This window comes from Notolepis coatsorum (assembly GCF_963971535.1).
Source record: "Notolepis coatsorum genome assembly, chromosome: 1".
NCBI lineage: Eukaryota > Metazoa > Chordata > Actinopteri > Aulopiformes > Paralepididae > Notolepis > Notolepis coatsorum.
Genome location: NC_140165.1, coordinates 152264735 through 152384082, shown reverse-complemented (window position 1 = coordinate 152384082; position 119348 = coordinate 152264735). Strand labels below are relative to the sequence as shown.

The following is a 119348-nucleotide window of genomic DNA, read 5'->3' as shown; positions in this document are numbered from 1 at the left end:
GTGAGAATTGTATTTCTCTGCCTGCTTCAGTGCCAATAACTCGTTTAGAAGCGTACATTTTAACCCAGTTACCAGCAGGAGAATTAACAGGAGGAGCACCAGGACACCATAGAGAATATACACCAATTTACTCTTCAGACCTGGGAAAATTCACAGTAAAATATTACATGCAATCAGATGATGACCGATCCAAAATATATATTTTTACAAGGCAACTTACCTCTCTGTGGAATGATTCTATGCTCCCCGTGGGTATCGTCTATGTCACCAAATTGATCATACTGAGTGGAAGCCATTACAAAGACACATTAATATTTGTTGGGGAAAAAATCTTTAACCCACTTACTGTCAATCTACTCATTTGTATTCATTCCTGTTATCATGCTTTCATTTGATATCTCCAATTGTCAGTGAACGAAGGCAAATGAAAAGGCACTTAAATGCCCCTTGTTTGTTTTACATGTTAAAGATTAACTCTTCAATAAATAAAGCTGACTTCTGTCATCCAATATAAAATCATAGGCCTTTTTTAATGCTGCTAGAGTTTTGTTTTCCCACAAAATATTATCACAATAGGAAATAAATTGTATTATTGGAATATCTTCGCTGGTATAATGGAATATATGCCACTTAGTATAATGTAATCTGTGTGGATTTGCTCATACAATAGAACTGCAGAATGTGCAGTGTTTTATCACATAAATGTACGTCTCCAACCACTTAATAATGAAACACAATACGCGATAAGAATAATGATAACAAAGAAATTAATGTCAGGGAAATGCGTTTCCTGTATTTCTCTGACTGATCCCTGACTAGGCTATAAAATCACAGAAAGTCCTTCCACTTGGGGAATACTGTAATACACCTATAATCTCTATAGAAAGATACTTCTTTCATGCATCGTCAAAATCAAGAGAGACGTGTTTGTTCTGTCCCCTTGTCACAATTTTCTCCTCTCTCCCCATTTGTCACCAGCCTCTGCCCACTCTAGGCACGTCCCCCCGGGGATCAATAAAGGAATATCTTATCTTAACTTCTCTTCCCCTGGTCTCTCCCCTTTTACACACTTTTACACACATGCACACACACACACACACACACACTACAAAAACCTAGGGGTCCACAAAGACGACTTCAAACTTGAAATGGTAACAACAGCTGAGGTACTCAGAAAACTGAGCGCCCTCCAACCTAACAAGGCCACTAGCCATGACAACATCCCCTCCAAATTCCTCAGAGACTCAGCAGCCACCATCACCCCAGTCATCACACACATAATAAACCTCTCCATAAAATGGACACGTCCCCAAAGACTTCAAAATTGCGAGAGTGCCCCCCCCCCCCCGCACAAAAAAGGCAGCAAATTAGACCCAGGCTACTACCGCCCTGTTTCTATTCTTACCTCCATCTCGAAAGTTATGGAGAGAATTGTCTACGAACAGGTCGAAAAGTACCTTGCGAAAAGAAATCTAATCTACGAATTCCAATCTGGCTTCAGAACATCCCACTCCACTGACACATGCCTTCTCTATTTGAACAACCACATCAAACAAGAAGTGGACGTGTGCAAATACTGTGGCATGGTCATGCTGGACCTACAAAAGGCATTTGACACTGTATCACTCCATTTTGATTGACAAGCTAAAAGCAATAGGTTTTGATAGTTTATCAGTGAGCTGGATGCAATCATACCTGGAGGGGAGAGAACAGATGGTGGAGGTAAACGGTACACTATCCCCCCCCCCTCCCAGTGAGCTGTGGTGTTCCACAAAGAAGCATACTAGGACCGTTACTGTTCCTAATTTATGCAAATGACATTTCGTCAGCTTGTGACTGCAACTTGTTCCTGGTCTCTGACAAGAACAAGTTACAGGTTGAAAAATCCCTCAGCTCGGAACTCGGCAGAATCTGCACCTGGCTCGCAGATAACACACTATCATTACACCTAGGTAAAACAGAGTCCATTCTCTTTGGATCAAATAACAAACTCAGCCAGACAAACGGCTTCTCTGTACAGTGGGTGACAATATTGTCACAAGGAAAGATGAAATTACATATACCTGGGGTCCATCCTAGAGGCAAATCTTTCCTGTGACAAAATGGCAAACAATGTAATAAAAAAAGTCAACCAACGAACAAGATTCTTGTACCGGATCTCCTCTCTGGTAAACAAGAATACCCTGAAGACTCTAGCAGGAGCACTCATTCAAGGGTACTACGACTATGCTTGCACCTCATGGTACCAAAGCACCTCAAAGGCACTAAAAACAAGATTACACAAACATCACAAAACAAATTGGTCAGACTACTGCTTAACCTTACTCCTAAAACACACCTCACCCCAGCCCATTTTGACAAACTAGGATGGCTTAGAGTAGACGACAGAGTACAGCAACTTGCAATGGGCCTGGTCTACAACATACACTACACCACCAAGGTACCCATGTACATGTCGGGGTACTTCCCAAAGGTCAGTGAATACCACGACCATAACACCAGAGGGAGTTCCACAAATCATGTGCAACCCAGATTCGGCTGAAACAAGCGACTAAACACATTTCGCAATTATGCCACATCAATGTGGAACGCCCTACCCACAGCCGTAAAAAATGTGAATCCCTACCCACCTTCAAAACCGCTCTCAAAGAGCACCTTCGGGAGGCTGCAATTAGAAACTGGCCCCCGTAAATGTCCGAACTCCCTCCCACCCACCCACCCCCTCCTAATGTACATTTCCCTCCCCCTCGTATATATTTACTGTTAGGATCTCTGTTAACAGTACTGTATATTTGCATATCTTGTATGTCACAAATGTAACAGTACTGTATATCTGTATGTCATGTATGTCATAAATGTCATGGTTAGATTAGATTAGATGACTAGATTAGATTTTTATATCTGTATGTTGTGTATGTCATAAATGTCATGAATTGAAAATGGGGGACCCTGATGTAAACAAGACGAAAGTCTTTCTCTGGTCTGCATCCCCTTAACAATTGTGTGTATTGAGTTGTATTGTAACATACCCATTCTGCAATCTGTTAATTAAAGTTTTCAATCAATCAATCAATCAATCAATCAATCACACACACACACACACACACCTCTGCCCCTCAGTCTCTCTCTTGCCCACTTCAGCCCCTGACCACTCTGCCTACTTCTTCCAGACCATGGACTCTCCCTCCCGCTCATAATGCTGTTTGGTTTAGTTATTCCATGTATCATGTTTCTCTGTAATGGTTATCTTTCATTATTTAGGTCTAGTCTTCCTATGTATCAAATTTGGCACATAGGCTGACAGCAGGCCAGGGACGTGAATTCTGGAATAAATTTCAAATATATATTTCAAAGTATTTTATTTGAATTAATTTCCATCTTTGTCCATTGAAATACATCAGAATAGAGTTACACCATTTGAACACAAGTGGGCAATACTACACAGGTTCACTGGTAATCAGCTCTGGCACCTGTTTACAAAACATACTATAGTGAACCTATTGTCGTTTATTTTTAAATTTGTTATACCTATTCATTAAAAACATTCATTATTTTCCATCATTGTCCATTAAAATAAGCTCCGCCCCTTCCATATCTCATGAACTATTTCTTGTAGAGAAATGGTGCATTTATATACTTACAAGAGGTGTCAATGAACATTATGGGTTATTGAACATATTAAGGTTTATTCCACCCAAATAATTTTAAAGGTTTATTCCACCCATGCATTTCTACTAAGCACACTTTTCTGCACCAGTATAACCTCATAGATTACCGTCTTGCCTCTCTGCTCTCAAGTTTTGGGAGAGTTGTTCGTGTTGACACCTACTAATTTGGCTCAATTGGTTGTCCAATTGATATGGGCCATATGAATAACTTATCTTCACTTGAATAGCACTTTTGAACAAAAAGCGATAGTTATTAAAATAACTCTAGTTATATGATTGATGGCAAAGCTGCAAGATCCTGCACCTTGCACCCATGGGCACATACTCAATGCACCTATCACTGAACAGGGCCACAACCCCACCTGCAGAATTTAAACACGTGCTGGCTGCCAAACGCCCTTCCATAGCTTAGAAGGAATGTGCAGTGGACAGAACTGTATTTCTGTGCAGAAAAACACATTGTGTGAACAAAACACACCAGCCACACATCCAATACTGACAGAGTCAGAGGAAAAGGATGAGAGAAAATACCAAAAAAGGGATTTGTGTGAATGACCTCCTAGACTCTAATCAGTCAGGCTTCAGGACCAGGGACGTGCACAGGACTTTAGAGGGGCAGGTGCTCAAAGGCTGAAAAGGGCACTACACTTGTGTGTATACATTAACCGAGCGCGCGCGAGCGTGATTTTTAAGGGCCCTTTTCAGGCGGGGGCCCCCTTTTTATGCTTTTTGGGGGGTTTTGGTGATCAAATATTGAATATTGAACTATAATAATCAGTGCAGGAGCTCACTTATCCTTGAAAGAAACTTTTATCACTGACTTAAAAGGCCCATACATCTCCATAAATGTTCAGGGGGGAGGGAATAAGTGCTTACCCTACAGACCCCAAGAAGTGCTGTATATTCTGTATTGTTTAATATAAATGCATTTTTTATTCCAATCCCGATTTGTATTTGAGATTCCCAAATCCCATCGGACTTGACTTATTCGTGTCCCTCAATGAGTGTAATACCAGCATTCAACTGTATGCGCCACAGCGGTTTCTATCATCATCATCATCACCACCCACGCTATGCATAAAATATACAGGTCCGCGGAGAGGCACGCTGAGGAGGCCGTGCAAACTGCAATGGAATATGGGGCATCTCTCTCTCTTTACCTAATATTTTGATTCTATCCTGACATTTTTCAGTTGGAAGGGCAGTCTATATGTGTAACGGTAAAAAATAAAAATAATAATAATATTATTATTTATTTATTTATTTTTCAAAAAGGGCACTTTTTTGATGATGCTCAAAAAGGCAGGTGCTCAGGCACCCCTTGGCCTCTATGTGTGCACGTGCCTGTTCAGGACTGATCACTCCACAGAGACGTCCCTCATAGCAGTCACAGAGGCTCTTCACTTAGCAAAAGTGAAGGGCCTCTCCTCTGTCCTGATTCTCCTGGACCTGTCAGCAGCCTTCGACACAGTCAACCATCAGATCCTCCTCGCATCCTCGCAGGAATAGGAGTGGCTTGCTCTGCGCTGGCATGGCTGACATCCTACCTCGACGATCGCTATCAAGTGAATGAATGAATGAATTAATGAATGAAAACTTTATGTAACAGATTGCAGAATGGGTACAATACAGTACGGCTCAATACACACAATTGTTAAGGGGATGCAGACCAGAGAAAGACGTTGTCTTGTTTACATCAGGGTCCCCCATTTTCAATTCATAGTGACATTTATGACATACACAACATACATGACATCATGACATTTATGGCATAGGGACATACATGACATACAGGTATAGTACTGTTACATTCGTGACATATATGCAAATATACAGTACTGTTACCCATAGATCCTAACAGAGAATATATACATATGATGGGGAGGAGACTGTACATTAGGAGGGGGTGGGTGGGTGGGAGAGAAATATACATACGGTGGGGAGAGAATATATACATATGATGGGGAGGAGACTGTACATTAGGAGGGGGTGGGTGGGTGGGAGAGAAATATACATACAGTGGGTGGGGAGGAGACTGTACATTAGGAGGGGGTGGAGAGGGACCCTGTCGGCCCCCCGCCCACTTCGGACAGGTGTCCCCCAGGGCCCTCCTCTTCTCCCTCTACACCAAATCTCTGGGTAACATTATCCCGTCTCATGCCTTCTCAACTCTTCCTCTCCTTTCCTCCCTCAGATCTCCATGTCTCTGAGCGAATCTCAGCCTGTCTGTCCGACATCTCCGCCTGGAGGACGACCAACCACCTCAAACTGAACCTAAGCAAAACAGAATTGCTTCACTTGCCGGCCAAATCCTCCCCGCTGACCGACCTTTCCATCACAGTGGAAAATGTAGCCGTGGCCTCGTCCCCGACCGCCAACAACCTTGGTGTAATCCTTGACGATCGGCTGAACTTCTCCACTCACATCGCCGCAACGACCAGAACCTGCAGATTCCTCCTGAGCAATGTCAGAATCCGCCCCTTCTTGACAAAAGAAGCCACTCAACTCCTTGTCCAATCAACAGTCATGTCTCGCATCGACTACTGCAATGCACTGCTCACTGGTCTACCGACCACTGCCACCAAGCCTCTTCAACTCATTCAGAACGCAGCCGACCGTCTGATTTCCAACCTATCAAAGTCAGCCCATGTTACCCCACTTCTTAGGGACCTGCACTGGCTCCCCATCGCCGCACAAATCCGCTTCAAGGTCCTCGACCTGGTATATCGTGCAGTGAAGGGAACGGCTCCCGCCTACCTCTGGTCAATGGTCTCTAACTACACAGCCTCAATACCCCTCTGCTCTACATCCTCTGGCTGCCTCAGACCTACTCCTATCCGAGCTCCGGGAGGGTCATCAAAGAGAAGCCACCTATTCTCGGTCCTCGCTCCACAATGGTGGACCGAACTTCCCATCACAGTTAGGACAGCTGAAACCCAACCAATCTTTCGCCATCGACTAAAAACACACTTCTTCAATCAATATCTGAAATGAAAAGAAGAATTAAAATTAAAAAATCCACTAACCTTCTTACTGTCTTATATCATGCACACTCTTCCTACTACTGTCTTTACTACTATGCACTCAACACTGCAGCACCCAAGTTTCAGCACTGTTTGATGAACATTGTTACTCAGCTGAAAGAGTTGTACCCTTCCTGCTGACTTGTCGTACAGAAATTGTAAGTCGCTTTAGTTTGGATAAAAGCGTCAGCTAAATGACTAAATGTAAATGTAAATGTAAGAGGAAAGCTGACAACTGACTCAAGGATGCCTGTTCCAGAGTTTCAAAATGAGCTCCCAAAAGTCGATTTAGTACTAATGGGAGGTCCCATTGTGGGGTTAACACACGCTTTACGACTCTTTTCTCACCTGGCAGCGAGGACTCTCATTGGTGAAGTGTAACACGTCGGAGGTCACGCTGCCTTCATCAAGTCCTGCCTCCGCTGAGCAAGCGCCCAGACCTGACCTGTAGGCGTCGCTGTCCACAACGCCAGATTCCCACCCACGGCTTCCCTCCCCCTAACCCAGCCAAACGGGTTAGTATAGCGATCAGCCCAAGCCAAGGCAATGCTGACTCCGGGAGTCGAGACCGCAGCCTCTTGCATTGGTGACGAGCGCAATCTCCGCTACGCCTCCTGACCGCCTCGCGCTTTACTAGTTTAAGGCATCTCGCACCCTACAGAAAATGTTTAACCAGACTTCCGGTTTAGCTGCAATATGTAGCGCACGCATTTGGTTATAGCTCCGCTCCCGTTAACGTTAATTTCGTTTAAAAACCTTATTTGGACAATACCAAAAGAGATTAAACCACATCGTATGTATTGATAAGACCTTCTACTAACTATATCAAAAGACAACATGGATAAGGATAAGAAAAAGGGTGGAAAGAAACAAGAAACAGCAATTCCAACGGCGCCGATTGAAACACGTTCAAGAAAAATAACAGGCGACGCTGCGGCAGATCCGTCGGTGACAAGCCCCGACGTGGGGAATATAGAGGAGAATACACCGGGACCAAGGACTACTGGCCCCGAGAGGGAGACAATAGATGACAACATAACAGGAACGACAGGAAAAAGTACCGTGAAGGATAAAGCAGGTGATTTTGAGAAGATAATAGCAAACAAATCCATCGGATCCCTCACTGCACCCATAACATCAACTGACACAAGCAGTGCAATTACACAACCCGACTTCAACTCTCTGACTATCCTGATGAAAGAACAGATGGTCGCTTTCAAATTACACGTTGCACACATCGATACTAAATTCGAACACATCGATGCTAAACTCGAAGAGGTTATGAGAGCGGTCGCTGTACAGTCCATGCGAATCACGACAGTGGAGAATACGGTGACAGAAATTACACAGGCAGTCAAAGAGAACGAGAACATCATCAACGTTGGTTTGACAGAGGTAACAGAGGAGATAAAAAGGGTGGAAGAGGCATGCCGGAGGAAAATACAAGAAGTTAAAGATGAAGCGATGGAGAGGCTACTCGAAACCCAACGTTACTACAAGCGAAATAACATCCGCATTGTAGGACTTGATGAATCAGTCAATTGCACAGACGACAAGTTTCCAACAGTGCTATCAGAGATTTTGGGTAACAACTTTCTAAACACAGAGCTGATAGTGGACCAAGTTTACAGAATCGGTACTCGGGATCAAAGAAGCAACGGTCCAAGAGTCATCATTGTTACTCTGCGCAAGACGGCAATAAGAGATGACATCATCAAAATTGCTCGCAACCAAAGGGGAAAGCTGAAACATGGTGAAAACCCAATATTTATCTACGAGGATCTTTGCAAAGAGGCCATCGCTCAGCGTTTCCCCTACAAGGAGGTGATGCAGAAATTGTTCAAGTCTGGCCTCAAACCAAGGCTAGTATACCCGGCAATATTATCGATCGTGGGCAGTGACGGCCGTAGGGTAGGATTACACACGCCTAAAGAGGCCGAGGAATACTGGAATCTACATGGAGCAGAACCCCCAAGGCAGAGCGAAACACTGTCTAACAACAGATAAGCCTTCTCATCTCTCTCTTTCTCTGTGTATATCAGTATTAGAATGACTTTATCCGGGCTCAACAAAAGTAGCAGATGATATGCATGCCGGCTACACCAAGGCATAATGTGTATAATATGATTCGTAATGCATTATATTTTCAGACCTCTGGTCTCCGTGGAGACAAGAATATAACATTGACACTAAGAACAATCTGGAATATTCTGGGCTCATCGCTCGACTGCTCTGGGTCACTTAGAAATATCCCGAAAATACTAGTAGTCATGAACCCTGGGTAGGAAGATCATTCTGGAACATAACAGCAGTCTGTTAGTATATACTAGTGTATTCTACAACCTTCTAGAATATAATGCACCATTACAACGAAGGCCTGCAACTCTAACATTAACATCCGGTGTGTGTAAGCATAAGCATATGATCAATTGACTGAAGTTTAATCAGGCCTTAATAAGACTTAAAAAAAAAAAAAAAAAAAAAACCACACCTAAACGTATGAGCACAACAAGGTTATTCTAATAATTTAAATAATCACTCCACTGATGTAGAGATTGGCACATTGTAGCTCTAAAAGTCTCTGTTTTTCTCTTTTATCTATTTACTCAATTCTGTTCTAGTGGCTTCTCCACGTTGAGTTTTATTCTATCTCTCACTCCTTTTTTTTTTTTTTTTTCTTCTCTTTTATCTTACATTGTTCTTTCCCATTGTTCTTCATATTAAGGTGTTAATGTTTCTCTACAATCTTTTCCTTTTTTCTGATGTTTCCTACATAAGTTAGTAGAAGGTTCAAATGAATATATCGATGAAAGTGTATTATTCTTTTTTTTTTTCATTTTTCATAATATTTCATTACAGTAAGGGAAGGCGCAAGACCAAAAGCGACATTCTATTGAATTAGAATGAAAATGTTAGATCCTATGGCAATTAGCATAGGAAGATTAGGATTACAAAGCTCAGTTTGGGCAATCCGGTGGCCTAAGGGAGGGAGTCATACGCGGAGGATGTGTTTTTGGAACACAGGCCTGTACGACTCTCTGGGAGAGGGGAAAAAAGGGGATTTTTATTTGTATATATATATGTTTTTAAGCTCGGCTCTCAACGGGACCTCAATAATTGGATGTACATCTATTGTAGCTTCGCACTCCAGAAGCATTACCAAAAACTACACAAAAACATGTATAGATTATGGCTAGTTTGAATATAATGATATGGAACACTGGTGGGATAAACAAACAACACAAACGCAAAAGCGTGCTCACACTGATGAAAAAAGAACATGTGGACGTGGCTCTACTAAGCGAAACGCACATTTTAGAGGAAGACATAGATACGTTAGCGGATAACACATATCATAATATTAGTCACTCTTCTTTTGGTACGAGAACTCGAGGTGTAGCCATAGTCGTCAGACGTAAGTTAAATATTGAATTAAAGGGGGTATGGTCGGATGCGGATGGGCGTATAACTATAGCTAGGATTGTACACAATAACAGGAAAATAGCGTTGGCAGCGGTATATGCCCCAAATTTGTACGAAGAGGGTTTCTTCACTACACTAACCGATGAAATGTTAAACCATCCCGATTACTCATTTATAATAGGTGCAGATTTTAATGCCATTTGGAATCCAAGGATGGACAAATCTTACCTCGCCTTTTCCAGCGAACAAAATAATTCATCTAAAGCATTAAAGGATTGGTCAAAGATTACAGGTGTAAATTATTTATGGCGTTCACTTAATCCCACAACCCGAAAGTACTCTTGTCGATCGGCGAGACATAACACATTATCCAGAATTGATTATGTCTTTGCATCCCCGAGACTATTTGATAAATATGAAGTGGAAATGATACCCAATGCACTATCAGATCACTGTTATTTACTCCTAAAAGCAACATTTGGTATACTATCTTCCCGGGCCCCAAGATGGCGTTTTAATTCGATGCTGCTTAATAACAAGGAATTCATTACACAACTCAAAGAAGCTCTTATAGTATTCCTACGGGAGAATGCAAACTCGATGCAAGACCCCAGAATAATATGGATGTCGGTAAAGGGTATGATCAAGGATTTCACTGATAGATTTTCCTCCAAAATGCGCAAGAATCAATGCACAAAACTGTCTGAACTGGAAACGCTTTACTCAACGTTATTTAATTCTTTAAAATACAACAACTCAACTAGACTAGAAAATCAAGTTAACGTACTAAAAACAGAGATCAATGCCATATACAGACAACAATCGGAAATGCAAATACGCAGCACAAGACAACAGCAGTACTCCCAAGGTTCTAAACCTAGTCACCTATTAGCCATGCGATTAAGAATTAATGCAAAATTTGCAGATATAACTACCATTAGAGCACAACAAGTACTTGAAACAGACCCCAAAATAATAAACGATACATTCAAAGAATTCTACTCCGACTTATATAAATCAGAAACGACCTTCGATCAAAACAAAATGGACACATATCTTAATCAAATTATTCTCCCTAAACTTTCAGAGGATGATGCTAAACAGTTAGAAACACCGATCACTAGAGGAACTCAAGAAGGCCATATCCGAAATGCAAAATGGTAAGGCTCCTGGAAGAGACGGTATCCCATCAGAAATGTACCTTTCTTGTTGGGACATAATTGGACCCTTATTACTAAATATGATCTTATACTCAGTCAAGGAGGGGAACTTCCATAAAAACGACAATATTGCACTCATTTCAGTCCTTCTCAAAAAAGACAAAGACCCCACCGAGTGCGGTAGTTACAGACCCTTAAGCCTCCTCGGAACCGATGTCAAACTGTACTCTAAGGTATTAGCCATCAGATTACAAAAGCATATGACGTCTTTAGTTCATCCGGACCAAACTGGCTTCATAAGAGGTCGCCTGATCACTGATAACATAAGACGAATACTGCACGTACTAGATGCAGACAAGGACGACACCATACCTAAGGCGATGCTGTCCCTGGATGCTATGAAAGCCTTTGACAGGCTGGAATGGTCGTATCTATGGGCAGTATTAGAAAGGATGGGGTTAGGAAAAGGATTCATTGATATGATTAAAGTATTATACAAAGACCCATCGGCCATGATTACAACAGGTACATTCATCTCCAAAATCTTTCCGGTATCACGCTCAGCCAGACAGGGTTGCCCTCTTAGTCCCGGACTATTCGATCTATCATTAGAGCCTTTAGCACAATATATAAGACAATCCCAATCCATAGAACCAATCGTAATCAAGGGCACACAACATAAAATTTGTTTATATGCGGACGACGTAATATTGTTCATGCAAAGCCCCAACACCACATTGCCTCATCTACTCAAGTTGATTGAGAACTTTGGTGATTTATCGGGATTTAAAATAAATTGGCCGAAGTCGGCTTTCCTTCCACTTAACACCCCTGCAAAAAAAGATACAACCCTCCCAGGTGAGATACCTATGGTAAAACATTTTAGATGCTTGGGTGTGGAAATATTTCCCACCATAAGACAAACGGTGAAGCACAATTACACAAAAATACAAAACAAAATCAAAGACGACCTGGACAGGTGGGCAAAACTTAAAAACTCAGTACAGGCAAGGGTATCAATAGTTAAGATGGATGTACTACCTAGAATCAACTTCTTCAGTTCAATGCTACCGTTACCCCCTCCAGAGGGTTACTGGAAAAGATTACACTCCTCCACATACAAATTTATTTGGAATAACAAACCACCACGTATAAAATCCATATAAGATCCACCGCACAAAGAAATAAAGCAGACGGTGGCATGGCAGTTCCAGATTTTTTCCAATATTTTAAGGCGTACACATTAAGACCATTGACAACATGGTTTGATCCCCAAGCATTAGTATCCTGGAGAAAATTGGAAGAAAACATAGTAGCCCCACATAGACTGAAGGACATAGCACACACTAAACTACCAATCAAGCACTGTGAGCGGAAATTTGGCCCCATAATTACCCATGCGATCCGGATATGGCGTGAAACACAGAAAAAATATCCTAACCCACAAAAATGGCACAATCACACTCCCTTATTCAATAACAATGCACTCTTAATTGAAAAACGTCCTATAAGATTCCCTATATGGGAAGAGCAAGGCATACACTCATTAGGGGATGTTTTTAACAATCAGGGTTCTGTTCCACACTAGCTCACGCTCAGCGTTCATTGCATATATCTCGCTTCAGCATATATACACTGAATAATTTCACAAATGTACCTTTAAATGCCAGCATTCATCTGGCCACACCCCCATCCGCTTACCTATATAAGCAGGGGTGGTGCCACACACTCATCTCCTTCTCAAATTTCATCACAAGCAACGTGTTGCTCATATGCCCACTTGACGTGGAGAAAAATATTGTTTACAAGGAAAGGAAGAACAAGGAGATACGTTGACATCATATCTTTATTTTCTCTCTCACTATTTTCGAGAAAATACGGCAATGTTGTCTTCGTCACTGGAGTGTCTGGAAGATGGTGATCATTCTAAAAACCCTCCACCAGTTTTCGTATTGGGAGCACGCCGCTGCATGCTTCTCAACTGCAGTTCCTTGCTGTGTTTGTTGGGGTGAAACCTGTCAGGCCACAGCTGAACTGTCGGACGCGCCGCTGTTGTGAGAAGCGGTGGGTTTCAGGTTGGGTGAGTACTGTTGCTGGCGGGCTTCACTTGTCTGTTAGTGCTATGGGGGCTACTTGACAATGTTTATGGAAACCGGCCCCAGGCTAGGGTCCTTTGTTCAGCCACCTAGGCGACAGAAGACCTTGGTCTGAAGACCATTGTAGTTTTAACTAGTGGGCCGCGACCATTAACACTGGTGATCCCTGTGTGTTCTGGACGAGTGGATATCTCTCTGTCCCGTGTTAAGCCCCTTCTTTCATATCCGAATGAGAGTATTCCTTCACGAGGAGATATGTGCATGGATGTGCGATAGCGGCAGATCCATGTTCAAGTCAGCTACACAAGCCAGTTTGGTATTGTGCTGATTCCGTCGGGTGTTGGTAAAATCACCGTTGTAAAGCTGTGTGACATCTTGTTTCTCTTTTCGCTTAAAAAGTGAGGAGAGTTTCAGAACGGCGGCCTGTCTGGGTGAGTGTTATGTCATTGTGTACAAAGTTCAGGTGATAGCTGCTTAGCTTACGGTTAGCCAGTCAGCTGTTAGCTGCGGCGTTAGCCTGCTGGGATCACTGCGTGGCCTACAGAGGTGGGCCTACTGTTAGCCAGTCAGCTGTTAGCTGCGGCGCTAGCTGTTGTGATCACTAGGAAACGTTAGCTTGCTGCTATCGGACAAGGCCAGCGTGAGGTAGCTTCTGCTACTCGCGAGCCGCCGTGAGCTCCCCTCTGGTCGCGTGCGCCGTTCGCTCGGCGTCTCGCGAGCAGGGGTAATAGCGACCGACGGTTGGAGCGGCCGTTAGCTTAATGCTACTCTGTTGTACGTGCTTTGATTGTAACATGTTTTACACTCTTGACTACGACGTCATCCTTGACAGGGGATGTTCGTCGACCCTGCCCTGAGCCTGGACGGGGATTGCGTCAACAAAGAGGACTGTAGCGACTGGTTGGAGCGGCGACGCTGCCCGGATCGAACAACACAGGACGGCTGTGTTCTACGGTGTCTTGTGACTGCGCTTCGCTGATCTACGTTCCGGGTAGGACAAGGTTTGACCAGACCTTATAACACGTCTTCTGGTTTTACTTTTCTAAATGTTTTGTGAATGACGATGTTTTCCCAAAATGTGTGTTGCTGCAATGCATTTAGGATACGACGCGAGTTATGTGTGAACTGTCTTTGTCACTGGCAGTTAGCTTCTCCGTGCAAATCGGGTTGTTACAGATGTGAAAATGATCTGGTTGTTGTGTGAGAAACATCATGTGTGTTGTTATGTACCGTGTACTCACAACTAAGGTAACTAACCTATGAAGCTATGCTTAGTGACAAGTGAGTAAAAGAATGTTCTTTTCTCAGCCTGTGATGACAATGAACAGTGTTCACATATTAACAGGTTTTCCTGTTTTAACTGGCCGTATTAAGGGTAAAATAAGAGGATTGTGTTTCCCCCCGGTTCCCTGGGGACTTTTTCATCCTCCTATCAGACATGTTGCACTACGTTGTGTCTTTTGTGTGGTAGGGATGCGATGTAACCCTTAGCTTGATTGCTGAGGTTGTGCTAAAACTGCTGGAGAAACTTTATTTTCCTAAAAGAAAAGATTGTTTGGTCGCTGTCGTGTGTGCTTAGCAAGGCCTGTGGCCGATACTAATCGAGAATTATGTATTCTCTCATTATGAAAAACGGCGTTCCTCTGTAGAGTGTTTTTGCCATTTTTTGTAGGTGATGATGGGTTGTGTGTGTCATGTGACCTACAACTGGGTTGGACTGGCCACAGAAGCACATGTGTATGTTGGACCGGGGCTCTTAGAGCCCTCTCTATTCTGTGTTTTTTCCTTAGTAAAAATCAGATAGCAGGTTAGCTCATGCGCTGTGTGGAGCTGTCAAACGCTTCATAGAGCTGACTATGACTGTGTCATATTCTCTTTTTGTCATTACATCGTATCATGGGTGTGGGGTCGTAAAGGGGTGAACTGGTAACCTTTCCTCTCCCCCTTGTTTCTGTCGGTCAGGGGTACACCCCCTTGTCCTTCAAGGTTCCCGTCACGTTGCGGTTCGGCACGTTACGGGGGGGGGGGGGGGAGTTTCCTGGTCCCACGGCCTGGTATATTGGGCGTGTGCACCGCAGAAATTCCCCCGCCATAGAGTACGTCACCGTGCGCGTCTCTGTTGGTAGGACTTCCGTGTGCTGTTCAGGTCCATGTGATGGATCTGTTTCAGGGGGGTGGTCAGGGCTCCTCCTCACCAAGCGCCTATTCGGGCCTTCTGTGAGTTCGGACTCCTTCTTCCATGTGAGGGAGCCTCCATCAGAGTACAGAGCCTTCCTCCTCAGATTGTCAAAGTGAGTGGACCCTCTAGAAGGTGTCCTATTCTATTGTATATGTATTCGATTCAATTCGATTATTGAGTGTGTATGGGTTCAGTGCCTCTTCCCCGGAGAGCCCTAAAACCAATTTTTTACATGGCTCAAGGTGCAATATATTCTTTTCAATCTGTACAGCTCGCGTGGGAAGTCTCTCTGGGGATCCCCGTCTCCTTCCTATGGGAGGGTGGTGGGATGTAAAAATGTGAAAAAATGTTACCCCCGGCTGTGTAGACTGGGATACATACTGTTGATGCTTCCTTCTTTTCTATTCAAAAAGTGTTGGAGTTAGGAAGTGTCACACCCCTCTTGTCGTTCCCCTGGGCGCCTTGGGGATTCAATGACAGGTCTAAATAGCCTGTTCATTGATGGGGGTGTGTCCTGACGCACGTATAGTGCTAGCTCGCTGTAAACAGGCGACTGACTGGCACGCCTTGGTTGCTTGTGGTTAAAACTGCGTTTTTATAAAGCGACTGAGATGGGGGTTTTTCCTCTTCCGACGACCACATCCCACGACCTGGGTTGGTTATCGGCGGATTCTCGTTCATGTCTGGGGGATGATGACGGAATGGATCTGAACATATGTAGAGGGGTCTCACGCCCTTGGGGTGGCCATGCCAACCTGTACACGCTCGATCTCGTCGGATCTCGGCCGCTACACAGGTTGGTCCTGGTTAGTACTTGGTTGGGAGACCGCCTGGGAATACCAAGTACGGTGTGCTTAGGGGCTGGTTCTCAATTCTTTTTCGCTCCTCTCTCACGCATGGCGAAGAGGGGCCTGTTGGGGTGGTCTTTGACCTCCTCTGGTGACCCTGTGCTTCCCGTATCGCCAGGCCCGGTCCGAGGTAGTGTTTTCGTCGACCCGTAGGCCTGGGTTAACCCTTTTTTGAAAACTGAAACACTTGTACTGCGGTATAGCCGGTGTATACCCGCGGGTGTGTTTTGGAGTTTTTTCTTGAGGGGTTATAGGAACAACCACCGCTTTGGGTAACGCCAAGGTGGTTGATTCCCTGGTGTGTTGGAGCAGTGTCAACTCTCGGGTTCACCGGTTGAGGGTGCCCCTGCACGTTCATGACGTCTGCCAATCGTGTCAGCCTTCTCTGCCTCAACCCCTCTGGATGGGGTTTTTTGAATGGAGGCTTGGTCATGCAACGCCGCCAGCTTCCGCTCCTTCCGCCGGGGCGGCTGTGTTCAGCTGTCCCCTCTGGCGCCTGTCTTGTCCGCAGTCTCCAGGCTAGGGTTAATAGCCTGTTGCCTGGTTTTTCCCCGGTGCGCTGCCTGCTTCCATTGGTTAACCTTTTTTGTGTGCTTACGGCCATGCTGACTGCCTGTTGCAGGTTCAGTGTGCCAGGCGGTGTACTATTGGGGGGACAGGGCCCGCTCGGCTGAGGGGTTTTTGTCCGAATACGCTGGCGATGTGGGGGGCGCGGCACTACGTGCCCACCTGGTGGGGTCTTGATGCTGGCATCATGGACTTCTCCGGGCCCCCATTCCAGGGAGTCCAGTCCTCTTGGTGGGTCTGGGTCTTCCTTCGCGCTCCGCTGCTACGGCCTTGCCACGGGGTTGGGTTTGCCCTTGACCCCGTGATTCTGGGGGCAGTAACAAGGTTGTTTCCCTCCGTTCGTTCCCGGGTGGCATGCGGGTTGTGCGTGTGTGTAGTCGTGGGGTCAAGCCACGGTCTGCTCACCCTGTGCGTTGAGTTGCTTGAGTGCCTCTTTGCACGGTCGGGTCCGTCGCCCTCCCGTGAAGCCACCGATAGGGGGGGTGCCCTCCATTAGGGTGGGTCGGGGGGCTCGGCCCTCCCTGGTCTGATGGTTGTGGGGGGCCTCAGCGGGGTACATTTGTCGAGCTTCTAGCTCCTGCTCAGCTCCTATTATGCAATGAACGCTGAGCGTGAGCTAGTGTGGAACAGAACGTTAGGTTATGACTATAACCAAGTTCTGTCAACACTTAGTGAACGCTCAGCGTTTAGACGACGCTGCAGGCCCTTGATTTTTCATTCATTCATTGTGATGAAATTTGTTGGGAAGGAGATGAGTGTGTGGCACCACCCCTGCTTATATAGGTAAGCGGATGGGGGTGTGGCCAGATGAATGCTGGCATTTAAAGGTACATTTGTGAAATTATTCAGTGTATATATGCTGAAGCGAGATATATGCAATGAACGCTGAGCGTTCACTAAGTGTTGACAGAACTTGGTTATAGTCATAACCTAACGTTTTTGTAGTTTTGGAGAAATATGCACAAAATTGTATCTCACCGAGTGAGTCCACATGGCTTTTTTACATACAGTTACGGCTATGTTTGAAGTCTCACGGTGTTCCATTAGACATACCAGTTGAACACCACAGATACCACAAATTCTTCTATGAAAGAGAGACATCGAGAGGTTTTGTATCAGGTTTTTATTATCAATTACTAACATCCTCGTATGAAACCCTCCAACTAGACTCTGTCTGGAGGAGGGATATACCAGACCTGGAAAGTGACTTTGATTGGCAAGGAGCATGGGCAAATGTCCGTCTTACATCAAGGAACCCGGACCATCAACAAATCAATCTTAACTATATTCACAGGACATACTTGACTCCTATAAGTCTGAACAGAATGGGTCTTAAACAAGACTCAAAATGCTCCCAATGTACAAATGGAGACGAAGGGACATTTATGCACATGTATTGGGACTGCCCACCAGTTAAGGCATTCTGGAAAGATGTGACCCATCAATTATCAAAACTCGTATCTTGGAATATACCAGTACACCCCTCTGTATTACTATTGAATGATGTTTTTGAGTTTGCAGTAAATCCACAGCTAAAGAGATTGGTTTTATCGGGTATCACAGTAGCTAAAAAGCTGATCGCATCACGCTGGTTTCAACCGGAAAAAATGTGCCGGAAGGTTTGGTTTCTTACATATCTCGATGTGATTTATCAAGAAATATCTACAGCAAGAATTCTGGGTCTCAACGAATCCAAAATGTCAATGTGGTTAGAAGTGGTGGAGAGAATAAAAGCTAGCTTATAATGGTAGTGTCTGGTTAGGAGTGAGGGATAATGGAGGTACTATCCAAGGAGGGGTCCGGGAGGGGGGGGGTTCGAGCTGGAGCATATGTGTGTAGGGTTTTAGATAATAGGTATTAGGGGTATATCCTGTATAAGACATTGGTATAATTGGTAATTTCGTTGGATATACACTGTATACGGTAAAATATTATTATATATTTTTTTTTGTTTTCTGTTTCTGTACTTGCATGTCATTTTAGCCACCTTAATTGTTAGTTTCATTATGCATTGTGTGTTGAGTACTGACTTTTAATAATTTTGTTTTGCAATAATAAAAAAAAAAAAAAAAAAAAAAAGGTATTCTGTACTTCTGTATGACAACTATTAAAGAAACTTGAACTTGAACTTGAAAAAAAAAAAAAAAAATGTTTAACCAGTGGGTGACTGAAAATAGGCTCATCATCCAATCTTCGGCTTTGGTCCATTGAGTAAAATTCTTTCAGCGAGCGTCCATGAGTGCAAGGAGCAGTACAATAGGCGAAGCAAGATACACTGTGTCAGCCAGCATGAAATATAACTAACTGGCCTGAGTTGCAGCTGAAACGAACTATGTCTAAACGAAAATTACATTTGACATAATACAATAGCCGTAATTGTATTTTTAGTTACGGAATGAGAAAGTTCATAAAATAGCCATGCCTTTTGTAAGTCTGCCTTTTGTTTTGATGCACCAGCTTCCTGGAATGATCTATGATGAATTGAAAATGGGGGACCCTGATGTAAACAAGACGAAAGTCTTTCTCTGGTCTGCATCCCCTTAACAATAGTGTGTATTGAGCTGTACTGTATTGTACCCATTCTGCAATCTGTTAATAAAAATGTCAATCAATCAATCAATCAATCTTCAACTCACACAAAAAATCTATACTCCACTATCCTATATAGACAATTTAAAAACATGCATTGATCACAAACCTCCCTATCTCAGATCTCTCTTTGTTTTTTCCTCTATCCACCTGTGTTTTGTCCTATTTATGCAAATGTTTTTCCCTTTTGTATGTACTTGAATTGTTTGAACTTGTAATCTCGACAACATTGCAAATGAGGATACAACTTCAATGTTAATTTCGAGAATAAATAAAAGTCTCAATCAAACAATCAAGCCAATAAGTGGAAGTTTGCTGTAGGTCTATGTTTTCTCTTTGAGAGCTGAAGTGATTTGTCCAGGATATATTATCACATCAAATCAACACCTAGATAACCTATAAATATATTACCATTTACATATTGTAAAATGCAGTTTTTCTTTCAGTTATTGGTGAAAAATTGTGGAATACTCTCCATAGCGATCTTAAGGGGTGTAATAATATTTATAAATTCAAAGAAATGTATAAACATTTAATATTTAGTCATTATCAATATGAATCTGAATAGTGAGATATTTTCTTTTCTTTCTTTCCTTTTTTTCTTGTTTCATCTGTGAATTATTTGTTTCTTTGTATATTGTATAAATTATTATTTTGTAATACCATCAAGTGTTTTTTAGTTCAGGAATAGGGGGCAGGTGTTTTAGATGAATAGATGTTCACCCCATGTGAATAGGCAAATATACTTTTTTTGTTGATTTTGTGATTTTGTTATATTTTGCTTCCTAAACATGTCTTCTATGAAACTAGTGACAATAAAACGTCAATAACACACATTTAGTTGTTTATTTTACTTCATTTTGCCTTATTGCATCCATAAATGTGAGGATTGGTTCATTCCCCGCCACACGCTTCTTGGGGTGCTGTGATGATTGGTCCGTTGCCTAACGCACACTTCTAGGTCAAGTGTCAATTACCATCACGCACCTGATGTGTGTTCTAATCAGCGCTCCAGGGGCTTCATATACTCTGGCTTTCTGTCATTCGATGTCGGGTCGTTTTGAGTATTACTGCTTTGAATACTTCTGTTTCTGCCTGTTGTTCCCTGTTGCTGTGCCTCGTCTACTCTCCCTCCAGGACATCTGTGGATTGCCGCTGGTGAAGACCTTGTCCCCCGTTTTGAGCTGCGCCTCGTTTACCCGCTTTACTCTTGCGCTTTGGTGAGTTTGAACCAAACCCTTTTTTGGACGATTGTGTTTTGAAGAACACTGAAGAGTTCTATTTTTGCTTACACTTGACTCAGCTAAGTTGTGTGTTAAAGGAGACACTGAAGATTATCATTTGCTTGCACTGGACTCAGCTGGGGTGTGTGTTTAGAAGAGACGCAGAAGTTTATTGTTTTTGTTTTGCACTGACCCTCTGCTAAATTGTGTGTTGTGGTGAACACTGAAGATATCGTTTTGTTTGTTCTGGACTCAGCAAGGGAGGAGGGGACCGCACTGCCTCTGTGTGATGTGGACTGTTATTTACCTCTCTCTCTCTCTCTTTTTTCCACCTCGAGTTGAAGCTGGGAGTATCTGCAGAGCCGCTTCAGCGTCAATACCGTTTCCCCACCTCGAACACCAAGAGGATCTGCAGAGCCGCAGATAACTCTGCTGAAGGCAGTCTCCCTTTGTTTCAAGATTGTTACTTGCTCCTTTTTGACTCTGAAAATAAATACGCCCTAGTATTTGGCTAACTCTGAACTACCTGTCTGTGCCGTGCGTTTGAGGTCGGTTTCAAACCCTAACATTACGACCCGACCATGTCGACCTCAGCCGACACAGACAGAGTCAGAACCGCGTTGGCGGTCCAGATTGAATTGGTCAACGACCACACTCAACAGTTGGGTGCGGCTGCGGCTGCTTTACAGGACCTCCGGGCCGAGGTCCAGCTTATTCTGGATGCCATTGACACTCTGGCCACCCAGCAGACTACCCAGGGGTATCAGCAGGCTGTTGTTCTGCACCAGCTACAGGCTCTCAGTACTGCATTAAACACTCTGCTTTTAACCCCACCTGTCCCAGGAGTCTCAGCCAGCTCACCACCCGCGGCAGACCTCGCACCTCGGGAGCCCCGTCTCTCCGAACCACATCTGTTCGAGGGTGACTTCGAGGATTGTGCCACATTCATCATGCAGTGTGAGTTGGTCTTCCTTCATCAACCCAGCCGTTTTTTGTCAGAGGGAGCCCGAGTAGCCTACATGACTAACCTGCTCACGGGCCGAGCAGCACAGTGGGTCACTGCTTCCTGGGCTATGAGGGCCGATTTTTGTTTCTCCTACCCAGACTTTGTGGCAGAGCTCCGAAGGGTTTTCCACCACCCAGCTCGTGGCCAGGACCCAGGAGCTCGGTTGGGCACCTTCCGGCAGGGCAGTGTCAGAGACTACGTGCTGGAGTTCAGACTGGCCGCAACGGAGAGCGGTTGGAACGATCAAGCGCTTCGTCTCACCTTCCTGAGGGGGCTCAACGACGCAGTAAGGGACCAGCTCGCGACCCAAGAGGAGCCCGATTCTCTCGAGGGCCTGATCAGCCTCGCTATCCGCATCGACGGACGCCTCCGGGAGAGAAGGCGTGAGCGAGCACGACTAGGACCCCCAGACGTTCCCCAGACCCCCCGTCCTCGGGACCGTTCTGCTGACCGTCCTGCCCCCTCCGTGACTGGGTTTTTTTTTACCTCCCGGGCTGTGACCGAGGAGGAACCCATGCAGCTAAGACGCACCCGCCTTAGCCCGGCCGAACGGGAGTCCAGGCTTAGGTCCGGCCTTTGCCTCTACTGCGGCCGGGATGGACACCGTGTCTCCAATTGCCCTACCCGGCCAAGAAGACCAGGCTCGCCGGGACCCCGGGAGATCCTGGTGAGCCGTTTTTCCTGTTCCCCCACCCATGCACCACCTAACCGTCTGACGAGCGTCACCCTAGCCTGGGCGGACCAGCGGGCGACGGTGGGTGCACTCATTGACTCTGGTGCTGATGGGAGTTTCCTGGACGTTGAGTTTGCCACCCGGGCCAACATTCCGCTTGAGGACCTCGAGAGGCCCTTGGAGGTCTTCGCGTTGGATCATCGCCGCCTGGCTGACATCACTCAACGCACCTGTCCTGTCCTCCTCACCGTGGCTGGTAACCACGTTGAGAGACTCCAGTTTTTCATTACCAGATCCCCTCTTGTCCCGGTAGTCCTGGGTCGGCCCTGGCTCGTGCTGCATGAGCCCCACATCGCCTGGTCCTCCGGCTCCATCAGGGGGTGGAGCCCCTCCTGTCGTGCCCAGTGTCTTCAGGTGGCGTCCAGTCCCTCGCCCCGGGGTTCCCCTTGTGTTCCGTCTCCGGCCTCCCTCGCCGGTTCCCTGTCCCTTTCTCCGGTCCCCCTCTCCGGGCCTCTGTCTCTGTCCCCCTCTCCAGTGCCCCTGGTCGCCGGCTTCCTTCGGTCCCATCCGGGCAGGCCGGGGCCGGGTGGGTCGCCGGGTGGCTCCCATGGAGGGGGGGGTACTGTGAGGATTGGTTCATTCCCCGCCACACGCTTCTTGGGGTGCTGTGATGATTGGTCTGTTGCCTAACGCACACTTCTAGGTCAAGTGTCAATTACCATCACGCACCTGATGTGTGTTCTAATCAGCGCTCCAGGGGCTTCATATACTCTGGCTTTCTGTCATTCGATGTCGGGTCGTTTTGAGTATTACTGCTTTGAATACTTCTGTTTCTGCCTGTTGTTCCCCGTTGCTGTGCCTCGTCTACTCTCCCTCCAGGACATCTGTGGATTGCCGCTGGTGAAGACCTTGTCCCCCGTTTTGAGCTGCGCCTCGTTTACCCGCTTTACTCTTGCGCTTTGGTGAGTTTGAACCAAACCCTTTTTTGGACGATTCTGTTTTGTGTGTTTTGAAGAACACTGAAGAGTTCTATTTTTGCTTACACTTGACTCAGCTAAGTTGTGTGTTAAAGGAGACACTGAAGATTATCATTTGCTTGCACTGGACTCAGCTGGGGTGTGTTTAGAAGAGACACAGAAGTTTATCGTTTTTGTTTTGCACTAACCCTCTGCTAAATTGTGTGTTGTGGTGAACACTGAAGATATCGTTTTGTTTGTTCTGGACTCAGCAAGGGAGGAGGAGACCGCACTGCCTCTGTGTGATGTGGACTGTTATTTACCTCTCTCTCTCTCTCTCTTTTCCACCTCGAGTTGAAGCTGGGAGTATCTGCAGAGCCGCTTCAGCGTCAATACCGTTTCCCCACCTCGAACACCAAGAGGATCTGCAGAGCCGCAGATAACTCTGCTGAAGGCAGTCTCCCTTTGTTTCAAGATTGTTACTTGCTCCTTTTTGACTCTGAAAATAAATACGCCCTAGTATTTGGCTAACTCTGAACTACCTGTCTGTGCCGTGCGTTTGAGGTCGGTTTCAAACCCTAACAATAAATGTGCACATATTTAATGGGGAATTGCCTCATTTGCATATATAAACATAAAATTCTGAAAACTTGCAATATATTTTTTCTTAGTTTATATGTACATAACAAACTGGGAAAGTTTCATATTGGTATCTATTCAAATTTGTTTTGCCTATTAGGGGGTACTACACTGTATACTGGTTGTAGCCTGTGTGTAGTTCTGTTCAGTTCAATAACATCATTATTATTATTATTCAGTTATCAGGCATGTGTTTAGGTTGTCTATTACTAATGGTTTGATTAGGTATTGTATTTGTAAATATCTGTTTAAAAAAAAAGTGTGGCATTTTACAATACAGAACTTTGAAGGCGTTTTCCCAAAAATGAGTTTTAAGAGTTTTTCCTCATACTCTGAGCCAGAAATCTCCTTCAGTAGCACTCACATACACCAAACCTTCCAGTTCTATTCATATCAATGTTCTGAAGGTATTTACAGAAGGGTTTGTTGATATCGCATTCATACCCTGATTTATATCACATTTTATTCCTAAAAACATGGCGAAATATGGAATTTTACCATAAAAATTATTATTTTCTGATTTATGGAGTGATAAAAAGAGATATCCAAAATCCCCTCTGTAATAACCTTTGGCTCTAATATGTCAACAAAATGAAACTATAATTTTGAAAATGGCTTTATCCAATGTTCAGATTTCTGTCCTGGAATTATATGCAAATGTGTGCATATTTAAGTAGATCGTGCCTCATTTTCATATTTAAACATACAATTTCAGAAAACTTGTAATACAAAAAAGTTTGTTAATATAAGTAATCAACTGGGGAAGTTTCATTGTGATATCTAGTTAAAATTTTTACCCTATTCACCTGTAGTGTCTCGCCTTAATGGGGGAACTGGTCTGGATTTATGTGTTTGTATGAGAACTGTATGATTTATATTACTTCCATATGGCAAATAAAACTCTGAATCTGAATCTTTCAAAGGGCTTTTTTATTTTATTTTTATCTTATATATTACCACAAACGAGCAATATAAAGATATTGTAACACATTGTAGTAGCCTACAAACACAAGACAAGTCAGGGAGCATTTTCCAAAACATAAAGATGCAACAAAGAGTCAAATAATTAGATACGAAAACTTTTGCTTGTTAGGTAATTTCGTTAGTGGTTTGTGTAATTCGCAGTCATGCAGCTAGGCGGCTTGGTGTACGCTGGTGCGTGGAGTAGCTCCACGTCACGTGGCAACTTCTTCCGGTCACTAGAATTATAAGATAACGAAAATGGCAGCGTTCGGACGCGTCTCTCAAGCCCTTCTTCGGTCATCTTTGACACAGTCGCGGCGTCAACTGTCTGCCACTGCTGAGCATGGCGACCACGCATGTGAGTATCTATTTTCTAATTCATCTATTAAGAAACGTTTAAACGTATATTTAGACGTACACGTTTATTTTTGTCAGTGACCTTGCTGAGATAGTTAGCATTAGCATTTGCTCGCATCCTCATTGAGAGAAGAGTCAGCACAACCGCAGTAGCACGTTTCACACAAAGCGATTTAAACAACTGAAAGGTTACGTTTCAGCAAGCTTATGATGAATTGAAAATGGGGGACCCTGATGTAAACGAGACGAAAGTCTTTCTCTGGTCTGCACCACCGTCTGCATCCCCTTAACAATTGTATGTACAATACTGTACCCATTCTGCAATCTGTTAATAAACTTTTCAATCAATCAATCAAACGTTTGCTGGCTAGAATCTGAAGGTTGGATGTTACCTGTCAAGGTGTGTTAGTCATATTGACCTGTCATCTGCTGTCATGATGTAACTTACAGTGAGTCTAGTAACGGTAATCAAAATGCACTTCAGCTAGTATTGTCAGGGAACTGCTGTACTTAATTTCAAACTAAATGTCCGACTAAAATATCTTATGTCTTGAGCCCATGGCTATGCTTTAACTCAACACATCTGAAAGGCATGAACCTCCAGAGGTCAGGAGGGTTAATGCTCACAAGCATTGACAAACGGGAGCATTATAGATTTTGTAGGCCACTTTATCTTTGAATAGTTAAATGGTCACTTGAGCAAAAAACAATGCTGATTTTATTTTGCACATAATCTCAGTCTGCCAAGGACAGCCGGGAGCAGACATGGGCTTCATCAGGGACGTGACCGTATTGGCGATCTTAGCCCCTTTCGTGACTTTCGGTTTGCAAGCCTGGGGCTTTTGTGACCGCAGTCACTTATTTTTATGGCGCGATTACCCAGTAAAGAAACAACCAAATGTGATCGCGGGGCTCGGAGTGTGTCAAAAATACATCAGATCTGAATTTCAAAGATACCCAGCGTACAATATGGGTCTAACACAGCTTCACGATGGGGTGTGGAAGCTCGGAGTTGCTGATAAACATTTTAAATCATTTTCATAAAACGAGAACCTTGGCAAAATGGCTGGTGCGTCCAGCGATCACTGCGCTCCCTATCGGTCCCTGTTGGTCATTACAACAATACACAGGAGACGCGCTCAGCAGATTCTACCCTGTAATGGCCTATAGGTAATGACCAACAGGGACCGATAGGGAGCGCAGTGATTGCTAAACGCACCAGGCATGCGACAAGGAAAGTTGCAGAAGGAGAAGACGCCATCTTGCTGCCAGAGTTCGCTGTGAGTACCACTTGTGTTTCCCAACAATGTTTTAAACTGTTTATTAGCAACTCCGAGCTTCCAGACCTCATCGTGAAGCTGTGTTAGACCCATATTGTACGCTGGGTATCTTTGAAATTCAGATCTGATGTATTTTTGACACACTCCGAGCCCCGCGATCACGCTTGGTTGTTTCTTTACTGGGTAATCGCGCCGTAAAAATAACTGACTGCGGTCACAAAAGCCCCAGGCTTGCAAACCGAAAGTCACGAAAGGGGCTATGGTGATCTGTTCTGCACGTTTTACCATTGGGTTTATTTATTGATTGATAACTTTATTAACAGATTGCAGAATGGGTACAAATAAATACAGTACGGCTCAATACAAACAATTGTTAACACTTTGGATGCCACTGGTTAACATTGTAAAACATGGTTGAATGCCAGCACCCACTTCAATGATAGCGTTGTGAACGCATAATCTATGTCTTAAATTGTGGCTATGTGTCTAATCTGCCCGTCGCTTATCAATGACTTGTTTGCAGTCAACATTGTCGAAACGGATTGTTTTTTAATTGGTTCATTTCCGTTTTATAGCATTTTGAAAAGCCCTAGTTTTTCAGGAAAATATATGGATTCCATGATAATCGCCCTTTACTGGAATATTCTGGCATATACAAAAAACCTTGTCATTTTTCGGCCTATTTATGAATAGTTTTCAAATAAACGCTAGATTATTGATAGTATATGTGTACTTACTACTTATGCATGCTAGAGAAGCGATCTGAAAAATATATTCTCATTTCCTGATCAGCACGCACACACAGACACACACACACACATACACACACATAGGGCACACATTGATATATAGGTGAAAACAGCTCTGATTATCCCAAGACTGGTAAAATAAATTGCTGGAAAACGAGTCTTTGATAAGCGACGGGCAGATTAGACACATAGCCATAATTTAAAACATAGATTAGGCGTTATTAACGCTAACATTGAAGTGGATGGTGGGCATTCAAGCACTAAATCGTGCGCCCCCTGCTGGCACTGAAAGTGTTAACATGCTCTGCTCAGGCATATTCTTGGACTGCAGACATTAAATGACACCCATGGCCAATGAGCTGTGAAATTTGATGGTGCCATATTTGTTGCCATGAGAATACTATGAATATGAAACACCTGAATAATAACATCTGCAGAGCAGATCTTGTGTATTCGATGACCTTTATCCAGCTTCCTGATACAGTTTCCTAGCATGATTGCACTTCCGAGCACCATACTCTGCTTCACAAAGCTCACATGCATACACTAACTTGCAGTTGGGTGAAAGGCTGTGTAGTAAACAAAGCTAGATGCATAGCATGCACAACATGAATCACAGGGGCTATGGTTACCTGTCAACATAATAGTAAACTATTTTGATACTTCCTGTTTCTTTCTCTGAGGAGCTGTACATTGATATGACACTGCAGGGTAGGGAGAAGACCACTAACACAAGATGGAACCACTATTGGAACCCTTCAACCTCAACTCTATTAGGGCCTAACAAAAATAATGGTTGGTTTCAGGTTGCCGACCGACCCTGCCGATTTAGGTGCGACCCAATATATTTTATGAGTTTAAAAAAAAAATTATATATTAAAAAAAAAAAAAATCCTTTTTTTTTTTTTTTTTTTTTTTTTTTTTTTTTTTAGAATAAAGTTTCATAGAAATCTTAGTCAAACATTTAGTATTATGGATATTAAACATGCTGGCAGAGTACATGCATCCATGTTGTTGTGAACATTTTAACCCTTTCACTGCCACACGACAGCCGGTTAACCCTTTCACTGTGACAATACAGAAGGTTAGCCCTTTACTATCACACAACCGACGGCGATGCTCCATCATTAGCATCATTAGCTCCGCATCCGCGGAGCTAATGATGCTAATGATGGAGCATCGCCGTCGGTTGTGTGATAGTAAAGGGCTAACCTTCTGTCGTGTGGCAGTGAAAGGGTTAATTAAATAAAGAAATTCCCTATCCATAGTCGCCGTGGGAAAGAATAAAATAAAAAAAAAAATAAAAATAAATTCCCTACCTACCCATGGCCAAACTGACAACCAACCTGAAACCAACTATTATTTTTGTTAGGCCCTATTAGGGTTATGCTGGAACTAACCACTGAGCCTTCCCGTGGTGTCGTGGGCCTAACTTGACAAAACACCAGTGAAGGGGGGTGCTGCCCACTTGATAACCCTGGTGATATGCTGGCTCTCGCTGCCTATCCATTCTACACCCTGGGTTGTGACGGCCATTGGGTTTCTTCATTGAGCGTTTATCCTTATCATTAGGGTACAAGTATCTTGTGTTTTATTATAAATAAATGGGGGAAAAATTATGCATCTCAGTTTGTGTGGCGATATTGTATCCACAAACAGTTGAGTTTGTCAGGTGCATGCAACATCAGTCGGTCTGCTTGACATTTTTGGGATTCCACAATAAAGATGGTTGAAGTGAGATGAACAACATAGTACTGAACTTTTATTTTTTTTTTTAATCCACTTTTTCTCCCATTTTCTATTTTTCTCCCATCCCAATTTCGTATCATCCAATTCAACCCTCCCCTGTCACGAACACTGTTTCTTGCCTCCCACAAGCCGGCTGCAATGTGGACTAAGTCATACATGGCACGAGTCCCCTCCGATACTCGAGGTAACAGCAGTCACATCTTTTCACCTGCGCGGCGCGATCTTTCAGCGTCAGGTGTCTGCGCTTTGGAGGGGCGCCCCCATTGCTTCCTGATTCTACTGCGCAGGCGCACCAATCGACCTGTAGGAGTCGCTGTCCACAACGCCCGATCCCCACCCATCAGTTTCCCACCCCCTAATACTGCCAATGTGTATTAGTACGGACGACCAACTAAACTGAAAGCAATGTGGAGCGCTGGGCTCGAACAGGCGAACCCAGCGTCTCCAGTATTCGTGGTGAACGCCTTGCCCACTGCACCATGTAGCCGCCGACAGTACTGAACCTTTATCTTACATAAAATGGATGTTAACAAAATTTTCCTTTTGCGGACATAATTTGCAGTTGAGAAATGTAATAGCCTATATAAGACATTATATGTTAACACAGTGCAAATAAATTGCAATACTATTGTGTTGTGATAATATCGTATCGTTGATTCCTACCCCTAAACTCTACCTGTACATAATGGGATTAGCAAGGGCACATGTTGCTTTAAATGAGCGATTTACAAGAATATCCAGTGCTCTGCCAGCCCACTAATGATGTGGATAATAAGGGCCTTGCATGAAAGGAGCTTAAACATTCCTATTCAATGGTGTAATAGTGCTGCTGCTGCCATAACTACACTGACATCTTAGGTTTGAATGTATATCAAGTATATTCCATAGACTTATCTGATGCATTGGAATTAGCAGATAAACAATGTGACATCGTGGGCCTGTAACAGGAAACAGTTTTCTCACTATTTGAAACCTCTTAAATGAAAACTAACTTCAGTTTAAACAGCCAGGCCATAGGAATTAATTTGTTGGTTTGTTGTTATGATCAAGAGTATTGCTTTGGTAACATCATCAAGTGATGATACCTGGCTCATTACAAATTCTTAACCCTTTCTCTGCCACGCTTATATCCATCCTTGTAGCCAGTCTGCCAGCTCTATTTGTCTATGGAGATGTTCACCTACTTTGCAGGGCTATAACTTTTTAAATTGTATTGCTAAATTGACATTACTATGGCCCATTCAACATCGATTAGCTATCGTTCAGGGTGTAGGAACGTTTTACTTTTTCATTCACACATTCATACAAAAATACGGTCTAGAGTATAAATATGTTTTTATCGTTTTCTGCAGTATTTCATACCATCCATTTATGCATATATTAGATCATCAAATGCATTTTGATGGTGATTGACGCCAGATTAAAAATTTCAATTGTACAAGGTCCTAAACGTCATGACAAGTTCAAGTTTCAAGTTTCTTTAATAGTTGTCATACAGAAGTACAGAATACTTTTATACAAAATGCTTCTTACTGTTACGCTCCAGAGACTGTGCTAGACAAGATAAGTATGAAATAAAATAGTATAGCATGTAAAAATAGAAGTAAAAATATAAGTCGGTGTTCAGTATATACATATGTACAATGTTCGATGCAGAATAGAAGTAACTGAGTTACCATACAATATACAATATACTATGCAATGTACTAATATACAATACTATATAGTGCAAAGCAGTTCACAGTAAGGTGTACAGGTTGTAGTGCAAATCCTTTACCAATAAATATAAAGTGTGTTTAGGTGTTCTAAAGTGTGGAGAGTGGGTGCTGCAGTGTGTTGTTTGTTTAAAGTGAGTGTGTGCATGTGGATGTGTGTGCTGTGTGCATTTGATGGTTGTTGCATAGTGTTTATTGTTCGTTGAGCAGCCATCATCTGCTGGTGACCGGAGGGGGGGGGGGGGGGGGTCGTTTATAATGCAATGACCGACGTTAAATGAATCATGTAGTATGGGTGATATATTGATCATAGCAGTTTGTATGGATAATAATAATCAAAAACCCTGAAACTCACCGCAGCTTCCTCGTAGCGATGGGGGATGATAGTGGAGCAAAAAGATCGCTATTATGGGATGTTGATCTATTAGGGGTGGGAATCACCAGTTTCATCACGATAACGAGACGATATTTTCCGATATCACAAAGTCTGCCACGATACGATACGATTTGATTCGATTCAGGTGCCTGCAGGGAACAAACTTAACTTTTTGACTTACCAGCCATTTGGCTGGTAGATTTTTAAAAGTACCAGCCAGGCAGATTTTTTACTTGCCAAAAATTATAAATAGCTTTTTAGTATATCGCCATGTGTTATTATTACATATAATACTCTCATATGCTATTTTCAATTAATATCATAAACAACATAAGGAATATTAGCATAATTTTGAGTGGACTGAAGGAATCAGTCAGCGTTAATAGTTTTAAATGCAAATAATTTATTGAAACATAGAAGTGGGGTCGGGACACACACACACACACACACACACTGTGTTTTAACTCACCACCCTGCATCATATTGTAGTCTGTCTTCAAACTTCCACTCCTCTCAAACATTTTTATATTTGAATATCAACATTATCTGTCCATCCTCAGTAATCCTCAGTTTACTATAATATACTCCTGTCCTGAGTCCTGACTAGTGACTCCGTCGTCTTTCCAAACGCGCGCACACACACACACAGGGAAGGGGAGAGTGCCCCCTCCCCCCATTTCCCTTTCCTCAGTGCTGTTTATGGCTCTGTCTCGTCTGATCATCAGGATTAGCTTGGTAGCTTACGTTAACGAACGTTGTAGTGATTGGTACATAAACGTTAATTTCGGGCGATGTGGGCATAAAGGAATGGCGACGGTGCAAAGCATGTAGCTGCATTGGACTCGTTGTGAGAAGAAAAAAAACATCACAGACTTATTTCGCGTCTGTAGGCGCACTGCTGTGTTAACGCTGCTCTGTTTAACGCTGCTGCTTGTTTTCAAGAAACAACACGGTGGGCGGATATCATATGACTCGCGGAGTTGCTAAGGGTTTTTCAAAATAAGAGTATCATATGAACCTGAACGTTGCTAGCTGCCGGAGCCCAGATATTATGACTGGAGCTGCGCTTGGGGCGGCAATGAGACCCGCACAGGATTTTCAAAATAAGAGTATCGATATGACCTACACGCCAGCTGGCGGGCAGACTATTATCTTTAGACGCCAGATGGTAAATCTACACGCATTTGGCGATGGGCGCCTAGTTATTTTGTTCCCTGGGTGCCTGCGATCGATATGAGACGATATTATATGCCCATTTAACACAATCGGTAACATTTAAATCAACAAAAAAAAAGGCAATGGAAATATCATTTGACATTTTTATTTTTGAGCTCTTCCAGACATTTAAATGAAAAACAATCTATTGTTTTTAATACAAATAGACCTCCTGTTCACTGTTTTTGGTTCGTTTTAAAAAAAAAAATTCCCCGATTATTAATATCCTATTCACTGTCGCAGAGAAGACAGGAGGAATAGCCCCAGCACTGCTGTGGCTAATGGGGATCCAAATAAACATAAACAGAGCTGTATTTTGGCTGGAAAAGGCATATTGGGAGTCCGAAGGTGCAGTACCGGCCAGATCCTATTAGTGGGGCTATTCCGAGAATGCACCCTCCTTCCCAGTCCCCAATTCTCTCTGCCTATGGCTCTGGGTTAGCTTACACTAACGTAACGTTATTTTCGATCTTTAACGCGTGGGCATAATGGGATGGCGAGGATTGCAAAGCAGGTTAGATGCATTTGACCCATGGCGGAATAAAACAGCAGGGACATGTTTTGGGTTGCAGAATAGGCACACTAGCCTTGCTCTAGACGCTAAGCTGTGTGCTGTTGAGCCGAGCCGAGCGGATACGAGGGATTTTCAAAATAAAAGTATCGCAATATGAATCGATCTTTTTACGTTGCATCGATCCTATTTGATTATTGATAATAGATCGATATATCGATCTGGATCGATGTATCGTCCCACCCCTATGATCTATGCGATATATGTATAATACTATATACGTCCAAATAATGTTTATCGAGTTATGGCAACGGATCGATTATCCAGTGTGTCCAGATGGAGTCCCGCGAGCGATAGCGAGTGGCGGACGGAATAGGGGGGACACCAAGCACTTCCGGCCCCACTTCCGGTTGGCAACTCGCCGATCGGCCACCAGGTGGCGGTATTGAAGCGCTGGAGAGTTGAGCGGAGTCCTACAGCACCAGTCAAGGATCCGTGGGTGAAATATGAATACCATGACAGAAATTTGAAATATTGATCTCAAAGACGCTGTAAAACGTCATTGGCAGATTACGCATGGCGAGGAATGACGTCTTAACACGTCATTGGCGATTAAAGGGTTAATTACCATGATTTAAGGTTAACTTGATTAGTAATTTAGCTATCAAGTCGGGCCCATAAATCTTTGGATATATTAACACAATTGTCGTCATTTTTGCTCTGTACACCACCACAATGGTTTTGAAATTAAACATTGAAGATGTGCTTTTAAGTGCAGACTTTCATATTTAATTTGAGGATATTTACATCCAAATTAGGTGAACGGTGTAGGACCTAGGCCTGGGCGGTATGCTTTTTTTCACACCGTTATACCTTCATGACCTAATACCCCGGTGCACGGTATATGACGGTATGACTTTTCATTATCATCAACAATATACTCGTTATTATCACCATACATAACGCTTGCTTATATTGAAACACGTTGAGATTAGGGCTGTTCTTTCAACCTGAAAGTGCACTTTCTTCAACCTCGAGGTAAACAAATCTCACAGAAGGTAGACACTGCTGCCTGCCGGCACCATCCAGGTATCGACGTGAGCTAACGGTAGCTAGTTAGCCCGGCCGGCAGCCCGGCACCATGTATCAACGTGAGCCAGTTGCATTAGGATTAAAAAATGTCAACACTCACTCACCCCGTTTTATATTACATTCCCAAAGAAGTGCCTCCGTCTCTCGTAGTCTCGTTGTGCTGGATGAAGTCACTGGTGGCGAGTCGACTCATGGCGCGAGGGTTTTGCTTAAATCCAAACAGACTGCAGTCCTTTAATTGTCCAAATGCGACAGTGTGTGCAAGTTTAGCTCGTCTGTGGTCAGGGAGCTCATCGTGGGCTGGAGTGACGGTGGTTAACTTCGACCCTTCATCGTTCAATAACATCATATTATTAATATTATTATTGCTTAAGCTTTAGCAGCTGCTCAGAGTTAGAGGAAATGCATACAGGTAGGTTAGTGTGACGCACATATGTGTGGGGAAATACGGACCGCCTCCCCTGCCCTCTGCTGGCCGTGCTGTGTGTGTGTGTGTGCACGCACTTCAACCAACTCGAAAGTTAACTCCGTTTCACTAATGGAAACCGAAACCTAATGCCGTCCCTGTATAAACTCTGTTTCAGTGGAAATAGAAACTTAAACCAAACTCTGATTTTGACGGTATTGAAAATCGATACCGTCGGTATTTCTAAATACCCCGGTATACCTTAATACCGTCATACCGCCCAAGCCTAGTAGGACCGTAACTGGTTCCCTTGTGTTTATTGATGATGTGACTGCTGACAAAAGCAGCAGGATGCATTCTGAATCTTTTTGGGCAATATGATCTGCTCATATTATGCCAAATGCTTCAGAAATCATTGGACAGCACTTCAGTGCAGATGGACAATGACCTGAAGCATACTGCGAAAGCAACCAGAGTTTTTTAAGGCAAATAATTGGAATGCTATGCAATGACCAAGTCAATCACCTGACCTGAATCCAATTAAGAATTAATTTCACTTGCTGAAGACAAAACTGAAGGTAAAATGCCCCAAGAACAAGCAGGAACTGAAGATGGTTGTAGTAGAGGCCTGGCAGAGTATCACCAGGGACAAACCCAGTGTCTGGTGATGTCTATGGGTTCTAGACTTCAGGCTGTCATTAGGCGTGTTCGAGATTGATTTCGGCTCGCCTCGAAAATAGACGAGAGTAGACGAGTGCAGCCGGGGGAGGAGTCAGAACGTCGGACACTTCAGATTTGACAACAGCCTCTCGTCTAGTCTCTCATGGCAGATACGCGTTCACGTTACCACCACACACATTACACACCTGTCCAGCTCATTATAATGTGATGGCCGCATGCAAAATTTGATTAGATTCAAATGTACAGCACACCATATACCTGCTATAGTGGAATATACTATTCATATATACCATAATGTATACCATCTTGTTGCGCGCTCCTGGCCACCACAGCGCGCGCGCACACACAACACACACACTGCTGAATAATTCTGTTTTGCATCAATATATATATATATATGTATATTGAGGCAAAACAGAATTATATATACAGTATATATTGAGGCAAAACAGACGACGTGTGTGTGTGTGGGATACAGTATCAGCTCAGCTGCTGCATCGTTAATGAACTATAGATTTATATGGAATTCGTTCATCTATCTAGCGATTGGGTTAACTGAGAGCCAGATTGCTTAGAGGAGTACTGTACATAGAGCGGTAATGCTCAGATTGCTCATTGAGTCATGACTATAAATGCAAAACGTAATTGTCGTATTTATTATCATTATAATTATTTAATTCCGATGATAGAAACAGTCCGTCTGTAGAATCGACTTGAAGAAGCAATCCCCATTTGTTCAGGGGGGTTGATATGTTATTTTGATATAAACTCCGACAGCATTCATTACGCTGATAAAAATAATTTGGTGTCCGACAGCTTGAAGTTTATCATGATGATATGATAACTTTATTTGAGGAAGCTCTTGGTACCTAAACTCCTGTATCCAATAATAATAATAATAAATATATCTGATAGACTGGACCCGTACTGTATTATTGTACCCATTCTGCAATCGGTTAATAAAGTTTTCAATCAATCAATCAAACGTCTCATAACTTCCTCTTGTGGGCGTGGCTGGTGGTGACAACCAGGTGACAACTTTTCTGAGCCAATAGGCGCTTTGCGCAGAGATAGCAAGTCGTTTCCCATCATGGATTTGTGTGGAGCAGTCGGGTGAGAGGTACTGTGGAGCCTCGCTCTGAAGGCTGTGCGTGGCTCGCTCCCGCGAGATTTCTGCGCCTCGTCTCGTCAGATTTTCAGAGCAAGTCGGACAACATTCTAACCGTCATGCAACGCGCTTGGCGAGGCCATAGTAAAACCTGCGCAGATCTGCGTCCGCCTAGCCAATCTCGAACATGCCTACCTATTGACTGTAAAGGATTTGCAACCAAGTATTAAAAATTACAATTTGATTTATGATTGTTAGTTCATCCAATTACTTTTGGTTCCTTAAATGGGCGTGCACATGTAGAAACTGTTGTAATCCCTACACTGTTCACCTGATTTGTATGTACATACGCTCAAATTAAAGCTGAAAGTCTGCACGTCTTGATTGTTTCATTTCAAGTCCATTGTGATGGTGTACAGAGCCAGGTCAGTGTCCACATATTTATGGACCTTGCTATATGTATGTATATATATATATAGTGTGGTCGATGGTATAGTAAAAATCCATACCTTTGCATGGATCCATGGCCGTATGCCTTCATATTCGGTATACCTCCCAACCCTAACTGGAATTCTTTGGCTCCATTTCAAAATCCATCCATTATTAATTAATACAATGGGGGACTGTATTAAATATAGTTGCCTTCCATTAATGCAATTTCACTCAGATCACTGCCACAAGTGCAGATATATGCATTATTGTTTTGTTCAATTAAGTAATTATTGGTCTCTCTCCCTTACAGCAAGGACATGGAAGATCCTTACGTTTGTGGTAGCCCTGCCCGCCGTCGCAGTGTGCATGTTAAACATGTACCTGAAAATGCAGCATCATCACCACGAACAGCCAGAGTTTGTTGCTTATAGCCACCTTCGCTTTCGCACCAAGGTCCGAGAAACGTTTTTATAATATGCACTCTTGTGTTTTACTTCATGTATGATTGTTGAGTTTCATGATGGGATGTATTTATTATATATTTTTTATAATTCAAATGATCTAACATGGCACTATACTTTTATCTACATTTTGAGAGTAATGTTTGTGTTTTGGCTTTTTTTTTTAGCGGTTTCCATGGGGGGATGGCGTTAAATCCCTTTTCCACAACCCGGAACTGAATGCCCTTCCAGATGGCTATGAGAGCCACGATGAATGAAACCTTCCTCCAGACCTCATGACTGTCACACAGGGACCAGGCTTCTCGTCGTTCGTTACTGGACTGCCTCATTCCTTCATACAGTTTACTCTCTTCATTTCCATTTATTTACCTCCATGCTCTTAACACACAGGGCACCTGAAACAATACTTAAAATTTGTCTGGACCACATAACAAAATTGTCTGGGTGAACTTATTTACTATTAATTAAATAAATCGTTTTACCTCAATGTGTGTTTCTTTTTAAATAAGTAGAACTGGGAAATTGTTTAGTTTGTGTGTCATATAGTTATATGCAATTAGTTTTAATTAAGATCAGCTTGACCAAGCAAAATATTACCATATTGGCTATTTTGTGTCCAATAAATGTCTAGTTGATGTTTTAGAAATGCTCAAATATGGGCGAATTATCTTAGTTAATGATTAACTAAGATAATTCTACTATAACTTAATACTAGCAGTGGTTTACTTTTAACTAGCAGTGTTTTCATAGATGTGAACAGTGAAGTGCACTACTAATTTTGAAAAGGTTCTAGTACATTCCACACATTTTTACATTGATAAAAACCTAAACGTTTGTTATTCAGTTAGTTTAGAATACTTTCTATACCTAGTTTTGATATTTTGTGTGTGTAAAAATTGAATGGCACGAAAGAAACCAGTGGAGACGGGTGTGGTGATAATACTAATAAGACCTGGCTGTTGAGATCCATTTAAGAAACACGTATGCTACCATTTTGACCCTCCATGCATGCCGTACTTTCACATGACTTCTACTTGTGACCTGCATTCCGCAAGCAATCGCCCAAACAAAGTTTGATTCAGTTGAATTTAACTATATTGATCGAAATCGTGTAGGACATATTGGCGAATAGATTTTTTTTGGTTGAAAATATTATTCACGTGTTGGTATTATATTAACGTATTCGCATTGTTTATCGTTATCTAACTTCTACAAGACCTTGTGCTAGTTGACTGGGAGACTGAAGAGCTCACTCCAACTGGGCTGGCAACATTTTCCTGACAATGCTTTTTCCTACAAATCTATTTGAAAGATATGGATAAGTGATTTATGGTTATTATAGTCCTCGAGAAGGAACACTGGATTTATTTGGCTCAGAGTTTCCGATGGCTGAGATCGTGGTGCAAGACTCCAGGAGGTGAGAAGCTGTTTCTAGCTTTTGAAAGTTGTGATGAACTGTAACCGTTCCGCACTGGTTAGCTTGCTCCCAAGGGGCAGTGCTCCCATGTGTTGTCATTTCTTGTTTGTTACATTGTAGTTATTTGATCTGGTTGTTTCCCCCTGAGTTCTACACTACCGTACAACCGAAAATGTTATGGATGAACGCATCTGTACAAGCCACTGGTACTTTTGATAAAACTACTAATTTCCATCATAAATTGATTACAAGATATCTCTCCAATCAGTGGCTGCAGGTTTTGCGGTCATACTCGATGACTTGTAAGTGTAACATCACAATCAAATGTATAAACCTATTATATATTTCTCTAGGAGTATGCATGTGTACAGGTGGTGGTAAACCGAATGCTCTTCGGTTCAAATAACAAACTCAGCAAGACCGACGGCTTCTCAGTTACAGTGGGTGACAATATTGTCACAAGGAAAGACGAAATTACATACCTGGGTTCCATCCTAGAGGCAAATCTTTCCTGTGACAATGGCATCCAATCAACCAACTAACTAGATTCTTGTACCGGATCTCCTCTGGTAAACAAGAATACCCTGAAGACTCTGGCAGGAGCACTCATTTAAGGGTACTACGTCTACGACTATGCTTGCACCTCATGGTACCAAAGCACCTCAAAGGCGCTAAAAACAAGATTACAAACATCACAAAACAAACTGGTCAGACTACTACTTGACCTTACCCCCAGAACCCACCTCACCCCTGCCCACTTTGACAACCTAGGATGGCTTAGAGTAGACGAGCAACTTGCAATGGGCCTGGTCTACAAGATACACTATACGACTAAGGTACCCATGTACATGTCAAAATACTTCCCAAAGGTCAGTGAATACCACAACCACTACACCAGAGGAAGCTCAACAAATCATGTTAAACCCAGATTCGGCTCAAACAAGGGACTAAACACGTTTCGCAATTATGCCACATCAATGTGGAACGCCCTACCCAAAGCTGTAAAGGAATGTGAATCCCTACCCACATTCAAAACCGCTATTAAAGAGTACCTACGGGAGGCTGCTATTCGAAACTGGCCACCGTAAATGCCCAAACCCCCCACCACCTCCTAATAGACAGTCTCCTCCCCGCCGTATTTCTCTCCCACCCACCCACCCCCTCCAAATGTACAGTCTCCACCCCACCATATGTATATTTCTCTCCCACCCACCCACCCCCTCCTAATGTACAGTCCCCTCCCCATCATATGTATATACTCTGTCAGGATCTAGGGGTAACAGTACTGTATATTTGAATACCGTTTATGTCACAAATGTATCAGTACTAAATACCTATATGTCCCTATGCCATAAATGTCGTGTATGTCATAAATGTCTATATGAATTGAAAATGGGGGACCCTGATGTAAACAAGACAAACGTCTTTCTCAGGTCTGCATCCCCTTAACAATTGTGTGTATTGAGCCGTACTGTATTGTACCCATTCTGCAATCTGTTAAATAAAGTTTTCATTCATTCATTCACACTCTTTTCAGCCAAGCCTATGATGCGCTATTTTTATACCATTTGCCATTGCTCTTACATCTTTATCTCTATCCTCACCACTTGTTTAGGCTATGTTGGTTGTTCTTGTACTGGCACTGCCATATGAATGTCGCTGCTGACAACGACCCAATCCACCCTGCAGATTAATACTCTTCTTATTGCAACTTCCTTGGACAATAATGTTTTGGTGTATTTGTCAGGTGTACTCAGTTCTTCCTTTATGATGGATCCAAAGTGACGGGAGAAGGAGACCCAACAATGGCAGGAATCTGCTACTTCTACCCTGAAGAGGTGGGGCTCAGTTACCTCGCTTGGCATGAATGTAATTGATCTTGTGTTGTGAGTTACCGTTTTTCTCAGTCGCTTTGGTGCATTTCTCACATCACTATTAACATTTACACAGTTCTACCCACATTCTACCCATTCTACAATCTGTTAATAAAAGTTTCAATCAGTTTCATTATGCATTGTGTGTTGAGTACTGACTTTTAATAATTTTGTTTTGCAATAATAAAAAAAAAAAAGTTTCAATCAATCAAATTTGATTGATTGAAAATTGTATTAACAGATTGCAGAATGGGTACAATACAGTAAGGCTCAATACACACAATTGTTGAGGGTTAATGGGATTCAGCTCTGTGTGACTGTGGAGAAGTGGCTTATCATTGGTTACAACTAATGCTTCACACACTCCTCCTCATCAGTGAAAGCTGAGGTTCGCCCGAGAGAGATTGTTAAATTTGGGAAACATTTTCAGTAAAAAATTATAAAGAAATGTATAAAATTAGCTTGACAGATTTGGACAACTAGTTCAAAATTTCTGTATGTAATGACTCAATCAATGAAATGAGGACTATTAGTTTTATAGGGAATGACTATCAGCATTCATAAGTATAGTTAATTTTGACTGACATGACATAAGCAAATGATAATGTTATAAAACAGCAGAGAATTGTATGAAAGCAATTGATGCATGTCCAAAAGCATTTGCAATTTGTTGGGAGGAATGAGAAACTGCTACTATGCACAAATGACTAAATGTTGTGGAGGTTGAACTAACAGTTATGACATTTTTTATTCTGATCAGAGAAATGCACCAAAGCAATTGAGAAAAACTGTAAGATAATGATAATATATTTACAGCATAGGCCTAAATGTTATTGCTGACTGCTCTCGAGCTGGCCATTTGTTCTAACAGACATATTTCTTACCTGTAGACACCTTTAGATAAACAGGAGCTGCTGTGTGGACAGGTTGCTGGAGTCTCACGCTGTGTTTCTGAGTTGTCCTCCTCTCCTGTACATATGATCAGGCTACGTCGCACCAAGTTTGCCATCCGCATGAAAGATGACTTTTTATGGGTGAGTTATTCCACTGCTGGAAAAGCACCAGATTTTAACCAGATTGAATTTTTTTGCTTAACATGTATTTGTTTGTTCCAGGCCCTGGGCTGCTCAGTGGATGTCCCCAATGTTAGTGTCTGTGATCTCCTGGATCAACTGATTAACCTCTTCTGTTTCTACAATGGCTCCATCCGTCAGAGCTACCAGGTATAATCTTAAATTAATAAATCTTTTTTTTTTTTTTTTTTTTTGCATACTTTAACACTTTCAGAGCCCTTGCTTAACACTTTGATTGCCTAAGATTAAATTCATGATATACCATCCGTTGCCAGCTCTATTTAACATGGAGAAGTTCCCCTTCTTTGCAGGGCTATAACTTTTTAAATTCGATTGCTAGATTGCCATTATTAGGGCCCATTCAAGGTCCTATATGTATTGTTCATGGTGTAGCAACGTTAAACTTTTTCATTCACATATTCATACTAAAATATGATCTAAAGTATAAGTATGTTTTCATCTCTTTCTGCAGCTTTCTCCAGAACGTGATTTATAGCCCCAAATACATTATATTGATGATGAAATACAGTTTGGTAGGAATCTGTGCGAGATCAAAAATTTCAATTGGACGTACTTCTAGAAGTTTCTACGTATCATCTGATATTGACCGGATGGGCGGGGGATCGTTTATAATTCCGTGGGCAACGTTTTACCATTCATCTAATGTGGGTCAAATGTTCATCATAGCAGTTAGTGTCGAACACGGTAATATTACACGCTAAAACTCACCCCAGTCTCCGCGGGCCGTTGGGGCGATCAGCGTGGGGTAGACAGTTTTCCATTATGGGATGTTGAAATACCCGGTCCATTTCCAGGTTGTATAATAATATATACGTCCAAATCATGTTGTTTTTTCGAGTTATTTGCAGCGATCGATGTTCACTGTGTGAAGACTGAGTCTCTCTAACATTAGCGAGTGCCCGGACCACATATGGAGTGAGTCCTGCCGGGTAAAAAGGTAACATCCGTTTTTTCGATCTGCCGATCGGCCACCAGATGGCGGTCTTGAACCGCTAGAGGATTGAGAGGAGATCAAACTTGTGTCTCAGGGCCCCGGAAAGGAAATATGATTCCGATCACAGATTTTTGAAATATTGATATCAAAGACGAGTTACGGCGTCTTCGGCAACTTGAGCATGGCGGGGAAGGACGCCTAAACTCGTCCTTTGGCAACTAAAGTGTTAACCTTGATTTACCGGTTGAATGCCCACCATCCACTTCAATGTTAGCGTTAAAAACGCCTAATCTATGTTTTAAATTATGGCTATGTGTCTAATCTGCCCGTCGCTTATCAATGACTCGTTTTCCAGTCAACATTGTCGAAGCGGATTGTTTTCTTATCGGTTCATTTTTGTTAACACTTTGACTGCCGGGAGCCGTCTTTAGACGTCTTTGCTGGCCATGCTAAAGTTGCCGGGGGACGCTGTACGTCGTCTTTATATCAATATTTCAAAAATCTGCGATCGGATTCATAATGTCCCTCCGCTGGCCTGAGATACACCAGCAGGACCCACTGAGCTCTCTGGCGGTTCAGGAGCGCCATCTGGTGGCCGATCGCGCAACCGCTTAACAGGAAGCGCAGTAGAGGTTGTGCTAGATGTCCGTATTGCTTCCGGCCACTCGGGATAGGTTCCGGCACTCTAGCTCGTCACACTACATAGCGATCGATTGCCAATAACTCGATAAACAACATGATTTGGACGTATATACCATTATACAAGCTGGAGATGGACCGGGTAATAATATATCCCATAATGATACAATTTCTACTCGACGATGATCGCCCCACGGCGCGCGGAGACTGGGGTGAGTTTCAGCGTGTAACGTTACCGTCTTCGATAATAACTGATATTATCAACATTTGACCCACATTAGATGATTGGTATAACGCTGCCCACGGAATTATAAACGCCCCCTCGCCCATCCGGTCAACATCAGATGACGTGTAGTAACTTCTAGAAGTACGTCTAGTTGGAATTTTTTATATCGCGCTGATTGCCATCAAACTGTATTTCATCATCAATATAATGCATTTGGGGCTATAGATCACGTTCTGGAGAAAGCTGCAGAAAGAGATGAAAACATACTTATACATTAGACCATACTTTACTATGAATATGTGAATGAAAAAGTTTAACGTTGCTACACAATGAACAATACATATAGGACTTTGAATGGGCCCTAATAATGGCAATGTAGCAATAGAATTTAAAAAGTTATAGCCCTGCAAAGAAGGGGACTTTCTCCATAGACAAATAGCGCTGGCAATCTATGGTATATCATTAATTTAACCTTAGGCAACCAAAGTGTTAATAGCATTTTGAAAAGCCCTCGTTTTCAAGGAAAATATAAAGATTCCATGATAAAAGACGTTTACTGGAATATTCTAGAATACACAAAAAAGTTATTATTTTTCGGCCTATTTATGAATCGTTTTCAAATAAACGCTAGATTATCTATAGTATATGTGTACGTATGCACGCTAGAGACGCGAGCTGAAAAATCGATTCTCTTATTTCCTCATCAGCGATCGTGCAAACGCTGAGATCTCAGTGAATACAACTCTGATTATCCCAAGACTGGTAAAATAGATTCCTTACCTCAGATCAGATGTTCTCCAAAAAGATCATTCCAATTCCTGATCGCCATTCCAAATATCGATCACGCTTATTGATTGAGTATTGGCTACTGTGAATATATATTCCATGCTGATTCCCGTCCCGCGATGACTTCCATGTTGAGCAGACAGCTTGCCAGCGCAAGGAACCAAATGGCTCCGCCTCTACATATCTACAGATCCCAGGTCAGTCTAAGCGACTGACCTGCAGTTACACAGGGATATACGATAGGGGGCGCTTTTTTCCATTCTGAGCTCCTGGAGGATGATGAAATATGGTCGGTTGATGAAATATGAAATCAGATCGCTAATAAACAAATAAAACGATATTTGTCGTTGTGGGCACTCAGTGGGGGGCCTAATAAAACGAGATATGTCGTCCGTGGCACTGAAAGTGTTAATAAGAATAATAATAATTTGTATTTGTATAGCACCTTTCATACAATAATTGCAGCTTAACACTTTGAGCGCCAGCCGTGTTTTCCTTTTTACCGGCTGGAATGCCACCATCCACAGCCAATGTTAATGTTAACACTTTGAGTGCCACTCACAAGATTTCTCGTTTTTTTTTATAGGTGGTTGCTAGCCACTCACGAGATTTCTCGGATTTAAATTTTTTTTTAGCGATCTGACAAATTATTGCATCACCCGAGCCTACCCGAGTATAGCCGAGCGGCGCCGGCGATCACTGTGGAAAAAAGCGCCCCCTGTCGTCTCCCAGATGACATAAGTGATTTTGAAATGGACTCAATGAAAATTAATGGGGAAAAAAATCCGGTACTCCACATTTTCCAGTTCACTGATCCAGCCGGGGTTACCACAGTTCATTCTGGAACCTCAGATCCCCGCTGATCATGGAGATCTACAGTATCGCGTTGGATCCATACACGTATCGATTTTTTCGAATGGTGATCAGGAATTGGAATATACCAGTTGGATACCATCTGATGTCAGGTAAGGACTCTATGTTATCAGTGTTAGGATAATCAGAGTAAGTTTGATGAAGTTATAAGCTGTTTTGTGAAATGTCTTCTTTCGGTTTCACTGTAAAAGTCCGTGAGGAAATCAACGGAGCGATTATCCGTGCGCGGCCGTAATGTGCTTGCGTGCACGTATAATATTGATCATCTAGCGTTTATTTGAAAACGATTCATAAAAAGGCCGACGAATATCAACGTTGTGGAATATTCCACTAAAAGACGATTTTCATAGAATGCTCCAGAATGAGCTGTTTTTTATATCAAAACGGGGGCTTTTCTAACTGCTCTGAAACGGAAACGACGCGATAAAAAAACAATCTGCCTTGACAGCACTGACTGGAAAATAGTCTTTGATAATGCGATGGGCAGATTAGACACATAGCCATAATTTAAAACATAGATTAGGCGATATTAACGTTAACATTGGCGCCGATGGTGGCATTCAGCCGGTAAAACGGAAAACCAGGCGTGGCGCTCAAAGTGTTAATATCGCCTAATCTATCGCCTAATCTATGTTTTAAATTATGGCTATGTGTCTAATCTGCCCGTCGCTTATCAAATAATCATTTTCCAGTCAACATTGTCAAGGCAGATTGTTTTTTTATCGCTTCATTTCCGTTTGATAGCATTTTGAAAATCACCCGTTTTCGCGGAAAAAACAACCCATGCCTATGATAATAGCCTTTTACTGGAATATTCCAGAACGTTGTCATTTGTCGGCCTATTTATGAATCGTTTTCAAATAAACGCTAGATGATCGATAGTATATGTGTGCGCACGCACGCTCGTGCCGCGCGCTGATAATCGCTGCTCTTATTTCCTCATGGCTTTTACAGTCAAAACAGCCATATCACATATCACATAAACGCTTATATATTCGTGAAAACGAGTCTGATTATCCTAACACTGATAACATAGATTCCTTACCTGAGGTCAGATGGTATCCAAATGGTTTATTCCAATTTCCGATCGCCATTCGAAAAAATCGATAATTGTATTGATCCCGTGGCTCAGAGGCTCCAGAATTAACTCTGGTAGACCCCGGCTGCATCAGTGAGAAGTAAAATGTGGAGTCAGAAATCTGTTCTCCCATTCACTTTCATTGAGTCCATTCCAAAAGGGTGATTTACCATCTGGGAGACGATAGGGGGGCGCTTTTTTCACATCTGAGCGCCGGCGGTCCCTGGATCTCCAACGGTAGGCTCGCGTGATGCAATATGATTTCAAATCGCTAATAAAATAAATAAATTTAAAAAAACGAGAATACTCGTGACGTGGCATTCAACGGTCGGGGGGTAAACCAGAGAAAAGCTGTGCGTGGCATACAAAGTGTTAAAGTGCTTTACAGCAGAAAAAACACAGGCACAAAATGAGCACATAAAGTGCAGACATTTAAAATAAAACAATTTCTAGCATCCCAATAGGCCACTTTGTTTATGGTTTGATTCTATGGCATTAAATGACATATAAAACAAGCATAAAAAAGATAGCAGCAAGGTAAGGCACAGTTTTAAAATGACATAAAAAAACATATAAAACCAGCATAAAAAGATGGCAACAAAGTAAGGCAAATCACAGTTTTTCATATTAGGATGATCTAACGTCCCAATAGGCCTCTGTTTACGGTTTGATTCAGTTTTAAAATAGGCAGTAATCAACAGAATAAAAATAGAATAGACAGAGTAAAAAAGTGCAGTAAAAATAGTTAATAAAATAATAGACAATAAAATAGTTCAGTAAAATAAAAATAAAATAGCCCTAATTTACAATAATCTGGTTGAAGCAGGCTCCTGAGTTACTTTATTATGGTTCTGAGTTACTTTACAGAACAGCAGATCAGCTCCACTTTGAGTTTCTTTACAAAGGTCTGTTCTAAATTACTTTATAGAACAGTCCGAACAACCGCAACAGGGCAGCTCCTTCTTACTTTGAGTTTCTTTACAGAGTTCAGTCGTAGATGTTTTATAGAACAGTTCTGAATTACTTTACAGAACAGAGCTCCGTTAGCCACATTGATCCCCTTGGTATTTGCAGGATTTTTCAAACTGTAAAGAAGTATCATGGTAGTTTGATAGTAATTTCAACAATCTTTAAAACAATCTATTCTCATACAGTCATCTTGCGTATCATAAGGACTGTTTTGGGTGAATTATGTCTGACATCCATATGTATCTTCATCTCTACATAATGTAACTTTATCTTTGTCTTCCCATGTAGATTAACAGTCGGGAAACGTTAGCTGTCCGGTGGGCCCAGTATCTCTCGCACTTACAGGCCGGATCTACTGAGCTTCATCACGTCTTTAGCTGCTTGAGCACTATTGACTCGACTCACGTACGTTCCAATTATAATCAGAGTTATATGTTTGATCATGTATCTCCTAACTGTGCTGTTAAACTCAGATGGTATGTTGTTAGAACTTTTGTATGCATCAGAAAACACTTTCCCAGAGACATATCCCTGTCGCATTATAGTTGATATGATAAATGACAGGAAGGAAATTACTTGTGATGCAAAAAAACAAAACAAGTATTAAAATCACAAGTCGTGTGAGTAAATATCCCTTCAAGGAGCTGTGTGGGGGGGGGGGGGGGGTTGGTTATATCATGCACACTTTGTGGCATTGAGATTTGAGTACACCCTTGCTCAGGCATTATTTACTTATGTGACTTTTTTGCATTATAAGTGGTTTCCCTCTTGTCTTTCATAGTATTTTGCCTTTTTGGGAACCCACACCCTCCATATTACATTATAGTTGATGAAGTTACTATTGATTGATCTTTAAATTTGTTTGCTTCCAGTTGGTGATTTATGTCATTCTTATCCTCAGATTGACCCACTTCTCCTGCTTAAAGCTGCCCTCATCCTCCAGGCCTGTCAACGTTGCCCCCTAGTGTTAGCTGGCTGTATTCTCTTCAGAGGAAGGTACTGTAAACTGGCATTTTACATAATGCCCCACTCAAGGCTAGCATTTTGTAATCAACTTGTTGTGAAGTGAGGCCTTTCTGTCTTCCACAGAGTTGTCAGCACACAGATGCCTCCAGATCTTACAGTGAAGGTCATGGTACATGAGACTGAAACATACAGCAAGGTATATGTAATTTAGTCTACATCCTAGACTAGTGTTTCCCCCACATCTAAGATAGTTAGTGGCAGCAGTGGCTCAAGAGGTAGAGTTATCGTTTTGGTAGGTTCCCAGTTTGATCCTGGCTCCTCCTGGCAGCATGTGTTTGAAGTGTCCTTGATCAAAGACACTGAACCCCTAACCCTTCCAGGGGCGATGCACTGCCAGAGACCCTCTCAGGAGGGGTCAAATGTTACATACGTTAGGCCAGTATGTACATGAGTTGAGTCAATAGTGCTGAGGAGGCAGTTAGAGATGTGATGAAGATCAGTTATGAACAGTACCTAACTTTGTTAAATGGTAAGCCTGTGTTTTAATGTTGATTTAGGAGCAGAGCAATGGACTGCCTTCCTCCATCTCTTCAGGCAGTGCTCCTCTCTCCAAGGATGTGACCTCCACCACCGTCTTCCTGACCATGGCTGAACTTAAGTGTCTTCACTCTTGTCCTGTGGACAAAGAATACAGGTATCTTTTCTTTCTTTCTTTTTAGCCTCTCTCTCTCTCTAAAAGTATTGTTTTGTTTTTCTATCACGTTCTATCTGCAGGGATAGCAAAGAAGGGAAAGTCACAGTCTCTAAACTTGAACTCTCTGCCACCTAGGTCCCATTCCTCTACCCCAAATAAAGTCAGTCATCCGAGGAAGACTCATCTGTCGAGAACTCTATCCGACACGCCCTCCTCTGACTCTGACCCGCCTGGGCAAGAAGCCTCTCACCCTTCCCGTGTACCACGGCAGGTCCTCCTGTCCGACACTCCGCTGTCAGGATCACAGAGCAGCCCGCCTTCCTTCCAAACCCCACTACAGTCCCCCAACCCTACTTTCGCCAACGGAAAGACTCCGCATGAGGTTGATGAGGAAGTATTGGATGAGTCATATTATCAATTGTGTTTCGAGAGCAGTGGGGGTGAGAGCAGCCAGATATGTATTGAAGGAGACCATTCGGTGCACGGGGGCGTAACTCATCTCAATGGACAGAAGAAAGGAAGTGGGGCGGTGGTTTTTGATTCTGGGTCTGATCTTGGGATTAAAGATTATCAAGAGGACAAGGTGTTTGGAGATCTTTGTCCCGGTGATGGCCTGGCTGAGCGCCCACTCATCCCCATGATACTCTACCAGCACCGTGTGAGAGGCCTGGTACTGGCCTTACTGGTGGAGCCTCAGTTCCACAATGACTTGGTCGCCATGGAGGAAGTGGTGAGAAAGTCTAATAAGCCAAGCGTGTGCTACTACTGACTGATTTATATAACAGCATCAGCACTCTCGCAGGCCTTGAAAATCCCTGAAGATGGATGATCTTGAAAGATCTGGAAAGTGCATGAATTAATAAAGTATGGCACTAACATGATTAACTTGATGATCTTTAGAGATATTGAAAGGGCTTGAATGAAATGTGCTGTAAGTGGTATTTCTTTGTTAAAATAACTGTTAAATAGCTCTACATTCTGACAGCCATCACTGATATAGAGTGTTTGGTCAGTAACATAGGTCTCCCAGTCAGTGGTGCAGTGGCAAATTGACAGTAGGTCAAACGCTCCGTGCGCGTGCGCGCGTGCGCGCGCATGCACAGTTTTTTTTGGCTGCTCTCGTCCTGCAGCTGGATACTATTGCCTCACAGCGCGGCCGTCAGCGCGCGGCCCAGAGAGCGCCGCTGGCTCTGCGGCTCTGCAGCTGCATGCTTCTCCGGGAGTCCGGTTGGATAATGCCATGTAAAAAGCGATTGCGCGTACTTCAGCCTCAGTGACCGAGGTATAACGCCGTTATACCGAGTTATACCAGCACTGCACCACTGCTCCCAGTCCCTCCACTCAATACATTTTCTGGTATCCCTTCCCACTTTATCCAGTCGGGAGAGAGAACCCTAGATAATTTGTACTTATTTCAAGAAGTCTTGCCATGTCAAATTAGCCGACAGATTATTTTACTTGTTTCAAGCATATATTTGTTTTTATTTCTTATTTTTGTCAGACCAGGAGACACATGTTACTGACCAAACACTCTTGAAAGATCTTGAAAATACTTTAATTAATAGTATGGCACTAACATGATTTTAAGATATTGAAAGTGCTTGTATTAATGAAGTATGGCACTAACTTGCATTCAGTTGCAGTGAACATTTACTGTATATGATGAAGATGAGGGTTTGGGTTTGCAAGAAACGGTAAATGTTTCATGTACGATAAGAAATGCCAAACTCAACTGCCAAATTTAGGCCCCATTTCTTTTTGTTTAGTCTTAGAAAAAAATATTTGACTTTCATTTGTAACAAGAACAAAAGTACATTTGTCATAATATTAATAATAATGAATAATGTCTGGCACGAAAATCGACCAGTTTGAGTCCTATTGAAAAGCCCTTGAATTTGAGAGAACCCCTGGCCTACAGTATACCATTCAGTTATATTACTTAATACGTCTTATGTCTCTGCAGTATATGTGTTTATAATGGTAATATTTGGTTTTTATCAGTCAGTCAACTTTCCCTTGTTTCCAGTACCACAGCAGCCTGGCATCTCTGAATGGGCTAGAGGCCCACCTGAGGACCACTGCTGCAGGGGCCCAGGGCCCTCAGGGGCCATACATTTTTGCACACTTTGACTGTATTCAGAACACATTAACAAGTGAGGCTCTTAATATTATCACATATCTCTTCATTCAATCTTTCATCCTGACCTTATCTTGGTTTTACTTTCTTTCTTTCTGACTCTTGTCGTTTCTGACATTTCAAGAATCCTGTCTTTTACTTGCCCAATGTTCTTCACCTTCAATGCAAGAGGGAGTACAAACTCTGTCATGAATGGGGGAGGTGTGTGTGTGTGTGTGTGTGTGGGGGGGGGGGGGTTGATAGCTTATTTTGACTCTTCAGCTTAGGGGTAATTAGTAGCTCTGTGATCACCATTCTTTTGTAGTTTTGCAAAGATGCTTGTCAAGGTTGGTGTGGTATTTATAGTGAGCCTCTTGTTTCTGTGTCTCTGCAGCCAACCTGTCTGGCCGACCGGGGGGAACCCAGGAGCGTCCCTTTGTGAGGGCCACATCGCTGCTCCACTCGCATTTCTCTCACACTGAAACTCTGCAGGAGGCTATTATTAGGTTAGTATGACAGTGACGTGTGTGTGTGTGTGTGTGGGGTGGGGGGCACATGCCTCTTATAGCTCCTCAATTACAATTAGAAGGTGGGGGATGAGGTCCTAGTGTTATCAGCACTACGTTGTATCTTGTTGGTCAGTGTCTGACTCACAGTCTAATGTTTACCGTAAGTTGTGTCACATTTGAACCGCAGAAACGCAGGTGCGGCTGTGTTTGGAACCCGCAGTGTGGCCCAGGAGACCTACTTCCAGCAGCAAGGGGCGACAGTGAGAAACTCTGGCATCCCCAACCACCAGGATAGTGCGTTCTCCCTGCCCACCAAGGCCCGACACAGACTGCTGAAACATGGGGTTAACCTGCTCTGACTGAGAGTGGCACCGAAAAAACCAGCAGGCACCTAAATGTGTGTCGTATTTTTTCTGCCCAAATATGGGAGGGCGGTTCCCTCTGTCTCCCATGCCTTGAGAAAGTGAAGGGGTTACTAAACTATAGCTTCCTCTGTGGTTCACACAGGGGAACAAGGTCTTGAACGAGGTCTTCTAATATTGATTTAGCTCCGATGTATCTGAGGATTTTTTATTTAGAAGTGGCAAATTTATGTTAGAAATGTGCAAGCTAAAACTATCTTAACACTGCAGCAGGTCCCCCAGTCTCACCAGCTCAGTGCATTTTTGTAGTGAGTGTTAGCAATGTGGCTCCTAAATATAGGCCTGTTGGCAAAACATAGAATCCTCCTATAAAACATCACCATACCTCTAACCCCATGATACACTGTAAATGACAAACTACTGGAAAGGAAAACACTGTACATTTTTACCGTAGGCAGAAAAGAAAAAGGAACCGTTTTCTTTTTCCAAAATTAGGACAACACTGTTTCAAATAAATATTTCAGTCAAACACTACGGAGACTGGACATGAGATTATGTTTAATGTCAGTATAACAGCGTTTGTGCTTTTAAGTGCTGTTATCAACAACATTTTATAGTATGGCCACTTCATAAATACTTGTTGCTTAATCAAATTTGTGTCTAATGACTGCAACAAGTCACGTGTAATCATTATCAACATATCTGTCCTATTTTTGTTTGTTCATTGAAGAAAAATGATATTCAAACTGAAGCAGAATGTAAATATTATGAAAGCTTTGTGTGCTGGTATACACAACTTTGCCAATGCCATTATATTGGATGCATATGGTAATTGGAATAATAATAATTTTCATGTAAAACGTATTTTGATTAATTATCCACTGAAATGACCTAAACCACATTGACTAAAAGAAAAGGCAAGCTATTTACCGTATTTCAAATATATATATTTTGAAAATACTGATATGATTGTAATTAAGCTATTATTAAGCTTGTATCGACTCTTAAGTGTCAGTATTTTACTTTAAAGGCCCAATCCGATTTTCTTTTGACTATAGATTAGGGTTATTCACATACAGTTTGGTTTGTAGATAGAAAATATTATATAAATAAATGCATTATCCTGTCATAAAGAAATAAAGACATAAATTATGTCCGTTTTACTCAAATATTTAAAAATTGCCTACTAATATAAACAAACATTCCAGCCCCAAAATACAGAAAATACAGTTTAAAGTCAATCAACTAGATAATGAAAATGTGTCTCCATTCCTTTTTGTGTTGGTTGGCTGTTGTTGTTACCCACTTGTTAAAACTGTTTGGATCATTGATTGTATTTGTTTTCAGATGATGGCTTTTCTCATCTGCTGTGCATCAATAGTGGAAAATGGACGAATAAATCATTATCTTTCTGCAAGTCTCATTTGAGCTACTTAAGTAAACGCTTGTTTTAACAGCAGGGGCCACAGAGCTGTATTAGGGGCGTCAGCATCTTGCATGTTACACTCATTAGTATTCCAAGGCACGCCTAATTGTATTGTATTTTGTGAGGTAGACTGTGATATAGGTTTAAAATTATGAGCACTGGGGAAACGGCAGTGATTTGAAACCGTCACTACATGTGTACAACTTTACTATCCAGAAAGCAGCCATATACCCGAGACATCTGCCACATATTCACGATGTTCCAAACAAAGTGTAATTGGAGTCATTAGATAAGTAGCCTAGCTGAATTTGAATGGGTGAAGTCGGCACTCTTGGGGAGCCTTATTATGCAAGTGAATTAAAAGGACCCGGCGGGGTGCAAATGGGAGATTGAGGGCACGAACAAAAGGGGGGCGGGACCAGGAGTAAAGTCAGAATTCAAATTCTAAGTGGCAAAATGGCCCTATTGTCGATAGAGGTAGGTCTATATAACAACGGGTTAACTGAACCTCATTCATTGCTGGATGGAGAGTTGGCACAACAAAAAAGTTGCTTCTCAGTCGAGAAACTCCCCCGGCGCGCGGACACATCGCAATGGCCTCTCCACAATGCACATGGATAGCATTCATTCTGCTCTATGTGATGACAAACGCCATTGGAGTTTTTGGTCGCGCAGTAGAAACGCAGGGATTTCGGTTACAACCACCTAATGTTGAAGAGGAACACAACATGCGTAATTTCCGCACCTACATGTTGAGACGATGGAGGCGAGAGGTCGTGGAGACGCAGCGTGGGCGCTGCGCAGACCCGACCACACCGTGGATGGAAACGACAGAACCGCCTGAGGATTTTGCAAAAATGCTCCGGCTACGTGTGCGTTCATATCACCCTGGAGATTCAAGGCGCATGATTTTCCCCGAGCAATCACTTCTCCGTTTTATCCGACGAGTTTATCACTGCTGTCAAGTACGTCTCCATTGCAGAAGTGTGAAAGGAATCCAAGGTCACTTGAGAGGCGGTAAGAAAAACACGAAATCAAGTGAATGCCTTATTATGTTTGTCCTAGTAATGCTGTAGGCCTGCACCATTCCATCAAAACAAAGTGGGTCAACGACGGTACTTTGTGTAGAACGAGTAGGCCTGAACATGTTTTCCATTATTTCCCCCTAGACAAAGATGTGGAGTTCTTTCTCACCCGGGACGTTTGGTCATTGGCTGTCACCCGAGTAGAAATTCACCTCCAACTATACAACCCACAACGCCTAGACATCAAGCCTATGCTTCCGTACATGGCAAAACATAACCTTCCAACAAGGTGAGTTTAATCTTCGGTGTTTAACACTTGTGTGTCATTTTTCCATCGAAGTTACCTCATCTTCACACATATGCTATGAAACGGGACACCAGCGGTGGAAGAAGTGCACGGCTCCTTTACTTAGTAGAAATACTCTGATAAAATATTAATTTGGTAAAAGTAAAATTCCTTCATTTTAAATTGAGTAAAAGTAGAGAAGTGTTTGATACTTCTGATAGTTCTGACGTTTGGAACCCTAGCCCTATTTCTCATTTATCAGTGATGTTGTTGATTAAGTCCTTTCTAGGCACAATCCATGCTGTTCCTCATACTAGCTCCAGATAGTTAGCCACTTATAGATAGTTAGAAATGTACTGCACACTGTGTACACAAAGTACATTCCAATGAGCCTCAGTCAGCTTGTACAGACAAGAGCTTGACCCCATTGACTTTGCATGGGTAGCAGCTGTCCCTTTAAGTAAAAGTATATATTCTATATGACATTCTTGTATTTCAGTGCTTGGGAGCATTCAACCCTCGATCTACTGACTCTTAAGATTATGTTAAAGTGGTTCGGTTATGCTTCTCTGATTATGTCCTCTTTAGGATTGCTGATAAAAGTACTTAAATCTTCATATAAAAAAAATCTAGTAACTGTAATTGGTTCAAATAAATGTAGTGGAGTAAAAAGTATAACATTTACTTCAAAATGCAAAAATACAAAGCATGAGAATACTCCAGTAAAGTACAAGTGCCTTAATTGTACTTTTGTGTAGTACTCGAGTACTCTCACCCCAAAGCTCTATGATCATAATTTTGTGTCTAATGGAATATAAGATGCTTGTAGGGAAAGCCAGGTCTAATACACTCTCCTCTTTGCTCCTTTAGGTACAGTTTGTGGTCAAAAGATGACACGGTGGAGATGAGAGTGGATCTCCTTTTCCCTTTCCAAGGTCTGCAGAAGGCAGCAGGAGGTACCAGAGGGGGTTCAAGCCTGATGGACATGCGAAGGGTGGGGGTTCTTTCCAGGGGGGATCCACGAGAAAGGCTGCTCCCACAACAGTCTCTGCAGGACATTGATGGTGATCAGTGGGGGGAAGGGTTGGGCCACTTGCTGCCTGCTCGGCAGCTGGGCAGCCTGGGCCTGGCCCTGAACTGCAGTAAGGGGGGACTGGGGGTGTCATGTGAACACAATGGACTCCACCTTTTACACACACCCTTTATGGCTCTGTCTTATACATAGGGTGCAACTAAGGCTGTAAAACTGTAAATGCAGGTATGACATTTTCTAAGTGCTTCTTCCTTTTTTTTCTCCCATAAGTCCATGTGTCCTATTGAAGAGTGAAAGGGAACATTTAAATTATTTTTCTACCTCCAAACCAAAACCAGAATGTATATAGCCTACATACTGTACATCTCAATGTAGATGAGAGAAAATGCACTTCAGCAATGTCAAATATATTAATTTATAAAAAGAAATGTGTAAGAAAGATATTCTAACATGTAAATAGTGTACATTACATATGTTTTATTGGTTCATTCTTTGGCTATTGAAACTCAGTCTACTGCGATACTTGTGAGATATTTTGTCAAAGATTGAGAGTCCTTTATTAATGAATAAAAGTGTACTACATAATTAATTATGTCAATCGATGTGGCAAGTCTGCTATTTACCTCTTTCAAACATTCTAACATTCATACCGATGCCTCCAGTTGAAGCAACATGTCTTATCGGTTATGACGCTGATTTCAGACGTTCTCACAGTTGGTGATAACAAGGTGGTGGTGGGGAGGCAACACCTGGACAAACAAGACTACTGAATTTACCTGGTCCCCACGTATCTCTTTATTAGAAATTACAAAAAGATATCTGGATAAATTTACTGGATGTTAAGATACAACTTATCGCTGCTGTCGGGACAAAACCTCATAACTCCATTTTTTGAATATTTTTTTTATTATATAAATCAACTCCGTAGATCATCCTCCATATGTGTGTGTGGGTTTTACAAAGTTTAAACAATGGGAAAGCATTAAACCGATCATCTGTCTAAACCTCCTAACTCTATTCACCCTCAAATCTGTGTTAGTTTTTTTCATCTGCTGAAAAGTTGGGTTTTTGGAGTTATGAGGTTTTGTCCCGACAGCAGCGTTATGTACACTGAAAGTATGGGCTTTATATTCCAAGGTTTACTTCAGATTAAATATAATAGTTATGATGAAAGATTCTATGAATGGGTACAGTATGTTTCATAATGCTTTCTATGCTGCAATTTAATTGACTTAATAAAGGTGCTGCGTTTGTTGAAATAAGTGGTTACGTATTAAAATAGCTCTACACTCCGACAATCATGTCTGGTCAGTAACATGGGTCTCTGTGTAAAATGTTCTGGTATCCCATTCCCGCTATCCAATCAGGAGAGAGAACGCCACACCGAAAAAAAATTCGGACAAAAATAAGATATAAAAACTAGTTTTAAGCAAATGTGTCATTGAAAATCTACCAGTGCAGTAAGCACATTTGGCTTGGCAAGATTTCTTGAAATAAGTTAAAATATAGGGTTCTCTCTCCTGATTGGATCAAATGGGATGCCAGCAAATTTATTTTGTGTTTACTGCAGAGTGGAGGGACTGTTACTGACCAAACACTCTATATCAGTGATGGCTGTTGGAATGTAGAGCTATTTAACGCTTATTTTAACAAGAAAATACCTCTTACAGCACCTTTAATAAGTACTAGGGTAACAAATTGAGATTTTCAATTGGCTATCTGTGTTGGAATCCACCAAATAATAGAGGAAACATGTTTAGATAAAAATAGCACATTTATTAAAAAGACAGCATTTATTAGCATTTCCCATTTTGCAGATATATGCCACAACTGAGTACGATTGGGGGATCTCAAATGCATTCATTACATCACCCGTTGCTGCCTGTAGCCCAGAGGATACAACATACCTGGCTGTCAGATTAATCTGCAGAGTAGGACTCTTTGAGCTCTTCTCACTCTCAAACACAAATACCCATACTGTGACTTGGTGAAGCTAAATGGCTGCTTGTATTTTGTTGCCTGGACAACAGATTAAAAGTGTTCCTGTTATTTTGTCGTGGTTTCAAATGCCATTTTCTTGAGTACAGGTAAACCCAACATCAACAATTGGAAGTGCATTGTTTCAACTGCATTCTAAATTCAACTAAAAAAGCAACGTGATGATATTCACAGATCAATGATGTTGTTTTGGAGGGAGGAGGGACTGATGGTGCAAATTCTGAACAAAACATGATGAAATGTTTCATGTTTATCCACTGCTTTCCAGGTCAAGAAAAGAGATAAGTTATGGTCCAAGAGATGAGGTGAGCAAAAGTCAGTAACATTAAATAACAAGCATAATTTTCAGTCCACTCTAATTTCAGAAAGTTCTGCAGGAGGACTGTTATTCAGAAAATGGTCAGTGAGGTCTCAGTGTGGCATTATAGCAGTTAACACTGAAGCTATGGTTTTGGGACACATACTTGCCTTGGGGTTACATGTTTTACCAATGTTTCTGACAGGCATCGCTCCAGGAAAAGTCAATACAATTTCAAATCAGTCAATACAAGACATTTTGGCATCATGTTTCATAAATAACTACCAATTACTTGCCACAGGAATTTAATTTCTGCATTAAAGTTACACTTAATTCACCCATCCCCATAGTGAGGGCTGTTCAGAGTGGAATGAAAATCTAGTCCTGAAACTTGTGTGCAAGCTCAAGAAAATAAATGATGTAATGGAGAACAAGCACAACAAAAAAAGGGACCTCAAAGCAAATAATGGTAAAGCACAATATATTCAAAAATCAAGGCAACAAATACTCAAAAACAAAAATACACAAAAATGACCAGATTTTAAAATAAATGAGGCAGTGCAAAACTTCACACCAATAAAATATCACATTAAAAAGTAAAACAAAATAGATCCTGAGGAAAAAAATTCAAAAAGATACAAATCCAAATGTATTATAAAATATCTCCAGATTAACCCCACTCTGATTTAAATTATACGTTATAGAATGGAAGATCCCACATTTTCTAACTCAAGTTTTTTTCTTTTTTTCTCCTTTCCGTCAGTCATATGTCCGACTGCCCATTAAGTTATTTTACTCATACTCTGTACCAACAACTGTCCAATCCCAGTGTAAAGGCCACATTGTCTTCTTACAAGAAAACAATAAAAAACCTAACACCTTAATCAGAACACAAAAATGCTGAAAACAATCTGTCACACTAAACAAAGTGTAATCTTGTACCTTATATAAACACGCAACTGTGTAGAACTCTATTTGCAGACAATGTGATGACTTTGGTGATGATTTAAATGAACTTTTTGCATTATACAACAAAGGTGCTTATATATTTCTTTCTTAAATATGTGTAGTATCTTTACAAATTAACCAACAAACAGCTATCAATTAACCAGCAATTATCTCCCCTTCTACCAATCACTTCTTACCCACCAGCAATAAACATGGAAGGGGTGAATCTATAGGAATGAGAAGGGATACACGTCACCTGAATTATCAGATATTTGTCAAGTTTTTAGCAACAGTAAAACAAGCAGAGGGGTTAGGGGGCTATTTAAGACAAGTCAGCAAAACAGGCAACGTCATAAAATTGTCCTTCTTGGAGTTGAGCTAAGCACTTAATGGAGGTAATTGATACAACACAAGATTATTGGAAAACGTTTTTTCTTTCTACAGTCCATATTGGAGGCGTTTAAGACGGGTTTAGAAATGTGATGGCCTGTGTGTAGACCGAGGGGGAAATTAAGTCATATGACATCTATTTAATGTTTTTTTTCTCAAAAATGTTTGTCCATGGTGAAAAGTACATAAACAATGGGGTGATATATTTGTTGCAATTCAATGAAAATTGTATTTCTATTCAAAAGATGTATGCCAAGTAAATACACAGATGGTCAGTTACTAATTTGCAAATAGTTGGTCAGCCATAGGCATCATCAGACCGCTTATAGAATCTCCAAGACACTTACTATGCCTAAAATGCAGCCTCTTGCATCTCAATTTTGGTCAATGGGACTTCAGTCATGGGACAGATTATGCTGCACTGGACTTTAGTGTGGAATACATAGACATATGACCAATGTTCAGGTCCTGAGCTAGTGTAGAAAACCAAAATTCTTCATCATCCCATGTCTATGATTCAAGCTGTACAGGTTTAGCTCCATAGAGCAATGCTCCTGGTAAATTTTCTATGGAGTTCTATGGGAAAACTAGCTTGGGAGAACCATATTGCTGAAATAACCTGTAATAGCTTGAGCTGCGGGCATGGGAAGTTAATGTATGATTTGTACAGTAATTTGTGGCCTGGACATTGAGTCCGTCATAAAGGCATCGTTGTATTCCACTTTTGTACCAAAATAGAGCAGAATCTATTGTACATCTGAAATCCCATTTAGTTGCATTAAGAACCAAGGAAATGCAATTACAGTTTTCTATAGTGTCTAAATAAGACAGTAAGAATCTGATATTGAATAAATAAACTCCACACACATATGTATGGAAAAGGAGAATATGTCTAAAATGTAACTCGCACATCTTGTCATCAAATTAATGTTAATTTGTTCCAAACCTCAATTTGGGGGGACTGGCATGTTTTTGCATACAATCAAAACAAAAACAAACAAAAAAATATCTTAATAGCCAGCAGTCTCCATCATTGCGTTCCATCTTTTGATCAGAAATATAAATTGCATGGGGTTATAGCCAAAAGAACCGATTTCACTCCATTGCCCCAATAGCTTCATCTCTGCCTGCAGTATTTCATTAAGACTGGCCAAAGCACTCAATTCCTCGAAATGAACCAAAACCATTTCTCTAGAATTTGAATATGTTCATCCAAAATATACAGTATGCTCACTTAAAAACACATGCCACAGAAGAATCTTGGAATTATCCATGGAATAATAAAAATAAAAAAAAGATCATGACTGCTGTTTTATAGTCTTCTATTTGTGCAATCTCCACATCCCTATCAATTACTGTACTTCGTCAATGGAGGTAAACCCTTACTCAAACTAAAACCACAGCTTTTCTCATATTTGTCCAAATTAAACACTCCTTGGTGACATCCACACCCCCCTTTTTTGTACCTAGTATTCATATCAACACTAATTGACCATATTCACACGGTGGCCATTTTGCTCTTATGTCATGCTCAGGTTGCAGATTTATTTTTGGAAGGAAATCCCAACCCGAGCATGACATAAGAACAAAATGGCTGCCATGTGAATATGGTCAATAGCTCCAAAGGTGAAATACAGGGCAGTAGCAGAATTATGCATCAAAAACCTTATGAGATTATCAAGGGGTATCAAGGTCACCTTTCTTTTGGCGACGTGATCTTAATCTTTGTGAGGCTAATGATTTTTTTCCTTCCTTTTATAAACTGAAAACACTCTTTGGTGAAACAAAAAAGGCATGCACAACCGTAAAATGAGAGGAAAAGGCAGAGACCACATAGCATGTACTGCTGTGACGGTTCAAATAAGGATCCTGACTCATTGGAGCACTGGCAATGCATCACAATCTCACAGAACAAATATGGCCTTTTTCAAACTGCATGTGTGGTTTTTTTTCTCCTTTTACTAAAACAAAAAAAGGGGTATGCCCTAAAAAGAATAGTCTACATACTTATGCCATGCAATTTCTAACCACAACCCTAACTTCATAGTATACCTGTCCCATCAATGAAACTCCAACCAAGTGCTAACAAATGGACTTTGGAACTTGTATTTCTATGGTCCTCAAATTATGCACTTCCACTATATCATGTAAGAGATTTGTGAAACCTAACTTGTAATTGTGTAACTGCAAACAGCAGCTGAAGGGATGTTGCAGCAAGAATCGATTTCCTAAGTCATGGCACGTGCTCGGTTGCACATCATTTACTGACTATATACTGGAATAGAGATGCATAACCTATCAAATGGCAAGTGTGTTTTTCCAATAGTCATCAACCACCCATCATAACATCATAATATCTTCTATTCAACCTATCGACCAATTATATTTCAAAAACGCGTGTCCATAAAATCCAAGTAACACATTTCTGACTAATTCCTGGGAGGGCTGTTGCACCAGAACAAAAAAAAAATGTTTTCAGTTAGTAAAGGAGCCCTGGGAGATCACCAATGAGCATCCCTTAGCAAACTGAAAGGTGGTTTCAATAAGTTCCCTACCTCAAACCCCGCCCTCTTTTCTTGATCCTCTAATCACAACTGTAGCTTCCCGAGAAGTAACAGTTGTGATTGGAGGATCGAGAAAATAATGCAGGGTTTTAGATAGGTCAATTTGAGTGGCATCTGTAAATCACGCCTCAAATGTCTGTGACTGGGAACGAGCAGTGTCGTTCATTTATATCAGCCAAGATGGATGTAGAAAAACACATTCACACAAAAACACGCAGAAGCACACAGCATACACTCCGTCTACATCCCCATTTCTCTCTTTAACATTAAAACCCTTAAAACCCACGATAAAGGCATTTTCATCTCCCAGGTGTGGCTCTGCTTTCCCAAAAAATCATTGTCTCTCTTTTGTCCTCTTTATCAACCATAACTTCTCCATGGCTTGAGCTCTCTCCTTTCTGTATGCTTTTTACCTGTGTCCCTGTTGTCACTTTGACCCCCATCCCCTCCCCCTTCACAGTCTCCTGTCCATCATGTCCACCCTGTTGTCGCTTCCCACTCATGTCCTTCACAGCCGACAAAGGCAGAAGAGTGTAGGGATGAACACCCCGAACGCCACAAGTATAGGGAACATAAGGCTGCTGTTGTCAGCTGCGTAGGGGTTCGGTGTTCTGGGTCCCGACTGGACCCTGTTCTTGGGAGCGGACGAGGCGCTCTTCTTCCCACCACTTTCCTCTCCTCCCTCAGTGTCCTCCTCCTCCTCCTCCTCTTCCTCACGCTTCTCGAGCCCTGGATGAGGCTGGAGTTTCGGTACATCTACACAGCATGAAAATAAAAGACAAGAGACACACAGGGGGAAGGGAGGGGCAAAATGTAGAAGTGAAAATATGGTTCAAATCTGAGTTGATAACACATTTAATAAAAACAACAATAAAGCCAATAGGGAAGTTAAATATTTTCATTTAAATGCCCCTTCTTTGATGTTGAGTCAATAAAGGAGGACAGCCCTACAAGACTTAATCTAGAAATGTGCTGAATGTTAAATGTTGTTGTTTACCCTCTAACGTCCCCTTCATCACATAGAGAGCGCAGACCTTGGGGTTGTCATAATAGCCCTGAAACACACAGAACGCCAGGTTATCACTAAACAGCAGAGATGACAATATCAAGACACAACTCACAACGTTACACTCATTATCTTGGCATCCATCAATAAATAAATAAAAAACATTAGCTGTATTCCACTGCAGTGCTAAACAGCTTTTAACCAGAAAATATGCCCATTCGTACCCCAGGCACAGTGCTGTTACAGTGTTTGAAAAGTCAGTCTCTGTTATTGTCAATGGAGCAGCTTCAGGCTTTTCATCACCCGGTAATAAGAGGCCTTCCATGGAATGTTTGTGTAGTTATCTTTCTCCTCCTACAGAGCTGTCTCTACGCCTGTACGTCACAGCCTGCTAAACACCTCTGCCCAAGAGAGGCAACATTTGTACCAGATCTGGACATGGACATCCATGACCAAAATGTATTTCTTTTTAATACAAAGTATCACAAATAACCAAAAATTAAGCTTGTTAGAACATTTATGATTTTTTTTTTAAAGTAACTAGTTACAGTTACTAGTTACTTCTTCCAAAAAGTAACTAAATGGCTTACTCGGTTACAAATGATAAAAGTAACTAGTTACTTCAGAAAGTAACCATTGCGTTACTTTCAAGTAATCTTTTTTACATAAACAACATACACAAATCTAAACTATTTTAACACTTTGAATGCCGACGACGTATATTCTCGTCTTATCAGACCCCCTGCTGAGTGCCGACGACGTGTATTGTAGTTTGATTTTTTTATTAGCGATCTGAATTCATATTTCATCAACCGAGTCTCCCGTTGGTACAGCAGACTCTCTAGGAGCTCAGATGGGAAAAAACCGCCCCCTATCGTCTATCCCTGTGTAACTGCAGGTCAGTCGATTAGACTGGGAGATCCCTGTGGGTGAATGAATGAATGAATGAATGAAAACTTTATTTAACAGATTGCAGAATGGGTACAATACAGTACGGCTCAATACATACAATTGTTAAGGGGATGCAGACCTGAGAAAGACGTTTGTCTTGTTTCCATCAGGGTCCCCCATTTTCAATTCATATAGGGGGTGGCCAACTGGCTCCATTGTGCTGGCGAGCAGTCTGATAATGAGGGATCTGATCGCGAGATGGAAAGCAGCCTGGAATCAATCAATAAACGCGATCGATATTTGGAATGGCGATCAGGAATTGGAATAATAATAATAATCTGATCTAAGGTAAGGAGTCTATGTTACCAGTTTTAGGATAATCAGACCTGTATTTACTGAGATATCAGCATGTGCCGTGTATGTGTGTGTGTGTGATCTTGAGGAAATGGATAATAGATTTTTCAGCCCGCCTCTATAGCGTGCATAAGTACACATATACTATCGATAATCTAGCGTTTATTTGAAAACGATTCATAAATAGGCCGACAAATGACAACGTGTCTAGTGTATTCGAGAATATTCCAATAAATGCAGTTTATGGGGGAATCTTTCAATTTTCCGAAAGTTTTCGAGAGAACGATAGCTTTTCGAAATGCTATAAAAAGGATATGAACAGATTAAAAAACAATCAGTTTCGACAATGTTGACTGCAAACAAGTCATTGATAAGCAATGGGCAGATTAGACACATAGCCATAATTAAAAAAAAAGATTATGCATTTTTAACGCTAACATTGAAGTGGATGATGGCATTCAACGGGGTAAAAAGGTAAACAAGGTCGGCACTGATAGTGTTGCTGTGGGACAAAGTGAGACTAGCCTCCAATCAAATGCCATGTATGTATATTATTATAATTACTATGTTTATATAGTGGATCATACAAATACAATAGATGTTTTGGAACTTTTGATATCATGTATTGCCCCTCAACAGGCCACAACTGGGCAACATTAAATTATGCTAGTTCACTATACCAAAGATAAATAACAAATATATACTGATTGATTGAACATTTTAATTAACAGATTGCAGAATGGGTACAGTACAGTACAGCTCAATACACACAATTGTTAAGGGGATGCAGACCAGAGAAAGACTTTAGTCTTGTTTACATCAGGGTCCCCCATTTTCAATTCATGACATTTATGACACACAACATACAGATATAAGAATCTAATCTAATCATCTAAACAAATCTAATCATGACATTTAATACATGCATGACATACAGATATATATATCTCTGACTCTGAGCACCTGAGACTGTGCTATTAAACCAGGAAGTACCAACACTATGTCAGCAGAGTAGAGCCTCCACTACTGCAGTGCAACACACAACTAACACAAGAGTGAACAAAAAACGCTCATGGACCCGTCAGTCTGTCATTGACTGCTCGCTTGTGTTGTTCGTTGGATTCGTTTTGGATTATTTGGCTGCCAAATCAAAACGTACACGGACCGCGGTCTCACGTTGACTGAGTCGCTTGTGTTGTGGCTGTGTCAGACTCTGGAGGCACCCGCCCACCTCTACCTTTGATTGGCTTACCCCAATCTGAGGTTGGCTGAGAAGGACAGTATGCCTCTCGGTGCAGAGATCTGTCTGATGAAAAAAACAGCTTCAATCATAGACAGTAATGCGCCGCATTTTTTGGCAGTAACGGTAACAGCGTTATTAAGATTGGAAGAGTAATCCGTTAGATTACTAGTTACTGAAAAAACTAACGCCGTTAGTAACGCCGTTCTTTATAACGCCGTTACTCCCATCACTGGTTATCACATTATAGACTATTGTTCTATGTCTTTTCCAAGTAAGGAAACCATACCTTTATGGCTGCATTAATCGGATTCACATGGACAGTGAATCAACAAGGCTGCAGTGCACAGACTGACGCCGTGAAATTAAATTAACTTGTTTCTATTCTTATTTATAAAAAGGACACAAAATGATGGAGAGAACAATAATATAATATTAGTATATAGGTGGTAGCACCGTTGAGTTTAATTCCTCTTTGGGCAGATGGAGGACATGTTTGACAGAATGAAAGTGCAATGTCATCCAACTCTCTGTGTAGGTGAATGCATCTTTCTTCTAACATGGCTTCCTGTCACCATTGGTACCCACTTTCGAAAGAAAATACCTAACTTCTCTGCAGTGGTAGAGTAGGCGAAATGCTGGAAAAGCTGGAAAAACTAGCACTGACTTGTTTGACGAACAATACCACTTGCCCATACCTGCTAGAGGTGTACCCCTCCTGCTGACTTGTTCACAATGTACCGTACTTTTCGGACTATAAGCCGCAGCTTTTTCCCCCATTTTTCGACCCTGCGGCTTATATAACGGTGCGGCTTATATGTGGGCAAAAACCGAAAATCGAAATATTGCCTTTTTTACTGCATTGAAATGTTATTTATCTGTTCCCTTATTTGCTTAATACAACTTGTAAATGAGTTAATTCTTGTTATTTGTCCGACAATATTGTGTCCCAATGGGAGTCATTCTCTGTAGAGGTGGGAGTCATTCTCTGTAGAGGTGGGAACTTAAAGCTCAATATAAGAACGGCCATGCACCACCACCCACAGAATCGAGAAAGAGCAATCAATCTGTCAATCCTTTCCGTGTCCGGGCCGGGTGAGGTTTCCCGTGTTGAGTCAAATTAAGCCGCAGGCTCCACTCCTTACATATGGTAATTAAACATTAAAACACATGCGGCTTATAGTCCAGTGCGGCTTATATATGTACACATCATTCAATTTAGCTGCTGCGGCTTATAGTCCGGTGCGGCTTATAGTGCGAAAAGTACGGTAAGTCACTTTGGATAAAAGCATCAGCTAAATTACTAAAATTACAACATCAGGTAATTACATTTTTGTTGCAACTAGGGATGTCCGATATTATCGTCCGATATTGGCATTAAAATGTGATATCGGAAATTATCGGTATACAAAAAAATAAATAATTTCTCTTTTTCTTTTTTACATTTATTTAACCTTTATTTACCCAGGCAAGCAAGTAAGAACAAATTCTGATTTTATTTATTGTCAAAAGTATGGATAATGTTGTGTTAATTCCACGACAAGAGATATGTAATGTTAATTACCTGAAATTATTCCGTTTTTTGGGGGGGGAAACCCTGCATATAATCGGTATCAGAAATTAAGAGTTGGACAATATCGGTATAGGTAAAAAAGCCAACATCGATCGAACATCCCTAGTTGCAACTGTTGTTTTGCATATAGCAAGTTTAGCAACCATTGTTTCTTGCAACATGGAGGACAAATGGGCATTCACAATTGTATTCCTTGAAAGATTAGATTCAAATTTATTGTAATTAATTATACAGCACAAGTACAGTACAACAAAAGGAGGTTTGGCATCCAACCAGAGCGCAAATGTAACAGTAAAGTGCAATAGTAATACTAATATACAATGTACAGGTGATTAAACTGTATAAAATATATAAATTAGAACTATTGAGTAATAGTGCTAATCAGATGTATGTACTACAGAGTTGTAATAGTAATATGTACAGTGATACAGGTATAAAGACACTATGGTAAGTCATACTGGCCAGCAGCGTAATTAGTAAGAGTAGGTAATAGATATGTACATATAGTATCTACATACTATTACTACTGAATCAAATTATGTGTAACTTAATGGCGTGGGAGGGGTGTGACACTATTCAAATAGCCATGATACATTCATGATGTTTCCATCTGGCTGCCATCCATCATGTTTTCTGTATTAAGTAATACCTCTTAAGTTAACTGTTAAGGATTATCCTCCCACTACTTGTATTAAACTTAAAGAATTTGAGAAACAACACTGCCAAGAGTATAAGACTTGTCCTACATTTGATTTTAGTCCCGACTGTAAAAACATCATTAAAAGTAGAATCAGACATAAAGGAAAGTACAAAGCTGTTCATTATTTTATTTCTTTAAAGAAAGGAGAGCAGGCAGCATTGTCTCTTCTTAACAGTGGAACAAGGTTTATGGATATGAAGGGATCACTGCGGAGAAAGAGTCTGCTCCGAGAAGTGAACCCCAGGGGAGTTGTAAGAATGCCTCTCTACGGATTTCGACACAACCCAACTATCATTGGCATAATCTTATGTTTGGAAATATCTATGCACAAATAAAATATCTTAATTCCAACAAGACTTTACTGGCGAAGCAGTTTTGTATAGGTGTATAGGTCTTTATAAAGATTATTATGACCAATTTAAATGGAAATGTACGCAAAACTCATACATTTGGCTTACCTACTGTATATCTGACATGTTAAATATTAACCTCTTAAGCCCTAGCCCTCTTTTCTGAAAATCTGCCTAAAAATACATACCTAAGTAAATGGAAGATTGCTCCACTGCTATAAGGGCCATTTGCATGTTCTTGGTATCTAGGGACATCTATGGATCTCAGGGAATGTATTCCCAGTTTCAGAAATATTGTGTCTGATACTAGGCTTGAGTAAATTGTAATGAACCAAAGGAGAATATCAATTCAAAAAAAATTTCCCCATCTTTGACAGTGAATAACAGCATGCTAAAATTTACCAGACATGAAAACTGAGCTCATTCAGTAAGCGGTCCGGTACATGTCTGAATTAATGTTGCGTTTCCCCCCCCCCAAATGTAGCCAATAGTAAAGACCCTAACCCTGTCAAAACAGCAGTCAACGTGTATATTTTCAGCATTACGTTTGTTTACCAATGATTTTAACTGTTATTAGTGAAATATAAGATTATAGAAATCTCAGGGCATCGAGTCGGAAACCAGCGCATATTGACGGAAGGAAGTGGTGCAGCCAAAAGTGAGTAGATTTTTGAAGGAAGAGACCCAGGGCTTTCGATGGGCTTTAGAATTTCGAAAAACTACACTACCCAGCTCAAGCCCCTGTCAATCATCCGACTTCTGGATAAACTTTTTTATTTCTCTTATTTTTCAGGATTACTTTCCACAAACCTGAACGTTATTGCCATAAAACAGAACGCAGTTAGTTTCTCTACCTTTCTGTGAATGTCTACCAAAGAACGGCGTTGCAATCTGATGAAAAATGGCAGAGAAATTTACATTATAAAAAAGTAACTGTACTTATAGATTTCATTCACGGTTTGTGAATCACGCCTGGTGATCCAGATCGAACTCTGCCACTGGAAAGGGGAGATTTGGCCCGATCCAAATATGTGTGACTTGGCCACAATAAGGTAATTTATAGGCCTGATATTCTATAATCATATTTCAAATAGCATGTGTCCGGATGGCAGAATTCAGTACTGTATATACAAAAGTCATTTTTAGCATGGTGTTATTCACCGTCCAAAGATGAAAAATAAACACTTTTTTTATTGATATTCTGCTTCATTACAATTTACTCAAGGCTAGTAACAGACACAATATTTCTGACACTGGGAATACATTCCCCGAGATCCATAGATGTTCCTAGATACCAAGAACATGCAAATGGGCCTTGTAGAAGTGGAGCAATCTTCCATTTACTTAGGTATTTTTAGGCGGATTTTCAGAAAATAGGGCTAGGGCTCAAGAGGTTAAAATGAAGATAACACAGTGTATAGTTTTATATATAGTAATACTATATATAGAGAGGGGTTGGGATTTATTCAAAAGCTTATTTCTAGTATGTTCATTGTATACCTGTATGCCGTGACAATTAAAACTCTTGACTTGACTTGACTTACCTATTGTTATTTTTAGAAAAAAGAGATTTGAGATATTGGCAATTGAGTGCTTTGAAATATTCTCTATCTGTCTCCTTAAACGTAATCCGACTGTAAATATGTTAATTATTGTTAGATAGTCCGTCGCATAAAGGCTGGCTGGCAGTGCGCATAGAACAAGGCATATATTAATGAAATTCATTTTCTCTAACAAATGCATCCATTTCTATATTTCATATACCGTAGTTTCATACATCTACTCCAGTGCGCCGTCAGACAGATTCTGCCATCAGATGTGCTGCTTGCGTGTAATGGAGAGAGGGACGCTTGTGGAGAGAGCTAGGTCGCAAGGTTGCCCTGACGACCGAAAGCTATGTTACCGTCACTTGCCACTACATCACAGAGGACTGGCGAGTCACCACTGTGGAAGTTTGCCAGGTCGGCATACGGCGCCATTCCCCACACCATTACATCTGTATACCCGTGACATCGGTACCATCCTAGCGAGTGTATTTGGACTGACCAGGCTGCATGCGGGAGGTCTGACACCCCGGGACCATGTGAGTCAGTCAGAGACAGGCTATTTATGTAGGCTATCTTGTTGCAAAATAATAATAATAAAAAGAATAGTGTCATTAAAAATACTCCTGTTGCTTCATTAGTACAGTTGGTAGTTTTCAGCGTTTTATGCGCATAACTTATTTAGTTAGGCCTATTGGACATTTTCGTCGACGTAAGTAGATTTTTCATTTTTGTTTCTTTATTAAGTTAACTCGTTCTCTGCCACACTGTTTCCGGGATATGGCTATGCGCTGCCACGCATTAAACCAATGGAGTCAGTCACCTTGTTTGCAGGGCTATAACTATATTCTATATTATAGCTATGGATGCAATCAGGGGCGTAGCTGGGGGGGTAGCTTAGGATGATTCCAAGGGCCCAGCACTGGGGGGGGGGGGCCCAAAAAAAAGAAAAAAAAATGTTTTCTTTTTTTTACTGGACATCACTCAGGTGTATTATTGATGCTCTCATTGATACTATGTTTCTTTCTGAAGTGTGTGTGTGTGTGTGTGTGTGTGTGTGTGTGTGAGATATATATAGAGAGAGGGGGGGCTTTGGTAGACTATTGCATTGGTCCATTCATTGAAGATGAACGCAATGCGACATCCTTTACTAGGCTCACCCACCAACAGTGCAGGTGCTGAACTGCTAATCCGAATGTATAGGTGAAAACCATATTATGCGTTTATCAATAAAAAAATTGCCAAAAAAATTACGCGATTACGCGCTCTCGCATTCACTGGGGGCCTACAAATACATTCTTTCATGGGGCCCAGAATCTGGAGCTACACCCCTGGATGCAATACTATGGCCCATTTGACATCGAGTATCTATCGTTCAAGATAGGGGTGGGGGAAAAAAATCGATACGTAGTAGTATCGCGATACTTTGCGTGGCGATACTGTATCGATACAGGGACGCCAAGTATTAATATTTAATTATTTATAAAAATAATTATTATTATTATTTTAATTCTTTTGTATAAGGAAGTTGCATTGTTCATTTCAATACCTGTAATAGTACAGTAGTCCACACACACTGTGCATTCAGTTAAGTTGGAATATGACTCAGGCCATGGTTACACTGGGGAATACAGCAACGTTTTTGTTGCTGAATGATTACGTTTGCTGTCCCAAGTTAAAAAGAAACGCCGTTTTGGCAGGAAAACGCGTTGTCCTACTGGCAACGCTGAAACGGTGTTTCCGTTTTGGATACTCGCCGACAATGGTGCCATGTAATCTGCGTGAGCCGGATACGGAGCCGTTGTTGCTCAACGCCCATGCGCAGTAGAGACCCGCACGGTTATTTCCAGTGTTTACAGCAGAGCTGTACCAAGTAGCTGCGGCTACCATGTAAGTTATTGTTATAAGGAGCCCAGTCCAAGCTACAACAGTCTGCATTCCCTTAACAATTGTTTGTATTGAGCCGTATTGTACCCATTCTGCAATCTGTTAAATAAAGTTTACATCCATTCATTCTGCTAGCATTAACGTTACCAAGCTGCTAGCCACAATGCTATACTGTTATAATGGCATATCCCAATCACGTTAGCACGTAAGCTAACAAACTTCGCTGCTACTGTCGCTTACCTCGGACAAACAAGTTGTGATTGGAGGATCAAGAAAAGAGGGCAGGGTTTGAGATAGGTCTATCGTGTTGAAGTTAGTTTTGTTTAATCAACACACAGTGAATGTATCCGTTTTGTTTATTGCACTTTTATTGCACTTTCTTTGCTGAAAAATAAATGCTACGTTGGCTAAATGGCTCACGCGAGGCATTTAAAGATGGTGGATTGTTGATTTTTAGCAGGAAGTGTATTGGCACATTCAACTTTTCTGATTGGTTGAAAATGGCCTTCTTGTTTGAACTACATCGCCACCTACTGCCACCTACTGCTTTGGCATTGTACTACATGTATATACATCACTGTGCTCAGGAGGCAAAAACGATGTCTAACTTGCCTGCCATTACGTTGCGTTCTGAAAAGCGAAACTGACCCTGAAAACGAAACGAAAACTGGCCATAGTGTAACCGCAGCCTAATACAAACAGTTCACGATGTCTAACTTGCCTGCCATTACGTTGCGTTCTGAAAAGCGAAACTGACCCTGAAAACGAAACGAAAACTGGCCATAGTGTAACCGCAGCCTAATACAAACAGTTCAGTTTGTCAGGTACATGCAACACAGATTAGAGTGTTTACATCTGTCTGCTTGAGAAAATACCATACAATTCTGCAATAAAAATGATTGAAGTGAGATGAACAGACTGAACTTTATTTGATTAGATAAAACATGTTGACAAAGTTTTACTTTGCAGTTGAAAAAAGGTAATAAATCGCAATATTAATATCCCAATACTCAGCATATCGCAATATATTTAGTATCGCAATACTATCGTATCGTGACTCAAGTATCGTGATAGTATCCGATGTGAAAAAGAAATAATTTTTCCATCCATACATTCCCGTTTTATACAGTGGTGAATATAAAGGGTCAATGACGTGGCCCCTATTTTTTCTGTCCCACTGAATTTCTTACCTTAAAAAAACATTAAAATTCATAAAAAGATTACATGTATCTCTAATACCTTCTCCATATACAGACTAGGGCTGTCCCCGACTAAGGATTTGGATGGTCGACTAGGATTGGCAAAAATGTGCCGTTAGTCGACTTAAAAAAAAAGAAAAGAAAAAAAGTATAATATATATATTTTTTTATTTTTATTTTTTTTCATTTGGGCTGTGGGGGGTGCTTAATGTCTGAAGGAGTCGACTGAAGGCTTCTTGTCCTCTGCAAAAGCATGCAATTGGTCCACTGATGGATACATCTTGATATTTGTCTAGTCTAGTGTGTTCATTAGATGGGTGAAATCCTCTTTCAGTGCCTCTGTGCCTGTTTTCATAGGCAGTTAGCCTCTGGTATGCGTGCCATTAGCGTTAGCCACGATTCTAGGCCTATTTTCTTTTGGAAAGAATGATAAAAAAAATATTATTATTATTATTATTTTTTTAATTATATTCGACTAAGAGGTTGGCCAGTCGACTACGGCCCCTTTCGACCGATTAGTCGACTAATCGATTAATAGGGGTCAGCCCTAATACAGACCCACTCTAACTCCTCCAAACATTTGAGTTATTGGTAATTTTTGTGTCAAATGTCCATGTGGGGCGACCGTCCAGCATTGACTTCTATTTGGACAACCGGATTAAAATCACTTTAAATCTATTTAAATATTTCCCTTGCCCTATTTGGCATAATTTCAAACATGTTTTGCATTCATTGACAAAATTATGAAGCATTTGCACATATACTTCCATCATGATATACAAACGAATGTTGTCCGCATATGTTAATTTTATGAAATATCATCTGGGGCGACCATCAAGAAAACATAATTGTGGGACCTTTATTTTGAAACCACCTCAAGGACAGGATGTTGCATCAGCCAGTCACATGTGAGGGACCCAGAGAAACAACTAGCAGGTTAGTAAGTCTCTTTCATATTGGCAAATAAATCTCCTTTTTAACTGCTGTAATGTAATTGCCACTTTTGGATGTCTTGTGGGACGACCGCCCCAAAACTGTGAATAATACGTTTTATCTGAAAATCTATATTTTGATGATGAATTTGATAGTGACATGTGGTAAGAGCTAGCTAGTTTGGTTTCTGTAGCTAATGGTTAGCCTGTAATATTTGACTGACCTTAAAAACATCATCTGGGCGACCGAGTATCATGTGGGGCGACCACTGCTGAGTGTTTTAAGATGATAGATATATGTCCTGTATTTGTAGTTTGTGTATATTTATATTTTATTCATGTTTTATATACATAAAGTTCTTTGTTTTAGCATAACTCTTTGTATACTTAACATATATTTTTCAACATTACTGTCATTTTTCATTCCTATTTAGGAATTAACGTTTCTTTTTGAGTATTGTACCATCTTATGAGAACATTTTTAAAACGGTATAGCATGACATTCCATTTAGGTAATTGTACATGTATTACCGGTAGTCATGTTTAACTAGTTTAACCTATTTTCTAGATGGCACAAACAAGCAAACAGAAGACTGCTCACTACAGACAGCGGGTCAATGTAGACTATCTTGCCAGGAAAAGAGGTAAAAAAAAGAGGTATAGGTAACATGCAGTATATCTTTCTCTGGTGTATTTCAAACTGTCATGTAGGGCTGACCTTCGAAGCTTTTTTTGGCAATCGAAGCTTCGGGGCCGAGCTTCGATTTTAATTCGAAGCTTCGATTTTTTTTTTTTTTTTTTTTTTTTTTTTTTTTTTTTTTTATCTCATGTTGTGGGACTTGTACAGCACTTTCGTAAACGTTGTTGTTTTTAAATGTGCTCTATAAATAAAGTGGGTTGGATTAATTAATTAAGTAGCCCCTTTCGTGACTGACGCATCCAACAAGGTTTCACTCGGCTGTGTGATTTAATTCAAGGTGGATCGCTGTTGTCGTTTGAACAACTTCAGATTTCATGGGAACTACCAATCCCCCAAATCAAGAATGTTTAAGATGAATGAAGTAAGATTTTGATTATTTGAAATATGGCCTGTTAGACTAAACTATGCACAGAATTATGTCAGTCTACAAGGTCCGGATTCTACATGGTCCGGCAATGTAGACCTTGTAGACTCCACTACAGACCAATTATCAGTGAATGTTCATGCATTTTTAAGAAGGGCAACTTCCACAAAAAAACAAAGAACTCACCAAAACATCTCAGTAGCACCTTATCTAAATGTTATATTTCATATATGGAGATTCATATTTATTTATGTATTGCATGCATTTCTACATTTTATTTCCTATTTTGTTTATTCATCCCAGTATCTTTCTTTCTTATGTGTGGAATTCTACAAGGTGCGCGCACACACACACACACACACACACACCTACACTTATGGACCCCAGGAAGAATAGGGCCCCCAGCACTGCTGTGGCTAATGGGGATCCAAATAAACTTAAACTTAAACACACACACACACACACACACACACACACACTTACATTTAGTCATTTAGCTGACGCTTTTATCCAAAGCGACTTACAAGTTCTGTACGACAAGACAGCAAGGGTACAACTCTATCAGCTGAGTAACAATGTTCATCAAAGTGTTGCGTGTTACAGTGTAGGTTAGTTTATTAGGACAAGTGCATGACAGTAAGGTTAGTCAGGGTTAGATATTTTTTTTATTTTATTTTTTTTATTAATCATTTCAGATAATGGTTGAAGAAGTGAGTCTTTAGTCGACGGCGAAAGATTGGACGGGATTCGGCTGTCCTAACTGGGATGGGTAGTTCACACACACACACACACCTACACACACACAAATCGAAGTAAAAAAAAAAATTAAAAAAATTTTTTTTTGATTTTTTTTTTTTTTTTACTTCGATTTTTTTTTTAATGTTCGAAGCTTGTGCCATCGAATTGAACGTTCGAAGCTTCGAAGCATTTAAGACAGCCCTACTGTCATGTTAGTAGGATTAGGAATGACCTTTTCTGTAATATCTTGAACTTAATTAAGTTTGTATGTAATTTAGCCTACCAGAATTAGTATCACATTATACACCATTGTTTCAGCGAGAAGAAAACAACAGGGCAAGATTCCATGTGAAGTCAGATGAGCTATCGGAGAGGGAGAAGGCTGCATCCAGAGGTTACAGGGAGAAGGAAAAAGATGGAAAAGGCGATGCTGGACCTGACACCACCATCCATGGAGAACACTCCACCAGTTCCGGCTGGTGTAGAAGCTATATTGTATTGTATGAATGTTTATATGTTTATTTTTATAACCTTACATTGAAACGGCATTAGGAATATTGATTGGATTTAGATAGTCATTGAACCGTCTTATTTGTCATAATAGAACATTCTAGAACATTTGTGATGTCACAGTATGATGTCATGACCGAACGTTCTAGAACATTTGTGATGTCACAGTATGATGTCATGACCGAACGTTCTAGAACATTTCTGATGTCACAGTATGATGTCATGATCGAATGTTCTGGAACATTCGTGATGTCACCGTAGGATGTCATAACCAAACATTTAATAATTTAACTAAATGTAAAAAATATCAGTGTTTTGTTTTTTGGTGTGCTTCTTATTCTAGGTGTTCAGGTTGCCTGATTTGTTAAAACATGCACATGTACCTCAATTTGAAATGCCTGCAGTTTACCATGAGATAATATAAAAGGAACTAGGGATGGCATCAATCTGATACTCAGTATCGGTATTGGTCCGATACTGGCCAAATTCACAGGATTGGATATGGGAAAAACAGGAAGAATTTTCCGATCCGATACAGGCCGTAAAGCATGCCATCACGTGAACAGTAGTAGCGTGACAACAACGTTAGCATTAGCTAAACGTATGTCAACTTGTTATCAGCGCGCCGCGATCATGTCAGCTGTGTGGAGTTATTTTAAGCTCAAAGAAGAAAAAGGCAAAACAGCCTGTGGTGTTATGCTAATGTGTGTGCATTAATACGACACAGAGTACAGGCCACCGTACTGGGGTCACAGACAGGTACGCAGGGCAGAGTAGACTAAGAGCGGATAATAACACACTAGCTTGGTTTAAATCCTATTTAACTGATAGAACACACTGCGTGGTCTATAATGATTTAACTAGAACTAAAAAATTTGATCACATCACACCAGTTCTGTCCGCCCTACATTGGCTTCCTATCCAAGCCCGCTCTGACTTTAAAGTGCTACTCCTCACCTACAAAATTTTAAATGGGCTTGCACCGCTCTATCTATCTGATCTCATCTCCCGATACTCGCCCGCTCGTGCTCTGCGCTCACAAAATGCGGGGCTTCTATCGACCCCTAGGGTTAAAAAGAAATCCGCCGGCCACAGAGCCTTTGTCTACCGCGCTCCCTACCTGTGGAACAAATTACCTGCCGTCATCAGGGGCGCCTGCTCTGTCGAAGCTTTTAAATCCCTGCTTAAGACTCATCTTTTCTCTCTCTCCTTCAACCTACCTTGATCTCACCTGGTCGGGGACTGACCTTTAGATTAATCTGTGTAGTTTAGTTATGGTACAGGGTACTACATGGTACCACTGGGTAGTTTACTATAGGGTAGTTTAGTTAGGGTACAGGGTACTACATGGTACCACAGAGTACTACTTGGTACTGCATGGCATTACAGGGTACTACATGGCTTACATAGCTCTACATGGCACCACAGGGTACTACATGGCACTACAGGGTACTACAGGATACTACGGGGTACTACATGGCACTATGGGGTACTATAGGGTACTACATGGCACTACGGGGTACTACATGGCACTACAGGGTACTACATGGCTGCTCCTTTGCAGCACCACAAACATGGGAACTCTCTAACTCTTCCCCCCCCCCTCTCCCCCCCCCCCCCCCCTCCCTCCCCCTTCTCTCTGAGTACCCGTCTCCTGGCGCTGACCAAGGTGATGGATGCCTCGGGGTCCTGGCCAAGCTTGTAATGACTGCTCTACATGCACCTCCGAGGCATTGGATCAGTTATTCACCGCCGTCTGTCCGTGGTCCTGTCAACTGATTAACAGACTGTTAACAGATTAACAGTCAACGCGGTTTCATTGCTGGGTTAAGTACTTCTATTCTATTCACATAATACGCTTACTTCATATATCTACTCCATTCACATATATGCCTACCACTTGTATCTATTGCTATGTCCGCCTACTACAATCTCATGAGCTGTCTAACGCCTGTCCCGTCTCCCTGTCTTCCTATGACTTGCTGTCCTGGAGTGTTGACCGGAGTGTTGGACGTCCCGTGACGAAGGCCGGGAGATTGCGACCCCCTCTGCGTGCCCCCCTGTCTTCGGAGGTCTCGTAGTGGTGACCGGAGTGCCGGATGTCCCGCGATGATGTCGGGAGTTCGCGACCCTCTCTGCGCCACCCCCCTTCCCCCTGTCTCCGGCTGTCCCTGAGCAACGACCGGAGTGTTGAATGTCCCGTGACTAAGACGGGGAGGACGTGACCCTCTTGCGCCGCCCCTGTGCCTCAAATAGATCCGCTATCAACTCTATCTTTAATCTTTCAAAATGTTCAGTTGCTATCGCTATTAGCTCTATCTTTAATTTTTCAAAATGTTCAGTTGCTATTGCATGCACTCATCTGTGTCTCACCACACACATGAGTGCATGCTTACCAACTGTCCGTCTGCAACACTACTATCACCGACATCTAAGAAGGGAGATCCCCCCTTGAACGGCCCTTCTAAGGTTTCTCTCCTCCACATTGCCTGTGGAGCTTTTTTTCCCTATTGTTAGGTTTTAGTGAGTTTTTCCTTACCTTCGCGTGGGGTATGTCTGGGAGTGCTTGCATTCTTTCATTTATTTGCATTCATCTAAAAAATGTTTGGACCCTATGGTGTTCTTGTTCTGTTCTTGACTTATTGTTATGTTGTCTTCTTGACTTGTTTAAAGAAGACCTGTACGGCCCATGGGGACATTAACGTGTGTTGTCGGGCCCTATAAATAAATTTGATTTGATTTGATTTGATCTGTATGGTGGAGCTAACAGAATGAAGACACGCACAAACAAATACAGAGGACTCGCATGTATACTTGTGAAATAACACGACACAGCCAAGTGTAATATCTGCGACGCAAGTATTTCTAGGGGTGGCAGCAACACTGGAAACTTCAACACCACACAACAATTGCAGATTAATCATGGAAAGGGAGTATGCAGAGTTCAGTGCAACGAATGCCAAGAGGAAAAGTTTTGTCGCAGCAGCTAACATAGCTGGAAACCATTCATAAGCGAGAGAAACTCCCTGCAGACAGTAACAAAGCAAAGCTGAAGAAAACCAAGAAAATAACCACATTTATTGTGCTGGACGAACAGCCCCTTTCTGTTGTTGAAAATGTAGGTTTCCGACGCTTAGCCTCACTTCATGTTGCCAAACCGTCATTATCTCTGACACGGCTATCTCAAATAAGTACAATGTTGTGTTTCTTTTTCAAATGTAGCCAAGAGTAAAGACCCTAACCCTATCAAAACAGCAGTCAAAGTGTATATTTTCAGCACTATGTTTGTTTACCAATGATTGGAAACTCTCCACGCATTGTACCGGTAAACAGACGTTTTAGACGTGAGGACAGGAAGCCGTCATGAAATCGCTGTAGTCTTATTAACGTATTAACTAAATAATTTGAACAAAATAAAAAGCAGCAGCACTATTGCATAACTGAGTCATGTGTGGTATGTATTTCTTCCTTTAGGGGAGTTTTTGATGTTTTATAGATGGCTAGGTTAAACACAGGTTTTAGTTTTTTAAGGGAGTATTGGATGGGTGTCGGTATTGGCAGATACTCAAGGCTGTGATATCAGTATCGGACACGAATAAGTGGTATCGTGCCATCCCTAAAAGGAACTGATACAACTGTGTTGTAGTTGTTTAGCGTTGATTTCATCCATGCAACTATGTTGGTGGTTATTGTTTATCGACTATAGAACTGTGTTGGTGTTTAATTTTTATTCCATACATACAACTCTGTTTACCTTTTATTATTGACTTAAATTGTTAATCCCTGTCCAATGTGACTACCATCACAAAAGTGATGCTACTTAACCCACCTTCTCGCTCTCATACATTGACAAAACCAATGATGATATGAGGACATGAAAATGGACATTTGTGAAATGTTCAAGTTCCTGAAGCATGTAATGTGTATTGCACTTAACATTTGTGATATTTGAATGTTCCTGACGAAGCTTGTAACCTACCGTGCCAAATGATTGACGGAGCTAGAGCCCCGGGAGTCGGTGTTGTATTTGTACAACACTGTGTACTTCGGCGCACACCTCACATATCGGCATGTAACTCGAGAACCGCTGAACGGATTGCTATCGACAGGCAACAAATAGGGCTTTAATTCGATATATATATTGTATTAAAATATATGCACACCCGAGCCGGTAGAGGTCGCCAAAGTGCAGGTGGGAAAATCTTGCATGTTAACATGTTTTACTTATGTGATATTTGAATGAATTGAAGAATATTTTTGTTGACCACTTAAAAAGATTGTAATAAAAACATTGTTCAGTTTTCTTTTGTCTGAACTGCATTGTGTAACATTTTAAATTGACTTTTAACTACTCTCACCATTTGTCATGCGGGGTAACCAATGATTGTCAATAACTGTACTAAATTCAAAATAGAATATCCATCAGTTTTGGCTCAAATATTAATCACTGGTATACTATGCTTAAAGGCCAACTTGCAGGTTGTATTTTTCTTCAATAAACAATGTGACTAGGCCAACGCCGACTTTCATGAAGAGGGGGGAAAAAATTATCGAAATTGTAATCGCGATGGCGATGCGATCACTTGGAATTATTCTTTTGGAATACCTTCTGGCTAAGGTAAGGTACATTCTATGTCTATTTTACCGAATCTGAAACGTGTTTTTCTAACTATCACAGTTCTGTGTTTCACCGGACGAAAAACATGCTCGGCAAACGCGATCATAGTTTTGAGTTAAAACGACCCCCCCCCCCCCCCCCCCCCCCAATGATGATTTTGTGATGATACATATATACAAGTCATATACCTGTGATTTGGGAGTATTCAGGGTTTCAGGGGATCAGCCAGAACGGTTTGGGCTTATTGCACATAACAAGTTTTATCTCGCGATCTATGAAAAAATACTATTATCTTGGAAATGCGATGTTTAGCGTGTAATAAACTACAAACTACAGCATGTGGAAACAAACTATTATTCCCATGCTGGACTACAAGTAATGTTTGTCGAAATGTCGGGTGTGACCCACGCGAAATGGGCCACACCGTGTCTCTACAGCTATAATACAGAACACACACACAACTTCGCAAACATAGTGCAACGACGACGGAAACGACTAGAAAGGCTGGCATTCTAAGGGTAAATTAACCAAACAGCGTGGCACTCAAAGTGTTAAGCACTTCACCCCAAAATAATGCAGATTTATTTTTCTCATAATCTCACTCATGTTCCAAAACTCAAACAGTTTTGTACACATACATTTAGTTATTGAGAGTTAATGAGTTTGTACATATCCTGGAGGACACTGAATCCGTGTGTTGTATTAATTAACTCAACAAAATGATGTACATGATAAAAATAGAAATCCCTATGCTTATTTCCTGTACATGATTTCATTGAGCTGTAATTAACACAACACACAAGGAATCGGTGTCCTGGTGACATCACAGGAAAACATATTAAAATTCATTAACTCTCAATAACTTTCAAACTAAATTAATGTGTGCAAAATGTTATAGAGGTTTGGGATATGTGCAAGATTGTGTGCATAATAAAACAGCATTGTCTTTTGGTGAAAAGCCCCTTTAATTTCAGGAGCAAAACCGCTTTCAAAGAGCACCTATGGGTGGCTGCAATTAGAAACTGGCCCCGGTAAATGTCCAAACACTGCCGCACCCCCCCACCTCCCCCACCCAACCCCCTCCAATGTACAGTTTCTTCCACTTCTAATGTATATATTTTTTATTATCTCTTTTTCTGAAACAGTACTGTATATTTGTATGTCATAAATGTCTTGATGAAACAGTACTGTATATTTGTATGTCATAAATGTCCTGATGAATTGAAAATGGAGGACCCTGATGTAAACAAGATGAGATTGTACCCATTCTGCAATCTGTTAATAAAAGTTTCAATCAATCAGCCCTTCTTGCACCCAGAATCCCCATTCCAAGAGCCCATGTTCATTTTCTACCCAAGATATTGTTCTATCACAAATCCTGCCCTCTTTTCTTGATCCTCCAATCATAACTGGAAATAACAGTTGTGATTAGAAGATCAAGAAAAGAGGGTGGGTTTGAGATCGGTCAACTGATGAGGTGTAACAAACTCACCTTGACGAACTCCACAGTGAGCTTGCCATTGAAGGTGGAGACCTCTCCCTGCACACTCAGCTTACCCCGTCGAATGGAGAAGGGGACAATCTCATCGTGAGCGGTACTGTGACCCACCCGCTCAAAGATATCCAGGTCTTTCACCACCACATGGCCATTAAGACGCACATCAAACACCTGAGAACATAAAAGTAATGCCACATAGTTCAGGGCTGTACAGTGCGACGAGCTCGTCGCAAATTGCCCCTTTAATTGGCCGTTGCGATTGGTAAATAATATTTGGGGGCGGGCTTGCGAGTAGGGATTTCAAGCCTTGCATTCGCATTTCACTCCTAAATTATCCAAGCCGTGTGATGACGCCACTCACGCGAGCTGAGCACTCAGGTATGAGAGTGGGGAAAATCGATTGAGCACTCTGATAGACTGGCTGACTGTCTGATTTAGCTATGCCTATGAAGAAAAGTAAAGTTAGTATTGCTTCATATTTTCGACGCGTTCCACCTCCTAGTGAGCCGTCGAATGAAAATGTGACCGTCGAGAACATTGAGCCAGCAGTGGCAGTAGCCACCACCGCAGACCTGCCTTTGTACTAGGGTTGGATGCAGTTCCCCGTTGGTCAGTCTGTGTCTGTTATTCCATCTTCTTCTGCTCTGTTTAACGTTATACACTTCAAATAGTGCAGCATGTTTGAGAGTGCTCCCTTGACTGAGAGGATGGCTAGAGGATGGCCGGAACCACGAGAACTTTTATTAAACATTCTATTAAACATTCTGATATTTCCGCGGGTCTCGTGCAGTGGTCTCGTGCCACTGTCAACTAAAGCGAGCACTCGGAAGACACGCACCGTTTGACAGTGATATGCGCACTGACAGTCGGCGCAGTTGACATTTCCCAAGTGGGGGAAAATAAATCCTCTTCGTCCCGACTGTGTCCCGGCCCCGTGGAGGATTTTTCTTCATCCCAAATACATATTTTATTTCCCCCGGGACGACGGGACGGTGTTAGTCTCAAGCCCTGTCGTCGTATACCATTATCGATCCCCAGGTACTGGTTCAAATGTGAACGGTACCCAACCCTAACTGTTCAAAACGAAACGTCCCATTAAACTAAATAGTTCAGATAGCTCCTGATATCAATGTCTTATAACACTGAGTCGATGCGTATTCGAGCTGAGGGCACGCTGAATATAGTCAATAGGGTCCAGCTGCAGCGCCGGAGAATCCTGGCCGTAGCTGGAGGCTACAGTATAGGGACCAGCTGCAGCTCCGGAGAATCCTGGCCGTAGCTGGAGGCTACTCGAGTACACACAGACAGTGGAGCTGGTTGCATATAGCGAGCATTTTGACTTGTTGCGTGGTGGCGATGTCTCGCAGATAATACAACTACAAGTATGATTATATAATATATATATTTTATTAAAAAAAATTATAAAATTATTTTTTTTATTTTTTTTTTAAATCAAAAACAATCGATATAAATAATGGTAAATTGTTATTTAAAAATGTGCCCCTAAAAAATATTTTTTGCCCCTAAATTTCTCATTTAGGGGCAAGTGTGCCCCTAGTGAAAAAGCTTAGCGTACAGCCCTGTAGTTCCATGTACACTCCATCAACAATGATCGACCTCTTGTACCATACAGGACCTCACATTCAAGAAGTCACTGCTGACCCAATGTTGTTAATGTCAGGTGTTGTTTTCTGATATTATTACCATCACAATACATTTATGGATAAGCCTTTGAATTTTGATATTCCTCCTTCTGCTGACAGGAGCAAGAGCTACCTATAGGTAAGAATTAATCTGAATAGTGGTGCCATCCATACCTTCTGCTGAGACTGGGCAAAGTAGACTTCTGAATACTTCATGACTAGTATATAGTCTCCTTCCTCGCGAATGGGCACTTCATATCCAAAAGTGTCCTCGTTGTAGCGCTCTGTTTGGTAGAGAATTTGGTCTTCCGGACTTGAACGCAGTATGGGCAGGCGCACCCCATAATCAGATGCTAGAAAAGGAAGATAGTGTCAGGTCCTATGTAAAGTTTGTGCAGCTCCACACACACATATCACAAAGAGGTGAAATACACTATTTATATAATAGATTCAAGACTAATTGAATCAAAGTTGCAATGTGTCAAACGAAGTAGCAAAATGCAATAATGTAATTTAATAATTTGCCTTTATCAATAAGGTAACATCTGTATGAAATGTAAATGTATTCGCTCCACTTTGAAATTACATCTCCCCCAATATTAGGGCATTTACTTTCCCCAGTTATAACCCCATCTCTATACACCAACTTACGCTGCATCAACTATTTCCTCCAAAAACCATGTTAGGGGTGGAGCTGAAACTGTACGTGCCGACTCTTCATAGGTTTGTGTATACTTGCGGAAGTCAGAATCATGCACGAGTTGCTTCTTGAAATGTCTACATCTGGGGAAACGTTTCACTATGCAACGTCACTCGCATCGATGACATCTTTAAATGAAGCATTACCCCATAACCACTGTTAATATCAACTCACCTTTTCCAAGCTTTCCTTCCAACGGGTCCTTTTTGAAATGAATACCATGCATATCTGTGTGAGCTTCCCCTCCAGCATTTACAGCCCAAATCACTCGTTCAGCCAGGCTGGGGCCCCCGCCGTCAGCCCAACAGTGTTCTGCCAACAGTGACAACACCGCTGTGACCAGCCAGGCGACGAGTGGTGCCGTGACCCGCCGCATCGCCATGCACACCTGGGTCCGAAGACACTGTGAGAGAGAGTGCATCTGTTACAGAGCTGGCTAGCTTGCTTTGCAGAATACATGTCTGCACGGAAGGTACCCTCCCACAGTCACCCAGACAGGGTAGCTAGCATCAGCTAGCATGCTTGTCCAGTGATATGACTTAACGTTCGATGCAATATGATCTAACGCTAACTTGCCATCATTTAAATTAACACACTGGTCACCGGCAGTAACATTACCAGTCCAGAAATTCAAGAGTGAAATTATATTTAGCTAACGTCAACAGGTTTAACAGAATCATGTCTGGCTGCTTAACGTTGACGCAATTATTACTGCCCATTTAGTGTCTTATTTGGTCAACATTACTAAAATGAATGAGCCAATGTTAGCGACCTAGCCAGTTAAGCTATCTAACCAACGTTAGCCAAGTTACCTACTAGCTAACGTTCCTGTCTAACCAGAAATACTTGGGTCTGTCAATGCGCCCAGCTAACCGCATTTGCGATAATACCATTATCTTACCTTGAAATAATCCTTCCCGAATTTGTTCCACGTCTCTTTGTTGCAATTTATTACGTTATCTGCAGTGTCTTCTAGTCTAACTAAGCTAACTACCTAGCGACACTCTACAGTCTATGCTAACGTTACTGTACAGTGCTGCTTGACTGCTAGCAGTAGCCTGATAGACAACGTCATTCATTCAATGTGGAGCTAGCTGCTGCCTGTAGCCAGTGTGCAGGAGCTGAGGGGAGGCGGCGACACCTAACTTGATAGTTAGCTAGCCAACGTTAGTGACAGGACGTGTAACCAATCAGATTCTTCATTTTCCCTTGATAGGCTCCTCAACATTTGCAAGGTCAGTACATGTGTGTGTTTACCATTCATTAGGGTTAGGAAAGACACTTAAATGTTCAAGTCTCCTACCTACAGTATTTCAACATTACCCTGGTTTTACACAGGGCACATAATAACGTTACATTTACCCTGAGGCTGAGGTTACGAGTATTATATGATAAAATCATGAGCCTTTTACCGTCTCAAATTATGCAGGACTGCGGGAAACTATTCAGTCAATTAGACTCTGACCCAAATAGCTCCTGCTGCAATTACCCCACACAATTTAAGAAGATCGGGGTGAACATGTTGTATGACACTGTGCATCTAATTAGCAAAGTATGGCTAAAGCGACATATAACCTCTGATTAATAAATTTGCAATAAATTCAGCTCCGATATCATACATAAGATAAAGGCGGAGCTGGTTATGTAAATAGCCTATCACAATATTTGGTCAGCGGTGCTGGTTTGGTTGAGAGGTAGAACAGCGTTCATCCAGCTGGCAAAGTGCAGAAGTAAAGATGGAAGGTTACACTTTTGTATTATTACATTCTGCTATCCTGAGGTGCGAGGCTACAATGTTAGCCTGTACTACACAATATAATCACTCAACGTCTGAGACGTTTCGAAAGAAATACAAAAAAGATGACTTTTGAATTATAACTAATAACCTCAGCAGGCATTTGTTAATCACCAGCTGTGTCCACCGGAAAATTAAGATATTGAACCCATCACCAGCATAACCCTGACGTTCCATTTAAAAAGACAAATTCACATTTATTCAAATTAGAAATACATGTGGTCTTTGACACATATCCGCCCCTACCACACAGATTGTTTCGTACGTCCGGAATCTTGTCCAATCACGAGAGTCCAACGCACCGCGCACGCGGTGCACTCTGGGTTGACGAAATTAATCAATGAAGATTGTTGCCTGAAGATTGTTGCCGTGGTAACAGCTAATGGCTCAGAGCTGAACTGTGAAGGAATTTGACTTGGTTTTTATGAAATAGTGAAACGTTTCCATCAATGAATATTGATCATTTGTAGCATATTTCTTTCAAACTAAATATTTTACATTTGTCAGTGTTTGCCACTGCCATGCAGTAGCACAGAAAACTTAAGAAGTTTCAGTTTGCCAAAAACTTTGCATGTAAACATTTGTATGGCAAGATGACATTTGTATGGCATGCAGCCTGGAAATTCTTGAAAATATACAGCCTGACATTTCATACTTGCACATAGAATGTAGATAACACCTGTGGGTAGCTTATCTTGTTTGTGCAAAAAACTTCTGTATCTGAGTTTTTCAGAAGTGTATAATGACCATAGGCTTGAGGTGGCAATGTGAGACATTCTTTTATTATTTTGATTTTGTAAGCCTATCGTGCCTGCATGACCTGATGCAGGTAACCAGATAGTACAGTTATACACAATATATTGTGTGACAGATAAAGTGATAAAGCATGGGCTTGTATTATATCGCTGCTGTCGGGACAAAACCTCATAACTCCAAAAACCCAACTTTTCAGCAGATGAAAAAAACTAACACAGATTTGAGGGCAAATAGAGTTAGGAGGTTTAGACAGATGATCGGTTTAATGCTTTCCCATTGTTTAAACTTTGTAAAACCCACACACACATATGGAGGATGATCTACGGAGTTGATTTATATAAAAAATTCAAAAAATGGAGTTATGAGGTTTTGTCCCGACAGCAGCGATATGTTTGATTATTAATTCAAACAAGATAGTGGTCCAAGCATCACATTGCACAGTGAAAGATGCTGTCATTTCTGAAATAATTGTGTGGTCTAAGATAGTGAAAGCCTATAAATCAACCATCTTGTCAGCAGTAGCTTAAGTTTTAGTTTTGGCATCATTTCAAATGTTGTGGTTAAGGCGAGACACCCCAGGTGAATAAGCAAATATACTTTTTTTGTTGATTTTGTTATATTTTGCTTCCTAAACATGTCTTCTATGAAACTAGTGACAATAAAACGTAAATAACACACATTTAGTTGTTTATTTTACTTCATTTAGCCTTATTGCATCCATACATGTGCACATATTTAATGGGGAAGTGCCTCATTTGCATATATAAACATACATTTCAGAAAACTTGCAATATATTTTTTCTTAGTTTATATGTACATAACAAACTGGGAAAGTTTCATAGTGATATCTATTCAAATATGTTTTGCCTATTAGGGGGTACTACACTGTACTACACTGTTTGTAGCCTGTGTGTAGTTCTGTTCAGTTCAATAACATCATTATTATTATTATTATTATTATTATTATTATTATTATTATTATTATTATTATTATTATTATTATTATTATTCAGTTATCAGGCATGTGTTTAGGTTGTCTATTACTAATGGTTTGATTAGGTATTGTGTTTGTAAATATCTGTTTAAAAAAAAGAAGTGGCATTTTACAATACAGAACTTTGAAGGCGTTTTCCCAAAAATGAGTTTTAAGAGTTTTTCCTCATACTCTGAGCCAGAAATCTCCACTTCAGTAGCACTCGCATACACCAAACCGTCCAGTTCTATTCATATCTATGTTCTGAAGGTATTTACAGAAGGGTTTGTTGATATCGCATTCATGCCCTGATTTATATCACATTTTATTCCTAAAAACATGGCGAAATATGGAATTTTACCATACAAATGGACTGAATGGTGTATTTTCTGATTTATGGAGTGATAAAAAGAGATATCCAAAATCCCCTCTGTAATAACCTTTGGCTCTAATATGTCAACAAAATGAAACTATAATTTTGAAAATGGCTTTATCCAATGTTCAGATTTCTGTCCTGGAATTATATGCAAATTAGTGTGAGGGTTCGCCTGTCCCTGGACCTTTTTTCCCTGTCTCCTCTCCTCAACAGCCCCCACCCTTGCAAGGACTTTTCTCCTCTACTCCTCACCAGCCCCCACCTTTGGACATTCTTTTACTCTTGGCGTTTGTATTGTCTCCCATGTGTTTTACTTTTAACCTTGTTTTATCTTTAGTCTCGTTCCCTTTGTAATTGTTTTATTTGTCCCTTGTATGGTGTTTACTCTGTTCAGTGTTCAGTCTTTTCTTGTGTGGTTAGTTTGTTTGTTTTCCCTGTTATGTTCCCCAGAGTGTTTGGTCTTGTGTTCTCCCCATGTGTGCCTCGTTGTTAATTAGCGTCCCTTGTCTTAATTAGTCTCCCTATATCTGGTGTGTGTTCCCTACCCTTCAGTGTCTGTTCATTTTTGGAGTTCATGGTTTTTTCAGATCCTTGTTTGTTGTTCGGTCCCATGTTTGATGTCCACATCCTTGTTCACCTTTGTTTCAGAGTAAGTTTCCCTGCAGTAACTTTGTTTTGTGTTTTTTGGACTTGCTCTCTTTATGAGATTATTATTTGTTTTTGTATCTTGCCCTCTGCCAGTCTTCTGCTGTGCTATTCATTGTTTTGTATTTTTGCTGCCTTTGGAAGTATTTTTGTAAATATCTTTGTTGCTGCCCTTGTTTGAAGTTGGATTATTTTTGGTTACACTTCACCCCTGGCTCGAAGTGCTCAAATTAAAGGAGCAGTGCTCACTTTTGACAATTCATGAAGCGGATTCGTGCAGCAATGGGGAGCCAGTGCAGGTCCCTAAGAAGTGGGGTGACATTGGCCGACTTCGGTAGGTTTGAGATCAGGCGGGCCGCTGCGTTCTGAATGAGTTGAAGAGGCTTAGTGGCAGTGGCCAGGAGGCCAGCGAACAGTGCGTTGCAGTAGTCGAGGCGGGAGATGACTGTTGATTGGACAAGGAGTTGGGTGGCTTCTTTTGTCAGGAGGGATCGGCAGGTTCTGGTTGTCGCTACGATGTGAGCAGAGAAGTTCAACTGGTCGTCGAGGACAACACCAAGGTTCTTGGCGGTCGGGGACGCGGTCACAGCTGCATTCTCGACTGTGATGGAAAGGTCGGTCAGGGGGGAGGATTTGGCCGGCAGGTGGAGCAATTCTGTTTTGCTTAGGTTCATTTACTGTTGTATCTGAAAATGTGTCTTAAACCAGTGATTATTAGATGATCGAAACGTTGATCTAAAAATGAACAGTGTGCAGACGGTGTATTATTTAAGAATGACTTGGAATCAACATGGCAAAGTCAAGGTCTATTGTGAAAGGCTGTAGAAATCCTGTTAATGCTAGAGTAGGTTTTGAGATTTGATATATTTAAAAAATACATTCTAAAAAAGGAGGGGGGACTGGTCCTTAAAATAGCATGCTTTAGATATTAAGATTACCAACACATTTCTTAATGGTAAATGGCTGCATTTATATAGTGCTTTTATCCAAAGCGCTTTACAATTTGTTCCTCACATTTTACCCATTCACTCACAGATTCACATTTTACCCATTCACTCACAGACGACTGCTCTACCTCCAGAGCCACTGTCGCCAATGTACAAATGCTCTTAGTTACAAATGATCCAGAAGCCTAATTACTATGATGTTATATACCTTCTTATTACCTTTATTTACAGCAGCATAAACTAAAGTATCACCAACAACATAATATAAAGTTATCAATTTAAAGATTTTTCTGTTATATTTTCCAAAGAAAATAGGCTATGTCTTTTCTATCAAACTTTATAGCCTATTCCTACTGTATTATGTCTTCTGAATGATGCATTTAAGAGTTTGAAATTACTATGCAGTAGCTAATTATGTTAACCTGCCAGATATGAAAACTAGAAATACATACAGTAGTAAATGAGAGCGGTCACAATTGGAAATCTAAAATATCATAGGGTTGTATTATAGTAGTAGTAGTAGCATAACAAGGATATCAGATTATCACATAGGTGCTATGTGAGCAAAATATTATGGAATATTATCGTTCCACGTGCAGAGCCTTTTTTTTCTTCCCTTTTTAGTGAGTGAGCATGTTTAATGTCCAAGTAATAAACACAATAACCATTGGTAATGTGTATTATGCATGTGGTTTCCCTCTTTTTGTCAACAATTTTGAACATCAGAGAAAAGGGGGCTCCCATGTAAACACCTTTATTATTCTATGGTTAACTTGGCATGTTTCCTGTTCACTTCATAACACACAAATGCAAATGTGTTCACTGTGTTTAATAGAGTTCTCTCTTTGGCATGCATGAAAACTGGTGAGACAACAAAGATTTGTCTGACTTTTACCACAACAGTCAAATTGACATACAGTACAGTATAATCATCAACATTTTTGATGAGTGCACAATCTTTTAAGATAAGGCTAAGTTTCTAAGTGAACATTCAAGAATACACATGTTATTCCTATGATGTGGGAAAGAACAATTGAAAAAAGTCAGCTTCCCATACAGTGTACAATGAGTAGCTCCAGAAATGGTCTCTTGATATATCACAGATTCGTTTTGAGGGGTTTTACATCATGGATTTCATCTGCATCAGTCAGCTGCTATCAAGCCTTTTCGGAGTCTGAAATCTATTAAACCATTGTAAAAAACATCTAATCTCTTAAACCAATCTAAATTGACCATATTCACACAGTGGCCATTTTGCTCTTATGCCATGCTCGGGTTGAGATTCCTTCTCACCCTGTTCCTGAGTGGGAACAGGGTGGAAAGGAATCCCAACCTGAGAATGACATAAGAGCAAACTGGCCACAGTGTGAATATGGTCTAAGACTCTATGGAATGCAACGTGGATGTATCCATTAGAACTCACAAAGAGGTTGTTGCCAGCAGACGCATGCTGGTACCTTGGAATGATTAGGGTTCATTGCTGTGACAGCACAAGATGGAGTTACAAACTCCAGAGCATATCACAGGACCAGGGAAATCCCAATATTGTTTCTGTGCATTCTAAATTAAATGTATTGGCATTGTGTGTGTGTATGTTCTCTGCATTACATTATATAATGTGTGTCTGGTTAACCCTGCTATTGATAGCATGAAAGAATGTTTTGTGGATGCAGATACAAATACGATAGATACGTCCATTCAGAATGTAGTGTGTGAGCTAGTAGTGTATGAATGAGGCTCAATGAGCCTTTCTCTCTCACTCTCTGGATTTCTGTACTGTTGAGCTTACCTAGACCTTAGGAAAAAACACATGAATTGTTTTTAGAGTGGATTTTCCCTTTTTAAGATTTTGGGGATTTTTTTTCTGCTTGTTTCAGAGCCTGTGCATCAGACAAGGATGTCTCCATGGGATTAGATAATCACAGTGACGGATAACAGACGGTCACATAGTCATACAGATGTGAGACTGGCACTTGGGTTTCATGGTGGAGTACCACTGTCACACACATTAAAGACCACGGTTGCAACAATTTCAAACACAATCAAGGGAGTGTTGTCGACAAAGGTTTGCACGTAACCGGTGAGTAACGACATCAAGCTCTTTTACAGGTACATATATCCTATTTCTAAACATTCATACTTCATCTCTCTTGTCACGTTAACATGGAAAACATTCTACTAGACACGTAATAATGCCACGTAGAGGTTGAGACAAGACGACAGCGGTCTACACACATACAGTAAAATTATACAGTTTGTGAGGAATAAAGTGCAAAAAAAACTGTTAAGTTGGACAATCGTCTGCAAGGCTACAGCAAAGTCTACCTCGGCTGAACTGGTGGCCGTTTCAGGAAGAACACTTTTGGAAAGAAAGTGTGAGGTCATCGTCCGCTCCTCCATGGAGGTGAAGGAATTTAAATTCCAGTGTAACTCAGGTACAGGTGGCTCAGAGTGCTTAGCATGTGTCCTCTGCTGTACTCGGTCAAGGAGTACAACAAACGGACAAAGGTTCACATTCAGTGCTAATGATTTTATAGGATCAATTATTCTGTCCTAGCGTGACATCATTCGTACAAACTCTGTGGAAAAGAGTGAGAGGGTGACAATATGGACACTGTTGAATGAATGCACAGCCAAATGTGGAGCAACATGATTACAGTATTGGCACCTTTAGATACTATGTATGACATGAAATGCTGGCTTACCTTCAAAGTCGACAAGCCCATCCCCATTCAAGTCGACGTCCCGCAGGATATCTTCCAAATCCTTGTGGCAAACCTGCAGAAAAAAACCCAGAAGAGGATGACTGATAAGGCCAGTTTAAAATGAATAATAACAATAAAAATTGGATAAATTATTATTATTGTTGTTTTGTTATTACTACTACTGTGTTATTATTATTATTGATAATAGCAATAATAATAATAATAAAAGACAGGAACGATTAAGATGTGTGTGTGTGTAAATAACTGTAAATAAGTTGTTTGTGTGTTAGTGGTATAATACATGGGTATCCATTTCTGAGAATGTATAATCCTTCAAAAGCCTCACCTGTTGTCCTAACAGCTTCCTCATAGCCTCTCTTAGCTCAGATGTGCTTATTGCTCCATCCCCATTGATGTCAAACTGAGACACAGAAAGAGGCCAACAGGAGAAAAGTCAGAATTAAGATTACAAAGGTAAAACGGAGACAAAACTCAACGTCGACTCCCAGACTCACCTCTCTGAAGGCTTCTTTTAATTCCTTTATACCAATCATGTCTGCAGTTTCAGCAAGGAGCTTTGGACCCATTAGCTCTACGAAATCCTCAAAATCAACATGTCCTCCCACTTCAGGAAAAGAGACCGAAAAATGGAATGAATAAAAGTACTACAGATAAATTACATGACATAGGTGTACAATACTTGCAGAAATTTTTTATCTTTTTTTGCATTATCATTTGTGTGATATACACAGTGTTAGTTCGTTCTTACAATTCATGTTGATTTGCTGGCTCAGTTCTATTAGCTCCATTTCAGTGGGCATGAACCCCATGGTTCTCATACAGTTTCCCAGGTCTTTACAGCCAATAAAACCGTCTTTGTCCTTGTCAAACTCCTTAAAAGCATCCCGCAACTCTGATGAGTAACAACACAAAGAGATTGCTGTAGAAACTACCACCACTTGAACATAGACAAATTACTGGTGTATATACAGTAGTGTTAGTGCACAGTAGAATGCTATGTGTAGTCTACTGTATGTGAGGTCCTGTTGTTCTTGTACCATGTGTGTCACTATGTGCAGTGTGCTGTTGATATATATATATATGTGTATATACAGTATACATATATATATATAAACAATTATTGTATTTGGTCAAAGTGATTGTGACTGCAGAAAAGGAAGAGAAACAGAAATGACTCACCGTCCATTTCCTCTGGCCGCAGTTCTCTGTCCTATAAGGAAAGGATATTCCATATCAGTTCAACAGATACATATAAATTATATTTGTCATGGTAAGACAACATTCATTTAGGCATTTTGCATATGCTCACATGCAGAGTGACATTCAATGGCAGTAGTAAAAATAAGCCCAAAATGTTGTATCACCAACATAGCAAATAGACCACACTACTACTTCTGTAAATGCAACCTAAACACTTACATACCGGCGACAACTCTGTGACTGTAGCAACTCCTGAATCAGCGACCTGCTCCATAACAGACCTCTGTCTACTTGTGAATCTCAAGCAAATGGCAAGTTGTAGTTAAAAATGAGATAATTCGAATCTACCCCTCTGACATCTTACTTACACACGGTATAGTATAGGTTACTCATTAGACTAAATTAGGCTACTGACGGGAATCCCGTCATGGGGTCATTAATGAGCTTGGCTTGGAAACGCATCTCCTCTGAGTTCATAGAAGAATGTAACCGTTTTCTTTTTCCACTTGTGCTTACAATGAACGCAACCTTTAAAGGGCACAGAGAGGGAGAGACATATCCCAGAGCCCCCAGGGGGTTAACAGCAGGAGCAGGGGGAAGTGTAAACACAACATTCACACTGACGTCAGGCCCAGAGAACTGTCAGACTGGAACCAGCAACACAGACAGCATGGGTCCAAGGAAGCATAGCAAACCAATGCGATGTGCCTGTAGAGCAAACTCAGCACGTTCCTAATCAGTCAATAGCAAAACCAGCTCTCTGCCCTCCACAAATGTTTCCAACCAAACCTATACCAAATGATCACTCTGGGTCTACTGATATCAGTACAGTGGAATTGTTGTTATTTTGTCTCTGTATTCTAGCACATTAACACCCCCAAATTAAAGCTGAAAGTCTGCACTTTAACCTCATAGTCATTGTTCTATTTCAAATCTAATGTGCTGAGAGTACAGAGCCAAGACAATAAAAACAACGGACTGCACTGTATATTATATCAGCTTATAAAGATTTTGTTTTATGGTTGCATCAAAGAGAGATGTCACCTTGGAAAGTCTCGCTAAAACTTGGCTCCCGAGGAGTAAAGACAGACTATTTCACCCATAATATTACCTGCCATAAATTAGTCATAGGTCTCTCCAGACCCCTAAAGAACAAGACATTTTGTACAGTACACTGGGATTTTGCATAGAATTGTTCCTTGTGTGTCATAGGTGTTATCTTATCTGATATTATCTTGTGCAAATCTTATGCTAATTGTTATTTGATCTTATCTTATCCTATCTTATGCAAATTTGATCAGTGTATTGTCCAATACCAATATCAGTCAGTAATCAGCCAGTAATGGCATGGACATTTGTCCTGATCAGCAGTATCTCATCACTATATGTAAAAACTACTGGATGCACATTGTGGACCAACATGGATAAACAAATTAATGATGTGTTTATGTTTCATATATGGATTGTTCATGATTGTCAAATTGATTGTGATGACACATTCCATTCCAAAAGTACAACAGTGATTTAACACAGTTACAAACATGCAGCAATTAGCTCTCAAGCTCGACAGCCCGTGACATCTGGAAATTCTTCCCTTCTAATAAACTGCTGTATTACACATCAAATGTAACACAGAGGTAAAAAATTATGAAATATGTTGACAGGAACGCTGGGCGAGCCCAGCGCTCCACATTGCTTTCAGTTTAGCTGGTCGTTCATACTAATACACATTGGCTGTATTGGTGCGCCTGCGCAGTAGAATCAGGAAGTGCCGGGGGCAGCGTGAGCCTCCCACGCGTTACTCCTCGCCACTGAGAGATCGAGCTGCGCAGGTGAAAAGATGCGACTGCTGTTACCTCAAGTACCGGAGGGGACTTGTGCTATGTATGACTTAGTCCACATTGCAGCCGGCTTGTGGGAGGCAAGAAACAGCGTTCGTGACAGGGGAGGGTTGAATTGGATGATACGAAATTGGGATGGGAGAAAATATAGAAAATGGGAGAAAAAGTGGATAAAAAAAAGAAATATGTTGACAGGAATTCATGAGCACGAAGGAGCTATACAGCGTATTGCTTGGTCATTATGACAATGGAAGAAATCCTACACAGTTTACCTTTATTATACATTTTCATTCAGACTATACAATAGATAGAAAGGGCTGTGTTTGTGTATGTCCAGACTTACGTACAGTCTGCCTGCTATTGACGAGGCTATTGCGCAGGAAGGTGCAGCTTGGCCCCAGTATGTTGCACATGAGACCACAGTTTTGTGTCAGTGACACAAGGGACTCCTGATAGGGGCCAAGACCCCCCGCCTGGCCCTTGTCCTCATAGGTCAGCAGCCCGCTGTACCTCCCGTCATCATCCTGGAGCATCCTCCCAGAGGGGTGCAGGTATGGGGGCAGAGACATAGTTAGAGGGACCCATAGCAGCTTTAGGACAGAATGGACATAGAGACAGGAATTGAGAGGGAGTTTGTGAAGGAATATATATATATATACTGTATATATATCCATATCAACAAGTGTTTCTTTTGAATACTGATTGTAGACAAAAGCTGGGGTGCTGGTAATGCCTCTCTATAATTGTCTTCAGATGGCTATGACAGAAATCCACATGTAAACACGAGGGGGGCATAAAATAAAAAAGACATAGCGTATGTCCACTGTCCATATCAATGAAGTAGAATGTGGCCAATTTTCCACTCATACATCATAACTGTTTACTGGTCACATTGTGTAGACTGGCACTTTAGACCTATACACTGTCACAGAGACTGTAAACACACGGACGGAGGAGAGCTCACAAGCGCCAACGGAATAAAGACAAGAAGACAGGAACAGCATCAGTACTTGTAAAAGATATTTCACCATAAGTCCACAGCTTTCAATAAAAGGTTGACATATTTATTTATTTTTACAAATGTGTGCTTGATACACTATATTCTGTATACTAATCGGGAATGCACTACGATGACTCGTTTTCAGGACTGAAATCGCTACCTGCTTGCCAGAATTGCAAAGAAGCCTCATTACCAGCAAAGATGTTAACCCCAGTGCCATGCAATTTCAACACACCGTGGAAGGGGCTATTTGAGTCCCTGGATATGCATTCAAGTAATTGTTTCGATTTAGAACTGCACACCACAGGATCAACAGAATACAATACAGGGGTAATCAATAACTGAGAAGGAAAAAGTGACACCATACTGATGACAAGCTTACCGTTATAAGAGGAGATTCTAGACAGTTTCCCATCGCAAAGGATGAAATACAGCCAATGTGTAGGCTAAGTGCTACAAAGACCATAAGTATATTCTTCTTGTAAAGACTGCGATATGTAGGCGATAAAAGTTAACTCCGGTTCCAAAAAGGCCCACGTGGACAGTGTTTATCTGTACATAATATTGACTGATTGAGCAATAAACTACATAGCACCACTATCTACTACGCGCATGAATGACAGTAGCGACAGGCTGGGTAATAACAACAGAGAGAAAGTGGGAGAGCGAGAGAAAGAGGGGATGAAAAGGCTAGATGAGGGAGGGAAGTAGGGGGGGGGGGGGGGGGCGGCGGTGGAGAGGCATATGTACTTTTATAGGGAACATTAATGATCCCTTATCCACTAGGTGTTTCCAGCAAGACATGCCACAGTTGTTCACTAAGCAATCAATGCATTGCAATTGTATGGACATGGCAGATTTGAAAGGATAAGCGAGAAATGGCATCAGAGAGCTGACATTAATGAATCACCTTGAAAATATGAATACTAAGGGGCGTAGTGGGCAAGGCGCTCGCCACGAATGACGGAGACGCTGGGCTTTCCTGTTCGAGCCCAGCGCTCCACATTGCTTTCAGTTTAGCTGGTCGTTCATACTAATACACATTGGCCGTATTAGGGGGTGGGAAACTGATGGGTGGGGATCGGGCGTTGTGGACAGCGACTCCTACAGGTCGGTTGGTGCGCCTGCGCAGTAGAATCAGGAAGTGTCGGGGGCAGCGTGAGCCTCCCATGCGTTACTCCTCGCCACTGAGAGATCGAGCTGCGCAGGTGAAAAGATGCGACTGCTGTTACCTCAAGTACCGGAGGGGACTTGTGTATGACTTAGTCCACATTGCAGCCGGCTTGTGGGAGGCAAGAAACAGCGTTCGTGACAGGGGAGGGTTGAATTGGATGATACGAAATTGGGATGGGAGAAAATATAGAAAATGGGAGAAAAAGTGGATAAAAAAAGAAAATATGAATACTAAAATAAGCTTTTCCATAATATTCTCAGAGTGAGACTTTTCTCAAGGTCAGTATTTAAAGCTGTGGTTTTTATTCCAGTCTTAAAATCTGCACCAGGGGGGCGCCCCAGTGGCGAACCACATAGCGCGCTCAGCCGCGACATGGCCGACCCGGGTTCGACTCCCGAACCCGTCGTTATTTGCCGAATGTCTTCCCCCCACTCTGTCTCCCATTCCTCCTCTGTCTCTCCCTACTGGACTGCCCAGTAGAAATAAAGCGATAAAATGCTGGGTTTGCGTGTTCGAATCCAGCTCCCGGCGTTGTCACCAGCTTGGCTGGCCGTTCACACTAATACAATTGGCAGTATTAGAGGGTGGGAAAGCTGGTGGGTGGGTCCTGGGCGTTGTGGACAGCGACCCCTACAGTTCGGTTGGGGCGCCTGCTCAGCAAGGGTAGGATCTGGAGAGAGGTAGTGCGGCCTCCCACACGTTACACTCTCCCAGTGAGAATCTGCGCGGCCAGGCTGGCTGCCGGCAGGCTGCACATGCAGTCTCCGGCCTCTCGGACCAACAGTAGGGGAAAGTGCGCAACAACCAGGAAGGGTGGGATGGGAGAAAAATCGGAAAAAAGGAGGGGGAAAAAGATAATAACAAAAAAAATTAATTAAAAAATTAAAAAGGAATCTGCACCAAAATAGTTCATCCAGGATTGAGACAGACAACATCGATTTACCTTTAATTATGTATTGATGTACTATATAGAGCACTTCACAAACCTATATATCTGTTCACGCACGCACGCACACACACACACACACTTTATATTTTAATTCTAGGAACATGTATTGATATTCCAGAAACAAATGAGGGTGACATCATTTCCTGACTCACTCCACAGGTCCAATCCCATCCTTCCTCCCCTCCACTACCCCCCACACCATAATCCATTACCCTCTGTTGACGGACACAAGGTCACACTGACCTCGCAGCCATACAGTGCCAATGAGAGCAGGGAGAGGAGATGGACAAACATGGAGTGAGAAATAGAGAGGCAGAAAAGAAGGTCCTTAACCTACTATAATTTTGCAAGCTCATTCAGTTATAGTTAATGCAGATTGGACGTGCAAACAAATAGGAAGACACAAAGATAATATCTGTCCCCATCTTCCTCCCTTCTGTTCCTCCCTCTTTTTTCTCCTCTCCAGTACACCAATCTGCAATTACTTAGGGGCAATTCAAGAAAACCTAACGATATTTTCTTTGTGTTATTCAGACTAAACCTCAAATGCACTGTGTGGGTCTCTTATTTCTCCATCATGACATTCACCTCCTCACACATCAAAGACCTTATTCGATTTGAGCATTGTTTATAGCCAATACAAGGCATGAACAACACATGATAGTTCAACAACATGCTTTCTTGAAACATCAAAGGTTCTTTGCTTAAAAAACCCTAATATCTAATCTGTCTTGTTCCACACTGAGCCAGTCACCAAATGTGGAGCAGATTGTGGAAGTTCCCTGGTGTACAGCATGCATGCTATTACAGTACATACTGTAGGTATTTGGTGTATTAGCATTTGAATCTACATGAGGACTTTCCATCAACAACCAAAACAAATTAATTTGACAGTCCTTCAGATATGTGGATTAGTTAAGCTATAAATGAATGTAAATCATATGCCATTGATAGAATTCAAGGTTGATATATGCTATAGGCTACTCTGGTAAAACATGAACAAACACTTCTGTGTTCGGTTTAAAAATTTAAAATAACGGATATATGAACTCTAAATGCTCCTTTCATTATCACAAGACACTTTGGAGTGACAAAGACAAACGGTTTTCTGATAAATCTATGCAGAAACATGCTCATATATTTGTATTCAACTAGTTACAAATCAACACTAGAGAATATACAAGAGCAATACAGACTCAGGTTCAGGAAGTCTGAGGCTACATGACAAAAGAAAGCCTTGATACTTGATGTCCAGACTGAGTGGAGACTGCTGCACAGAACACACTAGCCCATATTGGTTGTATGTAGTAAAAAAAATTATAAGACTAAAGGGTGACCACTAGTTTGCAGTGTATAGCCTAATCCAGGTTTCTTTCGTGGATGCAACAGAGACATTGAAGGTATCCAGACTAAATGCATTCCCAGTGCTTTACAGACAAGTCTGTCTACTTTTAATTCAATTGATTTTATTCTGAGAGTTCTGCACACCATAATTATTGATGTTGTGCTAATACAGCCTCAGGCTGTCATTTGACTCACCCAGGTTTGATTACATTTACCAACATACAGGATATGATGTAGCCTATACTTATCCCTTGTGCCATAAGCCTAGAAGCACTATTGGATTTGTATTATTTTTTATCCTTTCTACTCCAAGCTGGTACACCTGTATAGAATCACAGAGATATTTATGTAGAATGTCAACAGTCCGATTGAATCCATTAGCAGCCAGTTCATTCCAGTAGACTATTTATACTGGAACCAACTTTAATTTCCCATAGGGAAGGATTCAATTAAAACCACACCAGCCAGCTGATAATAACAGATAACCTGTCAAAACAAAGCGGCCAAAACAAAAAGTGTCAATGTTTTCAACTCAATTTAAACATATACTGCTTTTACTGTCTACAACTGCCCTACACTGTAATCATAACTACCTACCTCATACTATTGTCTATAACTCTGTATGTTATCATGGATACCGTATATATACATTTATATGTACCACATATATATATAAATATATATATCCATATCTGTCTGAATATACCTGCATATAATCCTTACCTATACTTATACACCTGCATATAACCCATACAACTCTGCATGATAGCATGTACAATAATGCTGTATATATATTTATTATTATCGTGTATATATATATATATATACACACACACACACATCTGTCTCATACCTACGTATATTCCTTTTTACATACCAACCTGGCAACCTGTATATACCCCTATACGTACTCTTACTATAGTTACCTGCTGCAGTAAGAGTTACTATCATAGTGTCTTCTTTATACCTGTATCACTGTAGTGTAGCCTACATATGAATACTACAACTCTTTATACTATTAGTAGTCATTTATATATTTTATATCCAGTTTAATCACCTGTACATTGTAAATTACTATTACACTTTACTATTACATTTGCACTCTGGTTGGATGCAACTTCTTTTCGTTGTACTGTATGTACTTGTGCTGTATAATGACAATACATTTGAATAGAATCTAATCTGCCAGGGCCTTACCTGCCCAAAGAGCGAATTAAGAATAGTGCGCAAATTCAAATCGGACTCAGAGGATGCCGCACTGGACCTCCGCGAGCGGCGAGAGGATTTGATGGACAAGGGAACCAAGGAATACGATGATGGAGAAGGGATACTGGCATGATCCCCGCTATTTGACAAACTGGCCCTCTTGTGGTCCCTTGGTTCAAAGAAAGGTGCCGTGTCGTCGTTGCAGTCCGACAGAGATGGTATTCTAGCTGTGTGAGTGTGTGTATGATTACTAGAATGGTGTTCAGGTGGTGGGTCCTCTCGGCGCGGCTTCCTGCGGTGGTGTCTGTGTGCGCTTTTGGATGACTTGCAGCGCTCCTTCGCGCCTCGTTCCACTTCACAATGTTGGGCTGACGGCTCGTCTCTGGAATGGGCAGCGGCAACTTGGTTCTGAGACACATGAGACCGGCTCTTTCCCCGGGTCGTTGCACTATTCCGGCTGGTAACCAGAGATGGATGACACAGGGGTCTCCGCGCACTAACGTCGCACTCGGCCGAGCAGAAAGACTCCTCAGCGGTGTTGCTGTTTGGAAGAGCCGCAGGACGGTGGTGATGGTGATGATGACTTCGATGGGTCTCTGTCGTGTGGTCAGGGAGGTGTGTCGGTCTCCTCACCGATGATTTCAGCAAGGAGGTCGTGGATTCAGATTTTGGGAAGGAAGCGCTCATGATTGTAGATATGTCCTTGTTTCTGTGGTTTATTCACCAACGGCGGCATAGAATGTCCCTTTCCTCCTCCACAGCCGATCCATCATTTCACAAACAAATCAGTCTATGGAGCCTGTCCGTGTAAAGTTACATTTCACCGCCTGGTTGCTGTGCGGCAGCGCGATGAGAGCGCGCGCAAGCAGCAAAACAGGGGCACATACGTCCTCGCATAACGTCACCCTTTCATTGACGTGAACAATGTCCCTGACACCTCCCTTGAACATATTGTGTGTGCAGAATGCCTTCTTGCCAGATATGCTACTGGCCAGTAGCCTACGACCTACTACCATAGTGTCTATAGACTATACCCGTTGTCAGTTAAGTGATAGCAGATAGCCTATGGTGGACATGGCCGTAGCCAGCTATGAGGTCACCGAGGTCTGGACCTCTGTAACTATTTGTAACTATATATATATATATATTTTTTTTTTAAGTTTGGTCAACGACCGGCCCACTACTAGGCTGGGACAGCGGCCCATTGGTACTGACTGACACTGGGCTGGCCCAATCACATCTCTTACTAAGCACCCCCCGCCAGTCGTGCAGGTACATGACTGAGAGGGGGGCTGGTACATGACTGAGATGGGGCTGTGGTACATGACTGAGAAGGGGCTGTGGTACATGACTGAGAGGGGGCTGTGGTACATGACTGAGAGGGGGCTGTGGTACAGGACTGAGAGGGGGCTGGTATACATGACTGAAAGGGGGCTGTGGTACATGACTGAGAGGGAGCTGTGGTACATGACTGAGAGGGGGCTGGTACATGACTGAGAGGGGGCTGGTATACAGGACTGAGAGGGGGCTGGTATACATGACTGAGAGGGGGGCTGGTACATGACTGAGATGGGGGTGTGGTACATGACTGAGATGGGGCTGTGGTACATGACTGAGAGGGGGCTGTGGTACATGACAGAGGGGGCTGGTACATGACTGAGAGGGGGCTGGTACATGACTGAGAGGGGGCTGGTACATGACTGAGATGGGGCTGTGGTACATGACTGAGAGGGGGCTGTGGTACATGACAGAGGGGGCTGGTACATGACTGAGAGGGGGCTGGTACATGACTGAGAGGGGGCTGGTACATGACTGAGAGGGGGCTGGTACATGACTGAGAGGGGGGCTGGTACATGACAGAGAGGGGGCTGGTACATGACTGAGAGGGGGCTGGTACATGACTGAGATGGGGCTGTGGTACATGACTGAGAGGGGGCTGTGGTACATGACTGAGAGGGGGCTGGTACATTACTGAGAGGGGGCTGGTACATGACTGAGAGGGGGGCTGGTACATGACTGAGAGGGGGCTGGTACATGACAGAGAGGGGGCTGGTACATGACTGAGATGGGGCTGTGGTACATGACTGAGATGGGGCTGTGGTACATGACTGAGAGGGGGCTGGTACATGACTGAGAGGGGGCTGGTATACAGGTCTGAGGGGGCTGGTATACATGACTGAGAGGAGGCTGGCTGGTACATGACTGAGAGGAGGCTAGCTGGTACATGACTGAGAGGGGGCTGGCTGGTACATGACTGAGAGGGGGGCTGGTATACATGACAGAGGGGTGCTGGTACATGACTGAGAGGGGGACTGGTACATGACTGAGAGGGGGCTGGTACATGACTGAGAGGGGGGCTGGTATACATGACTGAGAGGGGGGCTGGTACATGACTGAGATGGGGCTGGCTGGTACATGACTGAGATGGGGCTGTGGTACATGACTGAGAGGGGGCTGGTATACATGACTGAGAGGGGGCTGGTACATGACTGAGAGGGGGCTGGCTGGTACATGACTGAGAGGGGGCTGGTACCATGTATTGTGCATCATTGTAGGTCAAACCATTAAAAAGTTAATTTCCACGGCAGCCATTTTGGATTTTGGTCTCTCACAAATTTTCCCCGCCTTTTAAAAAAATACACCCCGGCTAAATTAGTTTATTAACCCTCCTAGATGACAAATCCATTGAGAAACGAAGTGCCACAGATGACCCAACTACTAGGTCCATATCGTATCATCATAATATTATTTTTTAAATCATTAGGATAAGGGTTCCCTTGATAAAAATGCATGAAAAGGCTGTATAATATACAACACCTGTAGCTCAACTGCAAAAACTGCTTTTTTTTATTTGATTAGATTTATTTGGAAATTAAAACCTGAGAGGGGGCTGGTATACAGGACTGAGAGGGGGCTGGTATACATGACTGAGAGGAGGCTTGTACATGACTGAGAGGGGGCTGGTACATGACTGAGAGGGGGCTGGCTGGTACATGACTGAGATGGGGCTGGTACATGACTGAGAGGGGGCTGGCTGGTACATGACTGAGAGGGGGCTGGTACATGACTGAGAGGGGGGCTGGTATACATGACTGAGAGGGGGGCTGGTACATGACTGAGATGGGGGTGTGGTACATGACTGAGATGGGGCTGTGGTACATGACTGAGAGGGGGCTGTGGTACATGACAGAGGGGGCTGGTACATGACTGAGAGGGGGCTGGTACATGACTGAGAGGGGGCTGGTACATGACTGAGAGGGGGCTGGTACATGACTGAGATGGGGCTGTGGTACATGACTGAGAGGGGGCTGTGGTACATGACAGAGGGGGCTGGTACATGACTGAGAGGGGGCTGGTACATGACTGAGAGGGGGCTGGTACATGACTGAGAGGGGGCTGGTACATGACTGAGAGGGGGGCTGGTACATGACAGAGAGGGGGCTGGTACATGACTGAGAGGGGGCTGGTACATGACTGAGATGGGGCTGTGGTACATGACTGAGAGGGGGCTGTGGTACATGACTGAGAGGGGGCTGGTACATTACTGAGAGGGGACTGGTACATGACTGAGAGGGGGGCTGGTACATGACTGAGAGGGGGCTGGTACATGACAGAGAGGGGGCTGGTACATGACTGAGATGGGGCTGTTGTACATGACTGAGAGGGGGCTGGTACATGACAGAGAGGGGGCTGGTACATGACTGAGATGGGGCTGTGGTACATGACTGAGATGGGGCTGTGGTACATGACTGAGAGGGGGCTGGTACATGACTGAGAGGGGGCTGGTATACAGGTCTGAGGGGGCTGGTATACATGACTGAGAGGAGGCTGGCTGGTACATGACTGAGAGGAGGCTAGCTGGTACATGACTGAGAGGGGGCTGGCTGGTACATGACTGAGAGGGGGGCTGGTATACATGACAGAGGGGTGCTGGTACATGACTGAGAGGGGGACTGGTACATGACTGAGAGGGGGCTGGTACATGACTGAGAGGGGGGCTGGTATACATGACTGAGAGGGGGGCTGGTACATGACTGAGATGGGGCTGGCTGGTACATGACTGAGATGGGGCTGTGGTACATGACTGAGAGGGGGCTGGTATACATGACTGAGAGGGGGCTGGTACATGACTGAGAGGGGGCTGGCTGGTACATGACTGAGAGGGGGCTGGTACCATGTATTGTGCATCATTGTAGGTCAAACCATTAAAAAGTTAATTTCCACGGCAGCCATTTTGGATTTTGGTCTCTCACAAATTTTCCCCGCCTTTTAAAAAAATACACCCCGGCTAAATTAGTTTATTAACCCTCCTAGATGACAAATCCATTGAGAAACGAAGTGCCACAGATGACCCAACTACTAGGTCCATATCGTATCATCATAATATTATTTTTTAAATCATTAGGATAAGGGTTCCCTTGATAAAAATGCATGAAAAGGCTGTATAATATACAACACCTGTAGCTCAACTGCAAAAACTGCTTTTTTTTATTTGATTAGATTTATTTGGAAATTAAAAACACATCATAAAAACAAATTATCTTGACCAATTTGTATTCCTCAGGATATCACCTAAAAGCATTCATTAAAACACTTATTTCCTCGATGGAAGACATAAAAACACAGCACATATAGCCTACTCAACTGCTAATTTTTGCTCAACTGCAAAAATGTATGCCTACTTATTAGGGATGTCCGATATTATCGGCCTACCGATATTGGCAAAAAAATTTGCTATAGAAAAATATCGGTATCGGTTTAAATTTTTTTTTTTAAATTTTTTTTACATGTATTTATGTACATGTAACCTTTATTTACCCAGGCAAGCAAGTAAGAACAAATTATTATTTTATTTATTGTCAAAGTATGCATAATGTTGTGTTAATTACACGACAAGAGATATGTAATGTTAATTACCTGAAATTTGCATATATCGGTATCGGTTGATATCGGTATCGGAAATTAAGAGTTGGACAATATCGGTATATCTGTATTGGTAGAAAAGCCAATATCGAGCATCCCTACTACTTATGTATTAGCCTACAGGGAAGAACACATTCACAACAGGCAGCAAAGTTTATTTTCAGCCAAGTACTAATAAGGTAACTATTAGGATATATATATGGTATGGATTACTTACTCTTAATAACTTATTACTATCTGTGGTAGCTCTAGTCTCCACCTACACAAATTGTTTTTGTGCTGTCCATTGAGCATGCACCTTCACGTGGTAGGCACATTAACGATAGGTTATGTAGATAACCTAGTTATATTAGCATTGGCTGAGCGTCCCGCTCTGAGCCTTACGAGATACCTCCCATCTCCTGGGATACCTAATGTATCTCCCACGAATAAAAACACATGCACCCCACCTGTATGGGGCCCCGCCCCTTATGGTGGCACAGCCCATATAACCATGACTCTGGTCATGACACACCCTTCCTCGCCAAAACCCGTCCCAGGAAAAGATCCCTCAAGAGGGAACTCAGGGCCGCGCAGAGCGGGACGCTCAGCCAATGCTAATATAATAATCGTTATATATCGCATTTGCTTTCGCGTCCCGCTCTGAGCCTTACGAGATAATGGGGAAGAGCGGGCGCGAGACCCGACAGATGTACCCCCTGAGGACCCGTAAGCCCACATCAAGGGGTGCGGGGAGCCCTGTCACCCCATCCTTCCTAACGAAGGGGGGGCGCAGTCAACTCCACCCGAATGCGAACAAGAGGGAACTAGAACCCCTTGAACACACCGTACAGGCGGAACCACGTGTGACTCAACACACTGTGGCCCATACCCATACACTCCTGCTACCCGACCAAAGGACGGGAAGCAGGAAAGGCCACAGACCCCAGAACCGCCTGGGAGACAGAACCCCCGGTCATGTCCATGAGGTAAAACCTTACAAAGGGGCCCGGTGAGGACCATGAAGCCGCAGCACAGATGTCCTCCACCGAGGCCCCACCCAGGAGAGCGGCAGAGGCAGCCACCCCACGAGTGGAGTGCGCCCTGACGCCCCCAGGGGGATCCTGCCCAGCCAACGTGTAGCAGAGGGCAATACCCTCACACAACCAATGGGACAGGCGCTGCTTCGACAGTGCCTTACCAGCACGAGCCCCACCGTAACAGACAAAAAGCTGGTCGGTAACCCTGAAGTCCTGAGTACGGCTGAGGTAAATCCCCAAAGCACGGACTGGACATGACAGGTGAAGGCCCGCATCTAACTCACTAGTGTGAGGAGGAGGACGAAAAGCCTGAACCACAATATCCCGGGAGCGGAAGGAACTCCGGATATTCTTAGGCACGAAAGCAGGATTAGGTCGCAGAGTGGCACCGCAATCGATCCGAAAAGACAGGCACTCTGGACGTACCGAGAGAGCACAGAGCTCACCCACGCGTTTAGTGGAAGTGACAGCCAGTAGGAATGCGGTCTTGAAAGACAGCTGTCCCAACGGCGCCTGCTCGAGCGGCTCAAACGGGGCCAAGGACAACCGACCGAGGACCAATTGAAGATCCCAAGTCGGAGCCAAGGAGCGTTGCACCGGCTTAACGCGTCGAGCGCCAAGCAGGAAACGCTTCACAAGAGGGTGGCTGAACAAAACAGTCCCCTCAAAACCCTCATGATAGGAGGATATAGCTGCCGCATATACCCTCACTGTCGAAGCCGACAGCCTACCAAGAAGAGACTGGAGATAACCCAGAACAGCATCCAGGGGGCAGGAGACTGGGTCCCAGCCCCCCCCCTTACACCACTCTTGGAACGCACGCCACCTGCCCGCGTAAACCGCGACAGTGGAGGGAGCATGCGCACACCGGATGGTATCAACCACCGCGGGATCCATCCTCTCCAGACTCACCCTCCCACCAGCCACACCACCAGGCGTTGACCCAACACCGGAGGCTGGACAAGCACTCCGTTGTGCTGCGAGAGGGCCGTCGCTGACCACGGAATGACCCAAGGAGGAGCGACCAGAAGCTGGATTAAGACCGGGAACCACACTGACGTGCCCCGGTCCGGCGCGACCAGGATCACCGTCCTGCGCTCCCTCCGTATCCGCTCCAACAGCTGACTCAACAGCTGTACAGGAGGGAAGGCGTACAGAAGACCGGGCGGCCACGGAAAGGTCGAGAAGGCATCCACCCCCAAGGGGGGATGATCCGCTCGACTGAGCGAGAACCACAAGGGGCACTTGTGAGAACGTCGGCACGCAAACAGATCTACCGAGGCCTCCCCGAACCGATCCCAGATCTGTCTGACTATGTCGGGGCGGAGTTCCCACTCGTCGCGACGAGGACCGCCCCGAGACATTATATCCGCCGCCACATTTTCCGTACCAGGAACGTGGAGCGCCCGCAGACTGCGCAGCCTGCGGGATGCCCATAGCAACAGTTTGCGCGCCACCCGGAGCAGGCGGGCGGAACGAGTACCACCCTGCCTGTTGATATACGCCGCCGCCGTCACATTGTCCGTCCTGACCAAAACGTGTTTGCCTACCACCAGGTGGCCGAGCCGTTTGAGGACCAGGAGGACCGCCTTCAACTCCAACACATTGATATGCAGGACAGCTGGGTCGGCATGACCCGTCCAGCTGCCCCCCACTGCATGGGTCCGAAACGCCCCTCCCCAACCTGTGAGAGAGGCGTCGGTGAAAACCGTGACGTGGGAGCCACTGCTGCCCATGGGGACCCCAGCGGAGAGGATACCCAGCCTCCCCCAGTGGGCGAGATCCCCCCATATCGACAAAGGAACCGTCAACCGTCTCCCTTTGCCCCACACCGGATCTATTCTCAAAGAGAGAAACCACCTCTGTATCCGCCTCATAAAGAGGAGGCCAAGAGGAACCACCGTGTGGGCCGCCGACATAAGGCCCAGCAGACGCATCACCTGCAGCGCCGTAACCGTCCCTCCCAGACGGAAACCCCCGAGCGCGTGACGGAGATCCCCCCGACGCTGCTCCGAGAGGGTCGCAAGCATGGGCTTCGACCTCAATGTCAAGCCCAAGTACTCCACCTGTTGACTGGGAAGAGGGGTACTCTTCTTCCAATTCACAGCAAAACCCAGGCTGGTGAGGAATTCCACCACCAGTCGAGTATGAGACCTGGCAACCTCCTCTGAACGGCTGAGGAGCAGAATGTCGTCGAGATAGAACAGGACTCGTATCCCCCGACGACGTAAAGGCCCCAGAGCAGCCGCCACGCACTTGGTGAATGTGCGGGGAGCCAGAGAATAACCGAACGGCATTCTGTGGTACTCGTACGCTACGCCCTGAAACAGGAACCGTAGGAACTTCCTGTGAGGAGGGAAAATGGGTATGTGAAAATACGCATCCTTCAGGTCTATGGAGGTGAACCAGTCCCCCCTCCTGACAGCAAGCAGAAGGAGTCGGACGGTCAACATCCTGAACGGTCTCACTACAATCAACCGATTGAACATGGACAGATTCAGTATAGGTCTGACCCCCCCAGTTTTCTTGGTCACCAGAAAATAACGGAGTAGACGCCTGACATTGCGTCCTCTCTCGGGACCACAACGACGGCCTGCTTCGCCAACAGAGATTGGATCTCGTCGGCCAGGGCTGTCACTGCGCCCGACCCTAACAATAGGGTCGGCACCAAACCTGAGAACGGAGGATGGGGCCGCGCAAACTGCAAAACCAGCCCCGCCTCTAACGTTCTCCTCATCCACCGATTCAAAGGGCATTCCCGTCGCCATATGTGAATATAATCCCACAGCGCCCCCGCCGTCAACTGACGCTGGGCTGCAAGGAACAGCAGATAATTGGCCCGGTCCCCCCCGTCGTGCAAAGCACCCAAGGGGGGACCCCGACAGAAAGGGCCGGTTTGATACGGGAGGAGCGGTCATCAAACTTGTGGACACACACTCACCCCCTGAACACCCCTCCAGCACACGCTGAGTCGTTCCGCAGCCAGACACGCAAGGCCTGAGGACCCCATGGGCTCCTACACGCCGAAGCCCTGCAGTGATATTGCTACCACTCAAATCACGCCCGCCTCTCCTTCGCAGACCACTGCCGGTTTGACGGGAGTGGGAGGCAACAGCGCGATACCCCGCCTGGCGAGGGCGAAGCCGGGGTAACCCCTGCTGAGCATTCAACAGAAGAGGCACCGAGTCCCCCTGCTGACCACTGGAGCTAGTGGCAGCTGTAACACCAGGTTCCACCCACCCACAACCTGCGGTGTAGGAACCACGCGACGACGGAACATTCTCACGGACAGACCCAGGCTCAGCCATCAACTGGGTGTCAGCCCCTGTCTCCATGAGAAGTGAAGAATGGGGCCGCATACGCTTCAATGAAGGTTCGCGGCCCGCAGCCAAAGGAGAACACTCAGAGCCCCGCTTCTGGGGATACCAGAGAGAGGACTGAACGGGGAGCGGGCTGCTCGTGGCAAAATGACGACGGGTTGGTTTACCAAACCCGAAATCACCCAAAATGGCCGATCCCTCGGCCGCCAAGACTGTCGGCCTTGCGATACCCTGTCGATTCTCCAACCAGGGCACCACTGGCGGGGGAAACATGGCCGCCTGTCGAGGATCTCGCCACAGTCGTTGACAAGACCGTGCTCCCACCCCTGGCTGCACAGCGTGAGGCGGTGTAGGACCCGAATCAATAACCGCCTGCGCCTCCACAGAACGCCCAAAAAGACTATCTGTGGAAAAAGGAGTCGTGAGGAGAGAAAACCTATCCTCTTCCCCAAGAGGAGACTGCTCCAACCAAACATGCCTAACAACCAAAGTCGATAGCATCCGAATCCTCCCCGCAGTTATAGCTTGCGACTGAGTCAAGATCTCTATAACACCACAAACATGAATCACGTTCATAGTGTCGGTTGGACCCAAAGACCTACAACCCGACGCCATCTTGGATAGGAAAGTAGCCAGCTGAGCCAAAACACTGGCCGCCGCTAAATGCCATCCTGCAGCAGTTCGTCCATACTGCCACCCTCCGAGCCGACATGCTATCAAGCAACGGCCGGGCGGAACGTCGTTCATCCCCGCCTGGGCACAAAAAAGAAGCTACCTGGCTACTTAGCCAAGGTACCCCCGGGCTGCACCCCGTCGTCAGCCCCTTCACCCGCAAAAAAGGTAAATAGAGCTCAGCGAACCCCCCCACACCCACCACCGACTGACCTTCATCAATGAAGCTGGCAAGAGGAGGGAAAAGCGGAATCCCGCGGCGGGGATTATTAGACATTCCAGCGTCAACATCAGCGTTAGCAGAAGAAGCAGTAGTAGCATTAGCGTTAACAGCATGTTCCAGGATCGCCAGGACATCGCCCACTACAGTGGAACGATCGCCAAGCCGCCCCGGCCCTGGTGCCGAAACATACTCCACAGCACGACCAACACCGACATTGATGCCTACTGACACAGACCTCACCTTTGTACAAGCCGACCCGTTAGCCAAACCTTGTACGCTGCCCCTCGGTCCGTCGCTGTCAGCCGAGGAACCACCAGCACAGGTCTCGTGTGTCGCCGAAACAAGCTCCGGAGAATCCAGGGAAAAACAACTCTCCGGTAAGCCCTCAACATTCCGAATCTTCCTTAATCTTTTCATTCCGCTAGTCTCGTATGGTGCACGCATCCAATACGCTGAGACGAAAATAGAGGAAGGGTGTGTCATGACCAGAGTCATGGTTATATGGGCTGTGCCACCATAAGGGGCGGGGCCCCATACAGGTGGGGTGCATGTGTTTTTATTCGTGGGAGATACATTAGGTATCCCAGGAGATGGGAGGTATCTCGTAAGGCTCAGAGCGGGACGCGAAAGCAAATGCGATATATAACTGTAGGTCAAACTCCCCAAACAAACACACCATTGATTTAATTGCCATATAAATCACATAAAAAGATCTAACTATTACTCCTCTCTGAACATGAATATAAAACAAGAAGGTGATCTATTAACTGTAAACCTTATGCAATATTCATCATTGATATTTGAATACTTGAAATCTGTATGAACTGAGTAGTTAGTATCAAATGAAATAAGATGGAACAGCTCCATGCATTCATTGAATAAATAACTATTTGCTCATTACCAGTATGGTATTGTTTAAATTGTACAGATTTGTGCACATCTTTGTCAGGGAATTCCAACAATTCTGGACCTGAATGTACCAGTCAATTGTAATCATCTCTCTCCTTATGTCTAGTCAAGCCAGGTTGTGGAGGAGAGAGACAGGGATGAACAGGCTATAGACTACCTTGCCCGTCCTGAGCCTGCTATGATGCAGGTGTTTTTACATCACCACCCAAAACAAGATTCAGCCAAGAGCGAGTGAGTACACTGGTCCACTGGTCCATGGCACTTACTACCCAGCTTTGTAGTGGGTTGGGGGAATAGTACAGTAGGTATGCATATTTAAGGGGACCACAAGGATGGTGTACTGGGTGGTGTCCGACCGATTATAGTGGGCCGGTCTGGGCCAAAAAAATCAATGGACCTCCCTAATTTCTAAACCCTGGCTACGGCCCTGATGGTGGATAACCTCTTTTCACAAATTGCGTATCCAGAAAGACTAATCTTATACTAGCCATTTGAAATACTTGGTCCAACATTGCTTATAGGCTGCTTTAATGCCCTAAAAGCCTCCCCCTCTCTCTCACACACACACACACACACACTCACACTCACACACACACACACACACACACACACACACACACACACACACACACACACACACACACACACACACACACACACACACACACACACACTCTCACACTCACATGACTCATTCCCCATGGAAGAAATACCATGTTATCCTTTTCTTTTCTGGTCTGTCAAAATGTATAGGCTAAATTATAGAGGTTCATATATAATTCTTCTGTACAGTTTTGACATTTTGTTTTTAATAATGATTAGCCTGTGTTTTTGTCAGTATGCTGCTGTTGACACCAAGTTTCCCGGATGATCTATCTATCTATCTATCCGACATCCTTTGTGGAACCAATACCTATTTATTATTGGGTGGCTGCCACATTATTTGTATTTTCCTCATATTGTGGTAGATTTTCCTTACTTATACTATGTTTAATAATAATAATAATAATAATAATAATAATAATAATAATAATAATAATAATAATAATAATAATAATAATAATAATAATAATAATAATAGATTTAATTTATATAGCACACTTTAAACTCAGTGAGCTCTCAAGGTGTTGTGCTACATGACATGCAACATTTTGTTTACAACCAATGATTGTCTCAGGGTTGCGTTGTATCCATAGAATAATATAATATAATAAATAAATTATGCAATGTTCACTGATGTAGTTATTTACCTACTGTAAGCCAAGATCCTATTGCAGGGGTGGCCAACCAGTCAGAGACTAAGAGCCACAAAAATTACTGTGGTACCACAAAGAGCCACACCATATACCAGCGTTTCTCAACCTTTTTTTTCAGTCACGGCACCCTTCATGTGTTTATAGGTGAGGGGCGTATCTCGACCCAGCACTTCAGTAGGGCACAGAAGGGCGCGACCGCGAAAAAAATTTGGCCGGTTTTGGCCGGTTTGTGGGCGAAAATGGGTGGATTTTGTAACTATTTTTTTTTTAAACTTTATTTCGGTTTTAGGGTTAGGTTAGGGTTATGTTAACAAGCGACTCCTACAAGTCGGTTGGTGCGCCTGCGCAGTAGAATCAGGAAGTGTCGGGGGCAGCGTGAGCCTCCCACGCGTTACTCCTCGACACGGATAGATCGAGCTGCGCAGGTGAAAAGATGCGACTGCTGTTACCTCAAGTACCGGAGGGGACTTGTGCTATGTATGACTTAGTCCACATTGCAGCCGGCTTGTGGGAGGCAAGAAACAGCGTTCGTGACAGGGGAGGGTTGAATTGGATGATACGAAATTGGGATGGGAGAAAATATAGAAAAATGGGAGAAAAAGTGGATCAAAAAAAAAGGTTAGGGTTATGTTATTTAATTATTTGGGGGAGCCAGCCCCCCAAACTCCTGAAATGCATAGAAATCTATGAAATAAATAAAACAATCTGACATTTATATTGAAAAGAGCTAGCCCCCCAAACCCCTAAAATACATAGAAATCTATGCATTTTGGAACAGTTACTATATATATAGTCAAGAAAGCATTTAGTCATACTTTAAAGTGCTTTACTTGCATTGAACATTGCATTGAACATTGAACATTGAGGAGACATCATTAGAAAGCACAATGTATGTTTCCATAGTTACGCAGATTACACACAATTGTACATCTCCGCTGAACCAAATTATCACACAGCTATAAACTCCATTTCCGCCTGTCTCTTAGCAATAAACAAATGGATGACGAACAACTTCCTAAAATTAAATGAGGGCAAAACTGAAATCCTACTAGTCGGTCCTATAACAAAAAGAGAAATGTTACAGAGCAATATGGGGCAACTTACTCCTTGGATCAAACCGAAAGTTACAAGTAAATAACCTACACTGGCTTCCGGTAACATTTAGAATTGATTTCAAGGTCCTCCTCCTTATATACAAAGTATAAACATTGCGATCATCTACTATTGAAGGTTCCAAGCCACAGTCTAAAGAAAATCGGGGATGCAGCCTTTGCTAACTATGCACCAAAGTTATGGAACACACTACCTATGGACATTAGGGAAGCTAGATCTCTTAATATTTTCAGAAATAAGCTAAAAACGTACCTCTTCACCATAGCCTTCTAATACACCCCGCTGTTGATTGTACTGTAGCACTATTTTACTCTGGCCATTCTATTGCATAATTTTACTATCTATTCTACTATTCTATTATTGCACTGTATTATTGGTGTGCAAACCAGTCAACTTACAAAAAAGAGCCTGTTGGAGGATTTCAACAAGATAAATGCGACAACATTGCAAAATATTTCACTATAATATTTCAAAGTGAAGTAAAAAATATTATAATAATTATTTGATCATGTTAAATGATCATTTGATCATGTTAAAAAAGGGGAAATAAAAAACATTTGAAAAAAAAGAAGAAAAAAAAGATATATATTTTTTTAATCAGTGGGGCACAGATGATCATCAGTAGGGCACGTGCCCTACTGATAGTGGTCTAAATACGCCGATGCCCACCTCTGGCCTCTGAAGTTGCTAATGTCTTTTTTATTTGGGCCTCACAGGGTTAAAAGTACCCTGTGAGACCCACGGTTGCAAAATTACAAAATCACTTTTAGCCATTTAAAAAAAGAATGTTTATTTAAAAAATGTTAAAGGGGAACTATTTGACTATTTCTTTCACTATTTGGGCACTTTTACACAATTCCTGTGAGTCTATGGAACACCTAGGTTTTTTTCAAATGGTGAGGTAAGTACCACGTCCTTCCTTCCTCTAGATTTAACGTACGGTTTGTATTTCTAATCAAGTACTCAAAAACAGCATTTTTCTATCTCAAGATCTTAAGCCGTTTTGACTCAGGCTGGGCTCCAACCACTGTGTGGCCTGGTGCCAACTGCCACATCAACTGCCACATTATTATGCAGCTGAGAAATCTCTGACATCACAGATATGCAAATTTTCAGATGACTCAGTTCAGTGAGGGTGAATATTGTGAGAGGAGAATTGGAAGAATGCGCCAATATGAGAATTAGAGACATAGATCATATTAATATAAGTCCACATAGCTAGGAAACAATGCTAAACGCTGAAAAGGCCATTTATAAGATAGTTCCCATTTAAGCACATGTATAGTCAATTGGTCCTGTTGTTCAGCCTCACAATGCTATTTGATAGTAAATGTGTTTATTATGTCCCACCCTCTGGCCTCTGAAGTTGCTAATGTCTTTTTAATTTGGGCCTCACAGGGTTAACCTCTTAAGCCCGAGATATACAGTAAAAGTGTATATTTTCAGGGCGGCTACGTGGCGTAGTGGGCAAGGCACTCGCCACGAAATCTGGAGACGCTGGGCTCGGCTGTTCGAGCCCAGCGCTCCACATTTGCTTTCAGTTTAGCTGGTCGTCCGTACTAATACACATTGGCCGTATTAGGGGGTGGGAAACTGATGGGTGGGGATCAGGCGTTGTGGACAGCGACTCCTACAGGTCGGTTGGTGCGCCTGCGCAGTGGAATCAGGAAGTGTCGGGGGCAGCGTGAGCCTCCCACGCGTTACTCCTCGCCACTGAGAGATCGAGCTGCGCAGGTGAAAAGATGCGACTGCTGTTACCTCAAGTACCGGAGGGGACTTGTGCTATGTATGACTTAGTCCACATTGCAGCCGGCTTGTGGGAGGCAAGAAACAGTGTTCGTGAATCGTGACAGGGGAGGGTTGAATTGGATGATACGAAATTGGGATGGGAGAAAATATAGAAAATGGGAGAAAAAGTGGATAAAAAAAAAAAAAGTGTATATTTTCAGCATTACGTTTGTTTACCAATTATTTTAACTGTTATTAGTGAAATATAAGATTATAGAAATCTCAGGGCATTGAGTCGGAAACCGGCGCATATTGACAGGAGGAAGTGGCACATCCAAAAGTGAGTGTAGTCTTTTGAAGGAAGAGACGCAGGGCTTTCAAATTTTGAAAAACGACCCTACCCAGCTCACACCAACCCCTGTCAATCATCTGACTTCTGGATTAACTTTTTTATTTCTCTTATTTTTTGGGATTATCTCCCACAAACCTGAACGTTATTGCCATAAAACAGAACGCAGTTAGTTTCTCTACCTTTCTGTGAACGTCTTGCAAAAAACGGTGTTGCAATATGATGAAAAATGGTGGAGAAATTCCCTAGATTCAGATACCAAGAACATGCAAATGGACCATTTAAAAAAGAAATTAAATGTTTATTCTACGTCCTTGTGGAATGAGTGACATAAAAAAAAAAAGTAAAAAAAAAAAAATTATAATATTTTTTATTTTTTTTTATGGATGGAAGAGCCGCACATTGACGGGCAAAGAGCCGCATGCGGCTCGCGAGCCACGGGTTGGCCACCCCTGCCATAGAACATACCACATACCATAGAATATACCACATACCATAGAACATACCACATACCATAGAACATACCACATACCATAGAATATACCACATACCATAGAACATACCACATACCATAGAATATACCACATACCATAGAACATACCACATACCATAGAATATACCACATACCATAGAACATACCACATAATATACCACACACATACCATAGAACATACCACATACCATAGAACATACCACATACCATAGAATATACCACATACCATAGAACATACCACATACCATAGAATATACCACATACCATAGAACATACCACATACCATAGAACATACCACATACCATAGAATATACCACATACCATAGAACATACCACATACCATAGAATATACCACATACCATAGAACATACCACATACCATAGAATATACCACATACCATAGAACATACCACATGCCATAGAATATACCACACACATACCACATACCATAGAACATACCATAGAATATACCATAGAATATACCACTCTCTGAAGGATCTCTCCTCTCATCGGTCTCGGCATGACCAATGTCCCTCTTAGGACAAGTCCATTTCGCTCTGACAGCTCTGATTTCACTGGGACATAGGATCTCGCCTCGATAGGCACCTCGGCTAGGTGTTCAGGCCATCCCTTTTTGATGAGTCTGGCGACTGACAGCAGTTCGGCCTCAGCTGCTGTGGCCGCTCTGATCTCGTCCATCTTGCTTGCGGACGCTGGGATCCCCTCCATTACACTAACCACATAGCATGCCACCTCACGCTGTGTGTCCAAGTCTGCACCTATGTTGGCCATTGGGCTGCATGACAGAGTATCTGCGACGACCAGAGTCTTTCCAGGAGCATACTCTGCCACCGCATTGAACCTCATGAGCCTCATGAGGAGTCGCTGGCATCGGAGAGGCACATTGTCCAGGCTGCGAGTGTTAATGAGAGGTACAAGGGGCCTGTGGTCAGTTATTAGCTTGAACTGGTCCAGGCTACTGAGGTACCGGTCGAACCTCTTGCACGCCCACACGCCCGCCAGACCTTCTTTTTCAATCTGGGCGTAGCGCGTTTCTGCTTCGGTGAGGCATCTTGAGCAGTACGCCACAGGTTTCCACTGCTCACCATGAAGTTGAAGTAGCACGCCCCCTAACCTGTAACTGCTTGCGTCTGCAGACACGACGGTGGGCTTGCTCACGTCGTAGAAGGCGAGTACTGGTGCTGTGGTCAACATCTCTTTGATCCTCTGAAAAGCTGTTTGCTGGGCATAATTCCATGCCCATGCATTCTTGTGCTTCAGGAGCTCATACAGCGGCTGTCCTACTGTTGAGAGGTCTGGGACGTACCTGCCGAGATAATTCACCATTCCCAGCACCCTCCCCAGCTCCTGCATATCTGTTGGCGGCGCCAGCTGCCGGATAGCCTCCACTTTCCCTGGGTCAGGCCGGATCCCGGACTGGTCGATGATGTGCCAGAGAAACCGTAGCTGACTTTGCTTGATGGAGCACTTTTCTCGATTCAGCTTCAGCCGTCTCTATGCGCTGCATCACCTCCAGGCGACTGTCATGCTCCTTTTCTGTGGCCCCATAGACGAGAATGTCTTCCATAAAGATCTCGACGCCCTCTAACCCGTCCAGGGTCTCCATCATCTTCCTCTGGAAGATTTCAGGCGCGCTTGTGATCCTGAATGGCAGTCGCTTGAAGTTGAACCTGCCAAACGGCGTGATGAAGGTGGTGAGTTTACAGCTGTCTGGGTGCAACGGGATTTGGAAGAATCCACTGGCGGCATCGAGTGACGTGAAGACTGTGGCCCCGCTTAGCTTTGCTGTGATCTCGTCGGTAGTGGGCAGGGTGTACTGTTCTCTTTTAACAGCCTCGTTCAGCCTCTTGAGATCCACACAGATGCAGGCTTTGCCTGTGCTCTTCAGGACCGGCACCATGGGTGCACAGTGCACACCAATCGGTAGGCTGTGTCACCCTTTCGATGATGTCGTTCCCCTCCATCCTCTGGAGCTCCTCCATGACCTTCTGCAGCATAGGGAGAGGTACACGTTGCGCTGTGTATACAGCGTACGGCTGGGCGCCACCTTTCATCAGTATTCTTACTGGTTCAGTTTGTAATGTCCCATGCCTGCCTGCAAATGTAAATTTTTCCCGCTGCTGCTCACCATTTCCTCCACTCTTCTCACTAGATTCATTTTCACTGATATTGGCCTGCTGAGTAGGTTGTTTACTGTAGGCCCCCGGATGACATAAGCTGTAAGTGGGTGTGTCTTACCCTTGTAGGTCACAGTGCTCTGGATCTGTCCTATGCACTGCAGCTCGCCACCTGGG

At 42.6% G+C, this 119348-nt stretch overlaps 4 protein-coding genes and 1 long non-coding RNA gene across 6 annotated transcripts; 3 read left to right on the top strand and 2 right to left on the bottom strand.

Annotated features, from left to right (window-relative positions):
* The first annotated feature begins 25236 nt into the window (after positions 1-25236).
* On the top strand, positions 25237-37632 carry cox6a1 (cytochrome c oxidase subunit 6A1). Its single transcript, XM_084315763.1, has 3 exons — positions 25237-25371; positions 36995-37137; positions 37313-37632. Exons 1-3 carry the CDS (start codon positions 25272-25274, stop codon positions 37400-37402), a joined length of 333 nt encoding a protein of 110 aa, XP_084171889.1. The 5' UTR covers positions 25237-25271; the 3' UTR covers positions 37403-37632.
* Positions 37633-38211: 579 nt separating this feature from the next.
* hps4 (HPS4 biogenesis of lysosomal organelles complex 3 subunit 2) lies at positions 38212-53089 on the top strand. 2 transcript variants are annotated; one of them, XM_084315524.1, is made up of 12 exons: positions 38212-38562; positions 40310-40400; positions 41327-41470; positions 41552-41659; positions 47324-47440; positions 47937-48031; positions 48125-48197; positions 48559-48695; positions 48831-49077; positions 50722-50848; positions 51206-51317; positions 51508-53089. In XM_084315524.1, exons 1-12 carry the CDS (start codon positions 38531-38533, stop codon positions 51677-51679), a joined length of 1455 nt encoding a protein of 484 aa, XP_084171650.1. In that variant the 5' UTR covers positions 38212-38530; the 3' UTR covers positions 51680-53089. The 2 variants fall into 2 exon arrangements, with proteins under 2 accessions (XP_084171650.1, XP_084171649.1); XM_084315523.1 differs by having other exon boundaries at positions 48831-49425.
* A 533-nt stretch (positions 53090-53622) lies between these two features.
* On the top strand, positions 53623-56050 carry LOC311229699. Its single transcript, XR_014619759.1, has 3 exons — positions 53623-54125; positions 54278-54422; positions 55290-56050. It is a non-coding gene; the product is annotated as an uncharacterized lncRNA (long non-coding RNA).
* A 1157-nt stretch (positions 56051-57207) lies between these two features.
* Positions 57208-85193, bottom strand: mlec (malectin). Its single transcript, XM_084315674.1, has 6 exons — positions 84999-85193; positions 84272-84500; positions 83572-83750; positions 81749-81925; positions 62648-62705; positions 57208-62406 (listed from the first exon to the last, which is right to left on the bottom strand). The coding sequence occupies exons 2-6, from the start codon at positions 84477-84479 to the stop codon at positions 62159-62161; spliced, it is 870 nt and encodes a 289-aa protein (XP_084171800.1). The 5' UTR covers positions 84480-84500; positions 84999-85193; the 3' UTR covers positions 57208-62158.
* A 6730-nt stretch (positions 85194-91923) lies between these two features.
* cabp1a (calcium binding protein 1a) lies at positions 91924-101716 on the bottom strand (the record flags this gene model as incomplete). Its single annotated transcript, XM_084315595.1, has 7 exons — positions 91924-92168; positions 92295-92367; positions 92641-92715; positions 92810-92919; positions 93064-93207; positions 93495-93525; positions 101021-101716. 7 exons carry the CDS (start codon positions 101714-101716, stop codon positions 92143-92145), a joined length of 1155 nt encoding a protein of 384 aa, XP_084171721.1. The 3' UTR covers positions 91924-92142.
* Between the last annotated feature and the right edge of the window lie 17632 nt (positions 101717-119348).

What these genes read in the sequence shown, in the direction of transcription:
- cox6a1 (XM_084315763.1), top strand. Translation starts at nt 25,272, where the DNA reads ATGGCAGCGTTCGGACGCGTCTCTCAAGCCCTTCTTCGGTCATCTTTG. An exon ending in TGAGCATGGCGACCACGCAT is followed by an intron (nt 25,372 to 36,994) that starts GTGAGTATCTAT and finishes TCTCCCTTACAG; the next exon opens with CAAGGACATGGAAGATCCTT. An exon ending in ACCTTCGCTTTCGCACCAAG is followed by an intron (nt 37,138 to 37,312) that starts GTCCGAGAAACG and finishes TTTTTTTTTTAG; the next exon opens with CGGTTTCCATGGGGGGATGG.
- hps4 (XM_084315523.1), top strand. Translation starts at nt 38,531, where the DNA reads ATGGCTGAGATCGTGGTGCAAGACTCCAGGAG. An exon ending in GCTACTTCTACCCTGAAGAG is followed by an intron (nt 40,401 to 41,326) that starts GTGGGGCTCAGT and finishes TCTTACCTGTAG; the next exon opens with ACACCTTTAGATAAACAGGA. An exon ending in TGGTCGCCATGGAGGAAGTG is followed by an intron (nt 49,426 to 50,721) that starts GTGAGAAAGTCT and finishes CCTTGTTTCCAG; the next exon opens with TACCACAGCAGCCTGGCATC.
- mlec (XM_084315674.1), bottom strand. Translation starts at nt 84,479, where the DNA reads ATGGCGATGCGGCGGGTCACGGCACCACTCGTCGCCTGGCTGGTCACA. An exon ending in GGAAGGAAAGCTTGGAAAAG is followed by an intron (nt 83,751 to 84,271) that starts GTGAGTTGATAT and finishes TTCCTTTTCTAG; the next exon opens with CATCTGATTATGGGGTGCGC. An exon ending in TCACTGTGGAGTTCGTCAAG is followed by an intron (nt 62,706 to 81,748) that starts GTGAGTTTGTTA and finishes TGTGTGTTTCAG; the next exon opens with GGCTATTATGACAACCCCAA.